The sequence below is a fragment of the Vicia villosa genome, linkage group LG6 (assembly GCF_029867415.1).
Source record: "Vicia villosa cultivar HV-30 ecotype Madison, WI linkage group LG6, Vvil1.0, whole genome shotgun sequence".
Lineage (NCBI taxonomy): Eukaryota > Viridiplantae > Streptophyta > Magnoliopsida > Fabales > Fabaceae > Vicia > Vicia villosa.
This window is the reverse complement of record NC_081185.1, coordinates 96,651,190-96,795,368: the sequence shown is the minus strand read 5'-3', so window position 1 is coordinate 96,795,368 and position 144,179 is coordinate 96,651,190. Positions and strand designations below refer to the sequence as shown.

Below are 144,179 nucleotides of genomic sequence, written 5' to 3'. Positions count from 1 at the left end.
TTCAATTATTGCTTTGATGCATCATTGTTTGCATTATAGGTCATATAGTACATAACTTTGGCAAAAATGACTTGAAATTTCAAGTGAAATGGTCACTAATGGAGAAATTCAAAGCCATAGCTACACTCCATATTTTTTCATGCTCTTGGACATTTTGGAAAGCTCATGTTATGCACTTCAAATCCCTAGTTGAAAGTTTCTTCAAGACCTTTAAGGAAATGGGTGAAAAAGATCCATGAACTTTGAGAAAAATGAGATTTCAAGTGAAATTTTCAAAAGATACCAACTTTGAAGCTCCATATCTCTTAAATGGTTGATCTTTTGGAAAATCATTTTATGTGACAAAGTTGTTCATTGGATCAAAATCTACAACTTTCATGTTGGAAGTTTTTTTCAATTTGTAGGTGAAATTTTGAGTTATTCCCTTCCAAAGTTTGGAAAAAACCATTGAAAAACACTTAGAATTTTTCTAAGTATGGAAAGTCAAACTTTTGACTTTTTGATTCTTGATTGATTTTCTTGATTTTTCTTGATCAAATGACTTCATATATCATATATTGATGATTAAAAACTTAAAAACTCATGGTTGACCAAAATTCCCCAAAAGTCAATGGTGATCTTGTACAGTTGACTTTTTCAAACGAATCGCGTTTCTGGAGATTTCAAATGAACCAGGCTATCCTCACCAAATGAATGGTATGAATGGATCACATTGAATTATTAGAGGACCCTGAGCCATTTTTTAAGTTGTGGCACCATGTTCTGATTAAAAAGTCAGTGGTTCAGGTAAATTAGGTCAAAAACCCTAATTGTCGACCTGATGAGATTGATGACTGCGGATCTTGAATTGAGATGTAATTTCCATTGGATATTGTCATAGGGATTATTTGAAGATGATTGAAACCTTTGAGTGATCCCCTGGAGCTTTTTAGGGTTTCCCAAATGTGATCCCTGATTTCAGTCCCTGATAGTTCAAAAACCCTAATCTGATGATTTGAAATTTCACTGTTGATCAGTCCCTGTGTTGGAGATGTCTTGAGTCAATAGATTAGGTCAAAATGATGTACTTGGGGTCCTGAGGTCATGTCCCAAGTCATTAGGTCAAATCCTGAGCAAAAGTCAGGAGTATACTGTCTTCAGTCAAAACCCTAATCTGGTTGATTCATAGCTTTTGAGCTTGTTGAAATGAAACTTTGAGGACCAAATGGTGACTGTTGATGAAGATAGTTCTTTTGAAATGAAGGGAGAACAAAACCCTAATTGGTTGTTTCCAATACTGATGAGTGATTTCTTGATTAAACTCTGTTGAGCACAAGTAGCAAACACAAGCTATGCAATTTGTTAGAGATGCAAATGATGCATATGCAGATGATATGAGGTGGTATCTTAGGTCAAAAATTGGGGTATGACAGATGCCCCTATTTAAGTTTCTTCAACCTGAGATATGAAGATTGAAAATCTTCGTTTTGATAGGGTGGAAGAGACTTAAATATCAGAAGACGCAAATTTTGGACCTAAGATACCAAAATTGCGAATGATGCAAGGATATCTCTACCAAGGGGATATCAAGAACTGACTCCATTGGGGAAAAGAGACCGGGAAGGATGTCTCAATCCGTTTTGGAAAGAGAATCCGTTTTTCTCTTCGGGAAAGCAAGTGTATGCTTCACCGGGGAATGATAGCTTTGTGAGAAAAGCTTACCTATCGACATTATCGACTATCAGTACAGGGATAGACTTGTTAATAATGCGAAGGTGAAAGGTATGAAACTGTATTACCGACTATCAGCATGGTGATAGACTTGACATGGTAAAAAGAGTTTCAAAGGTTCGGTTAATATTACCGACTATCAGCATGGTGATAGACATGTTAAATAATATAACCAGAACAAAAAGGTTACCGACTACCAGCCTCGTGATAGTGGTTCTGAAGACATGATCAATTATCAGCCGAGTGATAAAATGATTCTGGAGACCTTGCTAGGGAAATTACTGGTTATTCAGCCTTGTGAACAGTAATAAGGCCCTGATTGTCACATGGTCTTCATGATTGATTTCCTAGAGAGGAAAAGTCTTTTGGAAGAGACATAAACTGCTCAGATGATGAGGCTATTGTTTATGGTTCAAATTTTCTTGACTCTATTTGAGGAATCGGAATTTGAATCTCTGGTAAAGACAGGGTTCTAACCAAGAATGAATTGGAAAGAAACGGTCAAACAAGACTTTGTACCCATGAGGAATGAACTCAACGGGATTTTCTCTTTCGTTTTGAGAGGAGAAGACTGAAGCAACCTTCTTCCACGAGGAATGATCTCAGTGGGGAACTGGAGAAAGAAAATGTTCTTTTTGCTTATGGGTGACAACCTACTGGAGAGATGACATGCCCATACCTGTTTTTTTTCTTTTTTCTTTTTTGGGATAGATATATCCTAAACAAGTGATTTCGAAGCAAACATTGAAAAATGCAAGAATGCATAAATGATGCAAATATGTATGAATGATGAATGTCATGAATGTAGCACGCATGCTGACGATACTGACAGACAAAGGAGTATATACTGGAGAAGGACCAACGTCGCAATACAACCAGATACTTGGTTAATGTTCTTCAACACGGTGCAGCTAACACGGGTGATGAATAGTGTTGCATGCTTTCAACTTTTCTGGGGAAGACAAGCATCTTTCTTACTGAGATGGAAGAACTTCTTCACTGGAGATGAAAGATCTTCTTCACTGGGGATAAAAGAGCTTTCTTCACTGGGGATAGAAGAGCTTTTCCTATCATAATCTTTGATTCATCCTATGGAGATAGCTGTTGATGTTCCTTCTGTTGTTCATAACTCAGAGGAAAGTTTCGCTTTTATTTTGAAAAGAAAGGAAAAGTAAATTCATTTAAAACTTATTTTTTTCTTTTTTCTTTCAAAAGTGAATAACACAATTAAAGCGTCATTTTGCAAGCTAAAAGAAATTAGAGATTGCAAACAAATGGGCACAAGGCTCAAATTTATTTAATAGGATGGTAACCAGCTAAAGGCGTGATTCCATAGAGTATTTACAAAAGTTGGAAATGGTAAATATGCGGAAAAGGCTACATTGAAAGCAATAACCACTATTCTCCCTAACAACTTTGAGTTCCAACTGTGCTTGTCGCTTCAGATTGGCGATGATTTGATCAAAGATCCTTTGATGAAAAAGACTCTTCAGGTGACGAAGTATGGACTGATGCAGTTACTTTGTCATAAATCCTTAATTTTTGCCTAGATTGCCCTTTCAGGTTTTCAATCTACTAGGATGAATTTTTTCTGTTTATTGTCTCTAATTTTTGCCTGGACCGCCCTTTCGGGTTTTCAGTCCACCGAGACGCTCATTTTTGCCTAAGTCGCCCTTTGCGGGTTTTCAACTTACCGAGCTGTTCTTTTGTATTTTTTTAGACAAAGTATTTCTTGACTGCATCAGCATTCACAGGATGCGGGAGTTCATCACCATCCATGGTTGCAAGAGTCATGGCGCCGCCAGAAAATGTTCTTTTGACAACATACGGGCCTTCGTAATTAGGAGACCATTTTCCCCTAGAATCTGGTTGAAAAGACAAGATTTTTTAAGCACGAGGTGGCCTTCTCGAAATTCATGAGGTCGAACCTTTTTGTTGAAAGCTTGTTTCATCCTTGCTTGGTATAACTGTCCATGGCATAGAGCAGTCATACGTTTTTCTTCGATTAAGTTCAACTGATCATATCTGCTTTGGCACCATTTAGCCTCTGATAACTTAGTCTCCATGAGTACTCTCATTGATGGGATTTCAACTTTTACGGGGAGCACAGCTTCCATGCCGTATACTAGAGAAAAGGGAGTTGCCCCTGTTGAAGTACGCACTGAATTACGGTACCCATGTAAAGCAAATGGCAGCATTTCATGCCAGTCTTTGTAACTGACGACCATTTTCTGGACGATCTTCTTAATGTTCTTGTTGGCGGCTTCAACGGCGCCATTCATTTTTGGTCTGTAAGGAGAAGAGTTATGATGCTCAATCTTGAATTCCTCACATAATTCTTTCATCATCTTGTTGTTCAAGTTCGAACCATTGTCAGTAATGATCTTGCTGGGAACACCATATCGACAAATGATGTTATTCTTGATAAACCTCACAACCACTTGTCTTGTAACATTGGCGTAAGATGCTGCTTCAACCCATTTGGTGAAGTAATCAATTGCTACCAAGATGAAATGATGACCGTTTGAAGCTTTCGGTTCGATCATTCCAATCATGTCGATACCCCACATGGAAAAAGTCCATGGAGATGATAGGACGTTGAGTAGAGTCGGTGGCACATGGATCTTATCTGCGTAGATCTGGCACTTGTGATATCTCTTCACGTGTTTATAACAGTCAGATTCCATTGTCAACCAATAGTATCCTGCTCTTAAGATCTTTTTGGACATTGCATGCCCATTTGAATGAGTTCCAAAGGACCCTTCATGCACTTCATGCATTAACATGTCTGCTTCGTGTCTGTCCACGCATCTGAGCAAAACCATGTCGAAGTTTCTTTTGTATAGCACATCTCCGTTCAGGAAGAAACTGCCAGAAAGCCTCCTTAGAGTTTTCTTATCTTTGTTTGATGCCCCAAGTGGGTACTCTTGAGTTTGAAGGAAGCGTTTGATGTCGTGAAACCACGGTTTATCATCGATGACTGACTTTAGGCATATCGTTCCAATGATTGACTTTGAACATGGAAGATAAAGTAGCCAAGGCGTCTGCCATTCGATTCTGATCTCGAGGTATATGATGCAATTCAACTTTGTTGAAGAAAGTCAACAGACGTCTTGCATAATCTCTGTAAGGAATCAAGCCAGGGTGGTAAGTTTCCCATTTGTCTTTGATTTGGTTGATCACAAGGGCTGAATCTCCATATCTGTCTAGGATCTTGATTCTTAAGTCAATGGCTTCTTCGAGGCCCATGATACAAGATTCAAATTCTGCGACATTGTTGGTGCAATCAAATAGAAATCTGGCAGAGAATGGGATATGAGTACCCTTGGGAGTGATGATGATTGCCCCAATTCCATTGCCAAAAGCGTTAACTGCTCCATCGAAAATTAGGCCCCATCTTGATCCAGGATCAGGACCTTCTTCAGGTAACGATTCGTCACAATCTTTCATCTTTAAGTACATGACATCTTCGTCAGGAAAGTCAAACTTGAGAGATTGATATTCATTAATTGGTTGATGCGCCAAGTGATCGGCGAGAATGCTTCCTTTGACCGCTTTTTGAGCACGGTACTCAATGTCATACTCAGATAACAGCATTTGCCATCGGGCAATCCTTCCTGTTAAGGCAGGCTTTTCAAAGACGTACTTGATCGGATCCATTTTGGAGATTAACCAAGTAGTATTGTTGATCATGTATTGGCGGAGACGTTTTGAAGCCCAAGCCAAAGCACAACATGTTTTTTCGAGCATGGAGTAACGAGACTCACAATCTGTGAATTTCTTACTCAGGTAATAGATGGCATGCTCCTTCTTACCGGTTTCATCTTGTTGTCCAAGCATACAACCCATGGATTCTTCCAACACGGTAAGGTACATGATTAGTGGTCTTCCTTCAACCGGAGGAATCAATATCGGTGGTTCTAACAGGTATTCCTTGATACTGTCGAACACTTTCTGGCAATCTTCAGTCCATACAACCCCTTGATCTTTGCGGAGAAGCTTGATAATTGGCCCACAAGTAGCAGTCATTTGAGAGATAAATCTGGAGATATAGTTCAATCGTCCGAGAAATCCTCTTACTTGCTTTTCAGTTTTTGGTGCAGGCATCTCTTGAATAGCTTTGACTTTGTCGGGATCTACTTCAATACCTCTTTGGCTGACAATGAAACCCAAGAGTTTTCCAGACCTAACCCCAAAAGTACATTTGTTAGGATTCAAGCGAAGCTGATATTTCCTTAGTCGTTGAAACAACTTCAAAAGGTATTCAATATGTTCTTCTTCTGTGCTGGACTTGGCTATCATGTCGTCCACATAAACTTCAATTTCTTTATGCATCATGTCATGAAAGAGAGTAGTCATTGCCCTTTGGTAAGTTGCGCATGCATTCTTTAATCCAAACGGCATCACTTTGTAGCAAAAGGTACCCCATGGGGTGATGAAAGATGTCTTCTCCATGTCTTCGGGAGCCATCTTGATCTGATTATATCCGGAGAACCCGTCCATGAAAGAAAAGACGTTGAACTTAGCGGTGTTATCAACCAGCATGTCAATATGAGGTAATGGAAAGTCATCTTTTGGACTGGCCTTGTTCAAGTCACGGTAGTCAACACACATTCAGACTTTACCATCTTTCTTCGGAACTGGCACTATGTTGGCCAACCATTGAGGATATTCTGAGGTGACAAGAAAACCTGCGTCGAGTTGCTTTTGAACTTCTGTTTTGATCTTGTTAGCCATATCAGGGTGAGTCCTTCGCAATTTCTGCTTAACTGGCGGACATTCTGGCTTCAATGGCAAGTAATGCTGAACAATATTGGTATCCAACCCAGGCATGTCTTGGTAGGACCAGGCAAACACGTCAACATATTCTTTGAGAAGGTCTGTCAACTTACTCTTGATATCATCATCAAGCAGCAATCTAATGGTCACTTCTGTTTTGTCTTCTTCAAAACCCAAATTGATTCTTTCTAAAGGCTCTTTGTGAGGCAGAATGGCTCTTTCCTCGTGCTTAAGTAATCGAGAGATCTCGTCCGGAATCTCCTCTTCTTCCTCTTCTTCGGCTTCGAACACAGGAAACTCAAAGTTGGGAGAGGGCATAGGGTTATTGCATTCAATGGTTTTATCAATAGTAAATCTGCACATATGATTTATATTTATTTCAGAAAATTTATGAATGCAAGAGTGTATGCAGATTTTTTTTGAAAAGTTTTTTTTTTGGTTTTTTTTTTGGTTTTTTTTAGGATTACCATTTCCAGAAAAAAGCAAAAATAAAACATATAATGTAGGGAATTCAAAATGACACGTTATTTATGATTCATTTTTGAAACAAAGCCCTAAACACAAACTCATTTGTCTTGGGCAGGACAAAGAGGGAAACTTTTAAAACAAAGCCCTATACACAAAGTTATTTGGGCAAAACATTTAAAAGCAAAGCCCTATAAAACATCTCTCTGCTTTGGGCCGGGCAGGAGGTCAAAATAACAGTGAGGTGATTACTTTGAGCGGCGAACAACATTCGGAACGTCGACAGCTTTCCAGTAGCAACGAACTCCTCTGTGTATTACGTATTAAGGAAAATTCCCCTCAGCATTATCTTCAGTATTGACATTGACCGCTGGTCGAGCAGGATTTGAAGGTCCTGGTTTGTCAACCTTGTTCTTTGTAGAGTTGAAACAGTCTTCTTCTACTTCTTGAAGAGCATAAGATGAGTCACAATCTTCAAAATTTTCAGGATGTATTTCCCAGTCTTCAGGATGAAGAGACTCATTGTCAGAGACACTTTCCGAGTCAACTGCGGGGCCATCTTCCCCTTCATCTTTAAAAATGGCATTTATGTGATAATAACCATCTTCAGGATTATAAATCTTGGTAGATGCGTTGAAGCCGAAATCTTCAGTAATTTCAGGCTACTGAGAAAATTGATAGGGCGGATAAGCCTCTTCTGGTTGACTATTATATTCAAAGGAATCTCCCCATCCAGTTAGTTGGATATCTTCAATCGCAATCTTTGAACTTTCAGGTGCAGTGTATTTCACCTTATAATCAAATTTTCCACTTGGTTGTCCCAAGGTGTCCCAGACCTCTGCAGGAATAGGCGGAGTTTCTTTGCCTTTGGATTTCTCTGAAGGAGGATATGGTTCTTCTTGAGATATGTATCCCGAGTCATTGAGATAACATTTCCATTCTTCTTCAGTATCGGAGAGACCTTCTTCGATGCATTCTTCGATAAGGACATTGACCTCTTGAGGAATCGGGTTAAGGAACCCTCCACTAATGAATGTTTCTTTGATCGGACGAAGGGTTTTATCCTTCTTGGTGCAGTTTGAGAACGTTGGTGAACATCCGAGCCCTGTTCTGGTTTCATTATTGGTAGGGATCACAACTTGCCCCCAGCCAGTGGTAGTTCCATCTTTCACTACTTTTAGTGCCTCTTTGTAAGAAGAGATTGATGCTTTCTTTTTGGAAGATTCTTCTTCTAAGGAGAGACCTTGGAACTGCGTTCCTTCCTCATTATCAGCACTTATGAAAGAGAAATTGGATAAATGGCTCATCATCAAGGCTTGCTCCCCACTTATTGTTACCAATTTTCCATTTGTTACAAATTTTAACTTTTGATGGAGCGTAGAAGTTACTGCCCCTGCTTCATGGATCCATGGTCGTCCTAACAGACAGCTATAAGCAGCTTGAATATCCATGACCTGGAAGGTGATTTGAAATGTATGTGGACCAATTGTCATGGGAAGGTTGACTTCGCCGATAACAGATTTTCGCGATCCATCAAATGCTTTGACAACTACACCACTGAACTTCATAGGCATTCCTTGGTAAGACAAGCGAGCAAGAGTCGTCTTTGGCATCACATTCAAGGAAGATCCGGTGTCTACCAGCACGTTGGACAAAGAGTCTGACTGACAGTTCATAGAAATGTGCAAGGCAAGATTGTGATTTCTACCCTCCTCGGGGAGTTCTTCATCACAGAAGCTTAAATTGTTGCAAGCTGTTATGTTGGCTATTATCCCATCAAAATGGTCAACAGTCACATCATGATCCACAAAAGCTTGATCTAATACTCTCATCAGGGCTTCCCTATGGGCTTCTGAATTCAACAGCAATGAAAGTATTGAGATCTTTGAAGGAGTCTGCATAAGCTGATCCACAATCTTGTATTCACTTCTTTAGATAAGCTTCAAAATTTCACCCAAGTCAGGATTGACATTGGTTCCGCTGGATTGGCCATCATCAGTGCTTGTATTACTGATAGGAGTTTCCACAGGATTCCCCACTGGTGTATTAACAGGATTTTGCCTGGTTGCGGGAGCAATAGGCTGCTTTGGAGGTAGTGGAGTGTACACACGTCCACTTTTTGTTACTCGACTCACGTCAGCGATGTTCACGACAAATGAAAGAGTAGGTAAAGGAACTTCTTGTCCATCCTTTATCATTGTTGCATTGTAGTTGTATGGAACTGCCTTGTCAGAGTCATAAGGAACAGGTCCAGGTAAACAAATGATCAAAGGAGCAACAGGAACCTTTGGCTTGTTGTAGGTGACTTCTATGCGTTCGGGCATGTTGAAATGAGGAACGATGATGTTAACTTTAGGCATTTCCGAGTTGATATCTGAGACTAAAAGCTCATGCCGATAACATCCTATCATGTTAACTTCATCTTCATTCCTATTTCTATAGATCTGAATAGTACCATTATCTAGCAAAACTTGAAGATCTCTTCTCACAATCGGACATCCATGAGGATCTACACAACATGTGCTACAGGAACCGTAGTGATGCTGGCGAAAATTCTGCCCCTGACAGAGAGTAGCGTGCATTTGTACCAAATCTGCTCTTGAGAAGTTGATATTATAGACTCGATATGGACCAGGACATCCATACACCATGTTTACAACATGCCCTCCATGATTGGGCAGCGGATTTGCTTGCACATTTGGATTCAAATTTCTGAAAGAGAGGAGATTAGATCTAACCAACCTCTGAACTTCATATTTCAAAGCTATGCAATGCTCAAGATCATCGCCAGGTGCTCCTTGATGATAAGGGCATGAGACCTCAGCTTTGTACCACCATGGAAGTTTCTCAAGTACTGGTGGTGGTGCTTTAGTTTGAACAAGACCTCTTTCAATCAAAGCAGGGTACAACTCTGTGTAGGTCATTGGAATCGGATCAAACTGTGGAGCTCTTTGTACACGATTCTGATTATTGTTAAACTGTTGAGCCTGTTGTCGAGGCTGTTGTTGTTGAAACTGCGGGGTTAATCCCGGATTTGGTGCTGTATTAACGGCTGGTGCGATAGCAGCAATCTGTCGTTGACGATTGACATTTGCTCTTGGCTTTCCTTGGGATACCATGTCAACACTTTGTTCTTTCTTCTTTGGGAAACCACTTCCGAACTTTTTGGTTCCGCTTGAAGATCCACCTTCTTTAGTTAGACGTCCGGTTCAGACTCCTTCTTCTAGACGCATTCCCATGTTTACCATTTCGGTGAAATCACTTGGAGCACTAGCGATCATGCGTTCATAATAAAACGGGCCAAGAGTATTCAAGAAGATCTTTGTCATCTCTTTCTCTTTTAACGGTGGATTAATCTGAGCAGCAGTTTCTCTCCATCGTTGGGCATACTCTTTGAAAGCTTCATGGTCTTTCTGAGCCATGGATCGAAGCTGATCTCTGTCTGGAGCCATATCCGAGTTGTATTTGTATTGTCGGACAAAGGCCTCGCCTAGGTCGTTGAAAGTTCGAATGTTAGTGCTATCCAATCCTGTGTACCACTTCAGTGCGGCACCAGTCAAACTGTCTTGAAAGTAATGGATGAGCAACTGATGATTATCTGCATAAGTAGACATCTTCCTAGCATACATCACAAGATGGCTTTGTGGACAAGAACTACCTTTGTATTTTTCAAAGTCAGGGACCTTGAATTTAGCTGGTATTTGTACACTGGGAACTAAACATAGCTCCTGGGCATTCTTTCCAACCAAATCTTTCTCACGAATAGCTTTGACTTCTAGTTGAATCTTGTTGAACTGCTCTTGGAGATCTTCCACAAGGTTACGCTGATTTGTGCTATCACCTTGATCATGATAAATCTCATTGCCTTCATAAGGAACATTGTGAACCATAGGAGTAGCAACCGTCATAGTGGGTTGAGAGAGTGCCATAGTGATTTGGGAAAAAGTTACCCCTGAATGCGGAATAAATACTGAACCTTGTGTGGCAGGCGCTTCAGTTGTAGCTGTTTGAAACCCAGAGAAATTATGGCGGAAACCTGCACCGAAGCTGAAAGGCGTGCCCCAACCTTGTGGCATGGAGAAAGATGGAATGCTGAATGCAACTGTAGAAACTGGAGTAGTGACTTCAGATGTTACCGTTGCTTGACTGTTGGGTGGCGGCTGCTGATTCTGTGCGGCCATTAGGGAGTCAACCAGAGTAGTAAGACTTTCCAACTTTTCTTGAAGGGTGGTCACTGTACCACGGAGCTCAATATTCTCTTGTTCAGAGTATTCCATTATTCTTCTTCTGCTTGAACGAGTATTGTATCTGTGATCTGATTGCGAACGCGGTCGAGAAACTTTGAGACACGACAGCTTGACGATCTAATGGAGAAAGATCCAAAAGATGAGACTCTATACAACAGACTCGATATGCAGAATGATGTATGCAAAAAGAAATTTATGATTTTTCCAAACATTTTAAAGATTATTTTCTTGCAAACATTTGAACACAAACTGTGATTTTATTGAAATAATGGGAAATGTTACAACATTGGAGCATAGCTCCTTACAGAAGCAAATGATAAATAAAAGCTAAATAATCCTAAGCATCTTCATCAGACGAAGAACCAAATGCGTTGTGCAGCTTGAGCTTCAGGATTTCTTTCCCATAGTGAGCTTTCAATTCGGCCTTTTCGGTCTTCAGCTTGTCAACAACATTCTTCCAGTCGTCAAGAGTTGGAGTGTTGCTTGTTGAGCCTTCAAGCTTTTTCTTGCTTTCTTTGATGTACCTCTTGATTGCAGCGTCTTTCTGACGGATCTTCTCATCTTTACTCATGAGCCATCCACCTTGATAATAGAGAGTTTCTTCGTGATCTTTCACTCTTTTCTTCAACTTTCTATTTTCCACATTAGTTTTACGAAACTTTTCTTCCCAAGCATCTTTTTCTAACCTCATCTTGGCTAAAGTGTCTTGGTATTCCTCCATAGTGGGAATGTTGGGTCGTTGAGATACCACTGGGAACATGGGTTTTTCATAAGCATAAGGCATTTGGAACTCCTTTGCTCTTTTCTTTACCCAGCAGGTGTAGGCGTCCATGGCAATACAATTTCTTGCCTCACCTTTTTCTTTCCATCGGACGTCGTACCAAGCTCTCACCATTCTTGTTTTCAACCTTTGAGGATTATCCCCTTCTCGGTAGAAGTAGCCTTCCACTGTGGGACCAATGGGTTTAGTTGAATTTGCATACCCGAGTTGTCGTCGGGCTAAAACTGGATTGTAGTTAATTCCTCCTTGTGTACCAATGAGGGGTACGTTGGCGAACTCTCCACAACTATCAATGGTTTCTGTACCACAGCGAGCCAAGGTATACCAATGAATATCATTATTAGTAAGAGACATAAGTCTTCGAGGCCAACGTAAGCCTTCTCGGTTTTCCGTGAAAATAGGAGACTCAGGTAAGTGTGAAACAATCCATTTGAACAACAATGGTGCACAACATACAATGATTCCACCGCCTTGGCGATTCCTATGATGAACAGAGAAATACATGTCACCAAGCAAAGTCGGAACAGGATTTCCAATCAGAAAGATCTTTATGGCGTTGATATCGACAAAGTCGTTGACGTTGGGAAACAGAACCAACCCATAGATGAGCAAGGCTAGTATAGCTTCAAAAGCTATCATGCTACCAGTTTCGATGAAATCAAAGGCTTTCTTTATTAGGAACTGTGAAGTCAAACCCGGAAGGTTTCCTTTGGTAGTCCAATTACTCTCTACTTCAGATTTCTTCAAGTGGATACCTACTGCAATGACGTGTGATTTAGGAATGGCTTCCAAACCATTGAAGGGTATTTTGTCAGACACGGGAATACCCAAAAGATTGGCATATTCTTCCAAGGTCGGTACCAACTGGTAGTCTGGAAAGGTAAAACACCGGTAGACGGGATCATAAAACTGAACCAGAGTTTTGAGAAGTCCTTCATCAACATGAGTGTTCAAGATAGGCAAAAGCTTTCCATGGCTTTTCCTAAAATCGGAAGGATCTTGTACAAAAGATGCTAACTCTCTTAGTTTTTCCACATCAGGCGCTTTGAAACCGTACTTTTTGGTACTCCTTTTTACCCCTTCCATAACTTAATCCTATAATGTTTGCAAAGAAAATTCTCTAAATCTTTGGAAAAATCATGTTTTTATGGAAAAAGATGGGTTTTTTAATGAATGTATGAATGCATGGATGCATGGATGCCACATATTCAAACATGGTAAAGCAAACATGGTAATGCAAACATGGTAACACAAACATGGTACTGCAAACATGGTAATACAAACATGGTACACAAACATGGTACACATAGGTTCAAAGGTCCAGCGTCACGAGCATGGGGTCAGAGAACCAAACATGGGATAGTACTAGGGGTTAATCACCTGCATAACATGTTCTACTGATACGTCAGAGTCTACATTTTTCTTTCGGATATTACCGGCTTGCACGACTGAACTTGTGAGCCAGCAATATTCTCAAGAAAAACTCGTCTGAGTGTGGCTCTCCGCATGACAACTAATCCAAGTCTACACCTGAATAGTTTCTGCGCCACAACCTAATAAGGCCAGGATGAGTTGGGGTTCTACGGCCAACTCAGCTTCTACAGTTCAATGAAAGCAATAATGTCTTCGCTATGAAACATGCTAAACATATATTACAACAAAGAACCTCCACTGAGCGGAAGGATTCTCACGTACGCCTGTACATGACTATACCCTCCACCTAATTCTTATGTGTACTTAATCCGGGTTAGGATTTGTCCATAATGTATCACTTGTAACAGAACCACACATGTAACAGAACCAGAACCACACATGTAACACAAATAAAAACATAACAATTAGAATTAACCCTTCCTTTGGAAACAATAAAAAGATGGTCCTCAGTGAAGTCGCCATTTTTCTGTCGCGGGGAAAAATCGTATCTTTTTTCGGGATGAGACACCTGATGCCTTCTTTGGGCTCGAGTGCTCATAAAATGATTTTTCTTTTGTTTCGACCAAACTTTTTATTGTTTCCAAAGTAGGAAAAGGAAAAAAGCTGCAATAACCTTAAAAGTGGGGGAGAGATCTTTGGGTAAGAAGGTTGGTTATACGAAGGGAAGGTATTAGCACCCAACGTATCTATAGTACTCTATAGGTTTCTTTGTTATGTTTTTCATTCTACGTTATTGAGAGGTTCTGTTGTGAGATAGGTGGGAGACTAAGGTGTTTGTTTGATTATGCTCGCAAAGATTGTCGCAATCTTCTGCATACATATCCCTTAGAGGGAATCAGAGCATCTGTAGCTCGGGTCTACGGGTGCTAAGGTTTGAGTGGTTTGAGGGAGAAGTTTTGCTCGCCAAGGATACGACCTTGTGCCTACGTATTCTCAAAGGGATGTTGAGAAAGTCAGAGCAATCGTAGTTCCCACTTATGCTAGTGGAAGCAAAGGAAAAGAGACAAATGTCATCTCAATGTTTGATGTATCTAATCTATATCATCACATACATCTGTTTGATTTTGTTTGAAAATCTTTTCATTATAAGCCCTGGGCCATGCCACTTATGGTGCTTAGAATGATAAAGATGTTTTTTAGCCAGCCTTGTGGCAAAAATTTTCAATGAAGTCAGCCTTGTGACAAAAAGTTTTGATTAATCAGCCAGCCTTGTGGCAAAAGTTTCAATGAAGTCAGCCTTGTGACAAAAACTTTGATTAATCAGCCAGTATGGTGGCAAAAAAAAAGTTTGATTGATTAGGCAGCCTTGTGGCAAAAAAGTTAAGTTGATTGATTGATTGTTTGTGATGATATAGAAGAGATACTCCTATCATAGAGATGATAAATTTCTAATCTCCTAGGGTATTTGATTTGGATATTGGGGATGCTTATAAGAAGCCCGTGGGTCCTTGTACGAAGCCCAAGAGGAGGCTATCCGAGGGTCCTTGCATTGTAAGCCCAAGAGGAGGCTATGGGAGGGACAATCGAGGGTCCTTGCATTGTAAGCCCAAGAGGAGGCTATGGGAGGGACAGGTCATTTGTACGAAGCCCAAGAGGAGGCATGGTATAGTTGGTTTGAGCTCTTAGAGCGATTTCACCGGGAAACCATACTCTATGTCCTAACCTAAACTAGGGAGATTCTTTGCACGAAGCCCAATAGGAGGCTATGGGGAACCTAGTGTTGTACTAAGTTGAACAAGCATATATAACATGAACAAACACATGAACAAGTATGAACAAACATGGACAAACATGAACAAGTATGAACAATTACATATATATATGTCAAGGTGTGTGTATATAATGGAGTTTATGATGGAAATATACCTGTAAGCATGATCCATTTGTATACACGGGGGCTCGGGACTTATACTCGGGGAGAGGCCCATTGAGTTTATTCAGAAGCTATGTAAACAAATATTTACAAAGGGGCTTGGGACTTATACCTACATGGAGGCCCATGGTATTTTTGGGGAGATTTAAAGAAACCTTCATTTTTTGATTTGTTGTTCGAAGTTAAAAAAAAACAAATTGAACGAGATATATACAAAAAGGTGTGTGTACAATGAAATACCTAATTTCATGTACAGGAATGGGACTTATACCTATATGGAGGCCCATGTTTTATTTTATAAAACATGGTTGATTGTTTTTGTTAAAAAGATGTGAGGTTTTGAAAACAGTTTGAAAGTTTTTGTTTTGAAAGAAGTTTTTTGTTTAAAGAAAAACTGTACAAAGAAAAGGTTTATTGTTTTGAAAAACGGCGATCGCTTGTTTTAAAACAGTTTTGAATTTGAAAGAAATTAACTTAATTAAGGTAAAAAACAAATTTTATGCTTAATTGAGACCTAAGTGATTAGGGTTTGATCACAAAAATAATTACAAGTGATTAAGTTTGAAAATCAAGTGAAAAAAACTATTTTTAAAGTATTAAAACATCTAAAAAACAAGTCATTTTAAACTTAATAAAAATATACCAAATAATAAATATTTTTGTGATTTTTTTATATATTCATAAAATATATATATTAAATAATAATGTTCAAAAAATGAAGTAAAAATGAATTGATTTGATTGGTTAAAGTTTTAAAGAAAAAATGAAGAAAATATGTGTTAAAAAAAGGTTTTGTCTCCACAAGGGTTTGAACCCACGCCCTCACTCTCACCAGCCAAAACAATGACCAACTGAGCTGCGCGCGCAGCTTGTAATATGCTTGCTTCCATTTAATTATATTTAAAAATGAATGTTTGAATTTTCTGAAGAAAAATGGCGCCAAGAACACACCCCAATTTGATTTTTTGAAAATCTTTGAAACTGAACCAAATTGATCAAGTAGATAGTCTATCTCACTCGGTTTTTCATAAGGAACATGATGGTACCATTTAATTTCATTTATTTTCACTCTAAGATCATCAATTTTCTGGAAATCGTGAAGAACCCTAATTCTATGATTCAATCTGAAATCGTGTATGATTGATGAATTATGAAATTGATTGAGGGTTATTGATCAGTGATAGTGCAGAAACAAGATGGCAACTCAATTTTTCATTTATGATGCATGTATGTATGAGTTTGAAGTTCATGAGGCTTACCTTAAAAATGCCAAAACTGAGAATCGAATTCTGCAAATGAGAGGTTCCAGATGTTGTTTCTTGATCTGGACAGCTTCAATGGACCTTATGGAACATATTTGGATGATTGGAATGAACTGAAAACCTCTGAATCAATTGGTGATACCCGATCTGCAGTAGGGCTCAAGTGAGGATCAAGCTTGGTGATTTTGGAGTTACAGGTCAGGGATGATGATTGGGATAGTTCATATATGGTATATGGGATGTGTTTGGATGATTAACTTGGACAGAAATGAGCTAGAATGAAAATTGGCATGATAAGGCTAATGATATGCATATTTGGGAAGTGAAGTAGTGATTCTGAGATTTAGGTGTTTTTGGGGTATGTGAGTGGATCAAACAACTTCCATATGATGTTTAGGAAGTGTTAGAAGCAACACTTTGCTTAGAAATTGCAAGAGATGGAAATTGCAATTCTTCCTCTTTGAAACTTATGAAACTTGCAACTTAAGAAAGAAGAGAGAAAACCTATGATTATGAGGTTTTGGTGTGTTTTGAAGAGTGATTTGAACCTCTATTTATAGGCCAAGAGTTCTGAACTCAGACCTTTGCAAGTTGATCAAGGAGTGATGATTTGGCTTAAGAGATAAAATGGAATCTTTTACATTTAATGCAAAATGGTTAAAGTAACTTAACCATGGTTATTCTTCCAAGATTCCTATCCTCTTCCATTCTGATCTTCAAATCAGAAAATATCTTTCAATTATTGCTTTGATGCATCATTGTTTGCATTATAGGTCATATAGTACATAACTTTGGCAAAAATGACTTGAAATTTCAAGTGAAATGGTCACTAATGGAGAAATTCAAAGCCATAGCTACACTCCATATTTTTTCATGCTCTTGGACATTTTGGAAAGCTCATGTTATGCACTTCAAATCCCTAGTTGAAAGTTTCTTCAAGACCTTTAAGGAAATGGGTGAAAAAGATCCATGAACTTTGAGAAAAATGAGATTTCAAGTGAAATTTTCAAAAGATACCAACTTTGAAGCTCCATATCTCTTAAATGGTTGATCTTTTGGAAAATCATTTTATCTAACAAAGTTGTTCATTGGATCAAAATCTACAACTTTCACGTTGGAAGTTTTTTTCAGTTTGTAGGTGAAATTTTGAGTTATTCCCTTCCAAAGTTTGGAAAAAACCATTGAAAAACACTTAGAATTTTTCTAAGTATGGAAAGTCAAACTTTTGACTTTCTGATTCTTGATTGATTTTCTTGATTTTTCTTGATCAAATGACTTCATATATCATATATTGATGATTCAAAACTTCAAAAGTCATGGTTGACCAAAATTCCCCAAAAGTCAATGGTGATCTTGTACAGTTGACTTTTTCAGACGAATCGCGTTTCTGGAGATTTCAAATGTACCAGGCTATCCTCACCAATTGAATGGTATGAATGGATCATATTGAATTATTAGAGGACCTTGAGCCATTTTTAAGTTGTGGCACCATGTTCTGATTAAAAAGTCAGTGGTTCAGGTGAATTAGGTCAAAAACCCTAATTGTCGACCTGATGAGATTGATGACTGTGGATCTTGAATTGAGATGTAATTTCCATTGGATATTGTCATAGGGATTATTTGAAGATGATTGAAACCTTTGAGTGATCCCCTGGAGCTTTTTAGGGTTTCCCAAATGTGATCCCTGATTTCAGTCCCTGATAGTTCAAAAACCCTAATCTGATGATTTGAAATTTCACTGTTGATCAGTCCCTGTGTTGGAGATGTCTTGAGTCAATAGATTAGGTCAAAATGATGTACTTGGGGTCCTGAGGTCATGTCCCAAGTCATTAGGTCAAATCCTGAGCAAAAGTCAGGAGTATACTGTCTTCAGTCAAAACCCTAATCTGGTTGATTCATAGCTTTTGAGCTTGTTGAAATGAAACTTTGAGGACCAAATGGTGACTGTTGATGAAGATAGTTCTTTTGAAATGAAGGGAGAACAAAACCCTAATTGGTTGTTTCCAGTACTGATGAGTGATTTCTTGATTAAACCCTGCTGAGCACAAGTAGCAAACACAAGCTATGCAATTTGTTAGAGATGCAAATGATGCATATGCAGATGATATGAGGTGGTATCTTAGGTCAAAAATTGGGGTATGACAACGATGACCGCAGCCAAAGTCTTCTTGAAAATCCTGACTACACCTAGTCTCTTAAGGAACCTATCAACAACCGTTGATTACAAAGATGTGTATACAGAGATTCCTCTAACAAGTAGATTACATAATGTTTAAGTACAACAACAAAAAAGTGTTGATAGCAAGATATGAACAAAAACTCCTTCCTAAAAATAAAAAACTATACAAAGAATATCTCAAAAGAGTTTGTGCAGCGCTTTAGCGTAGTTTTGTAGAACTGGTTCGTTGATTTCAAATTATTCCAAGTCCTCCTTTTATAGCTGAAAAAATCTGTTGGAGGGAAGAATAGGAAACATAAAACTAAATATTTTATCCCCAACGGTCATGGTGGGAATGATAGACAACAAGTACAAAAAGAATTGTGTTAGAGTAGAGGTCACAGTGTACTTTGTAATTTTATACTCACCATCTCACGCAAGCCAGTCTTGATCTTTATCTTCTAATTCTTCAAAGGCTTATGAAGTATGTTGATTGAAGAATGTTGTAGAAGTATAAGAACTTGAGTCTTCTTTAATCTAAGTGTTAGTTCTCTATGTTTTAATATTGGCACTAATTTTAGTAAAAAAAGTACTACAACACTGTGTTACATAGGGTATAATACCTTGATAAAAAGAACAGATTAATCAAGATGTCATATGTTACAAAAGAACATGTTAAGATGAATGTTTCATCATCTGGAGCAACATGTCAGACAAGATGTCCTATGCAAAATCCGTTAGACATCATGGCTGCTATGGAATGGACTGTTAGATTAGGTCAAGATCCAAACAGTTCCATAATATTCTAAGGATCTTGTGCAGATATTTCCAGTGCGGATTAGTAGGACTGACAGATTCAAGCCAGAATAAATGTAGGAGTGATATGTTCAAGACTGAATAAAGGGAAATACTCACTTTCTAATTATGGAGTTAATTTAGGAAGATTTATTGAATACCTATTTTTGTGCAGAATCTTCTACAGATTTGTAACAGCTAATATGTTGTGATTGAAGCTTAAATCCATTTGGGAAAAGGTTATAAATAGAAGCATTATAACCTAGTTCTAAACACGGGTCCAAGATGTAGAAATACTAGGGCTTGTCGTTTGTACCACTTTCTATGACGGTTGGTTGTTTTGTAATCCACTCGACATGTGAGTTGGAATATGTCCCTTGAGCTGTAAGGTTCTGTTATCTCTCTTAAGATGTGAAGCAAAGATTTGATTATTGTTCTTGGAGGAAGCTTTTAAGCAACTCTAAGTATTGTTCTTATTCAAGAGTCTTGGCTAAGTATTTGTCGGTTAAGTGAGTCTTAACCGTGTTATATTTGTAATTGACAACTGTGGTAAAGAGCTGTCAATATCGGTAATGTGTGTCGTTATTTGTGAGACATCACTGCAGTGATTCGAAGTGAGCGGGGTTTCTCTTATCTAGGAAGTTCTTAGGTAGAAGTTGCACTGGGTAGGGATTAAGTGAGAAGTCAGTAAACTTGAGTTGTTTTACGTATGAACCAGAGGTTGTTTGCAGAACACTTTGAATTGATACTACTAATAGCGGATTTCCTTTCTGGCTTGGTAGCCCCCAGATTAGGTGTTGTTGTACACTGAATTGGGTTAACAATTTTGTATGTTCAATTACTTTCCAGCTTTTTTCAAACATTATGTTTATGTTGTTCATGTGTTCCATTCAGAAAAGATGTCTCAATACAGGATTCGACATCTTAAATCTGAAGCACCAGAATTTCACTAAGTCTTTGGAGTCTTTAAAACCTGTTTAGCAAAACCTTGTCTTCAAAATCTTCAACACTTGGTATTCAGAAGTAATGTCTTCATATCCTCAAAACTCGTTCAGCAAAACCTTGTCTTCAGCATCTTCAGAACTTGGGACAACAGAAGCAAAGCTTTAAAAGGCCTCCAAAGCTTCCTTGAAAAGTCAGGATAAAAGCTCTTGTACTAATGTTCCTCGGAACCGTTGAATAAGAAGCATTTTAGAATCTTGACTTAACTTTGTAACATACCAAAGATATTCTTCCAGAGTGTTGAGTTCAGAACCTGATAACGTCACATACCTTCTTACCAGAGCCAAAACCTGTTTAGCAAAAGCTACACACTAGATAGAAACCATTATAGTACATAATTATTCTCTGAGATACCATGTAAAGTTATCATCAATATCCACGGCTAGATGCAGAACCAATTTTGTTACAAAAATAACTCCAATGATTTTTCAATTGATCATATCCAGCTAACGAGGAGTCTCAATCACACCTCTCTTATTATTAAAATCATCTATTTTCTTCTCTTTCTCCTTTGAATCATACTTCTCTATTTCTATTTCTAGTTTCTAATTTCCAATTAAAAATTTGTTGGAGAATCATAATAACCTTAAATGAGTTGGTGTAAGTCATAGAAGCAAATATTTTTTTTAGAACTTGGTGCTTCTATTTAATCATCTATCAATAATAATAAGTCATTTATTTATTCTATTTATTTTTCAAAGTAATAAAGTCCCTAAAATAGCTGGTCCATTTTTATGAAACATTAAGTGTGTCTTAATCAGAGATCCCATAAAACAGAAGGACACTACTATTAAAAAAAATGCATAGTCTAAATATAATGTTAAGTGGGATAACATTAAAGTATTGAGATTATTATGTGGATTATAGATATATTTATCAAGTCTTCACATATTCATATATATTAGTAATTTATTCTTATGATAATAATAGTGTATATCACCTTTCGATCTGATATCACTATGGACCCTAGATGTGAAGATGAGTGCTTTATTTTCATTCAATCATAGTTTAGGACTGAATAGCCATAAAGAACTGTTGACCGCTACTCTATATATCATGATGAGGAATATGAGTCACCTAGATGGAATTTGTTAATCCAGGATAACAATATAAAAAGATAAGGAACAAATATTTAATTGGACATTGGTGATACGGTCTATACATTATTGTGAGATATTGGATCGAACTCTAGTATGGCCGAAGGGTAGCTTCTTGGTTCGACAGGATTAAGCATGAAGTCGAAGGTTGTCCACATGCTTGTGTCGAAGATACTAGGGTCGTTAGCATGTTAAATTAGGTTTTAGTGTTTAAACCCTAATTTGTTAAGTTAGCTTGTTTATTTAGTTGGCTTGTATAATGGGCCTTGTGAAAAATGCCCATTAGTTAGTATGTTAGATTTTATTATAAATAGCATACTAGTCTATCATCATTACTAAGCTGCAAATCCTAATTTAGGGTGAGAGAGGTTATTTGTTATTCTTGTAAACTTGTAATCTTGTTTTAAGAGAAAGTAAAAGAATAACAGTTATAACCAATTCTCGTGTTCTTCTTACCTTCCCTAATTCATATTATATTTTGTTCTTGACATCGTTTTTTATAACAATTATGTTTAATATATACATGAGAGAAAAAAGGTAATTGTACATATGAATATTAACACGAAAATGATTCATCAGATCACATGATATTTTCAAGATTTGGATATATATAATATGTTGCAAGATACTGTTCAGTGTTTATTATATTAAATTTTTTATTTAATATAATATCCAAAGTTACAAGGTAACATACATAAGGGGAGTGTCATACCCCAATTTTTGACCCTAAGATCATACATCAATTGCATTCAATCATTAATCAAAAGCACCATTGTGAAGCTTTATCTTTGATACTGTGATCATCTCTGAGGGGAATCATCAAGCACTTTTAGCTTTTTATTTGTTTAATACTAACCAAAATCCAAAAATATGTGTTTTGTCTCTTTTGTTTACATTTTACAGGTAAAAGATCGGGCAAAAATCAAAACAGTGCAAGGAAGCAAATTTTTGAAAATTTGAAGAAGGAAATCGATTTACCTAAGAAGGAAATCGATTTCCCTGGGGCGAAAATTAAAAAAAAAAAATAGGAGGGAAGCTTGACATCATTTTGACACCTTTTTCTTTGATCATTTTTGTTATTTTACCAATTTTCCACCTTATTAAAATTAATTCCCTTCATTTTACCATTTAAATACCATTTTACCATTTAAATACCATTTTACCATTTAAATACCATTTTTACCATTTAAATACCATTTAAACACCAATTAAACATAAGCTAATTACCAAATGCAAAAAGACCAAACTACCACTACTCTTGCTCTCATCCTATAAATAGAGGTCTCTACTCTCTCATTTCTCAAGCTTTGAGAGCCAACAAACCCCTTGCAATTTCTCTCCCCATCCTTACCAAATTCACCAAAGCTCTTTTTCTTTCATAAAGTTTGTGAGTCACATCTTGAACCTCACAAACTTTGAGCTAAACCACCATCCATTTCACTCTTTTTTCTTCAATTGTTGAGAGATCAAGATTTGTGTTGGTGATTCTTGAAGTAGATCTAAGTTTTGTTCAAGATTTGGTAATTTTCTTCATCCTTATTCATCCATCATAATGTGATTCTTTTGTGCTTGTATGTGATGCATCTTTGATGCTATATTGGTCCTATTTGATGGTGATTTGATGGAAAATTCGTGCTCCAATTGATATGTGATCATAAGGTGTTTGTATGTTTGCTTAAGTCAAGTTTTATGCTTCCTAATGCTGATTTTTTGAAAACTGCACAGAGGAAATCGATTTCCTCCTTAGGGAAATCGATTTCCATTCCGTTTCTGCGCCAGATTTGAAAACCTGCACTAAGGAAATCGATTTCCTCCTTAGGCAAATCGATTTCCCCTGGGACAGAATGTGTTTTTTGCCTTTTTTATGCTTGTTTTGGCTTCCTTCTTCCTCCACTTCATTAATATCATTGGATCTAGGATGTTGATAGGTTTGAAATGACCTAATCCATAATATTAGATGAATGATATTAATGATAGTGTGAGTTGATTATCTTTTATGCATTTTGTTTTTCTTCTCCTTCTTTTTCTTTTGATCGATGAAAGTCTTAACACCTTGAGAATTCTTATGGATTCTTGGTAAAGACTAGATCGTTACCTATTTTCTTTTCGTGCGGTATTGCTTTCGGAGAGTGATTTACATATCACTTATCTCGCATGCATTAGCACATATAGTTTTGACCGGCCTCGTTGTAGGGTGATTTCTACATAAATCACTTGGCGATCTGCTTAACATAGCGCAATATTTCGTGTCCCGAATCAAAAGATCAAATATGGAAGAGAATTGTATGCGGTTGATTTAAGACTTATGGAGGTTTATCATGTAGTCGCTATGATTTTATCAAGCTTCTGATAAATATCCATCGAATTTAAATCCGAGAACATCCTTCACTCACCATTGATCTTCATTACTAACTTTGATAACATACTTGACAAGTTTCAAGATGGTTATCTTTAACATCTAACAACTAACTTTAATTTCCGCAATTTATTATATTGCTCTTTATATTTCTCGCTTTATCGCTTTATTTTATCATTTCATTATACTTACATTCCGCTATTTTTCCTTTGTCCATTTGGACGTTTATATTTCCGCTATTTTCTCTTTGTCCACTTGGACATATGTTTATGTTTCCGCTATTTTCTCTTTGTCCACTTGGACCATACTTTATTTTTACGCTAAAACACTAATAAATAACGAAAAATTTAAAAAACACTTAAGGCTCTCTTTTGGACTATTGGTTACTATCCCTAGCATTTTGGAGATTCGGACTTATGTACTTAGTACCTCTGGACCCTTATGATATTGTTCTCTGTTGTTATTCTGTCTGTCTGGCATTGGATTGTTATCTGTTTGTATGTGCAGGTATTTCCTTGAAAGCCCTTGATGGTTAATTCTAAGGCATTGAGATAAGGATTTTACCCGAAAACAGCCGTTACTCTGCCCGATTTTCGTCAGAATTTTAATGTGCTTAATGCAAAATGGTGCTAAGATAATAAGTTCATCTGGATCCCCAAGTGGTAATGTGATGGTTTGGTATTGATAAGTCCAAAGGATGGGAAATCTACCTCGACTTATAATGTCAAGTGTTGGCTTCTTTCTTCGGTTAGACCGTTTCTTTCCTTAGCTTTTATTTTACGCAATAGGATAGCCTCTTCATCTCCTCCCCTTCTTTAATTTTCAAAATCTTCTCTCTTTTTACAAAACCTTCTGATGTTTGCAACCTTTTCAAAACCTTTTCTCTAAAAATATCTTTTGCCCTTAGTGGCCTTTTCTTCAAAAGTTTAGACACTATTAATCGTCGAAACGAGTGGTTATACCCCACGAATTTGAAATAGATTGATATAATGAGAACTTTTCCGCGTGAGAGAGCTAGTGGCATACTCGTTGATTTTATCCGAGTTGGAGCCCTTCTTTCATTTGCGAAGCAAAGAACCCATTTGTTCTCATGCTCAAGATCAATGGCTGAGTATTTCTCTCCGACGACGATAAAGTGTTTATTCGTTTTTAAAACGTTTTCCCTTTAAGCGGAACTACATTAGCTTTGACTTCTCCATTGCACCGAGGAGGTATGTAGGCACAAGGCTTTATGTCTTGCCGAGCTTATTTTAAAAATAAAACAAACTCTTTTTTAGCACACACGACACAGATTTTCAAAAAGGTTCCTGTGGAGTACCACAGATATGAGGGGTGATTAAAACCTTCCCCTTGTATAGACAACACCCGTATCCAAGATCTCTTCTTTTTGTTTTAAAAAACAAACTTTGGGTTTTATTCGTTCTTTTCCCTTTTCCTTTGGAAATAATAAAGCGTGGTGGCGACTTTCACTAAAATATTGATTCGAGTCAATCCTATGGCTTCGATATCAGATTTTCTCCGCTACAGAAAAATGGTGTCTTCACTGGGGATCCAGTTTTAAGTGTGTTAAGCCTATTTTTGTCTATCTGTGTTTTTTATCTGTATATATTATTGTGTGCTTTGTTTGTTTATTTTCTTTTTCTTTTTGGTGCTCGATGGTTCCTCTGTGATGAGATAAAGTTCTAACCCGGACTTTTGTGAGTAACTTGAGATAGGAGGTGGTAAGGCCAATAGTTGCATGTCAGGAGCAATCCTTAACATGAGCATCATATGGTGGAACCCCAATCAGTGGAGGCCTCGTGGAAGGTGGTAGATGTTGTTACGAACTATCGTAAGAACGCTATTACTTTCAATAGTGAGTGTCCGTAGAAGCTGAATGGCCTAGAATTTTTTTAACCCATCTAAGCCTTTTTAGGATGTAGTGCAGAAACAAGATCAAGTACCAATTTGAGCTTGTTGTCATGCGATACTACGCTCAAACAAGGTCTTTTTAGGCATATTATTGGCGCCCATGAGCAATTGTGCGTGCCGGTAATATCCGATAGAAGATTGAAAACTCTGGGAACCTTTGTAGAACCCGATCGGCAGGTACAAAATTCCCTAGATCATACCTTGTGGGATGGTTTGACCCATGGCTCCATGCTCGTGATGTCGAACCTTTGAACTGTGATCTTATGTGACCTTGCGTGCTCTTGGTTGTGATTGATGCATAAACCATGCATTCATGCATCCATGAAAACTCTTTTTCTTTTGATTTTCAAGGAACTTAGAGGTCTTTCCTTGTAAACATCATAAGTTTCATCAAACTCAATGGATCTTGGGTGTTGATGGGGTGAAAATTCTAATCCACCAAAATGGATGATTGATTTTGATGATAACTTAATCAAAACTTTAGTCCAATGTTTGAGTGTTTACAAGTTAATATCTTAATTTCCTTGAAACTCAAAAATTAAAATTAAAAAAAATCATTTGCATTGCATGTATCATTCTGCATTTGGTCCTGCTTTCTAAAGAAGTTCTTCTAAAGCCTTATTTCCTTTCTACTGGAATCATCAGTACAACACTCGTGTTAAGAAGAAATGGAAAGCATCAAACAGGAGATTCTTGAACTCCGCGAAGAGGTGATTACTCTGAAGGCTGGTATGGAGCATCTGACTGCTCTGGTTGAGACTCTAGTTGCTTCCCAAGTCAATCCTCCTATGATGGAAGAAATATGGCAAAGGTCTTTCTTGAAACTCTAAACTCATCCTTTCCTGAGGGGATAGTAGTCCGTACACCTACGGACTCCCATGGAGAGGTGGATATGAAAGTGCTTCTAGAAAAAGATGTCCGAAAGGAATGTTTTCTTGAAGAAGGTAACTCAGCTGGTAGTGTGAAGAAGTTTGGTAATGACTTTTCAAAGAAGAGAATCAGGGGAGGAAACAATCATCACCAACATCAGCATGTTTCCTATGTCATTCTTGTATCCAATTCAGTTTATGCAATTCCAGATTATCAGCAGAGTACTCGTCAACAAGCTTTTCCACCGAACGAGCAAAATCAACCTTAAAAGGGGAACTTTGATCCTATCCCCATGACTTACACAGAATTGTACCCTGTTTTGATTTGTAAGAATTTGGTTCAGATAAGGTCACCGCCTCCTATGCCTGAGAAACTCCCTTGGTGGTACAATGCTAATGTCACTTGTGCTTTTCATCAGAATGCTCCTGGACATGACTTAGAGAATTGTTGGCCTCTAAAAAATGAAGTTCAAAGATTAATCCATGCTGGTATTTTGACTTTCCAAGATGTTGGTTCTGATGTTCAAGCCAATTCTTTGCCAAAGCTTGATTGAATCACTATTGATGGTAGCCTGAAGTTCGAAAGATGTTTCGTTCAGCATATGCCCAGATGGAGAGGGTTTTCTCAGTTTTTAGAATTCTTACTAATTTTCATTTGTAATATTTCTTGTTTTTCAATGCATTGTTTGCATGTAGAATGTTTTTAGAATTCTACTAATTTTGAATGTTAATGCTAATACAATGATAATGTTTGTCTTGAAGTAATTCATTCGTTTCACTCATGTTTATTTTTTTTTTATGCATTATGATACCAATTGCTTTTGCCAAACTTTCTCTTAGGCGGAGATTGGAGGGAGGATGATGATCTGAAAAACGCAAAATTTCTGGTTGTATGCTTTTGAATAAAACCCTGCTGATGATGTACAGGCATTGTTTCAAATTCCCAAACACTGGAGATATAAGGACGATAATCCCTTGTTAACCCCTTTGATCCTTGAAGTAGGAGTTTCTTTTCTAAACGAAAAAACCCTAATTTTTAACCTAGGGCAGGGTAGTGTTCAGTTGATTTGACCAAGTGTTCAGATTTCAAAAAGGATTGTGCATCCAAGGGTCGAATATGTCATATCCACATCAAAGGATAGATCATGTGAAACCACAATGGTTATTCCCCGCGCATCAAAAGGCTGGAAAATGTGAAACCACAATGGTTATCCTCCATCCACCAAGGAATGAGGCAGTCACAATACTCTCAACAAGTCAAGACAAAGTCAAATGTCACACGATTTGTTCAAATCAAAAGAATGAATAAAAAAGAAAAGAAAAAGAAAAAAGCTCGCTAAGTCAGAAACTTGAAAACAAGTGACTTAGGCAAAAGTTAGAGCATCCCGCTGGACGACCAATTCAAAAGAATCAGTCCAGGCAAAAGTTAGGGAAATAAAAAAAGCGAAAAGTGAAAAGAAAGCACTACAAAGAAAAAGTCCTCAACAAAGAACAAATTTGTGTGAATAAAAAACGAAGACAAAAAGGGTGACTGCTATCTCCATGAAAGCTTCATTGGATCATTAATGGCACAAAATCCTTTTGAGAGATGAATACTCATGTTGAGTTGACTGAACATAGGACTGGAGAACATCACGAAGATGGGGTGGGCTAAATAAACTTTGAGCCTAAAAATCTTTTTTTCTGAAAACCGTGAACCATACCATGTTACAACCCTCAAAAGTCCTAATTGAAGCAGGGTTTATTTCGAGAGCATACTTAAACAAGAAAGCGTTCCTGACTCCTATCGGTTATGCTGAAAACTTGTGTTGGTATCATATGCATACAAAAATCAATGTCATCTCTTAACTAGTGATTCATTCACAAGGTTTTGCGACATCTTTTTTAAAAAAAACTTCAAGGCTTACATGATTGTTGCATTTTAATTATCATTCTTAGAATAAATATTTTTCTACTTGTAAACATTTGTTTGACATCCAGGAAGTTTACATCTGATCATCAGTAGAAAACTAAAACATTGCCAGGGGCATGTGTCGCGGGGAAAAATCGTTGTCTTTTTCGGGATGAGACACCTGATGCCTTCTTTGGGCTCGAGTGCTCAAAAAATGATTTTTCTTTTGTACGGACCAAACTTTTTATTATTTCCAAAGGAGGAAAAGGAAAAAAGTTGCAATAACCTTAAAAGTGGGGGGAGACATCTTGGGTAAGAGGGTTGGTTATACGAAGGGAAGGTATTAGCACCCAACGTATCTATAGTACTCTATAGGTTTCTTTGTTTTATTTATTCCATTCTTGTTATGGTGGAGGTTCTTGTGAAATAGGTGGGACCTAAGGTGTTTGTTTGATTATGCTCGCAAAGATCATCGCGATCCTCTGCATACATATCCCCTAGAGGGAATCAGAGCATCTGTAGCTCGGGGTCTACGGGTGCTAAGGTTTGAGTGGTTTTTTTGTTTTATTTTTGCTCGCCAAGGATCGACCTTGTGCCTACGTATTCTCAAAGGGATGTTGAGAAAGTCAGAGCAATCGTAGTTCCCACTTATGCTAGTGGAAGCAAAGGATAAGAGACAAATGTCATCTAAATGTTCGATGTATCTAATCTATATCATCACATACATCTGTTTGATTTTGTTTGAAAATCTTTTCATTATAAGCCCGGGGCCATGCCACTTAGGGTGCTTAGAATGATAAAGATGTTTTTGTTGTTTAACCAACCTTGTGGCAAAAACTTTCAATGAAGTCAGCTTTGTGACAAAAAGTTTTGATTAATCAGCCAGCCTCGTGGCAAAAGTTTCAATGAAGTCAGCCTTGTGACAAAAACTTTGATTAATCAGCCAGTATGGTGGCAAAACTGTTTGATTGATTAGCCAGCCTTGTGGCAAAAAAGTTTGATTGATTAGCCAGCCTTGTGGCAAAAAAGTTTGATTTATTGATTGTTTGTGATGATATAGCAGAGATACTCCTATCATAGAGATGATAAATGTCTAATCTCCTAGGGTATTTGTTTTGGATATTGGGGATGCTTATAAGAAGCCCGTGGGTCCTTGTACGAAGCCCAAGAGGAGGCTATCCGAGGGTCCTTGCATTGTAAGCCCAAGAGGAGGCTATGGGAGGGACAATCCAGGGTCCTTGCATTGTAAGCCCAAGAGGAGGCTATGGGAGGGTCACTCGTTTGTACAAAGCCCAAGGGGAGGCATGGTATAGTTGGTCTGAGCTCTTAGAGCGATTTCACCGAGAAACCATACTCTATGTCCTAACCTAAACTAGTGGAGATTCTATGCACGAAGCCCAATAGGAGGCTATGGGGAACCTAGTGTTGTACTAAGTTGAACAAGCACACATATCACACATATGAACAAACATGAACAAGTATGAACAAACATGAACAAACATGAACAAGTTATGAATAATTATATATATGACACAGTGTGTGTATATAATGGAGTTTATGAAGGAAATATACCTGTAAGCATGATCCATTTGTATACACGGGGGCTCGGGACTCATACTCGGGGAGAGACCCACTTGAGTTTATTCAAAGCTATGTAAACAGGTATCTACAAAGGGCTTGGGACTTATACCTACATGGAGGCCCATGGTATTTTTGGGAAGATTTAAAGAAACCTTCATTTTTGGTTTGTTATTCAAAGTTAAAAAATCAAACTGATTGAGATATGTACAAAACGGTGTGTGTACAATGAAATACCTAATTTCATGTACATGAATGAGTATGTACAAAAGGGGCTTGGGACTTATACCTACGTGGAGGCCCGTGGTATTTACAAAACATGGTTGATTGTTTATTTAACAGAACGCGAGGTTTCGCTTTTGAAAAACTGTTTGAAGATTTGTTTGAAAAGTTTATTGTTTTGAAAACTGTACAAAAAGAAAAGAAATGGGACTTACACTCTCTAATATTCGAGAGGCCCCACTTCGTTTTGAAAATCATTTGATCAATTAAAAAAAATTTAATCAAAAGTTTCAAAAAGAAATGGTTTATCGTTTTGAAAAGAATCGCGATCGCTCGTTTTAAAATGATTTGAATTTTGGAAGAAGTCAATTTAATCAAGATAAACAAAAGATTATCCTCAATTAACACTTAGATGATTAGGGTTTGCTTCAAAAAATATTTACAAGTGATTAACTTTGAAAATCAAATGAAAAATAATATTTAAAAGTATTAAAATTACTTAAAAACAAGTCATTTTAAAACTATTAAAAAATGTATCAAATAAATATTTTTTGATGATTTTTTTTGGTATTCATAAAATATGTATATCAAACAAAGAGTATGCAAAAAATGAAGTGAAAACAATGAGTTTTGATTGGTTAAATTAATTGGTGAAGTTGTGAAGAAAATGAAGAAAAATAGTGATAAAAAATTGGTTTTGTCTTCCAAAGGGCTTGAACCCATGCACTCTTGCTCACTAACCAAAACAACAACCAACTGAGCTGCGCGTGCAGCTTGTTTATGATACGCGTTCAACACATTATATTTTAAAACAATTATTTGAATTCTTTGAACGAAAATCTGGCGCCAAGAACACACCCTAACTGAAATTCAAAAATCTTCAAAACTGTGTTATTTTGATCAATCAAAGGGTCTATCTCACTCGGTTTTGGACGAGGAACATGAAGATGATCTCATAATTCATTTATTTTTGCTCTAAGGTGATCAATTTTGTGATGAACACTAAGAACCCTAAAACTGAATTTGATCGTGAAATGATGTATGATTGATGAATTATGAAATTGATTGAGGGCTAATGATCAGTGATAGTGCAGAAACAAGATAGCAACTCAATTTTTCATTTATGATGCATGTATGTATGAGTTTGAAGTTCATAGCACTTACCTTCAAAAACGGCCAAGCTGGGATTCGAATTCTGCAATAGAGGTGTTACAGATGCTTTGTGATGATCTGGATAGCTTCAATGGACCTTATGGAAGGTGTCTGGATGCTTGGAACCATCTGAATTCATCTGGGCATGGCTATGGTACCCGACCTGCATAAGCTTGGAGTGAGAATCGAATCTGATGATGGAGGTGTTTCAGGTCATGTATGATGATTGGTATAGCTCATATATGGTATATGGAATGTGTTTGGATGATTAACTTGGACAGAAATGAGCTTGTGTGGATTTTGGCATGATAAGGCTCATTTCATGCATTTTTGGAGGTTGAAGAGTGATTCTGAGTTTTGGGGCAATTTGAGGTGTATGAATGGATCAAACAACTTCCATATGATGTTTAGGAAGTGTTAGAAGCAACACTTTGCTCAGAACTTGCAAGGTTTGGAGGTTGAGTTTTCTACCTCACTTTGAAACACATGACTTGTAATTCAAGAAAGAAGAGAGAAAACCTATAATTGTGAGGTTTTGGTGTGAATTGAAGAGTGATTTGAACCTCTATTTATAGGCCAAAATTTCTGAATGAAGAGCTCTTGCAAGTTGATCAAGAATGATGACTTGGCTTAAGAGATAAAATGGCATCTTTTGCATTTAATGCATATGGTTAAAAGTAACTAAACCATGGTTATTTTCCAAGCTTCTTATCTCTTTCCATTCTGATCTCAAACCAGAAAATATCTATCAATTATTGCATTGGTGTGTCATCACTTGAATCATTGGCCATATAGTATAGAAACTTAGTGAAAATGGCTTGAAATTTCAAGTGAAAAGTTCACTAATGTCAAAATTCAAAACCATAGCTATGCTCCATATTTTTTCATGCTCTTGGACATTTTGGAAAGCTCATGTTACACACTTCAAAACCCTAGTTGAAAGTTTCTTCAAGACCTTTAAGGAAATGGGTGAAAAAGATCCATGAACTTTGAAGAAAATGAAGTTTTAAGTGAAATTTTCAAAAAGTACCAACTTTGAAGCACCATATCTCTTAAATGGTTGATCTTATGGAAAAATTTTATATGTGTCAAAGTTGTTTATTGGATCAAAATCTACAACTTTCATGTTGGAAGTTTCTTTCAGTTTGTAGGTGAAATTTTGAGAAATTCCCTTCCAAAGTTTGGAAAAAACCATTGAAAAACACTTAGAAATTTTTCTAAGTATGAAAAGTCAAACTTTTGACTTTTGATTCTTGATTGATTTTCTTGATTTTCCTTGATCAAATGACTTCTCATATCATATATTGATGATTCAAAACTTCAAAAGTCATGGTTGACAAAAATTCCCCAAAAGTCAATGGTGATCTTGTACAGTTGACTTTTTCAGACGAATCGCGTTTCTGGAGATTTCAAATGAAACAGGCTATCCTCATCAAATGAATGGTATGAATGGATCATATTGAGGCATTAGAGGATATTGAATCATAGTTTGAGTTGTGGCACCATGTCCTGATTAAAAAGTCAGTTGTTCAGTGAATTAGGTCAAAAACCCTAATTGTCGACCTGATGAAATTGATGCCTGTGGATCTTGAATTGAGATACAATTTCCATTGTATATTGTCATAGGGATTATTTGAAGATGATTGAAGCCTTTGATTGACTTCCTGGGGATTTTTAGGGTTTCCCAAATGTGATCCCTGATTTCAGTCCCTGATAGTTCAAAACCCTAATTCTGAGGATTTGTCTGATCAATCTTTGTATAGGAGATGTTCTGAGCCAATGGATTAGGTCAAAATGATTCACTTGGGGCCTTGAGGTCATGTCCCAAGTCATTAGGTCAAACCCTGAGCAAAAGTCAAGAGTATGCTGTCTTCAGTCAAAACCCTAATTTGGTTGATTCAAAGTCCCTGAGCTTGTTGAAGTGAATCTCTGAGGACCAAATGTTGATTGTTGATGAAGATGGTTCTTTTGAGATGAAGGGAGAACAAAACCCTAGTTGATTGTTGCTTGTACTGATGAGTGATTTCCTGATTAAATCCTGCTGAGTCACAAGTAACAAACACAAGCTATGCAATTTGTTAGAGATGCAAATGATGCATGTGCAAATGATATGAGGTGGTATCTTAGGTCAAAAATTGGGGTATGACAGCATGTTGTTTTCCCAGTATAATGCTTTTGCAAGTTTGATTACCATCATGGGGCAAAGCTCGAAGACTTTGTCGAGTAAAAGAATGTGTCAAGTTTAGTCAATCTGGGGCAGCTACGTCGAGATTTGACAAATCTCTCCAAAAATCTGTTGATCTGGGGCAGATTATTCCAAGTCTTCATGATGCCAAGGATCTCTATGAACCTTTTTGAGGTAGTTTCCTTTCATAGACCATGTAGTCTAGGGCAAGTTGTGAATTAGAAGTTACCTTGATCACCTCATTAGCTTGAAGTACAAAGGTTGTTGCCATGATTAGTCCAGAGTATGTCACTCTCTACCAAGAAGTTTTGAGACAACGGTTGAATGTTGGGTTTTCTTTCTCACCTTGTGTTGAGTTTTGAACTAAAATCCCCCGCATGTTAACTTGTTTGCTTTGATGTTAACTTCTTAGTTCCTCTGCAAGTTCGGAATGGAGATTTTCTCCAAAGAAATTTTCTCTGATTTCCGCATAATAGAGCTTGATGTGTTGTCCAATCTTTTTGATAAGAAGAAGATGATCTGTAAATTCCTTGCAGAGATTGATAATCCCCACTGAGTTTGGTCCTCGTGGAAGAATTTTGCTTCGATGTTCCTCCTCAGCTCACTTGTCAGGATGGAGTTAAACCCCATTTGAGTTCATTCCTCATTGGATAGAGTCTTTTTTGACCGTTTCTATCCAGTTTGTTCCTGGAGTTGAACTTTGGTCTCTTGCAATACTATTTTGAACCTCTCTAGGCTGGGAAACCTAGATTGAGGAGGCATTTATTTTGCACCTCTTGAGGATTCTGCTTTCCTCAACAATGGAAAATTCATTTGTGATTGATGTTCTTATCAGATATTGAAAGGCTTATTTCCTGGCAGTGTTGTCATTGCACTCTGTTGGAATTTGTACTTGAAAGCAAGGGGCAGGTTCTGTCCTCAGCATGTTTTGTTGACAACAAATGCAAGCCTCTTTATTTGAGCAAGTTTGTATGTCTCCACATATTAATCTTATCTTCAAATCAAGTGATAATCTCTCATACTCTATGAACTTCTTGATTCCAAATGAAAGAAGCTCAGCAAATGGTAAGTCTCTTCAATGTAAGTGACAGTTTGCATCCAAATGGAAGAAGCTCAGCAAATGGTAAGTCGCATCAGTGTAAGTGACAGTTTGCATCCAGTTCCTTTTCTCAAGCCATGTCCTTGATTAAAGAAGAAGTTGATCCCTATTCTAAGCGGCAACTTATTGTTCTCGGCAGCTTATCGTCAACCATTGAGGCGGTAATTCAATTTTCTTCTACCTTCAACTATTGAGTTGGAAGTTTATCGTCAACCATTGAGGCGGTAATTCAATTTTCTTCTACCTTCAACTATTGAGTTGGTAGTTTATCGTCAACCATTGAGGCGGTAATTCAATTTTCTTCTACCTTCAACTATTGAGTTGGTAGTTTATCGTCAACTATTGAGGCGGTAATTCAATTTTCTTCTACCTTCAACTATTGAGTTGGTAGTTTATCGTCAACTATCGAGGCGGTAATTCAATTTGCTTCTACCTTCGACTATTGAGTTGGTAGCTTATCGTCAACTATTGAGGCGGTAATTCAATTTCCTTCTACCTTCAACTATTGAGTTGGTAGTTTATCGTCAACTATTGAGGCGGTAATTCAATCTTTCTCTACCTTCAACTATTGAGTTGGTAGCTTATCGTCAACTATTGAGGCGGTAATTCAATTTTCTCCTACCTTCAACTATTGAGTTGGTAGTTTATCGTCAACTATTGAGGCGGTAATTCAATTTCCTTCTACCTTCAATCATTGAGTTGGTAGCTTATCGTCAACTATTGAGGCGGTAATTCAATTTTCTTCTACCTTCAACTATTGAGTTGGTAGTTTATCGTCAACTATTGAGGCGGTAATTCAATTTTCTTCTACCTTCAACTATTGAGTTGGTAGTTTATCATCAACCATTGAGGAGGTAATTCAATTTGCTTCTACCTTCAACTATTGAGTTGGTAGCTTATCGTCAACTATTGGGGCGGTGATTGGATTTTCTTCTACCTTCAGCTATTGAGTTGGTAGCTCACCTTCAGTGGAACGTTGGTGTATATTATTATACTCTCATCGTCAGTGGTACGTCGATTCATATCCTTTCACATCATCAGTGGAACGATGGTTTGTTTTCTGTTAATGGAAGATTGACATTTTGATTCCCAAGTGAAAAAGGATGCATATTTTCTCATCCCCAGTGAAAGAGGATGCCCCCTTTTTCACCTTCAGCAAAAGGTGATGCTCTAACCTCTCTGGTGCGAAATGTTTTCCCCAAAGAAGTTTCTTTTCCCACCAAAGTTTCGTCTCTCCAACAAAGTCTTGCCTTCCCCAGTGGAGTTCTGCCCGCAAGACATTTGTTTCCCCAGTGGAGTTTCCTTTTTCCTCCCCGGTGTTGCCGTATTTTATCCTCATCATATGCATTCATTAAACATTGCATAGCATCTTAGGTTCAAAAATTGTGTTTTATATATTTAAGTCTCTTCGATTGCATTCAATCAATTGCATTCAATTGCATTCAATCATTAATCAAGAGCACCATTGTGAAGCTTTATCTTTGATACTGTGATCATCTCTGAGTGGAATCATCAAGCACTTTTAGCTTTTTATTTGTTTAATACTAACCAAAATCCAAAAATATGTGTTTTGTCTCTTTTGTTTACATTTTACAGGTAAAAGATCGGGCAAAAATCAAAACAGTGCAAGGAAGCAAATTTTTGAAAATTTGAAGGAAATCGATTTACCTAAGAAGGAAATCGATTTCCCTGGGGCGAAAATTCCAAAAACATAGGAGGGAAGCTTGACATCATTTTGACACCTTTTTCTTTGATCATTTTTGTTATTTTACCAATTTTCCACCTTATTAAAATTAATTCCCTTCATTTTACCATTTAAATACCATTTTACCATTTAAATACCATTTTTACCATTTAAATACCATTTAAACACCAATTAAACATAAGCTAATTACCAAATGCAAAAAGACCAAACTACCACTACTCTCGCTCTCATCCTATAAATAGAGGTCTCTACTCTCTCATTTCTCAAGCTTTGAGAGCCAACAAACCCCTTGCAATTTCTCTCCCCATCCTTACCAAATTCACCAAAGCTCTTTTTCTTTCATAAAGTTTGTGAGTCACATCTTGAACCTCACAAACTTTGAGCTAAACCACCATCCATTTCACTCTTTTTTCTTCAATTGTTGAGAGATCAAGATTTGTGTTGGTGATTCTTGAAGTAGATCTAAGTTTTGTTCAAGATTTGGAAATTTTCTTCATCCTTATTCATCCATCATAATGTGATTCTTTTGTGTTTGTATGTGATGCATCTTTGATGCTATATTGGTCCTATTTGATGGTGATTTGATGGAAAATTCGTGCTCCAATTGATATGTGATCATAAGGTGTTTGTATGTTTGCTTAAGTCAGGTTTTATGCTTCCTAATGCTGATTTTTTGAAAACTGCACAGAGGAAATCGATTTCCTCCTTAGGGAAATCGATTTCCATTCCGTTTCTGCGCCAGATTTGAAAACCTGCACTAAGGAAATCGATTTCCTCCTTAGGCAAATCGATTTCCCCTGGGACAGAATGTGTTTTTTGCCTTTTTTATGCTTGTTTTGGCTTCCTTCTTCCTCCACTTCATTAATATCATTGGATCTAGGATGTTGATAGGTTTGAAATGACCTAATCCATAATATTAGATGAATGATATTAATGATAGTGTGAGTTGATTATCTTTTATGCATTTTGTTTTTCTTCTCCTTCTTTTTCTTTTGATCGATGAAAGTCTTAACACCTTGAGAATTCTTATGGATTCTTGGTAAAGACATATAGTTTTGACCGGCCTCGTTGTAGGGTGATTTCTACATAAATCACTTGGCGATCTGCTTAACATAGCGCAATATTTCGTGTCCCGAATCAAAAGATCAAATATGGAAGAGAATTGTATGCGGTTGATTTAAGACTTATGGAGGTTTATCGTGTAGTCGCTATGATTTTATCAAGCTTCGGATAAATTTCCATTGAATTTAAATCCGAGAACATCCTTCACTCACCATCGATCTTCATTACTAACTTTGATAACATACTTGACAAGTTTCAAGATGGTTATCTTTAACATCTAACAACTAACTTTAATTTCCACAATTTATTATATTGCTCTTTTTATTTCTCGCTTTATCGCTTTATTTTATCATTTCATCATACTTACATTCCGCTATTTTTCCTTTGTCCATTTGGACGTTTATATTTCCGCTATTTTCTCTTTGTCCACTTGGACATATGTTTATGTTTCCGCTATTTTCTATTTGTCCACTTGGACCATACTTTATTTTTACGCTAAAACACTAATAAATAACGAAAAATCTAAAAAACACTTAAGGCTCTCTTTTGGACTATTGGTTACTATCCCTAGCATTTTGGAGATTCGGACTTATGTACTTAGTACCTCTGGACCCTTATGATATTGTTCTCTGTTGTTATTCTGTCTGTCTGGCATTGAATTGTTTTCTGTTTGTATGTGCAGGTATTTCCTTGAAAGCCTTTGATGGTTAATTCCAAGGCATTGAGATAAGGATTTTACCCGAAAACAGCCGTTACTCTACCCGATTTTCGTCAGAATTTTAATGTGCTTAATGCAAAATGGTGCTAAGATAATAAGTTCATCTGGATCCCCAAGTGGTAATGTGATGGTTTGGTATTGATAAGTCCAAAGGATGGGAAATCTACCTCGACTTATAATGTCAAGTGTTGGCTTCTTTCTTCGGTTAGACCGTTTCTTTCCTTAGCTTTTATTTTACGCAATAGGATAGCCTCTTCATCTCCTCCCCTTCTTTAATTTTCAAAATCTTCTCTCTTTTTACAAAACCTTCTTATGTTTGCAACCTTTTCAAAACCTTTTCTCTAAAAATATCTTTTGCCCTTAGTGGCCTTTTCTTCAAAAGTTTAGACACTATTAATCGTCGAAACGAGTGGTTATACCCCACGATTTTGAAATTGATTGATATAATGAGACCTTTTCCGCGTGAGAGAGCTAGTGGCATACTCGTTGATTTTATCCGAGTTGGAGCCCTTCTTTCATTTGCGAAGCAAAGAACCCATTTGTTCTCATGCTCAAGATCAATGGCTGAGTATTTCTCTCCGACGATGATAAAGTGTTTATTCGTTTTTAAAACGTTTTCCCTTTAAGCGGAACTACATTAGCTCTGACTTCTCCATTGCACCGAGGAGGTATGTAGGAACAAGGCTTTATGTCTTGCCGAGCTTATTTTAAAAATAAAACAAACTCTTTTTTAGCACACACGACACAGATTTTCAAAAAGGTTCCTGTGGAGTACCACAGATATGAGGGGTGCTTAAAACCTTCCCATTGTATAAACAACACCCGTACCTAAGATCTCTTCTTTTTGTTTTAAAAAACAAACTTTGGGTTTTATTCGTTCTTTTCCCTTTTCCTTTGGAAATAATAAAGCGCGGTGGCGACTTTCACTGAAATATTGATTCGAGTCAATCATATGGCTTCGATATCAGATTTTCCCCTCTACAGGGAGATTGATGAGAGATAAAATAAATAAGTGAGCTTATTCGAGAGTGGGGACTCGGAGTCATGGTTCTATATACTATGCAGGTGCATGTAGACAATATAATCAAATGGTTTTGATGATGACAACTCCTAAATGAGTGATGATGTCATTAAGAATAAATATCACCAATCTCATCAGTCAAATGATTCAAGTTTCAATTGAAAATGTCAAGTATTGTTGAAATCAAGCAAACGAACTTGATGTCTTGAAATAATGATCTTGAAGATGTGCATTGTGAAACCTTATCTGGTCTTGAGCTAAGAACCATAGTTTTGAATAGTTTATTATAAAGTAGCAAGATTTGGTAATATGGTACTAATAAAATCCACACACGCATCAACCGAGGGGAAAACAAAAATGGAACCTCTCTTTTTATTATATTGTTTATTTGTAAATTAAATTATCTAACCCGTCGGTTTTGATAATAATCAAGGGATATATAATCATATTTAACAATAAACGCACTCCTTAAATAGATTTTACCCCAATCCTAACTCATACGCATCATTATTTGGGATAGATGCTTATCATTTTCTTTAAGAAACTTGAAAAAGAACTCTATGATAGATTGCAAGTGCAAAAAAATATTATCCAATGGATGGAACACATATCTCCTTTAGAAGTTGGAAGCATTCTATCCATACAACATTTTCCAATGTTTGGAATAGATAACTCCTCACAGCTAAGAAGTTGGATTTGTTGCAATATTGTATTTTAATATTATGTGTAAACAATGAAACTTCAAAGAAAAATGATGATTTTGAACCTCGATTTTCCTAAAAATCAAGGGGATAATTGTCGCGGGGAAAAATCGTTGTCTTTTTTCGGGATGAGACACCAGATGCCTTCTTTGGGCTCGAGTGCTCAAAAAATGATTTTTCTTTTGTACGGACCAAACTTTTTATTGTTTCCAAAAGAGGAAAAGGAAAAAAGTTGCAATAACCTTAAAAGTGGGGGAGAGATCTTGGGTAAGAGGGTTGGTTATACGAAGGGAAGGTATTAGCACCCAACGTATCTATAGTACTCTATAGGTTTCTTTGTTTTGTTTTTTTCCATTCTTGTTATGGTGGAGGTTCTTGTGAAATAGGTGGGACCTAAGGTGTTTGTTTGATTATGCTCGCAAAGATCATCGCGATCCTCTGCATACATATCCCTTAGAGGGAATCAGAGCATCTGTAGCTCGGGGTCTACGGGTGCTAAGGTTTGAATGGTTTTTTTTGTTTTATTTTGCTCGCCAAGGATCGACCTTGTGCCTACGTATACTCAAAGGGATGTTGAGAAAGTCAGAGCAATCGTAGTTCCCACTTATGCTAGTGGAAGCAAAGGATAAGAGACAAATGTCATCTAAATGTTCGATGTATCTAATCTATATCATCACATACATCTGTTTGATTTTGTTTGAAAATCTTTTCATTATAAGCCCGGGGCCATGCCACTTATGGTGCTTAGAGTGATAAAGATGTTTTTTTAGCCAGCCTTGTGGCAAAAACTTTCAATAAAGTCAGCCTTGTGACAAAAAGTTTTGATTAATCAGCCAGCCTTGTGGTAAAAGTTTCAATGAAGTCAGCCTTGTGACAAAAACTTTGATTAATCAGCCAGTATGGTGGTAAAAAAGGTTTGATTGATTAGCCAGCCTTGTGGCAAAAAAGTTTGATTGATTGATTGTTTGTGATGATATAGAAGAGATACTCCTATCATAGAGATGATAAATGTCTAATCTCCTAGGGTATTTGATTTGGATATTGGGGATGCTTATAAGAAGCCCGTGGGTCCTTGTACGAAGCCCAAGAGGAGGCTATCCGAGGGTCCTTGCATTGTAAGCCCAAGAGGAGGCTATGGGAGGGACAATCCAGGGTCCTTGCATTGTAAGCCCAAGAGGAGGCTATGGGAGGGTCACTCGTTTGTACAAAGCCCAAGGGGAGGCATGGTATAGTTGGTCTGAGCTCTTAGAGCGATTTCACCGGGAAACCATACTCTATGTCCTAACCTAAACTAGTGGAGATTCTTTGCACGAAGCCCAATAGGAGGCTATGGGGAACCTAGTGTTGTACTAAGTTAAACAAGCACACATATCACATATATGAACAAACATGAACAAGTATTAACAAACATGAACAGGTATGAACAATTATATATATGACAAAGAGTGTGTATATAATGGAGTTTATGAAGGAAATATACCTGTAAGCATGATCCATTTGTATACACGGGGCTCGGGACTCACACTCAGGGAGAGGTCCACTTGAGTTTATTCAAAGCTATGTAAACAGATTTTTACAAGGGCTTGGGACTTATACCTACATGGAGGCCCATGGTATTTTTGGGAAGATTTAAAGAAAACCTTCATTTTTTTTGGTTTGTTATTCAAAGTTAAAAATCAAATTGATCGAGATATGTACAAAAAGGTGTATGTACAATGAAATACCTAATTTCATGTACAGGAATGGGTATGTACAGAAAGGGGCTTGGGACTTATACCTACGTGGAGGCCCGTGTTTTATTTACAAAACATGGTTGATTGTTTATTTACAGACGCGTCGTTTGAGAAAACTGTTTGAAAGTTTGTTATTTTGAAGAAGTTTCTGTTTAAAACTTTACAAAAAGAAAAGAAATGGGACTTACACTCTCTAATATTCGAGAGGCCCCACTTCATTTTGAAAATCATTTGATCAATTAAAAAAGTTTAATCAATAGTTTCAAAAAGAAATGGTTTATCGTCTTTGAAAAGAAATGCGATCGCTTGTTTTAAAACGATTTTGAATTTGACAAAAGTCAACTTAATTAAGTTAAAACAAGTTTCAATACTTAATTAAGACCTAAGTGATTTAGGGTTTGATCAAAAAATATTTACAAGTGATTAGGTTTGAAAATTAAATGAAAAACAAATATTTAAAGTATTTAAAAATACTTAAAAATGTATCATTTTAAACCTAATTAAAAACACATTAAATAAATCTTTTTTTGTGATTTTTTTTTATATTGTCAAAATATGCATATTAAATAAGAGGTGTGTAAAAAATGAAGAGAAAATAAATTAATTTGATTGGTTAAATCAATTGGTGAAGTTTGTTAAAAAATGAAAGAAAATAGTGTCAAAAAAATGGTTTTGGTCCTACCAGGGTTTGAACCCATGCACCTACGCTTGCAGACCAAAACATGGACCAACTGAGCCACGCTTGTGGCTTGTTAAACATACGCGTTCAATAAAATATATTTTAAATCAAGAATTTGAATTTCCCAAACCAAATCTGGCGCCAAGAACACAACCCTAACTGATTTTTGAATTTCCTCAAATCTGTATTGTTTTGATCGATCAAAGGGTCTATCTCACTCGGTTTTGGACGACGAACATGATGATGATCTCATAATTCATTTATTTTTGCTCTAAGGTGATCAATTTTGTGATGAACACTAAGAACCCTAGAACTGAAATTCAATGTGAAATCGTGTATGATTGATGAATTATGAAATTGATTGAGGGCTAATGATCAGTGATAGTGCAGAAACAAGATGGCAAAGCAATATTTCATTTATGATGCATGATTCATAGAGTTTGAAGTTCAAGTGTTCTTACCTCAAAAACGACAAAACTGGAGATTTGATCCTTCAATATAAGTGTTACAGATGCTTTGTATCGATCTGGATAGCTTCAATGATGATTATGGAAGGTGTCTGGATGTCTGGAACAAGCTGAATTCATCTGAGCATGGCCATGGCACCCGAACTGCAGTTGCTTCAAGTTTGAATCGAATTTGAAGATGGAGGTGTTTCAGATCATGGATGATGGCTGGGATAGTTCATATATGGTATATGAATGGTGTTAGAAGTGATAGTTTGGACAGAAATGATCTGGAATGAAAATTGGCATGATAAGGTTCATTTCATGTTCATATGGAGGTTGAAGAGTGATTCTGAGTTTTATGTGTTTTTGGGGTGTGTGAATGATTCAAACACATCCCAAATGATGTTTGTGGCTTGTGGGAAGCATCACTTGGCTCAGAACTTGCAAGGTTTAGAGGTTGAGTTTTCTACCTCTTTGAAAACCATGAAACTTGCATTCTAAGAAAGGAAGAGAAAACCTATGTTTATGAGGTTTTGGTGTGAGTTTGAAGATGATTTGAACCTCTATTTATAGGCCAAGGATTCTGAACTCAAAGCCCTTGCAAGTTGATTTAAGAATGATGATTTGGCTTAAGAGATAAAATGGAATCTTTCACATTAAATGCAAATGGTTAAAAGTGACTTAACCATGTGTCGCGGGGAAAAATCGTTTGTCTTTTTTCGGGATGAGACACCTGATGCCTTCTTTGGGCTCGAGTGCTCAAAAAATGATTTTTCTTTTGAACGGACCAAACTTTTTATTATTTCCAAAGGAGGAAAAGGAAAAAAAGTTGCAATAACCTTAAAAGTGGGGGGAGAGATCTTGGGTAAGAGGGTTGGTTATACGAAGGGAAGGTATTAGCACCCAACGTATCTATAGTACTCTATAGGTTTCTTTGTTTTATTTTTCATTCCATGTTATTGAGAGGTTCTTGTGAAATAGGTGGGACCTAAGGTGTTTGTTTGATTATGCTCGCAAAGATCATCGCGATCCTCTGCATACATATCCCCTAGAGGGAATCAGAGCATCTGTAGCTCGGGTCTACGGGTGCTAAGGTTTGAATGGTTTTTTTTTGTTTTATTTTTGCTCGCCAAGGATCGACCTTGTGCCTACGTATTCTCAAAGGGATGTTGAGAAAGTCAGAGCAATCGTAGTTCCCACTTATGCTAGTGGAAGCAAAGGATAAGAGACAAATGTCATCTAAATGTTCGATGTATCTAATCTATATCATCACATACATCTGTTTGATTTTGTTTGAAAATCTTTTCATTATAAGCCCGGGGCCATGCCACTTAGGGTGCTTAGAATGATAAAGATGTTTTTGTTGTTTAACCAGCCTTGTGGCAAAAACTTTCAATAAAGTCAGCTTTGTGACAAAAAGTTTTGATTAATCAGCCAGCCTCGTGGCAAAAGTTTCAATGAGGTCAGCCTTGTGACAAAAACTTTGATTAATCAGCCAGTATGGTGGCAAAACAGTTTGGTTGATTAGCCAGCCTTGTGGCAAAAAAGTTTGATTGATTAGCCAGCCTTGTGGCAAAAAAGTTTGATTGATTAGCCAGCCTTGTGGCAAAAAAGTTTGATAAATTGATTGATTGTTTGTGATGATATAGTAGAGATACTCCTATCATAGAGATGATAAATGTCTAATCTCCTAGGGTATTTGATTTGGATATTGGGGATGCTTATAAGAAGCCCGTGGGTCCTTGTACGAAGCCCAAGAGGAGGCTATCCGAGGGTCCTTGCATTGTAAGCCCAAGAGGAGGCTATGGGAGGGACAATCCAGGGTCCTTGCATTGTAAGCCCAAGAGGAGGCTATGGGAGGGTCACTCGTTTGTACAAAGCCCAAGGGGAGGCATGGTATAGTTGGTCTGAGCTCTTAGAGCGATTTCACCGGGAAACCATACTCTATGTCCTAACCTAAACTAGTGGAGATTCTTTGCACGAAGCCCAATAGGAGGCTATGGGGAACCTAGTGTTGTACTAAGTTGAACAAGTACACATATCACACATATGAACAAACATGTACAAGTATGAACAAACATGAACAAACATGAACAGGTTATGAATAATTATATATATATGACAAAGTGTGTGTATATAATGGAGTTTATGAAGGAAATATACCTGTAAGCATGATCCATTTGTATACACGGGGGCTCGGGACTCACACTCGGGGAGAGGTCCACTTGAATTTATTCAAAGCTATGTAAACAGGTATCTACAAGGGCTTGGGACTTATACCTACATGGAGGCCCATGGTATATTTTTGGGAAGATTTAAAGAAAACCTTCATTTTTGGTTTGTTATTCAAAGTTAAAAAACAAATTGATCGAGATATGTACAAAAGTGTGTGTACAATGAAATACCTAATTTCACGTACAGGAATGGGTATGTACAAAAGGGCTTGGGACTTATACCTACGTGGAGGCCCGTGTTTTATTTACAAAACATGGTTGATTGTTTTTTTTTGAAGTTTGTTTTGAAATTTGAAAAGATTTATTTTGAAAGAAGTTTTTGTTTTGAAAACTGTACAAAAAGAAAAGAAATGGGACTTACACTCTCTAATATTCGAGAGGCCCCTGTTTTATTTTCATAAAACAGGGTGGATGGTTTTGAAAAAAAGATGTGAGATTTATTGCTTTGAAAAACAAGTTTGAAAAGTATTGTTTTGAAAAAGTTTTCTGTACAAAGAAAAACTGTAAAAGGAAAAAAAGAGTGGGTCTTATACTCTCTAATATTCGAGAGGCCCCACTTCGTTTTGAAAATCATTTGATCAATTAAAAAAAAATTTAATCAAAAGTTTCAAAAAGAAATGGTTTATCGTTTTGAAAAGAATCGCGATCGCTCGCTTTAAAACGATTTGAATTTGACAAAAGTCAACTTAAACAAGTTTTAATGTTTAATTAAGACCTAAGTGATTAGGGTTTGATCAAAAAAGTATTTACAAGTGATTAGGTTTGAAAATTAAATGAAAAAACAAATATTTAAAGTATTAAAAAACACTTAAAATGTATCATTTTAAACCTAATTAAAAACACATTAAATAAATCTTTTTTTGTGATTTTTTTTGATATTGTCAAAATATGTATATTAAATAAGAGGTGTGTAAAAAATGAAGAGAAAATAAATTAATTTGATTGGTTAAATTAAATGTTGAAGTTGTGAAGAAAATGAAAGAAAATAGGTGCTAAAAAAATTGGTTTTGTCTCCACAAGGGTTTGAACCCACGCACCCACGCTTGCAGACCAAAACATGGACCAGCTGAGCCACGCTTGTGGCTTGTTAAACATACGCGTTCATTTAATTATATTTTGAAATTGCTATTTGAAATTTCTGAACCAAAAAAACGCGCCAAGAACACAATCCCAACTGAAATTTGAAAATCTCTAAAACTGTGTTGTTTTGATCAAGTGAATAGCCTATCTTGCTCGATTTTTCACCAGGAACATGATGGTACCATTTAATTTCATTTATTTTCACTCTAAGATCATTAATTTTCTGATGAACACGAAGAACCCTAATTCTATGATTCAATCTGAAATCGTGTATGTGCAAGTTATGATGCAATTGATTGAGGGTTAATGATCCATATGTATGCAGAAACATGATGGCAAAGCAATATTTCATTTATGATGCGTGCAAATATGGGTTTGAAGTTCAAGTGACTTACCTTCAAAAACGGCCAAACTGGGAATCGAATTCTGCAGTAGAGGTGTTACAGAAGTTGTTTCTTGATCTGGACAGCATCAATGGACCTTATGGAACATGTTTGAATGCTTGGAACAGTTTGAATTCATCTGAGCTAAGCTATGGAACCTGAACTGCAGTTGCTTCAAGTGTGAATCGAATTTGAAGATGGAGATGTTACAGGTCATATGTGAGTGTTTGGATCATTCATATGAAGTATATGGAAGGTGTTAGAAGTGATAGTTTGGACAGAAATGGCCTGGATTTGATTTTGGCATGATAAGGCTAGTGTTATGCATATTTGAGAAGTGAGATGATGATTCTGAGTTTTAGGTGTTTTTGGGGTGTATGGATGGATCAAACACATCCCATATGATGTTTGTGGCTTGTGGGAAGCATTACTTGGCTCAGAACTTGCAAGGTTTAGAGGTTGAGTTTTCTACCTCTTTGAAAACCATGAAACTTGCATTCTAAGAAAGGAAGAGAAAACCTATGTTTATGAGGTTTTGGTGTGATTTTGAAGATGATTTGAACCTCTATTTATAGGCCAAGGATTCTGAATGAAGAGCTTTGCAACTTGCTTCAAGAAGTGATGATTTGGCTTAAGAGATAAAATGGAATCTTTCACATTAAATGCAAATGGTTAAAGTAACTAAACCATGGTTATTTTGGCCAAGCTTCTTATCTCTTTCCCATCTGTCTCAAATCAGAAAAAATATCTCCAATTATTGCCTCTATGCATCATTACTTGGTCCATTTGGCAATTTGGTTCATAACTTTGGCAAAATGACTTGAAATTTCAAGTGAAAAGTTCACTAATGGCAAAATTCAAAACCATAGCTACACTCCATATTTTTTCATGCTCTTGGACATTTTGGAAAGCTCATGTTACATACTTCAAAACCCTAGTTGAAAGTTTCTTCAAGACCTTTAAGGAAATGGGTGAAAAAGGTCCATGAACTTTGAAGAAAATGAGATTTCAAGTGAAATTTTCAAAAAGTACCAACTTTGAAGCACCATATCTCTTAAATGGTTGATCTTATGGAAAAAATTTATATGTGTCAAAGTTGTTTATTGGATCAAAATCTACAACTTTCATGTTGGAAGTTTTTTTCAGTTTGTAGGTGAAATTTTGAGAAATTCCCTTCCAAAGTTTGGAAAAAACCATTGAAAAACACTTAGAAATTTTTCCAAGTATGAAAAGTCAAACTTTTGACTTTTGATTCTTGATTGATTTTCTTGATTTTCCTTGATCAAATGACTTCTCATATCATATATTGATGATTCAAAACTTCAAAAGTCATGGTTGACCAAAATTCCCCAAAAGTCAATGGTGATCTTGTACAGTTGACTTTTTCAGACGAATCGCGTTTCTGGAGATTTCAAATGAAACAGGCTATCCTCATCAAATGAATGGTATGAATGGATCATATTGAGGTATTGGAGGATATTGAATCATAGTTTGAGTTGTGACACCATGTCCTGATTAAAAAGTCAGTTGTTCAGTGAATTAGGTCAAAAACCCTAATTGTCGACCTGATGAAATTGATGCCTGTGGATCTTGAATTGAGATACAATTTCCATTGTATATTGTCATAGGGATTATTTGAAGATGATTGAAGCCTTTGATTGACTTCCTGGGGATTTTTAGGGTTTCCCAAATGTGATCCCTGATTTCAGTCCCTGATAGTTCAAAATCCCTAATTCTGAGGATTTGTCTGGTCAATCTTTGTGTAAGAGATGTTCTGAGCCAATGGATTTGGTCAAAATAATGCACTTGGGGTCTTGAGGTCATGTCCCAAGTCATTAGGTCAAATTCTGAGCAAAAGTCAGGAGTATGTTGTCTTCAGTCAAAACCCTAATACAGTCGATTCAAAGCTGTTGAGTTTGTTGAAGTGAATCTCTGAGGACCAAATGTTGGTTGTTGATGAAGATAGTTCTTTTGAGATGAAGGGAGAACAAAACCCTAATTGATTGTTACTTGTACTGATGAGTGATTTCCTGATTAAATCCTGCTGAGTCACAAGTAACAAACACAAGCTATGCAATTTGTTAGAGATGCAAATGATGCATATGCTATGATATGAGGTGGTATCTTAGGTCAAAAATTGGGGTATGACAGATGCCCCTATTTAAGTTTCTTCAACCTGAGATATGAAGATTGAAAATCTTTATTTTGATAAGGTGGAAGAGACTTAAATATCAGAAGACGCAAATTTTGGACCTAAGATACCAAAATTGCGAATGATGCAAGGATATCTTTACCGAGGGATATCAAGGACTGACTCCGCTGGGGAAAAGAGATTGGGAAGGATGTCTCAATCCATTTTAGGAAGAGAATCCGTTTTTGTTTTTCGGGAAAGCAAGTGTATGCTTCACCGGGGAATGATAGCTTTGTAAAAACTTACCAATCGACATTATCGACTATCAACACAGGGATAAACTTGTTTAATAATGTGAAGGTGAAAGGTATGAAACTGTGTTACCGACTATCAGCATGGTGATAGACTTGACAAGGTAAAAAGAGTTTCAAAGGTTCGGTTAATATTACCGACTATCAGCATTGTGATAGACATGTTGAATAATATAACCAGAACAAAAGGTTACCGACTACCAGCTTTGTGATAGTGGTTCTGAAGACATGATCGATTATCAGCCGAGTGATAAAATGATCTTGGAGACTTTGCTAGGGAAATTACTGGTTATTCAGCCTTGTGAATGGTAATAAGACCCTGATTGTCAAATGGTCTTCATGATTGATTTCCTTGAGAGGAAAAGGCTTTTGAAAGAGACATAAGCTGCTCAGATGATGAGGCTATTGCTTATTGTCTGTTTTTCACGACTCTGTTTGAGGAATCGGAACTTGAATCTTTGGTAAAGACAGGGTTCTAACCAAGAATGAATTGGAAAGAAATAGTCAAACAAGACTTTATACCCAATGAGGAATGAACTCGAATGGGTGCTTTCTCCTTTGTTTTAAGAGGAGAAACTAAAGCAACCTTCTTCCACGAGGAATGATCTCAGTGGGGAACTGGAGAAAGAAGATGTTCTTTCTGCTTATGGGTGACGACCTACTTGGAGAGATGACACGCCCATATTTGTTTCTTTTCTTTTTTCTCTTCTTCTTTTTTTTTTTTTTTGAGGATAGATATATCCTAAACGAGGGAACATTGGGAAATGCAAGAATGCATAAATGATGCAAATATATATGAATGATGAATGTCATGAATGTAGCATGCATGCTGATGATACTGACAGACAAAGAAGTATATTGGAGAGGGACCGACGTCGCAATACAACCAGATATTTGGCAAATGTTCTTCAACATGGTGTAGAAAACACGGGTGATGAATGGTGTTGTGTGCTTTAAACTTCTCTAGAGAAGATTGGCATCTTTATTGGGATGGAAGAGCTTCTTCACTGGAGATTGGAATCTTCGTCATTAGGGATAAAAGACCTTCTTCACTGGGGATGAGAGAACTTCTTTACCTCGAGGGATAATTGCTTCAAGAATTCTTTTCTGGGACAAGAATACCGTTGTCTCAACAAATTTTCAGGGAGAACCTTTTTGCTCATCCTATGGAGACGACTGCTGATGTTCCTTCCGTTGTTCACAACTCAAAGGAAAGTTTCGCTTTTATTTTGAAAAAGAAAAGTGAAGTAAATTCATTTAAAACTTATTTTTCTTTTTTTTTTCAAAAGTGAATAACACAATTAAAGCGTCATTTTGCAAGCTGAAAGAAATTAAAGATTGCAAACAAATGGGCACAAGGCTCAAATTTATTTAATAAGATGGAAATCAGCTAAAGGCGTGATTCCATAGAGTATTTACAAAAGTTGGAAATGGTAATTATGCGGAAAAGGCTACATTGAAAGCAATAACCACTATTCCCCCTAACAACTTTGAGTTCCAACTGTGCTTGTCGCTTCAGATTGGCGATGATTTGATCGAAGATCCTTTGATGGGGTACAGACTCTTCAGGTGACGAAGTACGGACTAATGCAGTTACTTTGTCATAAATCCCTAATTTTTGCCTAGATTGCCCTTTCAGGTTTTCAATCTACCAGGATGAATTTTTTTCTGTTTATTGTCTCTAATTTTTGCCTGGACCGCCCTTTCGGGTTTTCAGTCCACCGAGACGCTCATTTTTGCCTAAGTCGCCCTTTGCGGGTTTTCAACTTACCGAGCTGTTCTTTTGTTCTTTTTAGACAAAGTATTTCTTGACTGCATCAGCATTCACAGGATGTGGGAGTTCATCACCATCCATAGTTGCAAGAGTCATGGCGCCGCCAGAAAATGTTCTTTTGACAACATATGGGCCTTCGTAATTAGGAGACCACTTGCCCCTAGAATCTGGTTGAAAAGACAAGATCTTTTTAAGCACGAGGTCGCCTTCTCGAAATTCACGAGGTCGAACCTTTTTGTTGAAGGGTTGTTTCATCCTTGCTTGGTATAACTGTCCATGGCATAGAGCAGTCATACGTTTTTCTTCGATTAAGTTCAACTGATCGTATCTGCTTTGACACCATTCAGCTTCTGATAACTTAGTCTCCATGAGGACTCTCATTGATGGGATTTCAACTTCTACGGGGAGCACAGCTTCCATGCCGTATACTAGAGAAAAGGGAGTTGCCCCTGTTGAAGTACGCACTGAAGTACGGTACCCATGTAAAGCAAATGGCAGCATTTCATGCCAGTCTTTGTAAGTGACGACCATTTTCTGGACGATCTTCTTAATGTTCTTGTTGGCGGCTTCAACGGCGCCGTTCATTTTTGGTCTGTAAGGAGAAGAGTTATGATGCTCAATCTTGAATTCCTCACACAATTCTTTCATCATTTTGTTGTTCAAGTTTGAACCATTGTCAGTAATGATCTTGCTGGGAATACCATATCGGCAAATGATGTTATTCTTAATAAACCTCACAACCACTTGTCTTGTAACATTGGCATAAGATGCTGCTTCGACCCATTTGGTGAAGTAATCAATTGCTACCAAGATGAAACGATGACCGTTTGAAGCTTTTGGTTCGATCATCCCAATCATGTCAATACCCCACATGGAAAAAGGCCATGGAGATGAGAGAACGTTGAGTAGAGTCGGTGGCACATGGATCTTATCTGCGTAGATCTGACACTTGTGACATCTCTTCACGTGTTTGTAACAGTCTGATTCCATTGTCAACCAATAGTATCCTGCTCTTAACATTTTCTTGGACATTGCATGCCCGTTTGAATGAGTTCCAAAGGACCCTTCATGCACTTCATGCATTAACATGTCTGCTTCGTGTCTGTCCACGCATCTGAGCAAAACCATGTCGAAGTTTCTTTTGTATAGCACATCTCCGTTCAGGAAGAAACTGCCAGAAAGCCTCCTTAGAGTTTTCTTATCTTTGTTTGATGCCCCAAGTGGGTATTCTTGAGTTTGAAGGAAGCGTTTGATGTCGTGGAACCACGGTTTATCATCGATGACTGCTTCAGTTACAAATACATAGGCGGGTCTTTCAAGGCGCGTAATTCTGACTGTAGGCATATCGTTCCAATGATTGACTTTGAACATGGAAGATAGAGTAGCCAAGGCGTCTGCCATTCGATTCTGATCTCGAGGTATATGATGCAATTCAACCTTGTTGAAGAAAGTCAACAGACGTCTTGCATAATCTCTGTAAGGAATCAAGCCAGGGTGGTAAGTTTCCCACTTGTCTTTGATTTGGTTGATCACGAGGGCTGAATCTCCATATATGTCGAGGATCTTGATCCTTAAGTCAATGGCTTCTTCGAGACCCATGATACAAGCTTCATATTCTGCGATGTTGTTGGTGCACTCAAATAACAATCTGGCGGAGAACGGGATATGAGTACCCTTGGGAGTGATGATGATTGCCCCAATTCCACTGCCAAAAGCGTTTACTGCTCCATCAAAAATTAGGCCCCATCTTGATCCGGGTTCAAGACCTTCTTCGGGTAATGGTTCGTCACAATCTTTCATCTTCAAGTACAAGACATCTTCATCAGGAAAGTCCAACTTGAGAGATTGATATTCATTAATTGGTTGATGCGCCAAATGATCGGCGAGAATGCTTCCTTTGACCGCTTTTTGAGCACGGTACTCAATGTCATACTCAGATAACAGCATTTGCCATCGGGCAATCCTTCCTGTTAAGGCAGGCTTTTCAAAGACATACTTGATCGGATCCATTTTGGAAATTAACCAAGTAGTATTGTTGATCATGTATTGGCGGAGACGTTTTGAAGCCCAAGCCAAAGCACAACATGTTTTTTCGAGCATGGAGTAACGAGACTCACAGTCTGTGAATTTCTTACTCAAGTAATAGATGGCATGCTCCTTCTTACCAGTTTCATCTTGTTGCCCAAGCATACAACCCATGGATTCTTCCAACACGGTAAGGTACATGATTAGTGGTCTTCCTTCAACCGGAGGAATCAATATTGGTGGTTCTAACAGGTACTCTTTGATACTGTCAAACGCTTTCTGGCAATCTTCAGTCCATACAACCCCTTGATCTTTGCGGAGAAGCTTGAAAATTGGCCCACAAGTAGCAGTCATTTGAGAGATAAATCTGGAGATATAGTTCAATCGTCCGAGAAATCCTCTAACTTGCTTTTCAGTTTTTGGTACAGGCATCTCTTGAATAGCTCTGACTTTGTCGGGATCTACTTCAATACCTCTTTGGCTGACAATGAAACCCAAGAGTTTTCCAGATCTAACCCCAAAAGTACATTTGTTAGGATTCAAACGAAGCTGATATTTCCTTAATCGTTGAAACAACTTCAAAAGGTATTCAATATGTTCTTCTTCTGTGCTGGACTTGGCTATCATGTCGTCCACATAAACTTCTATTTCCTTATGCATCATGTCATGAAAGAGAGTAGTCATTGCTCTTTGGTAAGTTGCGCCTGCATTCTTTAATCCAAACGGCATCACTTTGTAGCAAAAGGTACCCCATGGGGTGATGAAAGATGTCTTCTCCATGTCTTCAGGAGCCATCTTGATCTGATTATAACCGGAGAACCCGTCCATGAAGGAAAAGACATTGAACTTAGCGATGTTATCGACCAGCATGTCAATATGTGGTAAAGGAAAGTCATCTTTTGGACTGGCCTTGTTCAAGTCACGGTAATCAACACACATTCTGACTTTGCCATCTTTCTTTGGAACTGGCACAATGTTGGCCAACCATTGAGGATACTCGGAGGTGACTATAAAACCTGCGTCGAGTTGCTTTTGAACTTCCACTTTGATCTTGTTAGCCATATCAGGGTGAGTCCTTCGCAATTTCTGCTTAACTGGCGGACATTCTGGCTTCAATGGCAAGTAATGCTGAACAATATTGGTATCCAACCCAGGCATGTCTTGGTAGGACCAGGCAAACACGTCAACATATTCTTTGAGAAGGTCTGTCAACTTACTCTTGACATCAGTATCAAGCAGCGATCCAATGGTCACTTCTTTTTTGTCTTCTTCAGAACCCAAGTTGATCTTTTCTAAAGGCTCTTTGTGAGGCAGAATGGCTCTTTCCTCGTGCTTAAGTAATCGAGAGATCTCGTCCGGGATCTCCTCTTCTTCCTCTTCTTCGGCTTCGAACACAGGAAACTCAAAGTTGGGAGAGGGCATAGGGTTATTGCATTCAATGGGTTTATCAATAGTAAATCTGCACATGTGATTTATATTTATTTCAGAAAATTTATGAATGCAAGAGTGTATGCAGATTTTTTTTTGAAAAGCTTTTTCTTTTTTTTGGTTTTTTAGGATTACCATTTCCAGAAAAAAGCAAAAATAAAACATATAATGTAGGGAATTCAAAATGACACTTTATTTATGATTCATTTTTGAAACAAAGCCCTAAACACAAACTCATTTGTCTTGGGCAGGACAAAGAGGGAAACTTTTAAAACAAAGCCCTATACACAAAGTTATTTGGGCGGAACATTTAAAAGCAAAGCCCTATAAAACATCTCTCTGCTTTGGGCAAGGCAGGAGGTCAAAATAACAGCGAGGTGATTACTTTGAGCGGCGAACAACATTCGGAACGTCGACAGCTTTCCAGTAGCAACGAACTCCTCTGTGTATTATGTATTCAGGAAAATTCTCCCCAGAATTATCTTCAGTATTGACATTGACCGCTGGTCGAGCAGGATTTGAAGGTCCTGGTTTGTCAACCTTGTTCTTTGTAGAGTCGAAACAGTCTTCTTCTATTTCTTGAAGAGCATAAGACGAGTCACAATCTTCAGAATTTTCAGGATGTATTTCCCAGTCTTCAGGATGAAGAGACTCATTGTCAGCGACACTTTCTGAGTCAACTGCGGGATCATCTTCCCCTTCATCTTCAAAAATGGCATTTATGTGATAATAACCATCATCAGGATTATTAATCTTGGCAGATGCATTGAATCCGAAATCTTCAGTAATTTCAGGCTGCTGAGAAAATTGACAGGGCTGATAAACCTCTTCTGGTTCACCATTATATTCAAAGGAATCTCCCCATCCAGTTGGTTGAATATCCTCAATCGCAATCTTGTAACTTTCAGGTGCAGTATATTTTACCATATAATCATATTTTCCACTTGGTTGTCCCAAGGTATCCCAGATCTCTGCAGGAACAGGCTCAATTTCTTTGCCTTTGGATTTCTCTGAAGGAGGATGTGGTTCTTCCTGAGATATGTATCCTGAGTCATTGAGATAACATTTCCATTCTTCTTCAGGATCAGGTAGACCTTCTTCGATACATTCTTCGATAAGGACATTAACCTCTTGAGGAATTGGGTTAAGGAATCCTCCACTAATGAATGTTTCTTTGATCGGACGAAGGATTTCAACCTTCTTAGTGCAATTTGAGAATGTTGGTGAACATCCGAGACCTGCTCTAGTTTCATTCTTGGTCGGGATCACAACTTGCCCCCAGCCAATGGTAGTTCCATCTTTCACTACTTTTACCGCCTCTTTGTAAGAAGAGATTGATGCTTTCTTTTTGGAAGATTCGTCTTCTAAAGAGAGACCTTGGAACTGCGTTCCTTCCACATCATCAGCACTGATAAAAGAGAAATTGGATAAATGGCTCACCATCAAGGCTTGTTCTCCACTTATCGTTACCAATTTTCCATTTGTTACAAACTTTAACTTTTGATGGAGCGTAGAAGTTACTGCCCCTGCTTCATGGATCCATGGTCGTCCTAACAGACAGCTATAAGCAGCTTGAATGTCCATGACCTGGAAAGTGATTTGGAATGTATGTGGACCAATTGTCATGGGAAGGTTGACTTCTCCGATAACAGATTTTCGCGATCCATCAAATGCTTTGACTACCACACCACTGAACTTCATAGGCATTCCTTGGTAAGACAAGCGAGCAAAAGTCGTCTTTGGCATCACATTCAAGGAAGATCCGGTGTCTACCAACACATTGGACAAAGAGTCTGACTGACAGTTCATAGAAATGTGCAAGGCAAGATTGTGATTTCTACCCTCCTCGGGGAGTTCTTCATCACAGAAGCTTAAATTGTTGCAAGCTGTTATATTGGCTATTATCCCATCAAAGTGGTCAACAGTCACATCATGGTCTACAAAAGCTTGATCCAAGACTCGCATCAGGGCTTCCCTGTGTGCTTCAGAGTTTAACAGCAATGAAAGTATTGAGATTTTTGAAGGAGTCTGCATAAGCTGATCCACAATCTTGTATTCACTTCTTTTGATAAGCTTCAAAATTTCATCAAAATCAGGATTCACATTGGTTCCACTGGATTGACCAACATCAGTGTTTGTATTACTGACAGGATTTTCCACAGGATTTCCCACTGGTGTGTTAACAGGATTTTGTCCGGTTGCAGGAGCAACAGGCTGCTTTGAAGGTAGTGGAGTATACACACGTCCACTTCTTGTTACTCGACTCACATCAGCGATGTTCACGGCAGATGAAAGAGTAGGTAAAGGAACTTCTTGTCCATTCTTTATCATGGTAGCATTGTAGTTGTATGGAACTGCCTTGTCAGAGTCATAAGGAACAGGTCCAGGTAGACAAATGATCAAAGGAGCAATAGGAACCTTCGGCTTGTTGTAAGTAACTTCCATGCGCTCGGGCATATTGAAATGAGGAACGATGACATTAACTGTAGGCATTTCCGAGTTGATATCTGAGACTAAAAGCTCATGCGGATAGCATCCTATCATGTTAACTTCATTTTCATTCCTATTTCTGTAGATCTGAATAGTACCATTATCCAACAGTATTTGGAGATCTCTTCTCACAATCGAACATCCGTGAGGATCTACACAACATATGCTACAGGAACCATAGTGATGCTGGCGAAAATTCTGCCCTCGACAGAGAGTAGCGTGCATTTGTACCAAATTGGCTCTTGAGTGATTGATATTATAGACTCTGTATGGACCAGGACATCCATACACCATGTTTACAACATGCCCTCCATGATTGGGTAGCGGATTTGCTTGCACATTAGGATTCAAATTTCTGAAAGAGAGGAGATTAGATCTTACCAACCTCTGAACTTCATGTTTCAAAGCTATGCAATGCTCAAGATCATGGCCAGGCGCTCCTTGATGATAAGGGCATGAGACCTCAGCTTTGTACCACCATGGTAGTTTCTCAGGTACTGGTGGTGGTGCTTTAGTTTGAACAAGACCTCTTTCAATCAAAGCAGGATACAATTCTGTGTAGGTCATTGGAATCGGATCAAACTGTGGAGCTCTTTGTACACGGTTCTGATTATTATTAAACTGTTGAACCTGTGGTCGAGGCTGTTGCTGAAACTGCGGAGTAAATCCCGGATTCGGTGTTGTGTTAACGGCTGGTGCGATAGCAGCTACCTGTCGTTGACGATTGACATTTCCTCTTGGCTTTCCTTGGGATACCATGTCAACACTTTGTTCTTTCTTATTTGGGAAACCACTTCCAAACTTTTTGGTTCCACTCGAAGATCCACCTTCTTTAGTTAGACGTCTGGTTCGGACTCCTTCTTCTAGACGCATCCCCATGTTTACCATCTCAGTGAAATCACTTGGAGCACTAGCAATCATGCGTTCATAATAAAACGGGCTGAGAGTATTCAGGAAGATCTTTGTCATCTCTTTCTCTTTTAACGGTGGATTAATCTGAGCAGCAGTTTCTCTCCATCGTTGGGCATACTCTTTGAAAGTTTCATGGTCTTTCTGAGCCATGGATCGAAGCTGATCTCTGTCTGGAGCCATATCCGAGTTATACTTGTATTGTCGGACAAAGGCCTCGCCTAGATCATTGAATGTTCGAATATTGGTGCTATCCAAACCTGTGTACCACTTCAGTGCGGCACCAGTCAAACTGTCTTGAAAGTAATGGATAAGCAACTGATGATTATCTGCATAAGTAGACATCTTCCGGGCATACATCACAAGATGGCTTTGTGGACAAGAACTACCTTTGTACTTCTCAAAGTCTGGGACTTTGAACTTAGCAGGTATTTGTACACTGGGAACCAAACATAGCTCCTGGGCATTCTTTCCAAACAAATCTTTTCCCCGAATAGCTTTAACTTCCAGCTGAATCTTGTTGAACTGTTCTTGGAGATCTCCTACAAGATTACGCTGATTTGTGCTATCACCCTGATCATGATAAATCTCATTGCCATCATAAGGAACAGTGTGAACCGTAGGAGTCGGAACTGTCATAGTGGGCTGAGAAAGTGCCATAGTGACTTGGGAAAAAGTTACCCCCTGATTTGGAGTAAACTGTGAACTTTGTGCAGCAGGCGCTTCAGTTGTAGCTGTTTGAACCCCAGAGAAATTATGGCGAAATCCTGTACCAAAGCTGAAAGGCGTGCCCCAACCTTCTGGCATGGAGAAAGATGGAATACCGAACGCAACTGTAGAAACTGGAGTAGTGACTTCAGATGTTACCGTTGCTTGACTGTTGGGTGGCGGCGGCTGATTTTGTGCGGCCATCAAGGAGTCAACCAGAGTAGTAAGACTTTCCAACTTTTCCTGAAGAGTGGTCACTGTACCACGGAGCTCAATATTCTCTTGTTCAGAGTGTTCCATTACTCTTCTTCTGTTTGAACGAGTATTGTATCTGTGTTCTGATTGCGAGCACGGTCGAGAAACTTTGAGACGCGACAGCTTGACGATCTATTGGAGAAAGATCCAAAAGATGAGACTCTATACAACAGACTCGATATGCAGAATGATGTATGCAAAAAGAAGTTTTATGATTTTTCCAAACATTTTAAAGATTATTTCCTTGCAAACATTTGAACACAAACAAATCTTTTATTCATTCATTTTTTTTTATTACAATAATGGGAAATGTTACAACATTGGAGCGTAGCTCCTTACAAAAGCAAATGGTAAATAAAAAAAAAAGCTAAACAAATCCTAAGCATCTTTATCAGACGAAGAACCAAATGCATTGTGCAGCTTGAGCTTCATGATTTCTTTCCTATAGCGAGCTTTCAATTCGGCCTTTTCAGTCCTTAGCTTGTCAACAATATTCTTCCAATCATCAGGAGTCGGAGCGTTGCTTGTTGAACCTTCAAGATTCTTCTTGCTTTCTTTGATGTACCTCTTGATTGCAGCGTCTTTCTGACGAATCTTCTCATCTTTACTCATGAGCCATCCATCTTGATAATAGAGAGTTTCTTCGTGATCTTTCACTCTTTTCTTCAACTTTCTATTTTCCACCTCAGTGCTACGAAACTTTTCTTCCCAAGCATCTTTTTCTATCCTCATCTTAGCCAAAGTGTCTTGGTATTCCTCCATAGCAGGAATGTTGGGTAGTTGAGACACTGTAGGAAACATGGGTTTTTCATAAGCATAAGGCATTTGGAACTCTTTTGCTCTTTTCTTTACCCAGCAAGTGTAGGTGTCCATGGCAATGCAATTTCTTTCCTCACCTTTTTCTTTCCATCGGACGTCGTACCAAGCTCTCACCATTCTCGCTTTCAAACTTTTAGGATTATCCCCTTCTCGGTAGAAGTAACCTTCCACTGTGGGACCAATGGGTTTAACTGAATTTGCATACCCGAGTTGTCGTCGGGCTAGGACCGGATTGTAGTTAATTCCTCCTTGCGTGCCAATGAGGGGTACGTTGGCAAACTCTCCACAACTATCAATGGTTTCTGTACCACAGCGAGCCAAGGTATACCAACGGATATCATTATTAGTAAGAGACATAAGTCTTCGAGGCCAACGCAAACCTTCTCGGTTTTCTGTGAAAATAGGAGACTGAGGTAAGTGTGAAACAATCCATTTGAACAACAATGGTGCACAACATACAATGATTCCACCGCCTTGGCGATTCCTATGATGGATAAAGAAATACATGTCTCCAAGTAAAGTCGGAACAGGATTTCCAATCAGAAAGATCTTTATGGCATTGATATCAACAAAGTTGTCGACATTGGGAAACAGAACCAACCCATAGATGAGCAAGGCTAGTGTAGCTTCAAAAGCTATCATGCTACCAGTCTCGATGAAATCAAAGGCTTTCTTTACTAGGAAGTGTGAAGTTAAACCCGGGAGGTTTCCTTTGGCAGTCCAATTACTCTCTACTTCAGACTTCTTCATGTGGATACTTGCTGCAATGACGTGTGACTTAGGAATGGCTTCCAAACCATTGAAGGGTATCTTGTCAGACACAGGAATACCTAAAAGATTGGCATATTCTTCCAAGGTTGGTACCAACTGGTAGTCTGGAAAGGTAAAACACCGGTAGACGGGATCATAGAACTGAACCAGAGTCTTGAGAAGTCCTTCATCAACATGAGTGTTCAAGATAGGCAAAAGCTTTCCATAACTTTTCCTAAAATTACAAGGATCTTGTACAGAAGATGCTAACTCTATCAGTCTTTCTACATCAGGCGCTTTGAAACCGTACTTTTTGGTATACCTTTTTTCCATACCTTAATCCTATAATGTTTGCAAAGAAAATTCTCTAAATTCTTTTGGAAAAATCATGTTTTTTTTTTTTTTATGGAAAAAAGATAGGTTTTCTAATGAGTGTATGAATGCATGGATGCATGGATGCATGGATGCCACATATTCAAACATGGTAAAGCAAACATGGTAGCACAAACATGGTAATCACAAACATGATAACACAAGCATGGTAACGCAAACATGGTAACGCATAGGTTCAAAGGTCCAAAGTCACGAGCATGAGGTCAGAGAACCAAAAATGGGATAGTTCTAGTTAATCACCTGCACAACATGTTCTACTGATACGTCAGAGTCTACATTTTTCTTTCGGATATTACCGGCCTTCCACAATTAAACTCATGAGCCAGTAATATTCTCAAGAAAAACTCGTCTGAGTGTGGTTCTCCGCATGACAACTAATCCAAGTCTTCACCTGAATAGTTTCTGCACCACAACCTAATAAGGCCAGGATGGGTTGGGGTTCTACGGTCTCTCAGCTTCTACAGTTCAATGAAAGTAATAATGTCTTCGCTACGAAACATGCTAAACATATATTACCAACAAGGAACCTCCACTGAGCGGAAGGATTCTCAAGTGCGCCTGCACATGACTATACCCTCCACCTAATTTCTTATGTGTACTTAATCCGGGTTAGGATTTGTCCATAATGTATCACTTGTAACAGAACCACACAAGTAACAGAACCAGAACCACACATATAACAAAAAATGAAATGAAAAAAATAAAATAGAATAGAATTAACCCTTCCTTTGGAAACAATAAAAAGATGGTCCCCAGTGAAGTCGCCATTTTTCTGTCGCGGGGAAAAATCGTTTGTCTTTTTTCGGGATGAGACACCTGATGCCTTCTTTGGGCTCGAGTGCTCAAAAAATGATTTTTCTTTTGAACGGACCAAACTTTTTATTATTTCCAAAGGAGGAAAAGGAAAAAAAGTTGCAATAACCTTAAAAGTGGGGGGAGAGATCTTGGGTAAGAGGGTTGGTTATACGAAGGGAAGGTATTAGCACCCAACGTATCTATAGTACTCTATAGGTTTCTTTGTTTTATTTTTCATTCCATGTTATTGAGAGGTTCTTGTGAAATAGGTGGGACCTAAGGTGTTTGTTTGATTATGCTCGCAAAGATCATCGCGATCCTCTGCATACATATCCCCTAGAGGGAATCAGAGCATCTGTAGCTCGGGTCTACGGGTGCTAAGGTTTGAATGGTTTTTTTTTGTTTTATTTTTGCTCGCCAAGGATCGACCTTGTGCCTACGTATTCTCAAAGGGATGTTGAGAAAGTCAGAGCAATCGTAGTTCCCACTTATGCTAGTGGAAGCAAAGGATAAGAGACAAATGTCATCTAAATGTTCGATGTATCTAATCTATATCATCACATACATCTGTTTGATTTTGTTTGAAAATCTTTTCATTATAAGCCCGGGGCCATGCCACTTAGGGTGCTTAGAATGATAAAGATGTTTTTGTTGTTTAACCAGCCTTGTGGCAAAAACTTTCAATAAAGTCGGCTTTGTGACAAAAAGTTTTGATTAATCAGCCAGCCTCGTGGCAAAAGTTTCAATGAGGTCAGCCTTGTGACAAAAACTTTGATTAATCAGCCAGTATGGTGGCAAAACAGTTTGATTGATTAGCCAGCCTTGTGGCAAAAAAGTTTGATTGATTAGCCAGCCTTGTGGCAAAAAAGTTTGATTGATTAGCCAGCCTTGTGGCAAAAAAGTTTGATAAATTGATTGATTGTTTGTGATGATATAGTAGAGATACTCCTATCATAGAGATGATAAATGTCTAATCTCCTAGGGTATTTGATTTGGATATTGGGGATGCTTATAAGAAGCCCGTGGGTCCTTGTACGAAGCCCAAGAGGAGGCTATCCGAGGGTCCTTGCATTGTAAGCCCAAGAGGAGGCTATGGGAGGGACAATCCAGGGTCCTTGCATTGTAAGCCCAAGAGGAGGCTATGGGAGGGTCACTCGTTTGTACAAAGCCCAAGGGGAGGCATGGTATAGTTGGTCTGAGCTCTTAGAGCGATTTCACCGGGAAACCATACTCTATGTCCTAACCTAAACTAGTGGAGATTCTTTGCACGAATCCCAATAGGAGGCTATGGGGAACCTAGTGTTGTACTAAGTTGAACAAGCACACATATCACACATATGAACAAACATGAACAAGTATGAACAAACATGAACAAACATGAACAGGTTATGAATAATTATATATATATGACAAAGTGTGTGTATATAATGGAGTTTATGAAGGAAATATACCTGTAAGCATGATCCATTTGTATACACGGGGGCTCGGGACTCACACTCGGGGAGAGGTCCACTTGAATTTATTCAAAGCTATGTAAACAGGTATCTACAAGGGCTTGGGACTTATACCTACATGGAAGCCCATGGTATATTTTTGGGAAGATTTAAAGAAAACCTTCATTTTTGGTTTGTTATTCAAAGTTAAAAAACAAATTGATCGAGATATGTACAAAAGTGTGTGTACAATGAAATACCTAATTTCACGTACAGGAATGGGTATGTACAAAAGGGCTTGGGACTTATACCTACGTGGAGGCCCGTGTTTTATTTACAAAACATGGTTGATTGTTTTTTTTTGAAGTTTGTTTTGAAATTTGAAAAGATTTATTTTGAAAGAAGTTTTTGTTTTGAAAACTGTACAAAAAGAAAAGAAATGGGACTTACACTCTCTAATATTCGAGAGGCCCCTGTTTTATTTTCATAAAACAGGGTGGATGGTTTTGAAAAAAAGATGTGAGATTTATTGCTTTGAAAAACAAGTTTGAAAAGTATTATTTTGAAAAAGTTTTCTGTACAAAGAAAAACTGTAAAAGGAAAAAAAGAGTGGGTCTTATACTCTCTAATATTCGAGAGGCCCCACTTCGTTTTGAAAATCATTTGATCAATTAAAAAAAAATTTAATCAAAAGTTTCAAAAAGAAATGGTTTATCGTTTTGAAAAGAATCGCGATCGCTCGCTTTAAAACGATTTGAATTTGACAAAAGTCAACTTAAACAAGTTATAATGTTTAATTAAGACCTAAGTGATTAGGGTTTGATCAAAAAAGTATTTACAAGTGATTAGGTTTGAAAATTAAATGAAAAAACAAATATTTAAAGTATTAAAAAACACTTAAAATGTATCATTTTAAACCTAATTAAAAACACATTAAATAAATCTTTTTTTGTGATTTTTTTTGATATTGTCAAAATATGTATATTAAATAAGAGGTGTGTAAAAAATGAAGAGAAAATAAATTAATTTGATTGGTTAAATTAAATGTTGAAGTTGTGAAGAAAATGAAAGAAAATAGGTGCTAAAAAAATTGGTTTTGTCTCCACAAGGGTTTGAACCCACGCACCCACGCTTGCAGACCAAAACATGGACCAGCTGAGCCACGCTTGTGGCTTGTTAAACATACGCGTTCATTTAATTATATTTTGAAATTGCTATTTGAAATTTCTGAACCAAAAAAACGCGCCAAGAACACAATCCCAACTGAAATTTGAAAATCTCTAAAACTGTGTTGTTTTGATCAAGTGAATAGCCTATCTTGCTCGATTTTTCACCAGGAACATGATGGTACCATTTAATTTCATTTATTTTCACTCTAAGATCATTAATTTTCGGATGAACACGAAGAACCCTAATTCTATGATTCAATCTGAAATCGTGTATGTGCAAGTTATGATGCAATTGATTGAGGGTTAATGATCCATATGTATGCAGAAACATGATGGCAAAGCAATATTTCATTTATGATGCGTGCAAATATGGGTTTGAAGTTCAAGTGACTTACCTTCAAAAACGGCCAAACTGGGAATCGAATTCTGCAGTAGAGGTGTTACAGAAGTTGTTTCTTGATCTGGACAGCATCAATGGACCTTATGGAACATGTTTGAATGCTTGGAACAGTTTGAATTCATCTGAGCTAAGCTATGGAACCTGAACTGCAGTTGCTTCAAGTGTGAATCGAATTTGAAGATGGAGATGTTACAGGTCATATGTGAGTGTTTGGATCATTCATATGAAGTATATGGAAGGTGTTAGAAGTGATAGTTTGGACAGAAATGGCCTGGATTTGATTTTGGCATGATAAGGCTAGTGTTATGCATATTTGAGAAGTGAGATGATGATTCTGAGTTTTAGGTGTTTTTGGGGTGTATGGATGGATCAAACACATCCCATATGATGTTTGTGGCTTGTGGGAAGCATTACTTGGCTCAGAACTTGCAAGGTTTAGAGGTTGAGTTTTCTACCTCTTTGAAAACCATGAAACTTGCATTCTAAGAAAGGAAGAGAAAACCTATGTTTATGAGGTTTTGGTGTGATTTTGAAGATGATTTGAACCTCTATTTATAGGCCAAGGATTCTGAATGAAGAGCTTTGCAACTTGCTTCAAGAAGTGATGATTTGGCTTAAGAGATAAAATGGAATCTTTCACATTAAATGCAAATGGTTAAAGTAACTAAACCATGGTTATTTTGGCCAAGCTTCTTATCTCTTTCCCATCTGTCTCAAATCAGAAAAAATATCTCCAATTATTGCCTCTATGCATCATTACTTGGTCCATTTGGCAATTTGGTTCATAACTTTGGCAAAATGACTTGAAATTTCAAGTGAAAAGTTCACTAATGGCAAAATTCAAAACCATAGCTACACTCCATATTTTTTCATGCTCTTGGACATTTTGGAAAGCTCATGTTACATACTTCAAAACCCTAGTTGAAAGTTTCTTCAAGACCTTTAAGGAAATGGGTGAAAAAGGTCCATGAACTTTGAAGAAAATGAGATTTCAAGTGAAATTTTCAAAAAGTACCAACTTTGAAGCACCATATCTCTTAAATGGTTGATCTTATGGAAAAAATTTATATGTGTCAAAGTTGTTTATTGGATCAAAATCTACAACTTTCATGTTGGAAGTTTTTTTCAGTTTGTAGGTGAAATTTTGAGAAATTCCCTTCCAAAGTTTGGAAAAAACCATTGAAAAACACTTAGAAATTTTTCCAAGTATGAAAAGTCAAACTTTTGACTTTTGATTCTTGATTGATTTTCTTGATTTTCCTTGATCAAATGACTTCTCATATCATATATTGATGATTCAAAACTTCAAAAGTCATGGTTGACCAAAATTCCCCAAAAGTCAATGGTGATCTTGTACAGTTGACTTTTTCAGACGAATCGCGTTTCTGGAGATTTCAAATGAAACAGGCTATCCTCATCAAATGAATGGTATGAATGGATCATATTGAGGTATTGGAGGATATTGAATCATAGTTTGAGTTGTGACACCATGTCCTGATTAAAAAGTCAGTTGTTCAGTGAATTAGGTCAAAAACCCTAATTGTCGACCTGATGAAATTGATGCCTGTGGATCTTGAATTGAGATACAATTTCCATTGTATATTGTCATAGGGATTATTTGAAGATGATTGAAGCCTTTGATTGACTTCCTGGGGATTTTTAGGGTTTCCCAAATGTGATCCCTGATTTCAGTCCCTGATAGTTCAAAATCCCTAATTATGAGGATTTGTCTGGTCAATCTTTGTGTAAGAGATGTTCTGAGCCAATGGATTTGGTCAAAATAATGCACTTGGGGTCTTGAGGTCATGTCCCAAGTCATTAGGTCAAATTCTGAGCAAAAGTCAGGAGTATGCTGTCTTCAGTCAAAACCCTAATACAGTCGATTCAAAGCTGTTGAGTTTGTTGAAGTGAATCTCTGAGGACCAAATGTTGGTTGTTGATGAAGATAGTTCTTTTGAGATGAAGGGAGAACAAAACCCTAATTGATTGTTACTTGTACTGATGAGTGATTTCCTGATTAAATCCTGCTGAGTCACAAGTAACAAACACAAGCTATGCAATTTGTTAGAGATGCAAATGATGCATATGCTATGATATGAGGTGGTATCTTAGGTCAAAAATTGGGGTATGACACCATGGTTATTTCTCTAAGCTTCTTATCTCTTCCATTCTGATCTTCAAATCAGAAAATATCATTCAATTATTGCATTGGTGTGTCATCACTTGGATTATAGGTCATGTAGTCTTGAAACTTAGTGAAAAATGGTGAAAATTCAAGTGAAAATGATCACTAATGTCAAAATTCAAAACCATGGCTACACTCCATATTTTTTCATGCTCTTGGTCATTTTGGAAAGCTCATATTACACACTTCAAAACCCTAGTTGAAAGTTTCTTCAAGATCTTTAAGGAAGTGGGTGAAAAAGATCCATGAACTTTGAAGAAAATGAGATTTCAAGTGAAGTTTTCAAAAAGTACCAACTTTGAAGCACCATATCTCTTAAATGGTTGATCTTATGGAAAACATTTATATGTGTCAAAGTTGTTTATTGGATCAAAATCTACAACTTTCATGTTGGAAGTTTTTTTCAGTTTGTAGGTGAAATTTTGAGAAATTCCCTTCCAAAGTTTGGAAAAAACCATTGAAAAACACTTAGAAATTTTTCTAAGTATGAAAAGTCAAACTTTTGACTTTTTGATTCTTGATTGATTTTCTTGATTTTCCTTGATCAAATGACTTCTCATATCATATATTGATGATTCAAAACTTCAAAAGTCATGGTTGACCAAAATTCCCCAAAAGTCAATGGTGATCTTGTACAGTGGACTTTTTCAGACGAATCGCGTTTCTGGAGATTTCAAATGAAACAGGCTATCCTCATCAAATGAATGGTATGAATGGATCATATTGAAGCATTAGAGGATATTGAGCCATGATTTGAGTTGTGGCACCATGTCCTGATTAAAAAGTCAGTTGTTCAGTGAATTAGGTCAAAAACCTTAATTGTCGACCAGATGAAATTGATGACTGTAGGTCTTGAATTGAGATACAATTTCCATTGTATATTGTCATAGGGATTATTTGAGGATGATTGAAACCTTTGATTGACTTCCTGGGGATTTTTAGGGTTTCCCAAATGTGATCCCTGATTTCAGTCCCTGATAGTTCAAAAACCCTGATCTGAGGATTTGTCTGATCAATCTTTGTATAGGAGATGTTCTGAGCCAATGGATTAGGTCAAAATGATGCACTTGGGGTCTTGAGGTCAAGTCCCAAGTCTTTAGGTCAAATTCTGAGCAAAAGTCAGGAGTATGCTGTCTTCAGTCAAAACCCTAATTCAGTCGATTCAAAGCTGTTGAGCTTGTTGAAATGAATCTCTGAGGACCAAATGTTGGTTGTTGATGAAGATAATTCATTTGAGATGAAGGGAGAACAAAACCCTAATTGATTGTTACTTGTACTGATGAGTGATTTCCTGATTAAATCCTGCTGAGTCACAAGTAGCAAACACAGGCTATGCAATTTGTTAGAGATGCAAATGATGCACATGCAAATGATATGAGGTGGTATCTTAGGTCAAAAATTGGGGTATGACAATAATTAATCGTCAAAATTGAGGATATTTATCAGCATGCTTACTCAAATCATCGTCGTCCATTTCATGACTATCAACGCTCATGACACTATCATTAGTGATCTGCGTGAAACATAAATAACTTTCATTATAAAAGTATTCTAAATATAAAAAATTGATAAGGAAACATCATGAAGTGCTTGAAGGTTTGCAAGAGTGTTTTCTAGGAAGAGTTCTCTAATATGAATTGCAAGAGCTGAAAAATATTGTGAGTTTAAGGTTTGTGTTCTTAAATATTTATTTGAGTAGAAAATCAATTATTTATCTAACTCTTTTTTTTTTGTAACCCTTTTTTTGTTCATACCAGAAACAAATGCAAGCAAAATCCATAGAGAATACTATGCACCCATCATTTGATCTTCCCCGGAATTATATGATTTTATTATCTTGAATCTATATCTTAGGGAAATTAATATTTTCTGTGCAAACAATGTAATATCCTGGGTAAACAATGTTGTTTGTAAACAAATTATTTTGTTAATTTTTGTGTAAACAAAGTAACGAGTTTTATTTTATATAATAACAATAATTTACCCCTCTATTTTATTGATAAATCGAGATAAATGAGGCGCTAGTATTGTAAAAAATAAAAGTGCTGATGATGTGGTTTGAACTCATGCGCAAATAATTTTACCCTCGGTGTTTTAAAAATTGAGGTGTTAACTCGTTACTTTTTATGACGCCCTTTGTTACATCGATTCTATAATCGAGGTAAAATGCATTTCGCGTCCAAGGTTGAAAGCACTTTTTGAAGTAGTGATCTCTTTCTTCTTATTCATTATTGTAAAGCTACTATGAGTAAGAGTATCAAAATTCACTTTTGTTGCAGTGAGATATTGTTGTCCAAATACTCATGTAACACCCCATATTTCCTATTTATTAAGTATTTGGAATTTAAAATTAATTATTGGAGTTAATTAATTAATCGAATTAATTGGGAAAATTATGGAAGATGTAAGTGGGCTTGATGTTGCGTTTAGTAAAGAGGGGGTGCTACGTGTGAGGCCCTATTGAAGTTATTTTTCTATTTTTCTTTCATAATAATAATAAAGGAAATTAGGAAATAGAGAAACAGAAGAGTCAGAAGAGGAGGTTTGCAAAACACGTGAAAGAACAGAGAAAGGAGAAGAAAAGGAAGAGGGCTTTCAAGAACTTTGAATCAAGGTAAGGGGGAATCTTCCTATTAATATCTATTATGTGATTATAGGTGATAGAATTGATTAAGATATGGGTTGATTCAATTGGATATAATGGGTTTGGGATTATTAGGTTTGGGAATGTCATAGTTTAGGGTAATTGATGAAATTGCATGAACTATTGATTGAAAATACGTTTTTATTGATGTTTGATGATGTGTGATGGTGTATATGATGATTTTATGCCTTTAATCAATGTTCATAAAGGATTTTGGGTGAAGGTTGTGTGGAATCGCAGGTCTCTCACAAAGGTGGAAATTCTGCATAATCGGACGTCCGCTAAGCGGCCTCAGGCTCGCTAAGCGGATATTGTTCGTTTTTCAAATTTTAATTGAGCTTGCTAAGTGGACCTAGCCCGCTAAGCGGAGGTCCCGATGTAGTTAGCTACTATCTTTGACCGCTTGAAGAGGGGTTATTGGAAAATTGATTCCATAAGCGCGCTGGGGGGTCGCTAAGCGGACCCTGCTGTGTATAAAAATTTCTTAACTTTAAACCTATGTAACTTTTGATCTGTGTATCCTTTTTGTGTGTCGTTTTAGGCGATGCGAAGTTAATTAAATGTTTTATAATATAAAATAGAGAAATAGGCAATGACCGATTTTATTTGAAAACTCGATTTAATTGCTTTGGTGAAATGATCATTGTGTATATGTGGTTTTGTGAATATGACAATGTATTGGTATGGTAACGGAAGAAATGTGATTATTTCTATGATTATCTTGATAAACATGTGAATGATGTGAAAATATGTGCATTTTTGTCATAACATGATTGAATGGATTTTAGTGTTATGTTGGGTGATGTATTTGTTGTGGTTGATGAATGACAATTGAAAATCTGAATATATTGCGAATTGGGTGAATGATATATTATGATGTTTTGTTGCTTATGAATGCATAATATTTATAAATTGTGAATGAGACTTTCCCTTACGTGTTGACATTTTCAGATTGACGAGTAGCGGCTTATTTACTTCGGTGAGGATAGCTCGTATAGTTAATCCAGTCGTTGGGTCGTGTCGGTCAGACTCTAGTCTAGTAACATTGGGAACGATAGATTTAGAGTTTAATTTTGTTACACTCTCTTTTGTTTGGTTTGGATTATCTTTCGTTGGAAGTATTTGGAAGATGTTTTGTTATTCCGCTGTGATAAACATGATAATGTTGTTTGGTGAACGTTCCTATTAAAGCATGACATAAGACTACAATTGGTTTATTTGTTTTATTTAATTGTGGCACCCTTGTTTTTTTATGTTTTACTATGATTATTTTATTAATTGCCGCGGGGTTTAGAAGGGTGTTACAACTCATGTATTCATTTTGATCACGGCGATATATATATATGTTCTAATTATTCCTTATTATTGATGATTATCTTCGTTATTAATTCTTGTTATAACCAAGATAATTTTAACTTAATATAATAGTTTTGAATAGACATTGACATGTCTTTTTTTAACTAGTTTTCCTTTTGTAAATGTTGATCACAATCTAGTATGCAATATATGCCATTTATGCTACACATAGAAAGTTGGAATTTTCTCTTAGTATTAATAAATCACATAAATTCTATAAAATGTTTCATTTTGACATTTGGGGTCCCATTTCTATTCCTTCTATTCATGGACATAAATATTTTCTTAACGCCTTAGATGATCATAGTAGATTCACTTGGATAATTTTGTGTAAATATAATTTTGAAGCCTGTAACTTTATCCAAAAACCCTAACAATGGCCAAATCTCAATACTATAGTCGTGTCAAAACTGTGAGAAGTGATAATGGACTTGAATTCTTAATGCCACATTTGTATTTTGTATGCATCCAAAGGGATAGAACATCAAACTAGTTCTGTTAAGACTCCCGGGAAAAATGGTCATGTTGGAAGAAAGCACCAACATATCTTAAATGTTGGGAGAACATTACTTTTTAAATCAAAATTACCAAAACGAGTATTGGTCTAATGCAGTCTTTCAAGCCACATACATCATAAACATAATTTCTAGTCCAATCTTGAAAAATAATATCACATTATTTTCATAGATTTGATGATCACCCCGACCTTATTGAAGTAAAAATATATAGATATCTATGTTATGCATTTACCATTCATAATCTTATAACCAAATTGGAAATTGGATATAAGAGACAGGAAGTCGATTTACTTAGGACACAAGCAATGTGCGGAATAAGAAGTTTTACTGGATCTTAACACCAAAAGCATTTTCAAATTTAGACAGGTAACTTATCATGATCATGTCTTACCCTACCATAACCTGAATTCACCTTTCCATTAGAATTAACACTCAATAAATCCTTCCCCGACAAGCCCTGATATTGTCACTAACATTGTACCTGGCTATGAACATATTTCACCAAACATTGACATCATAACTCATTCACATCTTACAGTTGATGAACCTAATGAGCTTTCCATAGACAATTATAATAAAGTGAATGATAATCCAAATAATACTAAACTCTTAATTGACATTAACAAAAACAACAAAAAATCAACTAGAACTAAAGACAAGCCTAATCACTTGTCTGATTATATACACAATATCTCATTAGATTCGGTCACACCAAACTCTTCAGATATTCTCTACCATATCTCTCATTATCATTCATATGCTAACACTTCAAGTGCATATAACACCTTTTTCGCGTCTCTCATTGATGATAATGAGCATGTCAATTATAACCAAGCTAGCACTCAAGAATTTTAGGTTCAAGGTATGAATTTTGAGTTGCAAGTCTTGGATTTTTATGGACACTCCAACCCATATTAAACCTATAGAAAACGAGTGGGTTTACAAAATAAAACACAAGGCATATGGTATAGTTGAAAGATACAAGAAAATATTGGTTGCAAAAGGATATAATCAAGTGGAAGGAATTGATTTTTTAAAATATTCTCACATGTCGCCAAGATCACAACTATAAGAGTTCTTCTTGTAGTAGCAGCCATCAAGGTTTGATATTTAAAAAGGTGATGTAGAGTCATAAAGTACCTCAAAGGCTTACTAGGTTGAGGCTTATTGTTCATAAAAATGCATAACTTTAATTACTTGGTTTCTCTAGTGCATATTTGGTATGCTGCATTGATACTAGAAGATCTACTAGTGGTTATTGTTTCTTCATTGGTTCTTCATTAATTTCATGGAGAGCTAAGAAGCAGCACACAATTTCAATAAGTTCTTCTTGTTAGATAATTGGTATGATAATCCTGGATATCTTCAAGAATCGTGTTCGTTCACTTTTCGAACAAAGTATTTCGACCCTATTCTTGTCTGGGTTCACGAAATCTTTGCGGGGATAATTCTCGAAGAACAATTGTTTCTGACAATAGAGAACATATCAGGAATATAGAGGAAGTATGTTTTTCTTATCCGAAACTGAGGCCAAATGACTCCTTATATAGGAGATCAACAATAGAAACCGAAATGACACACCTGTTCGATAAAACAGTTATGTTGGTTGGGAAACGACACCCCGCCAGGGGCTCCGCCCCTTGGACCCCGACGGGGCGCTGCCCCGCCCCTTGGAACCTCGTTTCTATTATTCGTATTCAATTGCACGTTTGGCTCTACGAGCGTGCACTCCGCACTACCCTAACTCGTTTCAAGCTTAACGCATAATTGCATCGGCCTACAGTAAATCACATTACTACCAAAATACATTGATGATACTAAAATCACCAACACTTCTAAGGAAGAGCATATGGTGTTATCCTTTGCACCATGCAAGCTTCAAGGTTTAATCACCTTGCTTAAAGAGTTATATATCAACTGCACCAAACCCTTAGCTCTATTTTGTGATAACCAAAGTGCAATACTCATTGTTGCAAATTCCGTCTTCCATAAGAGAACCAAATACCTTAAAATCGAGTGTCATTTTGTTTTAGAAAGAATTCAAAATGGAATGTTCAAATTGCTTCTAATCCACACAAAGGCTCAACTAGCAGACTTCTTTACTAAACCCTTGCCACCCAAAACTTACCATTATTTCATTTTCAAACTCAATATGCTCGACATAAGAACTTCATGACTATCACCACCATACGATTTTTTTTTTTTTGGGGTTTTAATCCTTTAAACTATTTTTCTTTAATTAGAACTCATTAACAACTTAAACCCAATCCTTAAAATTTTAATAAATGATACTGCGGTTTAGATCATATTAAATAATCTCCCAACCTATTGCATCTCAGTTACACTTCAGAATTAAGATCATGTGACATAATAAATACAATAACATGGATTCACTCATTCTACCATGCTGGCTTACCAAATTCAGATATAAAAACATGGTATACTATCTTAGCTTAACTACCACATGCTCTTAAAGTATACAAAATTGCACTAAATAGTTCATAAATTGACCCAACAATAAAAACTATAATTTGTATAATATATATCATAGTAGCAAAATACACATAAAATGTTACCTTTCATGCGCATCATCACAATAAGTTTTTATTACTATCATAAAAATCTAAACATTCAAAAACACATTAATTTGGTAGCTATATAAAAATAAATCAAAAGGGAAACTTTTTTCTCCCTTTTTCTTCAAGCTTTCTCCTTCTTAGATGGAACTCTTCCATCAGTTCCAGCAAGCATAGCATACTTATCCTTCCTTGTTAAATTAGTACACTCAAATCCAAGTGTTCCGGCAATAACCCTTTGAATATAATTCGCAACTTCAATACCCGATTTTCCGCCACTGCATGTTAACTCCTTAGGAAGTTGATTCAAGAAAGTGATCTCGTAAGTCGGGACAGGATTCATGAACACAAAATAAGGATCCAACACTTTATGTCCCCGGACCGTCGTACCATAAAACACACTTTGCTTAGTGTTGATCGCGACCGGGACAATCCTATCCGTTAATTCAGCGAACAGCGCGCTGAAACGTAGAAGAAACGGCTCCCTACAAGTCGTTCCTTCAGGACAAATCACTAAGTCGCCTTCTTCTAGTAATTTTCTTATATTTTCCGCGTCTTTCTCTCGTTCTCTTGAGAGTGCCACGGCTTTAATCGGCGAAATTATTTCGCTGAATTTGCTAATACTATATGTGACACAACTGATTTTTCTCCCTAGTGCAACTGCTGTAACCACTGGGTCTAAAATTGTGCGATGGTTACAAACTAATAGGACACCTTTTTGGCCTTTTCTTGGTGCTGGTGGAGGGGTGCCTTTAACAATTACTTTGATTCCTAAGAGTTTGTAATTGTACCAAGCAATTTTTTCAGGTAATGGGATGTTGAGGTATACCCTAAAGATGGAAAGTATTATGCCAATTGGGAACCATAGGAATGTCAATAGGGCAATAATTGGGGTAGGTCTTTGAACAAATCTACCCTCATGGAAAATAATTGGACTTAGAAGCTTTGTTCTTGGTAGTGGATCACATTTAATTCTTGGAACCATATATGCTTCCTGCAAAATAATGTAGTTAATGATTTGGTTAGAAGTTTAATGAGTCGATCTGAGTCAAAATTGATTCAGCTGGATTTGACTTAAAAGAATTATTTTGATTCGAGTTTATCACGAATAATTTTTTTAATCAAAGTCGTCTTAATTGAAGTTTATGAATAGTTTGTTTCAACTTGATAATTTGAACTCGGTCTGACTCGAGTCTTCAACATTTTTTCGAGTTGGTTAGATTGATTACCAGTTTTGTAAGCATATGATTTACATGAGAATAAAAAACATGGTTTGGATTTTATGTTCAAAGTGGTTAGACATGAGAAATTTGTGTAGGTGATAGCCTTAAATTTTGGAGAATTTGGTTCATGCATGACTTATAATTCACAATAGTTAGTGCATGAAAGTAGTTAAGAGTTATGGTTTATAAGAAAGAGAAGAAGTTGAACTACTCAACTGAAAAACAGAGTGGCATATCAAAGACTAGAAATTTAAAATGTATGCATAAGTAATGAATAGAACATAGAGGGACCACATGTTGATAGGGGTAAATTTATGAAAAAAAATATGAATCAAAATCAGTTTATGGAGGGACCACATGTTTGATATGGGTAAATATAACCGAACTACACCGCAATTGTAGTGTGATTTAAAATTATACATGCGATTAAATATATGATTTAAAATCATATATACGACTGTATAAACAATTAGATCAGACATTTTTAACTATGCATGTTCAAATTTTTTAGTCAAAATTTAAAAATTAAGGACTTTAAATCTAAATCTTTTTTAACAAGATAAAATTATTAATTTTAACTTATTTCAATCACTATTAATATTACAAAAACTGCAATACGTATCGCAACATCTGTAATTGTATTCTCGACCTCAATTTAAGACCATCTCTAATACATCTATGTTGTGAGAGACTAGAAACAAAATCTGGAAGAGGAAGTGAGGCTCATTATGGCAAATAAAAACATGTCATAACCATTAATTCTTTCACCAAACAAAATTTAAATTTAGAAAAAACTATAGTACTAAGGTTTTCATTAATATTTTTGAGAAATTATAAATACTATAGCTGGATTTAGCTAAGAAACAGTCCACTAAAACCTCATAACTGTCACCTTCTTCCAAATATAGAATTTAAGTTGAAAAATACTATAAAAACAACATTGAGTGAATTACTAATATAATGAGAGAATTATTATGTCCATTTATTTTACTGTTTCAATAGCTAAATTTCCACCATAGTTATAATTGCATACTATAAAATAAAATCATAACAATGTAATAAAAATGTTTAATGAAAGAAACTTGAATTATACTAACCTTGCAAATTGACATGAATTCATGATCACTTTCACTATCTCCCAATCCCAAATCAGGCAAATTAGAGTCATGAAATTCTTTGACAACAGCATCTTTCTTATGCTCCCCAACAAGAATACCAGGCTCCTTAACAAACCCGGTCACCCTACCGGATTTCGTCACCGAAAGTTCAGTACCAATAACCTTATCACCTCCCAACAAATTCTTAACAAATGGCTCAACCATCACCCTCGGACTAGCCGTCACAACGTAACGCTTACCGAATGAGCTGAACACATTCCACGCCTCGGGACGGACATCCTCCGCGTAGAATTTCGTCAACACGGACCTTGAAACCATCTCAACGTCACTGATCTTCAACCCTGCGAAGGTTATGAAGATCAGTGTCTTGATGGCGATGGTTTCAGAGACGAAAAGGTACGTGAAGTAGACGAATGGGACGGAGATTAAGAGGATGAGACCTCTTAGGAAACTACCGGCCTCGGTAGCCATAAGCATGTAGTAAGGAAAAGCGCTTCGAGATATAAGAAGCGTACCGTCTAAGTCGGACGCAATGGTTTGGTTTGATCTATCTTGTGCCTTGTTGCATTTCGAGATTGGTTCGAAATGGCATAAAGCTCCCATGATTATGTATTGAGAAGAAAATGGGAATTGAGGTTGAGGAGATGAGTGAGTAAAGTGAATGAGTTATATAGAAGAAAAGTTAGAAATGTTATGAGGTGAAAGGAAGAAGGAGGTGTTTTTAAGAGGAGTGGGGGGAGAAAAATGTGATGTTGTTGACCTATTGTTGTGCATGAGTTATAATATACAGGGAGGGATAGAGTGTGGGAGACCACACCATATGGCTCACACCATTACTATGCTTAAACAATGTTATAATTAATTTTTAGTCCCTAAACCTTTTGAAAATTATTTTTTTTAAAAAATCTGTAAATTCATATATATTCTTAGACATTTTGTATTGAAATTTCCTTTTTTTTTTTTAAATGTCGTATCTCATATCTGTAAAATATCTGCATTAGAAAATGGAATACGGTTGAAGAAATTAATGAATAGGTGCAGCAATAATATTTTCTGGAATATAATGATAGCTGGTACGTACTGCATTAAATATTGTATGGTATTGTATAAAATTAAATTATTGTATGGTACTATTCATGGCCTACGATATTTTAAAATGTATGTTTACTAAAAAATTCTTCTGTCTATTGTGTGCATACCCTTTAATTGATCATTGTATTTTCTTGACAGCCATTAATTTTGTTTAAATATAGTATATATTTACTTTCATTAATAAAAACTTGTGTTTATTCTAGTGTTTTTTGAATATATGTAGGATTTTTTTTAAGAGTAAGTATTAGATTCATTTTCATATATATAACGTATGGTAAAATATGGTAGATGACTTATTATTTATAGGAATTTCTTATAAATTTATAATTTACTTAAAAATGAAATAAATATAAATATAAATATTTTAAACATGAAATAATAAAAAAATCACAAATCTAAACCTAAATATTAATTTTTAGACTATATTTTACACACACTTTAGTCATAACTCAAAACACAAAAATTATATGTATGGAACTTAATAGTACTTTATTAAAGAAATAATTTATCATCGTCTTTCTCCTTTGCATTATACTTGTTTGACTTTCTAGTCTTCTGTATTTATTTCTAAAACTTCCGGTGAAGCGTTATCTCACCCTAAATTGAGGCTAGCAATGATTGATGAACTGGTTCCTTTTTTTTTGGAAAATATTTGGTAAATTGTCGTTGGTTTTATACAATGAAGATCGGTCTAGATAGTAAGATTGATTGATTTAAAGCTTGTTATTAGTCAAAAGATTCACTCATAATTTTTGGTAGGATTATAGTGATACTTTCTCACCTGTAACAAAGATGTCATCAGTTATACTTCTTCTCGCCATTGCAGCCATTCAACATTGGCCTCATCATCAACTTGACGTAAAAAATGCACTTTTACTTGGTGGTCTTGAAGAGGAAGTATATAAGGAGAAACCAAATGGTTTTGTTGCTTAAGGGGAGTCATCGGCTATGGTTTGTAAGATACGCATGTCTTTTTATGGTCCTAAGCAATTTTCAAGAGTTTGGTTTTGCAAACTCAACATGCTGAGAAGCTGACCATTCTGTGTTTTACCATCATTCAGCCAAATGGTGTATTTATCTAATTGTGTTTGCATAGGGTGATCAGTATAGAATACTCTCGTTGAAACAAAATCTCTCAAATCAATTTCACACAAAAGGCCTTTGTAGTCTCCACTATTTTTTAGGTATTGAGATAGCTGAATCTAAATATGGTTTGGTGATTTCTCAACGAAAATATGCTATGAATATTTTGGGAGAAACAGGTTTTTGAACGCTAAACCAGCTAATACTCATATGGATCCAAGTATCAAACTCCTATCCAATCAGGGGGAGCCTCTATCTAACTCCGAAGGATATAGGAGATTGGTTTAAAAGTTGAATTATATCACTGTTACTCGTCCAGATATTTTTTTTGTAGTTAGTGTGGTAAGTCAGTTCTTAAATTCTCCTTTCCAGGAACACATGGATGTTGTTGTCCGGATTCTAAGATACATCAAATGTGCTCTAGGAAAAAGTCTCGTGTATAAAGATAAAGGACATAATCAGATAGTTGGGTACTCCTCTGGGTATTGTGTACTTGTTGAAGGAAACTTTATATCATGGAAAAGTAAGAAACAAAATGTAGTTGCAATATCAAGTGTTGAGACTGAGTATAGGGTCATGACAATGGTACCATGTGAACTCAGTTGGTTAAAATAGTTGCTCAAGGAACTTCGAATTGAAGAAGCAAGACCAATGACACTTGTTTGTGATAATCATGTTGCATTGCACATTGCTTCAAATCCAGTCTTCCTTGAGAGGACCAAACATATTGAGATAGTCTGTCACTTTGCTAGCAAGAAGATTGAATCAGGTGACAACGTCACAAGATTTGTCAAATCTAATGATCAATTGGCATACATATTTACAAAATCTACGTGAAGTTCTAGAGCAAATTATATATATGGCAAACTTGGTGCATTTGACTTATATGCTCAAGGTTGAGGGGAGAGTTAATATTTAATATAATGAAAACTTTCTCATCGTCTATATCATGTAATTAGTTGTAAATCTCTCTCTCTCTATATACAATACAGTCTTCGTAGTGCTTTTAAAAACACTATTGTTGAAGTATGTCTTAAAATCTTAAGTGATGTAGATAAAGAAAACTTGTTTCAAGATTTCGAGAAATTAGGAAACCGAAAAAGCCGTAAGAATATCTGGTTTGAGTAATTCACATATATCAAATTTGGTCGGTTCAATTTACAGATTCATAATGTTAGAATATATATATATATATATATATATATATATATATATATCTATATCTATATATATATATATATATATATATTATAAATTAATATAAAAAGATACTATAAAATATTTATAATATTTTATTATGTTATTTGCAGTGTGACAATTTTAGAGTAGGCAAGGGTTTTTGAAAAACCTTTTGAGTTATTTAAGAGGAATGGAAAATACTTATAAACACATTGGATTTATGTGATTCTTATTTTGAGAATTGGAGAGAGTGAAAAACACTTTCGTATATTGAGAGTCGGAGAGGTTGGGAAATACTTGGTAGAAAATAAGATTTATTTTTGGGAATTTGAAAAGTTATTTTCTTGTAACTCATTTGCAATCTCTTGTAATAATTTTTGGAGTATATTGAAATGGAGAACTGCTCTCTCCCACAGACGTAGATCATTTGATCGAACTAAATGAACAAATATTTTGCGTTTCTCGCCTTAGTTTATCTTCTTCTGCTAATTTCACTATTTATTGGTTATTATTGTTAAATGACATTTATTTTGGTTGATATTGTTCTTTGTCCCCCGAGATTCAGTTTCTGTATATGAATTGAACCTTAAATTTTCAAAAAAAAATATTATGAAATTTTTTTATAGATATTAAAAATAAAATTTCATTTTTTTTTATAAATTTAAAACATGTTTAATCTAATATATAAAAATGCATGTGGTTCATATTTATTTATTTCTTTATATGTTGTTACAACTTACAAGTTACAACCTACATAATCTATCTAACATGAATAAAAATTCCATAGAAATTCAACTAAAAAAGCATATATGTTGAATGAATAAGACAGTTGGGTGTGATGCATAAAGTAAAGATTAAGAGATAGTTGTATTTTGTGGTTGGAAGGAGGCGTCGGAGTAGTTAGTAGTCAATACCAACGCCTCCGTTACATTCAATTAGCCTACTTTTTAGTTTATTGACGCCACTTTCGTCTCTAATCAAACAACACCTAGCCTTGCCTTCATTACTCCTTTATTAGGCTATATACCTTTCTTTCTTTGATCTTTAATAAAGGTATGCACTTATTAAATGTGAAATTATTCACTTGATTTATACTTTCTCTTAGGATGAGTTGTAACTCACAATTTTGGTAGTTATGTTAGTTACCTTGGTAGGGATATGTAAGAGACAACTATGGTTGGATGTGGTAGTTGTTTATGCTTAGAAATGTTATAGATGGTTAACTGAAAAAAGCAACCACATAGATTTGATTTAGTTGTTAAAGAGGTGGTTGAATAGAGGATAATCAAATAAATACAATCGAAGTAGAGTTAGATGAGTCTTTTTAAAGTTTACTAAGGTTCAAAAAGGTGGTTGAAGTATTAGAACATGTCAAGAAAACATGTTGAATTTGATAATTCCATAATATAAATAGTGTTCCATGTTTGTAACTCTATTAATTTAATTGAAACAGTCATATTTCCACAATGTGTATATTCACATTTTAATATTGAGTTAGATTTTTAACACCAGTTTTTTAAATCTAAGAAGACGAACAATTTTTTAGAGAGGTAACAAGAGTTCTTTTTTTTTTTTTAAGTAATCAAGAATTCACTAACGGAATCAACAGTTTTTCTTTACTATAAATTTAATGCGTTCATCCAATCCCTTTTGATATCAGCAGAATCTTCATAAATCGTTTTAGATATGTTTGAGATTTTCTTAGTAGTGCTACAGTTAAATACATTGTTGTCCTAATGCTTAAGTTAACACACTATGTAAAATCCAAAATGCTTGTTTTTTTTATGGGAAAAAGAGTTCCATTAAACAAAAGGAACACAAAGGTACATAGATGGCTCCAATAGAGGGATAGCCATTAATCCAAATTTTTGAGCCAAAGTTTTTTCCAAGCCTAACAACATTATGAGCATCTACATTATCAGCCCTTCTAATAAACATAACATAAGCACTAGAAAAGCTACTGAGTAGAAGACGGCAATCCGCTGCTATAGGCTTCAAGATTGTGTCTTTTACGATACCATTGATGCATTCAACAACAGTGAGGGCGTCTGACTAGATAACAATGCAATTTAGCTTCAAATCCTTAGCTAGCTGAAGGCTCCATCGAATGGCAAGGATTTCCGCTACCGCCGGTTCGACAAGGATACTTTCCTTTTTACTTGCAGCAAGGTCAATGGCTAAACTTTGCTTCTTTAAAACACATCCAAAAGCCATGACGCCGTTGCTGAAAACACATGCGTCAACCTGCAAAAACAAGCATTCATTTGGAAGAGAGTCTGGAATAAGTTTCACAGGCTTTCTCCTCTTTGTTTCCAGCTCCGGGTTATAGGTGTTGAAATCCCACACACTTTCAAAAGCTGAAGCTGCCACGAAACGAGGGTCTACGGATTTCTGTTTGAACAGGAGCTCATTTCGAGCTCTCCAAATCTTATAGACTAAGCAACATATCATTTCGATAAAGAAATTATTTCCACAAGACAAGACTTCAGCCAGCCAATTGCATATATCTGTTTCATTAGGGACTCTGTAGCATAGAGTGGAAGAGAAGAAAACAAGCCGTGAAAACTCATAATTGAGGAAAAGGTGGTGAGCTGACTCGAGAAGAAAGGGCAGCTTGCATCAAGTTTAATCCCCTTCTTTTGCAAGTTCACTATTGTGGGGAGAATGTCTTTGGCTAACCTCTAGAGAAAGTTCTAAATTTTGTTGTGGAGCGGGGCCTTCCAAATGTCTTTCCATAACTGTTGGTTGCAAATGCCCGAGGGTCCAGGAGATTTAGCTTGCTTATAATGAGTGCAAAGGTGATAAGCACTTCGGACGGAGTAATCACCATGTCTTTCAAAATGCCAAATGAACCTGTCTTCATTGTTCCTAAGAGATAGAGGATTACTTACAATTTGGAAAGCTTTGTCCAAAGCGAAAATTGAGCTCATCAAATCTCTCTTCCAGGACCCCAGATCCTGATCGATTAACTCCTTGACGGTAGCATCCTTGTCCAAAATTCTCACTCTACTCGGCAGCTTAAAACCAGCAAGTTCCGGGAGCCATCTTGTAACACGGTGAACTGACTTTTTGAAGAAATGTCGCGGTAAGCAAGAGTCGCCACCGAATTTTATTTTATCCAATTTAAAGAAAGGTTAAAAGAACAGGAAAAACCTTTTAAAAGAAATTTTGAGTTCGGGGGGTAATTTATACAAAGGGAAGGTGTAAAGAACCCTTTGCATCCATGGTTTTCCATGGGCTCTTAATTGCTTAGCTCTTTAGTTTTCAAAAGTTTAGAAATGAAATAAGGACTTTAGCTTGTAAATAAGCGTATCCTTTTTGAAGGTTTTTTATAAAAATGGGTAAAAAGAATTTAAACCAGAGCAAGCAATTAGGAGGTAATTACCTTGAAATTATAAAAATTCTTTTAGCCTTTCAGGGTTATCCATACCATAGGAGGGTAGGAAATCCTTTTATTGGAGGTTAAAGGGTCATCGAAGTTATCGTTCGCCACAAGACTGTCCCTGCCATGAAAGGGCAAGATAAAAATAGTCATTATTAGGCAACCAAAGAGGACACCTCAGCAATCGAAAGGGACTATCACATCATATTGTAGGCAACCTCGAGGGACGAGATCATATAACCGAAGGCAGCATCGAAGGGACTTATGATCTTTTTGTGATGAGAATGAACTGAGGGCAACATTTGCTGAGGCATCCTCAGAATCTGAGGGACTTGACTATTCTGTAACAAACAAGGCAACAAGCAATAGGCAACAAGAGAGGTTACCATAAAAGGTGTGTGGGGTGCACAATCACGTGATTCAATTCATATAATTATCTTGTAATTAATTATTCTAAATTCAGTTCGAGCTTTTCACACCCTAAATTACTAACCACGCAATCATAATGTAAAGCAATACAGTTTAAGTGCCTTCAAGGCCACACAATACAAACCAGAAGCAGTTACAAAATATATAGCCATGGGGAAGGGGAAAAAGCAATAAGACAACCCAATAAAATAATAGGTTAAACACAAGTAATAATATCGGAGAAATTAAAGGAGAATGAGTTTTAGGGTTACCGAAGGTTTGAGCTTTAATCGGTTGATAACCCTGAAAATTAATGAAGGAAAAAAAACAAGGGTGAGTGCATTACAAATTCATTAGCGGTTGAAGCAAACCCTAATTTAATCCACAAGGCAAAAATAAAAGTAAAATGATATTAAATAAAATAAAAAATTTAAAGACTTAGCTTTTCGATCTGGCATGGTGCATAGTCGGAGGATCTTGGTTAACCCTGAAAATTAGGCACGGAGGAAAAGAATATTAGTGTAGGAGTGATCTAATGACAGACCTCGCAACCGTGATTAGGCACAACTTAACCATGATTAATAAAATAACAAAAACTAAATTAATTAATTATTGGTTTTCAACCTAGTTAATTAAATCGGCCAAAATACATTTTCGATTAAATTACTTAACCCTAATAAGTAATTTAATCAATTAATAAAAATATTAACCTAATTAAATACTTAAACAATTAATTTAATCATTTAATCAAAATAAAAAATATTATTAATAACTAAATCAAATTAATTATTTAATTATAAAATAAATCAAAATAAATGATTTTTATGAAAAAAAGAAAATTTAAAAGAAGTTTTATTTAAAAGAAGATTTAAAAGAAAGGTTATTAAATAAAACAAATAAACAATATATAAAAAATAATTAAACAAAAGAAAATAAATAAATAAAAATAAGTTATACAATTAAAAATAAAAAAATGGAACTTAGCGAAATTAATCCAGTGCGGGCAAGCCTGTGAAGTCCATGGTAGACTGGCGCGTTCAGAGGCATTGGATAGACTGGGATGATGATCCAACGGCTTGGAGCAAGGGATGTGCACCGGATGTACGCGCGTGAAAAGCAACGGATCCAGCTGGATTTAAAAATCCAAAGCGCGCGCTAGCTGGCCAATCGGAAGGGGACGCGTCATCGTCTTCTTCCTTGGAAAATTTCAGAACGCGCTTTTACAGCGCTTTTTCCATGTTAGTTGTAAAAGCCTTCACTTTTTACACCTGTGAAATTATAGAACACACAAAACGCAAAAACAATTTGTCACGACCATACAAATGCGATCGTCCAGAGGCCGTGAATTCAATAGTACCTGAGATCTAGCCTAATTTTACATGGTTCAAAAAGCCCTAATTTCGAAGGCTTAAACCCTAACATGGCAATTCTTGATATGTTCACGTAAACAGCAAATTAATGAACCAGAAACCATCTATACATCACAAGGATCAACAATATGCAAGCGAAATTCATTTATGCATCATGAATCATGCTAATCGAATCAAAATAATTTCAAGAAAAAAACGTGACATAGTTACCGATTCCGATCGAGCAAGAACTTGAGGAGGATCTGAATAGCTTCAAGGAGGCTTGGGGAACGTGTTTGGATCCTTGAAAATCTTTGAATCAACCTCAATCACTAAAAATGAACTTGGAATTTTTCGGAAAACTCTTGGCTTGGGTTAGGGTTCCTTCTGCAGAAAAAATCGTCCCTAGGAGTCTGGAATGATCATGTATATATAGGTGAATGTTTTAGGTCAACAATTGTGGAGAAAATCTTGATGAATCAATCTTTGCAAATTTAATTGGAACTTGATTTTGAAAGCTTCTAATTATGGCCAAATCTCAATCTTTTTCTTCCAATCCTCTTGAGTACGATTTTGAATCAAATATGTGACTTAAATGATGATTTAATTTGATTAGAACCAAAATAAACCCAATCTTTTTCTATTTTCTTTCAAAATATTTGATTAAATTGACTTTTTAATGAATAAAAATTCATATAAAATCAATGAATCATCAATAATTCGTGACATAGAGATTGGAGCTTCTAGATGACTTGTATATCAAGATTGGATCATAAAATATTGGGCCTCTTTGCAAAGAAATCCACTTTGAAGCCTTTTCCTTCACATTTTTCCCTTTGAAATTGCCCAACTTTGACAAGGCTTATCTCACTCAATTTTTAAGATATGGAGGAGTTCTAGGACTTTTTGGAAACCTCAAAATGTCCTCTACAAGCCACTTTAGAAGCTTTTTTCCATTTGAGGATTTTATCTTGATGATATTGGCTTTGATAAAAAACTGCTTTTGATTGACTTTCAAAAAGGACCTATAATCTTTTGATCCATATCTCTCAAATAAAGCATTTTTAGACTTGGCTTGTGAGAGACAAAGTTGTAGAGAATTTAATTCCCTTTAAAATGAGCTTTAGATGGGAAATTTATGATGTTCCATGTGAAAGTTATGGCTGGTCAAAGTTCTGTTGACTTTCTCCTATGAAACCCTAATTTAGAAACTTTTAGGTTTTGTTGATTTCTGCTCTTTTCTTGATGAATCATGATCAATGCTTGATCAAATGATGAATGATACTTTAAAATGAGGTTGTTGACAAAAAATCATGAGTTTTGACTGTACTTTGACCACAGTTGACTTTTAGGTCAAACTAGTCGACTGTTGACTTTCTGAGCAATTGAGTGGTCAATCCTTGGAATTGAAACCTGAGTTTTGTCATGGAGATAGTTTGAAACATCATAAGCCATATGAAATTCATTGGAGCCTTTGATTCATTGGTTTTCTTCAGAGAAATCAAAACCCTAATTCCTTGAGCCATTGTTTAGGAGGATGTGTCTTTGAGCCTTGAATTTTGGTATGAGCTTGGAAGGAGAAATGAGATGGGCAAATTTTGGGGTATGACACATCTATCTTTCCATATACGAACTTTTTCGCCATTTCCAATCCTCCATCGGGAGCCCTTTTGAATCAAATCCCTAGCACTCAGAATGCTTCTCCACGCGTAGCTAGGTGCAAAACCGATAGAACTTTCTTCAATAGAGCTTCTAGGGTAGTATCTACCTTTGAAAACTCTACTGACCAAAGATTTCTCATCACATATCAACCTCCAGTAATGCTTATCGAGGCTAGTGTTAAAGTCATTGACTCCTCGAAAGCCTAAGCTTCCTACTCCTTTAGCCCGAGCCATCTTCTCCCAGCTCAACCAATGGACCTTTCTTTCGCCATTTCGCGAGCCCCACCAGAATTTCGCTAACACCGCTTCTATCTCATGGCACATCGCTTCCGTCAGCTTATAGCAACTCATAATATAAGTAGGGATAGTTTGAGCTACAACTTTAATTAATACTTCCTTCCCTGCTCTAGACAGAAAACGTTCCTTCCACCCTTTTATCTTTTTCCAAACTCTGTCAATAACCATGGCAAAAATATCTCTTTTCAATCTTCCGAACACAACCGGCAAGCCCAGATATTTGGAGTGGTTCTCCTCTCCGGACACTCGAGCAAGGACAAGAAGGTTTCTGTCGAAGCTCCATGGGCCATTACGCAGCACATTCTCCAAATCTCTCCTCGTTGCAAATATGAAGAGGAAAATATTCTTGCTCAACTCCTGCGTTTCCACCGAGTTCTTAAGCTTCCAAGCGCTAACCATGGTGCTTGTGAAAGCCCTGGAATGGAAGATCTTCTCTCCCCCGACCTCATCCACATTTGTCGTCACCCCTTCTTCTTCCTCCTTTGATAGAGAGAACTCTTTCCATCTATCAATGCCTTGACAAGATCTAAAAACCAGAAAACCAAGAATGAAGAAAACAAACCCTACTACGAAAGTAGAGAGGGAAGCCAAAACACAGTTTGGGGCGCAGCCAGAGAACTGGAAAGAAAGCACCTTCAAACTCTAGAAATTGGGCAAAAGGGGAAAAGCACGTTAAGTTTCTAAAGAGAAGTAGGAGCTTCTCTCTCTAAACACGTGAGAAAATTTCTAAGAAATCCAAAATACTTGTTAATATCTATATATATATATAATGTGATTTTTTAACAATAAAAGTAAAAATAAATTAAAAATAAATTTATTAATATTCTACATATTTATTTTGTAAATAATAACTAAAAATTTAAATGTGTTTTATTTTTTAAAAGAAGTTTATTATTATTATTAGGAAGATTAGTTTTAAATGTTATTATTATTATTATTTCGGATTGATCCAATAGTTAGACATGGCCCAATCCACTTCGGTACCCAGAATGGCCGAATAGTATTGGCCCAACTTGCTGAGGACAAAGGGAAGTGCTTTTCCTCCCGCCCCTCCGTTGGAGGCATTTCCTCACCTATCCAGAGGGTCACCCGACCATCGGTGTCCTCAGCTAGGCCTCCACCTAGGCCAACATCAAGACGCCCATTATGTCCTACAGTTGGGGACAGGTGGTCACCTGCCCGATGAACACCTTCGTTGATCAAGAGTACGTCTCTGCCCTCCTAACGGCTAGTTACGGGTAGGCTTCCAGGACTCCTGGCTTTACGCCTATATTCGTGCAGTCACATATTTTGGGCCTAGATCCCCGATTCATCCCAAAATATGGACCAATGACCAAGCGCTGGGGGAATTATAAAAACCTCTCATTTGAGAGGGTCAGATAATTCAATTCAAACCCTAGGAAACACTTAAATGTATCTGTGCTCCTACTTATTTTAGCATCAGAGTGCCTTGCAGGTACACCCCCTTCCTCATTATCACCAACATTGTGCTCAAAGTTGCTGGCCTACCTTCTGGTTCTGATCAACCAGAAATGATCAATTATTTTTGTTATTATTATTAAAAAGTAGTCAATAGTACACGACGCTCTTATCTAAACTATCCCTATTTTAGAACACTTTTCTAATATTACTAGTGAATTTCAACTTAAATTCCCCCAAAATTTGAGTTTTTCTAACTTCCACTCAAATACTCTCTCAAGTGTTTGTAAGTCTTCAACAATAAGAATGGGATAAGCTTCATGAAAGAAAATCAGAAATTTGTCTCGTAAAGAGTGGTAGAAGATAACATAGGACATATTTGAACACAGTCGAAATACACTTTCTTTTTTAATCAGCAAAACATCAACTACAAGTTCCACTGATAAACGTATATTTCCTCTCTTTATATAGAGACAATTCTGGTGGTTGCTCCATGATCCGCTGTCGCGCACGGATCAAAAACGAGTATTTTGAAAACGTAGTTTAGCGGTAACGACAACTCGAATATCGTTCTCACAAGGATTCTTGATTTTATTAACTAACACTAAAAACGATAATGGGGGTTTGTTTTAGAATCAATTTATAAAACAGAGTAAATTAAGTGATTATCAAAATAAGCTAAACGACTAATCCTACTGATTCGGGTTTCGACTTATCATCGGTTATAATAACACCAATCCCTAAACGGCTTCAATCCTATTCGATAATGAGATTAATCAGACAAGCGCTTATCAAAATCATACGAGTTATGTTCCTGTTTACCGAATTAAGCAAACGGTTAAGAATATGACGAGTTAACGAATTAAGCAAACGATAACACGCAATTAAATTTAGGAACATGCATACAATCGAATTTAATCAATTCTATCCTATGAACAACAATCGAATTAAGCAAACAATTGTAATCAAATTAAGCAAATGATTTCATAGAAAAGAATTGAACAGAAATTGAATTTAAATTAGTATTAGAATAACCTCAAAGCAATGGAACCCATAAGCAGTAGGATTTGCCTTCGGGAATTAGTTCTTCATTCTAATCATGAGACCAAAAGTAAAATTTGTGGCAAAAAAAAAGGTCTCCAGTAAAATTTGAGGAGGATCTGAATAGCTTCAGGGAGGCTTGGGGAACGTGTTTGGATCCTTGACAATCTTTGAATCAACCTCAATCACCAAAAACGAACTTGGAATTTTTCGAAAAACTCTTGGCATGGGTTAGGGTTCCTTCTGCAGAAAAAATCGTCCCTATGAGTCTGGAATGATCATGTATATATAGGTGAATGTTTTAGGTCAACAATTGTGGAGAAAATCTTGATGAATCAATCTTTGCAAATTTAATTGGAACTTGATTTTGAAAGCTTCTAATTATGGCCAAATCTCAATCTTTTTCTTCCAATCCTCTTGAGTACGATTTTGAATCAAATATGTGACTTAAATGATGATTTAATTTGATTAGAACCAAAACAAACCCAATCTTTTTCTATTTTCTTTCAAAATATTTGATTAAATTGACTTTTTAATGAATAAAAATTCATATAAAATCAATGAATCATCAATAATTCGTGACATAGAGATTGGAGCTTCTAGATGACTTGTATATCAAGATTGGATCATAAAATATTGGGCCTCTTTGAAAAGAAATCCACTTTGAAGCCTTTTCCTTCACATTTTCCCCTTTGAAATTGCCCAACTTTGACAAGGCTTATCTCACTCAATTTTTAAGATATGGAGGAGTTCTAGGACTTTTTGGAAACCTCAAAATGTCCTTTACAAGCCACTTTGGAAGCTTTTTTCCATTTGAGGATTTTATCTTGATGATATTGGCTTTGACAAAAAACTGCTTTTGATTGACTTTCAAAAAGGACCTATAATCTTTTGATCCATATCTCTCAAATAAAGCATTTTTAGACTTGGCTTGTGAGAGACAAAGTTGTAGAGAATTCAATTCCCTTCAAAACGAGCTTTGGATGGGAAATTTATGATGTTCCATGTGAAAGTTATGGCTAGTCAAAGTTCTGTTGACTTTCTCCTTTGAAACCCTAATTTAGAAACTTTTAGGTTTTGTTGATTTCTGCTCTTTTCTTGATGAATCATGATCAATCCTTGATCAAATGATGAATGATACATTAAAATGAGGTTGTTGACAAAAAATCATGAGTTTTGACTGTACTTTGACCACAGTTGACTTTTAGGTCAAACTAGTCGACTGTTGACTTTCTGAGCAATTGAGTGGTCAATCCTTGGAATTGTAACCTGAGTTTTGTCATGGTGTCATACCCGAAAATTTGCATTCCACATCTCATTCATAATAGTACAAGGCTCATGAGTTCCATCAGGGCATGCTCCTAAGCAAGAGCCTCCTAAAGTTAGGGTTTGATGCTCTCTTGAGGAGATTAGCAAGATAAGACTCCAAATTAAGCTCTCCATGGTCCATTATGCTCCAAGATACCTCCATTCCAAAAGTCAAGGCCTAATTCCAAAGTTTACTAGTTCAAATAACTCAGATGATCCACAGTCAACTAGTTTGACCTAAAAGTCAACCATGGTCAAAGCACAGTCAAAACCTCTGATTTTTTATCAACATCAAGTATGGAGGAATATATCCATCATTGTCTAAAAGGTTGATCATGATTCATCAATAGAAACTCAGAAATGAACAAATGCAAAAAGGTTCAAATTAGGGTTTCTTTAGGAGAAAGTCAACTCAACTTTAACTGGCCATAACTTTCACATGGAACATCATAAATTCCTCACTCAAAGCCTATTTGGAAGGAAATTGGATTCTCTACAACTTTGTCTCTCACAAGCCAAGGCTAGAAATGCTTCATTTGGAAGATATAGCATGAAGGATTATAGGTCCTTTTCAAAAGTCAACCAAAGACAGTTTTTTGTCAAAGGACATATCATCAAGATAAGATCTCCAAATGAAAAATATGTTCCAAAGTGGCTTATAGAGGACATCTTGAGGTTTCCAAAAAGTCCTAGAACTCCTTCATAGCTTAAAAATCGAGGGAGATATGCCTTGTCAAAGTTGGGTAATTTTGGAGGCAAAATGTGAAATAAAAGAGGTTCAAATTGGAATTTTTTGCAAATGGGCCTGTCTTTTTGTGACTTAATCTTGGTCCACAAGTTATGTATGCTATCCAAACCATTTGCCACGAATTTTAGCTTTGTATTTGATTTTATATGATTTTTATTTCTTTTAAGAATGATTTAAAATGATATAATTAAAAGGAAGATCAAATATTATGTTTAAGAATGCATATTGATCAATCCCAATCAATATTTATGACAAAATTGCAATATTATTTCGTGGTACACTGATTGAGAAAGGATTAATGAAAGATTTGGCCAAATTAGAAAGTTTCAAATCAAATTTTAAATCAAATTTCCAAAAGATGCAAGATTGGATTCAAGAGAGTTTTGGTTGGTTTTTATTGACCTAATTCATTCCCTATAAGTAGTTGATGCAAGGCAAGGGACTAGGGGACGAAAATTCTGAGCAGAAGCACACTTGCAAGAACTCAAAAAATTCACCAAGAACGTGAATTCGGTTTGGGAGAATTCATGACTCTCAAGAGGTTTTAAAGTTTGCAAAAGGTTCCTGAGATCATTCTAAAGTTGTGTGGATTGTTACTCTGCATCAACACCCCCAGAACGACCTCCAATAAGCCAAAGTAAGTCACTCTGAAACTTGAATCGATTAGCATGATGTGTGCATATTTATGATGTTTTGATTGTGTTATGCTTTGTATGATTGCTATGAATGTTTCCTGAACGTTAATTGGATTTCTGGGCGTGTTTAGGGTTATTCACCATTGTTGGCCGTTAGGATTCTAAGAAGCTTTCAATTAGGGCTTTTTATTAAGGCGAAAATTAGATCAAATCAAACGCATGGTTGAGTTCGTATGATCTAGACAAAACGTTTTGAATGGGTGCGAAATATTTGTTGTTAGGTATATGCTATTCGCTATTGTCCAGGTACGGTTGCTACGAACGAATCCCTAGCAGATTCGTAGCTAATTTTGCAGAGAATTTCAGGTATGTTGGGGACGATGATGAGTTGGCTCCATCTGATTAGTCCATTTAAAATTCGCGTGCGTTTTTCTTGTTCTTGTTTATGTCTTTTATTTATTCTATTAGGCGCGTGATTTGAACAACACAAGCGTTTGGTTGGGTTGGTAAGGAAGCGCGTATGGGAGTGGAGGGTCACAGGTTCGAGCCCTCCCTCCAACATTATTTTTTCTGAAATATTTGCTTCTTGATTCAGTGAGCGCCTTGTCCTGTAGAACCCCATACACCCCTCTGATCTGACCATTAAATCACCACTAACCTAGATCTAACGTCCCAGGACCTTATGTCTATACCATGAGCCTTAATAATAACCACACTGAATAAAAACCACTAATTAACTTATTTATTTTAATTAATTTAAATATTTAGTTAATTCTTTTTAATATTTATTTATATAATAATAAAATATTTTCTTAAATAAATTAATATATAATATGAATATTAAATTTTTAATTTATTGATTCGTTCCGATTAAATCCATTAATCGTGATGGACAATAATTGATTTTCTTAAAATACTTATTTAATTAAAATAAAAAATTTTATTTGGCTAAAGGGTTTCAACCATTTTTATTGGTTGCGATGATTAGCCTATTTTTTCATTTAAATTCATTATTATTTATAATCGAATCAATCGATTACGAGGGATAATGGTGCAAATTAAATTATTAAAATTTCTAAAAAATACTGATAATTGAATTCATCAATTAAAATTGGTAATAATACACTACTAATCTTTTAACTATGGTGATCAAATCTATTGATCATTGCGGTTAATAGTACATATTAAAATCAGGGTTGTACGCCCAAATCCTAAAACACTTCCCAAAACCTTTTCAAAACTACGAATCACAACTACGATAGGCCACTCAAAAAGCCTCCAAAACCATATCAAATCAAATTCTAATTCTAAGGGCGTACAACCCTTTCCCGAACTACGTAGACTCTGATCCTCCATAAGGAGGTACGTAGGCACTTGGCAACAAGGCGAGTCCCCCCTCCTCCAAACTCTAATTAGGTTTAAATAATTAGCCTTTAACACTATTAAACTTCCTGTCACCTTTCTTTATGTTAGCCATAAACCTAATCTTATAGTGCAAACCTTAGGAAAGGGTTGAGGGTGCCTAACACCTTCCCTCGACCTGAATATAGTATCTTATCCTGAATCTTTGTAATTGTATAAAGGTTTCCTATTTGCCTTGGCAGAATAGGTGGCGACTCTAAAAGTCATAATTTTTAGGGCAGGTTGCTACACATGGAGATAGTTTGAAACATCGTAATCCATATGAAATGCATTGGAGTCTTTGATTCATTGGTTTTCTTCAGAGAAATCAAAACCCTAATTCCTTGAGCCATTGTTTAGGAGGATGTGTCTTTGAGCCTTGAATTTTGGTATGAGCTTGGAAGGAGAAATGAGATGGGCAAATTTTGGGGTATGACAGCTGCCCCTGTTCAATCTTCTTAAACCTGAAGATGTAGAGTGGTTTGTGTGCCTATCGGAATCTGAAGGTGGAAGAGGATTGAACACTAGAATACCAAGAAATTTGCCCTTGCTGATGGTGAAGGGACTTCCCGGAGATGGGCTTAAAGATGCCATCCGGTCGTTGACAAAAAGTTTATCGGAGATGGGCTTACAGATGCCATCTGGATGTTGGGAGTGTGAAGTGAATTAATTGTAGTGACTCTATTGTCATGACTCCATTGTCATAACTCCATTGTCGTGACTCCATTGTCGTGACTCCATTGTCATGTTCGTTTGGATACCAGGATTAGATTTGTGACTTAACTATCGTGACTCCATTGTCGTGGCTCAATTGTCGTGATTCGAATGTCGTGATTCCATTAAGGTGACTCAGTTGTCGTGATTCCATTATCGTGACTCAGTTGTCGTGATTCCATTATCGTGACTCAGTTGTCGTGATTCTATTATCGTGACTCAGTTGTCGTGATTCCATTATCTATCGTGATTCCATTATCGTGACTCAGTTGTCGTGATTATATTATCGTGACTCAGTTGTCGTGATTCCATTATCGTGACTCAGTTGTCGCAATTCCATTATCGTCACTCAGTTGTCGTGATTCCATTATCGTGACTCAGTTGTCGTGATTCCATTATCTGTCGTGATTCCATTATCGTGACTCAGTTGTCGTGATTCCATTATCGTGACTCAGTTGTCGTGATTCCATTATCGTGACTCAGTTGTCGTGATTCCATTATCGTGACTCAGTTGTCGTGATTCCATTATCGTGACTCAGTTGTCGTGGTCTTTGCTGAATTCAGTGTCATGATTAAGTCTGTCTCTTTCTTTGATTGTGTCAGCACTGTTTATGGTGGCCGAATTAGATCTTAGAGAGATGATCGTGTCTACACCGTTTGTGATGATAGAATTAGATCTTTGAAAGTTTGACCGTGTCAGCACCGTTCGTAGTAACTGATTTAGATCTTGGAGAGATGATCGTGTCTACACTGTTCGTAATGATAGAATTAGATCTTTGAAAGTTTGACCGTGTCAGCACCGTTCATAGTAACTGAATTAGATCTTGGAGAGATGATCGTGTCTACACTGTTCGTGATGATAGAATTAGATCTTTGAAAGTTTGACCGTGTCAGCACCGTTCGTAGTAACTGAATTTGATCTTGGAGAGATGGTCGTGTCTACACCGTTCGTGATGATAGAATTATATCTTTGAAGATTGAAGATTTTGTTTATCTGTTTGTACCTGTATTCTGAAATAGGTATAATTAGTCTTTATGCAATGTCATGATGCATGTATTATGTGACTAGTCTCTCAAAATAAATGAGAGACCTGTACGTTTATCATGAAGTAATGTATGCAATGTATGGATATGTATGTGATATATGATATATGAATATGATATATGAATATGATTTCTGTTGCCTTGATTGAGAAAATAAATCTCTTTATCATCGTGATTTTGATATTTGATCTTGTCTTGAAGATGCTCAGCTGAGGATTTATGATTTCTGCTTGGGGATGAAAGCGATTTGAATGATTGATCTTTGATGTACCCTGACTGGGGATAAAAGATATGAATAAACCCTGTTGGAGTAGGGACTGAAGATAACCGCTTGAAGATTACTTTGTGGGGATATGATCCTGTGAAACCGGTTTTGTGGGAAGAAAATGGATGCCTTGAACAATGCCCCCAGTGGTTATAGTAACTGCCATTCCTGGACTCGTATTGATTAGGACACCCCAATGAGTATTGATTCGAGGTGTCAAAACAGGCCTTGCATAGCTTTGCCCCAACTAGTAGGGACTTTGAAGAGATTTACCTTGTGAGGATCTTCTGAGATATATACTATGGGTGACTTGCCCCTGGTAATCATAAATGAGGATGATGCCCCTGGTTGATCGGGAAATAGCTTTGGACCCACTTGCGTGCATGCCCCTGACTGCTTGGCATTCTCGAGAGATTATTGGAATCCTGACTCGATTGCCCCAAATTGATTGGACAAAGCACGTCATGCCCCTTGTATTCATTGACTTCTAATCAACAGAGTTAGTTATAGGAGGTGTTGTTGCTGAAATAGTTTCGCCTGTCGGGATGACTTTTAGTCATTAGTCGTACCCTGTGCAAATTCTTTCTGATGCTAACATTTGAAATTATGTAGCAGAACATGTTTAATAACGAGTTCATGAGATGCAATGCATACGTCTGTCTTGAGTTTTTGAAAAACATTAAAACTAGAGATGTAAAAGCGTGATGTTTATAAAAACGTGATGTTTGTAAAAATGAAATACCAACTTAGCATTTGTGGTAAACCTTAAGGAGTCAGGATACCTTTTTAGTGACAGTATGCTTTCGAACTAACCATGCTTCAGTTAGGACTTTCAAGGGTTGTAACGTGGCTTGGTTCACGGTTTAAGAAACAAAGAATAATGGCTCAAATTTTATTTGTACCCATCCCAATCTTCGTGATGTTCTTCGATCCTATGCTCAGTTAACTTTGCGTTTAAGTCCTTGCAGAGCTTGAAGTCGTAATATTGACATTTGATGATGGTTAAAGCACCGGCAGTTTATTTGGACAGGCAGTCGTCATTTTTTTGTAATTCTTTTCCTTTTGTCGAGGATTTGTAGTGACCTCTTTTTTGACTTTGTTGTCCCTAAATTTGGCCTGAACTGTTTATTTTGATATTACAGTCAGCGGGATGTTTCAATTTTTTGATAAGTCTCCTTCATAGGTTTTGACTTAATAGCTTTTTTCTTTAGATAGATGTTGACTGCCTGACTTAATGGTTACGAGAACACATCATTATTTGTGTAAACAGCAGCTTAGTATAATTGAGTTGACTGAGTAGCTACCTTTCCCTAGGTTATGATTAAGGGTTTTAATCTATATGAGAAAGAAGACTTCTACACCTTAGGCTCAAAGGGGTTGACGAGGTATTAACATCCTTATATCTCCACTGTTTAGGAATTGAAATAATGCCTGTACATCGTTAGCATAGTCTGTTCAAAAGCATTACTGTATGAGGTTGCGGTATTGTTTTCGTCATCCTCCATAAAAAGGCTTACAGCTTAGCAGGAGTTGAATATCACAAAACATATGTAAAGCAAAGACATAATTTAAAATGAGTGATAGCGAAATAATTTATTCAAGACAAACATATGCAATGCACTGATGATGATTATTAAAACAGATAATGTCTATCATAATTCGAATGTTTAAACAAACAGAAAAAGAGATTACAAATGAAAGTAGAGATAATGAACCGATAGTCCATCCTTCTAGACATTAATCAGTCTTGTCATGATTAGGTATGAGAGCAGTGATCACCATATGAGCCTTGGGAGGATTGAACTCAATTTCACCAGCAACAATCATGTCTTGGATCTTAATCTTTAGTGCCCAGCAGCTATTGGAATGGTAGGCGCATTTGTTGAAAGAGTATTGTGGTATACTTTCCGTTTAAATCGTATCCACAGGGATTATTGCGATATCACTGCCGTTCTATAGCCTCTTTTGTCTTGAGTTAATGTTACTTTAGTTTTGGGTTTGCAAAAGATCATTCAACACTTTAGTAGCAAAGAGTAAATTAATGAAAGTTCTAAGTTAAAGAAAATGTATCAAGATTTGATTTCATCGACCTAAATTTGTATGTCTTCCTATAAATATATGTATATGAACTTGTTAACGATCAATATAATTACGTATCGACGTCTATATCGTCCGTGTCCGCAACGATATAGCAAGATTTACCGTATTGTTTAACCGACGATTTCTCCACCGTTTAAACAATACAAATAACATTTTAAAATCGATACTAAGTAAACATCAAACGCTAAATCCATGTCTGCAACTTATAGTTTGATAGATGATAAAGTTAGGTCTAGATACAAACATTGATGTCTCAAACACTTATACCATAGAAAAGCTTTAATAAACAAACTAAACCATCTATATTGATCATCACTTGTTCATACACAATATATTCACAAGAAATACATACAAAAGGCTAGGAAGATTACATCTTATCTTGATACAAAAGAGATTTAGCTATCCATGAAAATGGTAGCTTGCTCAAGAAGGAAAGGATGAAGATCAACTAGAATCTACGGAGATTAATCGACGATCAAAGCTTCGGATCTCTAATTCTCAGTTTTCTACAAAAGTTAGGGTTCCTTGAGCTCTTAAGAATGTCAAGAAGAGAGTAAAATATCACATTTACTCCTTTCATAGTAAAACTGTTTCTGTCCAGGGCGCGTCGTGCCCTCCAGCGCGCTACGCGCCATTACACTTAAAAAAATATAAACCGCCCAGACGCGCGACGCGCGCAACTCTCTGCTTTGAAGCTTCAAAATAACTTGTCCAGGGCGCGACGCGCGCTAACTTCTGCCCATCACTCTTCAACCAAGGCCAAACACAAGCTCCAAACTTCCCCAAAATTGGCTAAAACCTACAAAATCATAACTAAAACACATATTAACATAAAATGAAAGCTTAATATTATAAACTATAAATAATTATCTAAAACTTCAGGGAATTGTACGAATATCTGATAAAAACGGTCGAAAGGTGTCATTAATTAAACTAAATATAAACACAATTTGGCACCTAACAACTCTCCCCAACTTAAACTCTTGTTTGTCCTCAAACAAAACAATGATAAATTACCGGGAACACAAAATATCACAAATGAAACAACAAGGTAGAAACAAGAACAATTGAATTGTTCAAATTCCAAAAGTACACAAAGATCAATCCTTACCAGTTTCCATCAAAGTACCATGATAACAATGCTAATCCTATATACAAATTCTATGTCAGAAATTCCACAAGCAAAAGAAGTTCAAGAATGAATCACACCTACGCACTTCTCTACTGAGAGAACAAAAATGGAGGATCCTAACACTCACCAGACAATGACGCAAACATACCGAATTAATTATGAACTCATCTAAGCACAAGACATATAAAAAGTGTATAAGCATGAATCACTAAGGACTTTCGGGTTGTAGCTTGGCTTGGTTAACAAGGAAGTGTCATATCTCACGGCCATTGAATCGAAAGTGTCAAAACCTAAGAGAGCATTCAAATTCAATTATCACAACCTAAACAACCAAGTTCACCACATTATTCATTACTTGCTCAAGGGTCACAAAATTTTTTTCTTTCTTTCTTTTTCTTTTTTCTTTTCTATTTCATATATATTTTTTTTCTACTCTTTTTCTTTTCTTTATTATATACATAAATATATATACCCCTTGAGCACTATCTTTTGATTTATCCTCACCAATGTACACCTTTATTTCATTCTCCCCAACTTGTATATTACCAAGACATCATTAAGAATGCTCCCTATTCTAAGGCAAAAAGGAATCAATCCTTACCATATCAAATGGCAACAGTTCAAGGTAGAAAGAAAAGAAAGTCATCAAGATTCTATCAAAAATCGGTATAGAGATCTATATACAACATAAGCTTAACCGATAAGAATCTTGGCAAACGGCTCAAAGTGGTTAGCAAATACTCACACACTCACCAGGTAGGTTACATTTGGATTGGAAGTTTTTCTCATAGTGCAGAACAAAACGCCTTGATCACTTTCATGCTTAACAAAATTTAATAATAATGCAAGATTAATCATAATAAAAACAAGTTAAAACGCACATTACTGGTATCCAGCCCAATTTATATATATACACAGTGGAAAGTCTCCTCACAACTACAGCTAGGCTAAAGTGATTCACAATTGAACTAATTTTATCCACAGAAATTAATGACAACTAATTTGTACAATTAAAAGCATCAGAATCAAAGGTACTTGATAAATAAAACGATAAAGGATGTACCTTGCGCGTCCGGTTTTCAACTTATATCATCACCACTCAAATTGAGTTGCATCACCCAAATTCATCGTGACAACAAAAATTCGTGTTCCAGCTAATTAATCATCAGGACAACTTATCAAAACCATTATTTCTAAAATATAAACACTAAACTAAAATAAAACTACTTAAAAATAAATAAATGCAAAAATAAAATAAAATAAACTGAACTTATATAAAATAAAAACCACACCAAACGGTGTTAACTATCCAAAGGCGTAAACTTAGCCTTTCAAAGTACCTCATCCAAAAGGATGGAACAAAATTATAAACATTAAAAACAAAGTAACTAAAAATTGTTCTAACATAAAACTAAAAACAATAAAACATAAAGCAATAAAGCATAAGATCTACTCCTCATCGGAAGTCTCCTCATCATCCTGCTCCATCCCCTCCTCAGGATCTGGCCTGCCCTCAGGCCATGAAGCATAAGCAGACAAATCATCCCTGGAACCAATAGGCTGCTGCAGAGATAGCTGCCGGATAGAATCCTGTAAAAACATAAATGCTCTCTGATGCGCCATATGCATATGATAGTTCCAGTCACTTGCATCACCATACTGAGAACCAGCAGGCGGTGCAACAACAATAGGAACAGCTTGAGCAGCATCGGGAAGGTCAGGTGCATGAGCAGCAGCACCAAAAGGACGGCTTCCAGGCAAACAATACCTGTTAGCAAAAACATCATCGATAACACCATCCATGGGAATCATACCCCCAGATGGAAACCGGACACCAGCCTTCCTGCATAAACCCATTATCAAACCAGGAAAAATTAGTCTACACATTACCCCATCTCCATGAAGAGTCCCATTCAGGGCGACTCTTTTCAGCTCATTTGCCACAATCCGAGACACATCAATGTTATCACCATTCAAGATACCCTGAACCAGACCTGCAGTATCAATGGTGATGGAGGAAGTGTGACTTTGTGGCCTTATGTTGTAAAGGACCACTGAGGTCACCAATTGAGCCTCCTCCGTCAACTGACTATGAGTAAAAGTCTTTGGTAGCCCAGCCTTAGTCAGAGTATAAGTGAAACCAGCCCTACAAATCTTCTCCCTAATACTCTCCACATCCCAATTTCCTCTATTCAACCTGGGATGGTACTCACATTCTTCCACCAAAGCAAGAGGGTTATCAAGAAAATCAAAAATTGCGTCTTTGCTAAAATCAATGGCCTTACCTCTCACCCATGTTTTAAACGGGTAAGCTTCAGTGCCCACCCAACTGCTCGGAGGCAAGGCGTTCGCATAGAACTCTCTGACAATCTCTACCTGATAGAATTGTCCTGGAGTGAACAACTTGTTCCAATAAGTTTCAGCCAAAGCAGTCCACGCCTTTTGGAAGAGGTCGTGGTCAATAGGAACTACCGTGCGTTCGCTCCACACAACACGGCTTTCGAGCTCATGGTACCTAGCCTCTTGCTCCGGTCCTTGAAATTTTGTCCGATCAAACCTAGCAGCTTGTGAGGAAGAACCCTCACCAGAACCAGCTTTCTTTCTTTTCAAAAAAGGTGCCATTCATGCACAATTTAAAATCAAACGAAACACACACAAATTGAAACAAAGTTAGCATATCCTCTCAATTAACATCACATATCAATCCACATTCATCATCAATCACAAAATAGACCCTATACAACTACTCAGAATGCATAAAAAAAATTTCAAAGTTGAACCCAGGGCGCGACGCGCGCTGAACAGGGCGCGGCGCGCGCTCTGCAAAACCCAGAAAAATTCCTTCAAAAACTACAAAACAGAAGAGGAAACAAGCTTCTCCTCCTTTCTAAAGGTTCCAGCAAGCAAAAGATACAGCGAACGATTGTTTTCTAACCTAGTTTTTCAAATTTATCAAGAAAAATCCTAAATCTAAAAACCTAAACATCTAAAACTATATTAATGGAAATAGAAGAGAAGAAAGAGCATACCTTTGATGATGATGACAATGGAGCAACGAAAATAATGAGGAAATGCAACAATCTATTAAGAGCAAGTGTGTGTGTTGTTTTTCTTCTCTTGAAACAAAAAGGAAAAAGGGTGGAATGGAGGCAAAGACCTCCAAAACCCTAAAGCTTGGTTCTGTAAACGAAACCGGGTCGGGCCCAGCATGGGTGGGCCCAAAACAAAAATATTTTTTTTCAAAAATACGTACAGCGTGCGACGCGCTCAGAATCGGCGCGACGCGCCCTCATCTCTGCCTGGAAGGGGTGTTTGAAGTCACCTAGCGCGCGACGCGCGCATATGGGTGCGGCGCGCGCTACACCAGAAACAGTAGAAAAACTGCATAAGCTCAGCACATCCAAAAATACCGGTAGATCGTTTCTGTCTCGACGACAACTCAAAAATCCCACCTGCAAAAATAACACAAATACAAGTGAATATATACAACTTGGGGTGCCTCCCAAGAGCGCTTTGTTTAACGTCGGTCAGCTCGACGGTCAAAGGCAATCAAGGATCACCAAACGATAAAACACTAGTTTCACGATTAAAATCGCTTCCTCGATAAATCTTCAACCTCTGACCGTTAACAACCCACTCTTGCTTAGATTTTTGGTCCTCTATCACAATAGTCCCATGGCTTCTAACCTCTTTGACCAAAAACGGTCCAGACCATTTCGACTTCAACTTTCCCGGAAAAGTCTTAACCGGGAATTGAAGAGTAACATCAATTGCCCTACCTTAAAGTCTTTCATTCTAATCTTACTATCATGATAGAATTTGGTCTTTTCTTTGTAGATAGAATTAGACTTGTAGGCATGCAATCTCATTTCTTCCAACTCATGAAGTTGGATTTTTCTTTGGTCACCACACAACTTGTGGTCAAAATTCAAAAGTTTCAAGGCCCAATATGCCTTATGTTCTAGTTCTACGGGAAGGTGACAACTTTTACCATACACCATTTGGAATGGTGTAAGACCGATCGGTGCTTTGAAAGCGGTCCGATACGCCCACAAGGTTTCATCTAATTTCATCGACCAATCCTTCCTAGAGCTAGACACAGTTTTTTCAAGAATTCTCTTAATCTCTCTATTGGTCCTCTCAACTTGCCCATTAGTTTGTGGATGATATGGAGTAGCTACCTTGTGCTTTACTCCATATTGCTCCAACACTTTCTCAAGCGGGGCATTACAGAAATGAGATCCGCCATCACTAATTAACACTCTTGGCGTGCCAAACCGCGAAAATATATTTCTCTTCAAAAATTTCATCACGGTCTTACCATCTGCTTTGGGTGAAGCAATCGCTTCAACCCACTTAGACACGTAATCCACAGCCACCAAGATGTATTCATTTGACATTGAGGAAGGGAATGGTCCAACAAAGTCAATGCCCCAACAATCAAATACTTCTACTTCTAAAATACTTTGGAGGGGCATTTCCTCTCTTTTCCCTATTCCACCAGTTCTTTGACAACTGTCGCATGAGGCAACATGGTGGTAAGCATCTTTGAACAAAGTAGGCCACCAAAATCCCGATTGAAGGACTTTCGTGGCCGTACGCAACCCATTAAAATGACCACCATACGGCGAATTGTGGCAATGCCACAAAATGCTTTTTGTTTCCTCATCCGCGACACATCTTCTCAAAAGATTGTCACTACTCAACTTAAACAAGTGAGGCTCATCCCAAACATAAAAATTAGCATCGTTCAAAAAAAAATTCTTTGATTCCAAGTTAGATCCTCCGGTATCCAGCCGGATGCTTTGTGGTTAGCCATATCCGCGAACCAGGGTCTAACTTCTTGTACCATGTACAGTTTCTCATCCGGGAATTCTTCCCTCACTTCTTTTTCATGTTTAGTAACCTCGGTATTCACTAACCGAGACAAATGATCCGCAATCGAATTTTCAGTACCTTTCTTATCTCTCACTTCAAGATCAAATTCTTGAAGCAAAAGAATCCACCGAATAAGCCTCTGTTTTGAATCAGGCTTGGCGAGAAGATATTTGATTGCGGCATGATCAGTATAACACATCACTTTAGAACCAATAAGGTAAGAACGAAACTTTTCCAATGCAAATACAATTGCAAGCAACTCTTTTTCAGTAGTGGCATAGTTAACCTGTGCCTCATTTAAAACTTTGCTCGCATACTGTATAGCATGGAAATTTTTGTTCTTCCTTTGGCCTAAAACCGCACCAACCGCATAGTCACTAGCATCGCACATGAGTTCAAACTCAAGCGACCAATTAGGAGCGACAATTATGGGTGTGGTGGTCAAATTTTCTTTCAGTTCTAGGAAAGCTTTTAAACATGATTCATCAAAATTAAATTCCATACCTTTGTTGAGCAAATTACTCAAAGGCTTTGCGACCTTGGAGAAATCCTTGATGAATCTTCTATAGAACCCAGTATGTCCTAGAAAGCTCCTTATGCCTTTCACATTCACCGGAGGGGAAGCTTTTCAATAACTTCGATTTTTGCCGGATCAACCTCAAGCCCTTTTTAAGATACCTTGTGGCCAAGAACTATCCCATTCGTTACCATGAAAGTGCACTTCTCCCAGTTGAGAACCAAATTTGTTTCAATACATCTTTCCATCACCACATCAAGGTTTTTCAAGCACAAGTCAAATGACGACCAGTACACAGAAAAATCATCCATGAACACCTCGATGCTTTTCTCGATCAAATCTGAGAAGATAGCTTGCATGCACCTTTGAAATGTTGCAGGAGCATTACATAGTCCAAATGGCATTCTTCGGTAAGCAAAAACGCCAAAGGGACATGTAAAAGCAGTTTTCTCGTGGTCCGCCGGATTCACTGATATTTGATTGTATCCTGAATAACCATCCAAGAAACAATAGAAGTTTCTTCCGGCTAACCTCTCTAACATTTGATCCATAAAAGGTAATGGAAAGTGGTCTTTTCTTGTAGCTTGGTTCAACCTCCGGTAATCAATACACATACGCCAACCGGTCACCATTCTCGAAGGAATCAACTCGTTCTTCTCATTTCTCACAACCGTCAATCCACCCTTCTTAGGAACTACATGTACCGGACTCACCCATTCTCTATCGGAGATGGGATAAATCATCCCCGCCTCTAATAACTTCACAACCTCTTTTCTAACGATTTCTTTCATGGATGGATTCAATCGCCTTTGAGGTTGTGCCATGGGCCTAAAATCATCTTCTAACATAATCTTATGCATACAATAGGCCGGACTAATACCCTTCAAATCGGATAAAACCCATCCTATTGCTTCTTGATTCTTTATCAAAATTTCCTTCAATCGATGCTCTTCCTTGCTAGACAAACCACTATTAATGATAACCGGCTTAGTAGAATTGTCACCGAGAAACACGTATTTCAAGTGAGACGGTAACACATTCAACTCCACCTTTTGCTCTTCAACTTTAGGCTCATCTTTCAACTCTTCAATTTGAGTTTCAAATGGATTCATCTCATCACAAGCCTCTAAATTTCTCAAGCAATCTTCAATTTCTTTCTCTTGATCTTTGGTGAGAACTTCGAGAGCTTCCATTAAAGTTTTCTCAAGAGGATTCGACAAGTGCATTTGATTCTCCACTTTCATAATAGCCCTTTCGGTAGCATCGATTCTAAAACAATCATCTTCATCATTCGGATGCTTGATGGCTTCAAAGAGATCAAGACATAATTCTTCATCTTGGTATCTTAATTTCATTAAGCCATCATCAATATCTATCATCATTCGGGCCGTCTTCATAAAAGGCCTTCCTAAGATCAATGGTATATCAGGATCTTCTTCCATGTCTATGACGACAAAATCAACGGGGAACCAAATTTTTTCAACCTTAACAAGCAAGTCTTCTGCAACTCCATGAGGATGAGCTGTGGATTTATCTGCTAATGATAACGTCATTCTAGTCGGCTTCAAGTCATTAATTCCTAACCTTCTCACCATAGACAATGGGATCAAATTAATGCTAGAACCGGTATCCACCAAACCTTTTCCTATGTGAACATTTCCAATAGACACCGGCAAGGTTACCCGTCCAGGATCATTTGATTTAATAGGTGTAGTGCGTTGAATTAACGCATTACAACAAGAGCTCACCGTTACTACCTCCGGATCCAAGAACTTCTCTTCTAAGTGATGATGTCTTTGATAAATTTAGAGTACATCGGCATTTGCTCCAATGCTTCGGAAAAAGGAACATTGATATGCAACTTGCTAAAGATTTCCAAGAACCGAGCATAGTGCTTTGCATCTCCTTTCTTTGACGGACCGGGAGGGTAAGGTAGTTTCTTCACTTGAATTGAGTTTTCTTTCATCTTCCCCTTTTCACTCACACTCAATTTTTCTCTCTCTTTTTCTACTACTTTCTCAAGAGTTTCTTTTTCCACTAATTCTTTTTCCTTCTCATTTTCAACTAAATCACCCTCAACATTTTTTTCTACTTCAATCACCCTATCTTTTTCACTTTCAACAATTTCTTCCTCAACTATCTCTCCTACCCCCATATCAATATTTCTACCGCTACGAGTTAGAATTGACTTACAATGCTCACGAGGATTTTCTTGTGTAGTAGCCGGAAAAGGACCTTTGTTTTGATCGGCAAGTTGCTTTGTCAATTGCCCGACTTGACTTTCAAGGTTCTTTATGGCGGCATCCGTACTCTTTTGGCTCGCAATTTGCAATTGCATGAATTGGCTAAGAGTGTCCTCTATTGAAAGCTTTGTTTGTTGAGGTTGTTGATTGTAACCACCTTGATAAGGATTTTGACGATTCGATGGACCCGCATCCGGCCTCCATCCTTGTTGATAACCTTGATTACCTCTTTGTTGGTAACCTTGGTTATTATTGTAAGGTTGTTGTTGTTGTCTCCCACCATAACCTTGATTAGGATTAGACACATAATTCACCTCTTCACCCGGTGGAGGACAAAATCCAGTTTGATGGTCACCCCTACACAATTCACAACACATCACCTGTTGATTTTTAGAAGGGATCCCATTTATCTCTTTGATTTGTTGAGGGAGTTTTGACATTTGTTGAGTGAGTAATTCTACTTGTTGTGTCAATAACTTGTTTTGAGCAAGTATTGCATCACTAGTATTCAATTCAAGAACTCCCAGCTTTCTTTGCAATTCACTACGGTTGTGTTGCCCTTGATGATCATTCAAAGCCATTCTATCAATGATAGCAATCGCTTCTGCAGCAGTTTTTGACATCAACGAACCACCCGCGGTAGCATCTAAAAGAGTTTTTGGTTGAGGTTGGAGTCCATTTCTAAAGATATGGATTTGAGACAATTCATCAAACCCATGACCTTTGCATTTTATAACCATGGACTTGAACCTCTCCCATGCTTCATTGAGAGATTCATTCGGAAGTTGAGAGAACACTGCAATAGAAGTTTTCGCTTCCATGAACCTATTGTGAGGAAAGAACCGATCCAGAAATTTCTCTTCTAACTCGTTCCAATTTGTCATGACATTATTTGGTTGATCAAGGTACCATTCCTTAGATTTTCCAATTAAGGAATGAGGAAAGAGTCTTCTGAACACCTGGCCTTCTTCGGCTTCCGGAGCACCAACTGTTACGGCGATCTCATAGAACTTTGTTAGATGAGTAAATGGATCCTCGTGATCTGCCCCTGTCAACGGATTTTGGTATAATAATTGAAGTAACCCCGTTTTCATTTCGGAGTTTCTTCCATTGGCCTGATCACGAGCAAATTGTGCATTGAGACGAGGGCTGTTAGCACAAGGCCCTCGCGCTGGAACATTAGGATCCGCAGTCATTTCTTCCTCAACCAAGTTTTCAACCGGAGTTGAAGAAGAAGATGCTTCTTGTTGTTGTCTTCTTTCCCTAGCTAGTAGTCTCCTCCTACGAGTTTTGATATTCTCTCTATGCGCAGTCCTTTCAATCTCAGGATCAAAAAGGAGTTGATCTGCAGGTACACGTCCTCGCATAAACTGTAATCTGTAAAACTAACCAAGCAAATTAACAAACACAAGGAATATAAATTTAGAAACAAGAGATTAATTATAAGACTCAATACAAAACAAACTATTGCAATGCTTGCAATATCTGAAAAACAATCCCCGGCAACGGCGCCATTTTGTTGAAAGAGTATTGTGGTGTACTTTCCGTTTATATCGTATCCACGGGGATTATTGCGATATCACCGCCGTTCTATAGCCTATTTTGTCTTGAGTTAATGTTACTTTAGTTTTGGGTTTGCAAAAGATCATTCAACACTTTAGTAGCAAAGAGTAAATTAATGAAAGTTCTAAGTTAAAGAAAATGTATCAAGATTCGATTTCATCGACCTAAATTTGTATGTCTTCCTATAAATATATGTATATGAACTTGTTAACGATAAATATAATTACGTATCGACGTCTATATCGTCCGTGTCCGCAACGATATAGCTAGATTTACCGTATTGTTTAACCGACGATTTCTCCACTGTTTAAACAATACAAATAACGTTTTAAAACCGATACTAAGTAAACATCAAACGTTAAATCCATGTCTGCAACTTATAGTTTGATAGATGATAAAGTTAGGTCTAGATACAAACATTGATGTCTCAAACACTTATACCATAGAAAAGCTTTAATAAACAAACTAAACCATCTATATTGATCATCACTTGTTCATACACAATATATTCACAAGAAATACATACAAAAGGCTAGGAAGATTACATCTTATCTTGATACAAAAGAGATTTAGCTATCCATGAAAATGGTAGCTTGCTCAAGAAGGAAAGGATGAAGATCAACAAGCATCTACGGCGATTAATCAACGATCAAAGCTTCGAATCTCCAATTCTCAGTTTGCTACAGTAGTTAGGGTTCCTTGAGCTCTTAAGAATGTCAAGAAGAGAGTAAAATATCACATTTACTCCTTTTATAGTAAAACTGTTTTCTGTCCAGGGCGCGTCGCGCCCTCCAGCGCGCTACGCGCCATTACACTTAAAAAAATATAAACCGCCCAGACGCGCGACGCACGCAACTCTCTTCTTTGAAGCTTCAAAATAACTTGTCCAGGGCGCGACGCGCCCATATCTCCGCGCGACGCGTGCTAACTTCTGCCCATCACTCTTCAATCAAGGCCAAAACAAGCTCCAAACTTCCCCAAAATTGGCTAAAACCTACAAAATCATAACTAAAACACATATTAACATAAAATGAAAGCTTAATATTATAAACTATAAATAATTATCTAAAACTTCGGGGAATTGTACGAATATCCGATAAAAACGGTCAAAAGGTGCCATTAATTAAACTAAATATAAAGACAATTTGGCACCTAACAGCATTGCACGTTTGGACTATGTTTAGTAGAGGAAGTGTTGATGTGTTGAGGAGGATCCCTCACAGTAAACATTCCTGCCTTCAACAGATGTTTCAACGCATGATCTAGTGACATGTTAGTTTTGGTGAATTGACGCTTAGGTGCATCTAGCTTGCGCCGTTGTTGTAGAGATTCAGAGTGTCCAGGGTTCGAGCTTCCGGAATGTATATCTAATAAGCATGTTTCAGAATGTCCGGGGTTCGAGCTTCCGGAATGTATATCTGATTGGAATGTTTCAGAAGTCTGGGGGTCAAGCTTCCAGAATGTTCATCTGATTGGAGAATGTCTGGGGTTCGAGCTTTCGGAATGTATATCTGATAAGGTGTGTTCAAAATGTCTGGAGGGATATGCTTTCCAAAGTATATATCTGATAGAGATTGATTTGTTGATGGTATTTGTCTGACCAGTTGGTCGATCTGAGAGGCAACGTTAGTTCTATGTGATGTTATGAATGCAAATGCAATCTTTTCAAGGATCTTTATAAATTTAGTTAGCAACGTTAAAAAATGATTTGGTCGCGTCTTTGTCTGGAGAATTCTGACTTTTTTCTTTGAACGTCTTTCTTTGAGAATCAAGCTCACCATATTGAGTGGGTCATCGCCTCTGATTCAGGATACCTCTGAATTTGAAGGTATATGGCTAGAGGAAAATAAATCCTCTTGCCCCTTGATAGGTACTGTGTCTCTGAACTAGAAGGCATATGGCGAGAGGAAAATAAATACTCTTGCCCCTAGATAAGAGTTCAGTCCTTGATAATTAGCACCTGCAATCGTGCGCCCTAAATCCCTAAGATCCTTGAAAGGGTTAGTAAACATGCAATGTTATGATGTCATTATGTTATGTGAATGCAATGTAATAGGCAAAGCGTAAGATTGTTAGGATAAGCGAGTCCCATGACAACACCTGCATGGACATCAAAAGGTTAGTAGCACACACAAGCAAGTCACACAAGTGTCCTTAAGTTTAGAGGCTTGCATGGAGTCCATAGGTGCGTACCCTCCTTCCTTGCGTTTAGTTGGTTCAACCTATCCTAAAAGAGTAACCGGGTTCTATGGTGCTCATATCCCTGATCTTTCTTGCGGGCATTGTCTCAACATGGCATTGATCAGCCAGCCAAAAGCATCCCTAGAGTCCAATCTCAATGAGTGTAGCATCGAGTATCAACCGGCTTCAGTCAGGAATCCAAAGCCAGCTATCTCGCTACTTCCTATAAGCCAAAGTCAAGTTCACCTAAGGTTCTAAGGGCGAATTAGTGCTTATGACACCACGCGGTAGCCAAACGTCTCCTCGATCAGATTTAAGGGCCATCAGGACAAACCAAAGCGTCGCACTAACGGTGGCCACCAGTTCAACCATAACGATACATGTCGTACAACCTCCCTGGTCTATTGCCACATACCTAAGGTACACTAGATCCGGGTGTAGGATCTTTCATACAGCAGAATACCCAAAACAGCCTTTAAGATAAAGCAAACAAATCAAACAAGTGAAAACATTTAAGTGAATCCTAAACTTTAAGGTAACCCCTCTTTTATTCGAAATCATAAATCCCCAGCAGAGTCGCCAGTTCTGTAACACGGTGAACTGACTTTTTAAAGAAATGTTGCGGTAAGCAAGAGTCGCCATCGACTTTTATTTTATCCAATTTAAAGAAAGGCTAAAAGAACATGAAAAACCTTTTAAAAGAAATTTTGAGTTTGGGGGGTAATTTATACAAAGGGAAGGTGTAAGGCACCATTTGCATCCATGGTTTTCCATGGGCTCTTAATTGCTTAGCTCTTTAGTTTTCAAAAGTTTAGAAATGAAATAAGGACTTTAGCTTATAAATAAGCGTAGCCTTTTTGAAGGTTTTTGATAAAAAGGGGTAAAAAGAATTTAAACCAGAGAAAGCAATTAGGAGATAATTACCTTGAAATTATAAAAATTCTTTTAGCCTTTCAGGGCTATCCATACCATAAGAGGGTAGGAAGTCCTTTTATTGGAGGTTAAAGGGTCATCGAAGTTATGGTTCGCCACAAGACTGTCCCTGCCATGAAAGGGAAGGTAGTCTAAGGGAAGGATAAAAATAGTCATTATTAGGCAACCAAAGAGGACACCTCAGCAATCGAAAGGGACTATCACATCATATTGTAGGCAACCTCGAGGGACGAAATCATATAACCGAAGGCAGCATCGAAAGGACTTATGATCTTTTTGTGATGAGAATGAACTGAGGGCAACACTTGCTGAGGCATCCTCGGAATCCGAGGGACTTGACTATTCTGTAACAAACAAGGCAACAGGCAACAGGCAACAAGAGAGGTTACCATAAAAGGTGTGTGGGTGCACAATCACGTGATTCAATTCATATAATTAACTTGTAATTAATTATTCTAAATTCAGTTCGAGGCTTTCACACCCTAAATTACTAACCATGCAATCATAATGTAAAGCACTACAGTTTAAGTGTCTTTAAGGCCACACAATACAAACCAGGAGGGGGGAAAAGCAATAAGACAACCCAATAAAATAATAGGTTAAACACAAGTAATAATATCGGAGAAATTAAAGGAGAATGAGTTTTAGGGTTACCGAAGGTTTGAGCTTTAATCAGTTGATAACCCGGAAAATTAATGAAGGAAAAAAAACAAGAGTGAGTGTGTAATACGGTGAACTGACTTTTATATCGAAATGTCGCGGTTAAGCATGAGTCGCCACCGACTTTTATTTTATCCAAACAAGTTAGAAAGGCTAAAAGAAACAGAAAAAACCTTTTTAAAGAAAACTGAGTTCGGGGGGTAATTTATGCAAAGGGAAGGTGTAAGGCATCCTTTGCATCCATGGTTTTCCATGGGCTCTTAATTGCTTTGCTCTTTAGTTTTGAAGCCAAAAGTTTCAGAAATGTAGAAGAAGAGAAATAAGGACTTTAGCTCGTAAATGAGCGTAGCCTTATTGAAGGTTTATGAAACAAAAGTAAGAAAAAAGATTTTAGAGCAAGGCAAAGCAATTAGGGGCAATTACCTTAAACTTAGATGATAGGTTTCTTTTTAGCCTTTCAGGGTGAAAGGGTCTATCCATGCCATAAGAGGGCAGGAAGCCTTTCATTTGGAGATTGAAGGGTCGTCGAGTTATCGTTCACCTTAAAACTGTCCCATGCCATAGAGAGGCAGGTAGTCCAAAGGGAAGGATCAGAATAGCCTTTTCGTAGGCAACTAGAGGATACCTCGGCCTTCTTTGTAGGCAACTTCCGAGGGTCGAGGTCATATTAGTGTATCGAAGGCATCATCATTAGGGTCGTATGACCTTTATTTATCGAGGCAACATGGCTGAGGTATCCTCGTATTCGAGGGACATGGCTATTCTGCAAAAAACACAAGGCAACAGGCAACAAGGCAACAGAGAGGTTACCCCAAAAGTGTGCGTGGGTGCAACAATCACGTGATTATATTCAGAAAATTATCTTGTAATTAGGTGATTCTAATTAATTACAGACTTGCACTCCCTAGGATTACTAACCACGCAATAGTATAAACAATTATAGGGAAGGGAAATTGTAACCAGCGGAGGAGAGGGGAATTGAAACCAGCGGGATATAATTAAAACAAAAGGTTTAACACAAGTAATAATTGAGGACAGGGTTTAGGGTTACCAATGTTTGTAGCTTTGGCAATTTGACAAACCCTGAAAAGGTAAACAATAGAAAGCCAAAATAGGGTGAGTGCATTATCGGTTCGGAGGCAAACAAAATTAACCCTAAAGACAAAAAGGTAAAGAATTTAATAATAAATAAAAGGCACTTAGCTTCGCATTTGATCTGATATGGTTGGCGGTCGGAGGAAACCTTGGGGTTAACCCTGAAAATGGCAAAGGCAAAGTAATAGGTGAATGTATGCACAGTTTAAGAAAGGTTAAGGGCAAACCCTAAAATCAAAAGGAAACAAAATAGACTTTTTTAAAAAAAATAAACAGGGTACTTAGCTTTGGGTCTTGATCGGGCGCGTAATTGGGATATACTTGAAGAGTAACCCTGAAAAGGCACAAAGAAACAAATATTCAGTGTATGGTTAATTCTTGCAAACCCTAATTAGGGTACAAAATAAATAAGAAACACGAACGATTTAATTAATTATTGGTCTTGCGACCTAATTAATTAAATCGGGGTAAGAAAATTAAATCGAGTGTAAAAAATAATTTTTAAGAATTTAAATAAAATAAATATGAATTCTTAGAGGTTCTTAATAATTAAATCAATTTAAATCTATTTTACAAATAGTATATATAATAAATATTATATAATATTAAAATATTTTTTATAAAGTTTTTATGTAATTTATATATAAAATAAATTTATTTGGAAGAAGAAATAATATATATATGTATATTAAAACAAAATAAAGAGACTGTGTAATTAAAATTAAAAAAAAAATTCTAAAAAACTTAGCTGGTGATCTGGTGTTGCTCACGTATGCAGTCCACCATGCGTCCGCAGCTTCCTGTGCGTTGGATCGATCTGAGATGGCAATCAATGGCTGAGATGATGAGGGAGTATGGTAGCGCGTACGTCTTAACGCGTTGGATCTGGCATCATCCCCTCTCCTTTGCGCGCCAAAGATTTTTGAATTGAGCCAATAGGACTGCGCCACGCAGTCATCTCCTTCCTTGGGGAATTATCAGATGCGTTTTTACAGCGCTTTTTATTGAAGCGCTATAAAAACCTATGCTTTCCACACCTGCGAAAAAACGAATAGCCCCAAACCAACAAGAAAATTCTTCGCGAATACGCGAAACGAATCGTCTGGTCCTTGCGAATCTGATCATGGCCTTGATCGATCCTAATTTTGCCTATGCTAGAAAACCCCAATTTGGAGCTTCTAACCCTAGCATGGCAAGTCGCTCATAACAGCATAATAATGTCCAAAACTTTCCAGAATTGATAAACACAATATAATAAACACAAATATGCAATTGGCTTTGAGTATAGAAGCATGAATTTATGGAATCGAAGCAATTTAGGAACACGCAGACCTTGAGCAATCGGTGCTGATTCTGGACTCTACGAATGATGGTGATGATCTGGATAGATTTAGAAATCTTTGCTGAACGTGTAGGGACCTTTGAATCTCTCTGAAACCTCTTCAAACTCCAAAATCGTGTTTGAAATTTTCTCCAATCTTGCACTCGGGTTTGTGACTCCTCAGGGTAGAATTTTCCAACCCTTATCATATGCATTGCTTGGGTATTTATATGGGAAGGTACTAGGGCAACAAAACTGAATTGAATCTTCATCAATCTTTGATTGAAATTGTGAAAAATTTGATTGATAAAAGTTTCTAATTTGGTCCAATATTGGTTCAATCTCTTTCCAATCACATGTGCACGAAATTGTGATGATTATGGGACATAATTGGAGATTAGATTTGATTCTTTTGAACTCTTGAATCACATATTTGATTTTATTTTAATTTATTTGATTTTAATCCTTTTTTAATTGAATAAAAAATCATAATAAATTAAATAAATCAAGTAAATTCGTGGGGATTGATTCTTAGGCTTTGGATGCCTTGTGGATCAAGATTGAATCAAAAGATCTTGGGCTCATTTGCAAAAATCCAAATTCTTTCACATTTTTCCCTCCAAAATAGTCCATCTTTGACAAGGCCTGTCTCTCTCAATTTTTGAGGTATGGAAGTGTTTTAGGACTTTTTAGAAACCTTAAAGAGTTCTGTAACCAGTGTCTTTGGTCTCATGTTAAAATTATTTTCCATGCTCATTTTATGCCCTTTTGAAAAAAGTGTCTTTTTGTTGACTTTTGAAAAGGACCTATAATGTTTTGGTCCATATCTCTCAAACGAAGCATTTTTGGACTTGGCATGTGACACAAATTTGTATAGAATCAAATTTCCTTAAGAATGAGCTTTGGATGGAAAATTTTGGATGTTCCATGTGAGAGTTATGGCTGGTCAAAGTTCTGTTGACTTTTCCTATACAAAACCCTAATTTAGAAACTTTTTAATTTGTTGATTTTTTTATCTTTCCTTGATGAACCATGATCAATTCTTGATAAAATGGTGAATGATACTTCAATATGAGGATCTTGACAAAAAATCAGGAGTTTTGACTTTACTTTGACCACAGTTGACTTCTAGGTTAACTTAGTCGATTGTTGACTTTTTGAACAATAGAGTGACCAATTCTTTGAAATGAGCCTTGATACTTGTCATAGAGATAATGTGAGATGTATTGAGCCATATGAGATGTCTTGGAGCCATTGATTCACTGATTTTCCTTTGAGTGAGCCAAACCCTAATTTTAGAGCCTTGTATAGGAGAGTGTGTCTTGGAGCTTTGTACCTTGATTTGAATTTGAAAAGGAGAAAAAGTATGGGCAAATTTTGGGGTATGACATAGTGCATTACAAATTCATTAGCGGTTGAAGCAAACCCTAATTTAATCCACAAGGCAAAAAAAAGTAAAATGATATTAAATAAAATAAAAATTTAAAGACTTAGCTTTTCGATCTGCCATGGCGCGTAGTCGGAAGATCTTGGTTAACCCTAAAAATTAGGCACGGAGGAAAAGAATATTAGTGTAGGAGTGATCTAATGACAGACCTCGCAACCCTGATTAGGCACAAGTTAACCATGATTAATAAAATAACAAAAACTAAATTAATTAATTATTGGTTTTCAACCTAATTAATTAAATCGGCCAAAATACGTTTTCGATTAAATTATCTAACCCTAATAAGTAATTTCATCAATTAATAAAAATATTAACCTAATGAAATACTTAAACAATTAATTTAATAATTTATTCAAAATAAAAAATATTATTGATAAATAAATCAAATTAATTATTTAATTATAAAATAAATCAAAATAAATGATTTTTATGAAAAAAAGAAAATTTAAAAGAAGTTTTATTTAAAAGAAGATTTAAAAGAAAGTTTATTAAATAAAACAAATAAACAATATATAAAAAATAATTAAACAAAAGAAAATAAATAAATAAAAACAAGTTATACAATTAAAAAAATGGAACTTAGCGAAATTAATCCAGTGCGGGCAAGCCTGTGAAGTCCATGGTAGACTGGCGCATTCAGAGGCATTGGATAGACTGGGATGATGATCCAACGGCTGGGAGCAAGGGATTGCACCGGATGTACGCGCGTGAGAAGCAACGGATCCAGCTGGATTTAAAAATCCAAAGCGCGCACTAGCTGGCCAATCGGAAGGGGACGCGTCATCGTCTTCTTCCTTGGAAAATTTCAGAACGCGCTTTTACAGCGCTTTTTCCATGTTAGTTGTAATAGCCTTCACTTTTTACACCTGTGAAATCATAGAACACACAAAACGCAAAAAAAATTTGTCGCGACCATACGAATGCGATCGTCCAGTGGCCGTGAATTCAATAGTACCTGAGATCTAGCCTAATTTTACATGGTTCAAAAAGCCCTAATTTCGAAGGCTTAAACCCTAACATGGCAATTCTTGATATGTTCACGTAAACAACAAATTAATGAACCAGAAACCATCTATACATCACAAGGATCAACAATATGCAAACGAAATTCATTTATGCATCATGAATCATGCTAATCGAATCAAAATAATATCAAGAAAAAAACGTGACATAGTTACCGATTCCGATCGAGCAAGAACTTGAGGAGGATCTAAATAGCTTCAGGGAGGCTTGGGGAACGTGTTTGGATCCTTGAAAATCTTTGAATCAACCTCAATCACCAAAAACGAACTTGGAATTTTTCGGAAAACTCTTGGCTTGGGTTAGGGTTCCTTCTGCAGAAAAAATCGTCCCTAGGAGTCTGGAATGATCATGTATATATAGGTGAATGTTTTAGGTCAACAATTGTGGAGAAAATCTTGATGAATCAATCTTTGCAAATTTAATTGGAACTTGATTTTGAAAGCTTCTAATTATGGCCAAATCTCAATCTTTTTCTTCCAATCCTCTTGAGTACGATTTTGAATCAAATATGTGACTTAAATGATGATTTAATTAGAATCAAAACAAACCCAATCTTTTTCTATTTTCTTTCAAAATATTTGATTAAATTGACTTTTTAATGAATAAAAATTCATATAAAATCAATGAATCATCAATAATTTGTGACATAGAGATATTGGGCCTCTTTGCAAAGAAATCCACTTTGAAGCCTTTTCCTTCACATTTTTCCCTTTGAAATTGCCCAACTTTCACAAGGCTTATCTCACTCAATTTTTAAGATATGGAGGAGTTCTAGGACTTTTTGGAAACCTCAAAATGTCCTCTACAAGCCACTTTGGAAGCTTTTTTCCATTTGAGGATTTTATCTTGATGATATTGGCTTTGACAAAAAACTGCTTTTGATTGACTTTCAAAAAGGACCTATAATCTTTTGATCCATATCTCTCAAATAAAGCATTTTTAGACTTGGCTTTTGAGAGGCAAAGTTTTAGAGAATTCAATTCCCTTCCAAATGAGCTTTGGATGGGAAATTTATGATGTTCCATGTGAAAGTTATGGCTGGTCAAAATTTTGTTGACTTTCTCCTATGAAACCCTAATTTAGAAACTTTTAGGTTTTGTTGATTTCTGCTCTTTTCTTGATGAATCATGATCAATCCTTGATCAAATGATGAATGATACTTTAAAATGAGGTTGTTGACAAAAGATCGTGAGTTTTGACTGTACTTTGACCACAGTTGACTTTTAGGTCAAACTAGTCGACTGTTGACTTTCTGAGCAATTGAGTGGTCAGTCCTTGGAATTGTAACCTGAGTTTTGTCATGGAGATAGTTTGAAACATCATAAGCCATATGAAATGCATTGGAGCCTTTGATTCATTGGTTTTCTTCATAGAAATCAAAACCCTAATTCCTTGAGCCATTGTTTAGGAGGATTTGTCTTTGAGCCTTGAATTTTGGTATGAGCTTGGAAGGAGAAATGAGATGGGAAAATTTTGGGGTATGACACATATATCTTGCCATATACGAACTTTTTCGCCATTTCCAATCCTCCATCGGGAGCCCTTTTGAATCAAATCCCTAGCACTCAGAATGCTCCTCCACGCGTAGCTAGGTGCAAAACCGATAGAACTTTCTTCAATAGAGCTTCTAGGGTAGTATCTACCTTTGAAAACTCTACTGACCAAATATTTCTCATCACATATCAACCTCCAGTAATGCTTATCGAGGCTAGTGTTAAAGTCATTGACTCCTCGAAAGCCTAAGCCTCCTACTCCTTTAGCCCGAGCCATCTTCTCCCAGCTCAACCAATGGACCTTTCTTTCGCCATTTCGCGAGCCCCACCAGAATTTCGCTAACACCGCTTCTATCTCATGGCACATCGCTTCCGTCAGCTTATAGCAACTCATAATATAAGTAGGGATAGCTTGAGCTACAACTTTAATTAATACTTCCTTCCCTGCTCTAGACAGAAAACGTTCCTTCCACCCTTTTATCTTTCCAAACTCTGTCAATAACCATGGCAAAAATATCTCTTTTCAATCTTCCGAACACAACCGGCAAGCCCAAATATTTGGAGTGGTTCTCCTCTCCGGACACTCGAGCAAGGACAAGAAGGTTTCTGTCGAAGCTCCATGGGCCATTACGCAGCACATTCTCCAAATCTCTCCTCGTTGAAAATATGAAGAGGAAAATATTCTTGCTCAACTCCTGCGTTTCCACCGAGTTCTTAAGCTTCCAAGCGCTAACCATGGCGCTTGTGAAAGCCCTGGAATGGAAGATCTTCTCTCCCCTGACCTCATCCACATTTGTCGTCACCCCTTCTTCTTCTTCCTCCTTTGATAAAGAGAACTCTTTCCATCTATCAATGCCTTGACAAGATCTAAAAACCAGAAAACCAGGGATGAAGAAAACAAACCCTACTACGAAAGTAGAGAGGGAAGCCAAAACACAGTTTGGGGCGCAGCCAGAGAACTGGAAAGAAAGCACCTTCAAACTCTAGAAATTGGGCAAAAGGGGAAAAGCACGTTAAGTTTCTAAAGAGAAGTAGGAGCTTCTCTCTCTAAACACGTGAGAAAATTTCTAAGAAATCCAAATTACTTGTTATTATAAAAGTAAAAATAATGTGATATATAATGTGATTTTTTAACAATAAAAGTAAAAATAAATTAAAAATAAATTTATTAATATTCTACATATTTATTTTGTAAATAATAACTAAAAATTTAAATGTATTTTATTTTTTAAAAGAAGTTTATTATTATTATTATTAGGAAGATTAGTTTTAAATGTTATTATTATTATTATTTCGGATTGATCCAATAGTTAGACATGGCCCAATCCACTTCGGCACCCAGAACGGCCGAATAGTATTGGCCCAACTAGCTGAGGACAAAGGGAAGTGCTTTTCCTCCCGCCCCTCCGTTGGAGGCATTTCCTCACCTATCCAGAGGGTCACCCGGCCATCGGTGTCCTCAGCTAGGCCTCCACCTAGGCCAACATCAAGACGCCCATTATGTCCTACAGTCGGGGACAGGTGGTCACCTGCCCGACGAACACCTTCGTTGATCAAGAGTACGTCTCTGCCCTCCTAACGGCTAGTTACGGGTAGGCTTCCAGGACTCCTGGCTTTACGCCTATATTCGTGCAGTCACATATTTTGGGCCTAGATCCCCGATTCATCCCAAAATATGGACCAATGACCAAGCGCTGGGGGAATTATAAAAACCTCTCATTTGAGAGGGTCAGATAATTCAATTCAAACCCTAAGAAACACTTAAATGTATCTGTGCTCCTACTTATTTTAGGATCGGAGTGCCTTGCAGGTACACCCCCTTCCTCATTATCACCAACATTGTGCTCAAAGTTGCTGGCCTACCTTCTGGTTCTGATCAACCAGAAATGATCAATTATTTTTGTTATTATTATTAAAAAGTAGTCAATAGTACACGACGCTCTTATCTAAACTATCCCTATTTTAGAACACTTTTCTAATATTACTAGTGAATTTCAACTTAAATTCCCCCCAAATTTGAGTTTTTCTAACTTCCACTCAAATACTCTCTCAAGTGTTTGTAAGTCTTCAACAATAAGAATGGGATAAGCTTCATGAAAGAAAATCAGAAATTTGTCTCTTAAAGAGTGGTAGAAGATAACATAGGACATATTTGAACACAGCCGAAATACACTTTCTTTCTTAATCAGCAAAACATCAACTACAAGTTCCACTGATAAACGTATATTTCCTCTCTTTATATAGAGACAATTCTGGTGGTTGCTCCATGATCCGCTGTCGCGCACGGATCAAAAACGAGTATTTTGAAAACGTAGTTTAGCGGTAACGACAACTCGAATATCGTTCTCACAAGGATTCTTGATTTTATTAACTAACACTAAAAACGATAATGGAGGTTTGTTTTAGAATCAATTTATAAAACAGAGTAAATTAAGTGATTATCAAAATAAGCTAAACGACTAATCCTACTGATTCGGGTTCCGACTTATCATCGGTTATAATAACACCAATCCCTAAACGGCTTCAATCCTATTCGATTATGAGATTAATCAGACAAGCGCTTATCAAATTCATACGAGTTATGTTCCTGTTTACCGAATTAAGCAAACGGTTAAGAATATGACGAGTTAACGAATTAAGCAAACGATAACACGCAATTAAATTTAGGAACATGCATACAATCGAATTTAGTCAATTCTATCCTATGAACAACAATCGAATTAAGCAAACAATTGTAATCAAATTAAGCAAATGATTTCATAGAAAAGAATTGAACAGAAATTGAATTTAAATTAGTATTAGAATAACCTCAAAGCAATGGAACCCATAAGCAGTAGGATTTGCCTTCGGGAATTAGTTCTTCATTCTAATCATGAGACCAAAAGTAAAATTTGTGGCAAAAAAAAGGTCTCCAGTATTCTAGCAGCTGCCAACCCTTATAAAACAAAATAAGATTTTCTTCTCTACTAACTCAAAGTGGGTCAAAAACATAACCCAAGCCCATAAAGTAATGACCCAAAAACAAATTATTCTAATGACTGAAACTTCAACGAAATTCTGGGAACTATGCATTTCGAATTTGCCTTTGACTCCAACATGAAAGATGTATCTCTTTCTCTTAGCTTTCCGGCGATTATTAGAATGCGTCGATCCGATTCCTGAAGCTCCAATTATGATCATTTTAATACAGACTGCTAATGCTGAAAATAGAGTGCGAAAATCAAATAACAATAAAAATAAATTAAAATATAAAAGCATAATAAAATAGAAAAATAAACAAACCAAACCATAGAAAAGCCTAAGTACAAACATAAAGGAACGTGCATCAAAATGCACTGATCAAGAAACACACAACATCTATTATTCATTCCAGACTATACTCTTCTGCGGTTAAGGTTGCATCAATAGGTACTAATATTGCACACTAAGGATATCGTAGGAACACAATTCCACAATTGTGCAGTCATAAGCCTCCTGAACACACAAACCACTTCGAATCATGTTATTATGCTAAAGCCTAACTTACTCATCCTCCTTTTTACTCTTTTTCATTCTGGCTCAATCACATTAAGCTCGTTATCTCCACACACTCATAGCAAGGCTACCGGTTAGTGACTTTGATCCTTTTTGCATGGGGTTCTGGTACCTAAGTAGTATACCCCTTTTATTACCCAATTGTAGTTGCGGGGGATCGGACCGTAATCCGTCTTACCAAGTTCAGCACCAGAAACCTTTGAACCAACTAAATTGGGTCTTGAAATCATTTTTTGTAGGTTCTACAACCATTGAGTTAAGTGACCGGGTGAGGGTCACCAAACTTAGAAGGTGCATTCCTTTTCTTTTTCTTTTTTTCTTTTCAAATAAAACTTGGATCACTCACTTATTTTCATCGGCTTCCTTACGTAGAGCATGTGTGAGATGGTGCCGACTGCAAAGATAAACTACTCAAGAGCTATTAGAGAATGAGAATTCAAGGCTATGTCATAACAAGTATTCAAAACAATTTCCATACTCAGGAGACTTACGGTGTTAAAACGATACTGATCTTGTGAACTTTTCCTAAGTCTCCACAACTAACCTCAAATTAATCTATAGCCCAAAACTTTCAAAAAGATGTTTTTTTTAAGAACAAAAAAAAAACAAAAACAAAGAAAATAAATTATTCCCTCCCCCACACTTAAAATATGCATTGTCCTCAATGAAAGAACATAAATATAAAATAAGAGTGAGAGAAAGGAAAGAACACAACCGAGGGGTTAAGGTGGAACGTAGCTTTCATGTCTGGTGGTTTTGGTGGAGGCCTTTCTGCACTACGAACACATGGAATAGGAAAAAGTAAATAGCATGTGAACTTGGATATTAGTAAAAAATCTGGTGGCTTAGGAGGAATAGTCTACACATATGGTAAACCTGAAATAACAAAAGTATGAAAAATAGAAAATCCACATTTAGCTTGTGAGTCAGATAAAATAGGTGGAAGAGATGCACAGATGGTGAAAGATAACTCCATGTTGTTTTGCTTAATTAGAGTTTTCACCCAAAAAAATTCTGCTATGGGCAATGGTTGCTTATGGCAAAAATCCATATTTTTTGTGTCAAATTCAAGAGTTGTTGAATTTGCTAGAATTTCTGCGCAAGTGGTTGTTGGCATCAAACTATCTTCACCTAAAATAGCTGCACTGATCTCAAGACAAACATTACAAACACCACATTCACAAGCAAAAATTTCAATAGAGTTATCTACTTCAAGAGAAGTATATAATTCATCCAAATCAGATTTCAAGAAATTTTGTGGCATAATCTCTTTCATGCATTCACTTGAATTTTTGTTTCTTACTATGAGTTCATCATATGAAACAAAAATTGTTCTAATGGGCTCACCTGGAAATTCATCAAGATTGGTATCACACCGTGTTAACTCTAATAATCCAACAGGTTGTACATCATCAAGAAACATCACGTTATCTTGAATTTGATGGACACTTGAGATTATTTGTTCACCTTGGACTTTTTTAACTGGAAACATAGATTGCATATGTTGTTGAAATTGCAAATTATTTTCAGTCATTCGCTTATTATTTTCAGCCATTTGCTTGATAATTTCTTCCAAATATGATCGTGTGTCAGCTTTCAATGATGCATTTTGTTGAAATTGTTGATATGGCCAAATAGGCTGCTCTTTAATATATGAGTATTGCCCTTGAATATCACCTACCATTTGGGCCTCACCATAAAATTTAGTATCTAACAACATAGGACATGCATCATTACCATGAAAATTTGAAGAACAAATATTGCAAATTGCAAGTGAAATATAATTTTGATAGCACGGTTGATGTTCTCTTGCTTCCATCAAATTAATAAGATAAGCCAACTGATCCAGTGAGTCTCCCATTTTTTTTGACACGAAAGAACAAATATGATTAAAATAAATTCAAAAAAAATACAAAAGCACAAAATTTAATCTAATGAAGACAAATAAAAATTTTGAGAATTTTTTTGGAATTTTCAGACACTATGAAAATAGTAAAAAATTAATTAAAAATAGAAAAAAGAGAAATTTGCGATTTTTAGGGTCGAAATCTTTTAGAATTCTATTCTAAATGCGTACTGTTCCTCGATTTTTTTCTGATTTTCTGGAAAAAAATCGGAGCAAATCAAAACAGTAGGTTTCAAAACTTACCTGATAGACTGGAAAACCTATCACTGTATTGCAACCCTAAAAATCAACAAACACACCACAAAAAAAAACAAGAAAAATCCTAGAAAGAACACTATACCTATGACTCTAATATCGGTTAATAACAACAAGAATCCCCGGCAACGGCGCCAATTTGATCCGCTGTCGCGCACGGATCAAAAACGAGTATTTTGAAAACGTAGTTTAGCGGTAACGACAACTCGAATATCGTTCTCACAAGGATTCTTGATTTTATTAACTAACACTAAAAACGATAATGGGGGTTTGTCTTAGAATCAATTTATAAAACAGAGTAAATTAAGTGATTATCAAAATAAGCAAAACGACTAATCCTACTGATTCGGGTTCCGACTTATCATCGGTTATAATAACACCAATCCCTAAACGGCTTCAATCCTATTCGATTATGAGATTAATCAGACAAGCGCTTATCAAAATCATACGAGTTATGTTCCTGTTTACCGAATTAAGCAAACGGTTAAGAATATGACGAGTTAACGAATTAAGCAAACGATAACACGCAATTAAATTTAGGAACATGCATACAATCGAATTTAATCAATTCTATCCTATGAAAAACAATCGAATTAAGCAAACAATTGTAATCAAATTAAGCAAATGATTTCATTGAAAAGAATTGAACAGAAATTGAATTTAAATTAGTATTAGAATAACCTCAAAGCAATGGAACCCATAAGCAGTAGGATTTGCCTTCGGGAATTAGTTCTTCATTCTAATCATGAGACCAAAAGTAAAATTTGTGGCAAAAAAAAGGTCTCCAGTATTCTAGCAGCTGCCAACCCTTATAAAACAAAATAAGGTTTTCTTCTCTACTAACTCAAACTGGGTCAAAAACATAACCCAAGCCCATAAGTAATGACCCAAAAACAAATTATTCTAATGACTGAAACTTCAACGAAATTCTGGGAACTATGCATTTCGAATTTGCCTTTGACTCCAACATGAAAGATGTAGCTCTTTCTCTTAGCTTTCCGGCGATTATTAGAATGCGTCGATCCAATTCCTGAAGCTCCAGTTATGATCATTTTAGTGCAGACTGCTAATGCTGAAAATAGAGTGCGAAAATCAAATAACAATAAAAATAAATTAAAATATAAAAACATAATAAAATAGAAAAATAAACAAACCAAACTATAGAAATGCCTAAGTACAAACATAAAGGAACGTGCATCAAAATGCACTGATCACTCCATTAGGTTTTCAAAGACAAATCCATAACATATTCAATCTTAAACAAAATTAATCTTTTCAAAATAAATCATGCAAATTCTGAAATAGAATAAGTCTTTCCAAAATAAATGATGTAAATAAGTCTTTCTATATATGTTTTGTTCCTAAATATCGCGTAGAATTCTAAATTAAACGAAAAAATTTCTAAAAATAACGCACTAGTGGATAACGAAACAAGTATGTCTCAATAACTTACGTTACAACTCGCTTAACATTTTGCCGATAAAATAAGTCAATCCATATATAATAGCCAATTTTATGTTAAAATTGTTTAGAATTGCTATTAGTTGGAAGGAAAATCAACTAATATATTATAATAGACAAAATGGCATTTATTTTGAAAATCATGAAGTGTATCATGAAAGGAGAAATCACGTTGATATTTGCTTGCACTTTCTGCGAGCCATGATTGAATCAAAGGATATTATTGTTGAGAAAGTTGCTTCAGAAGACAATTTCATTTATGTTTTCACAAAGTCATTATCTAGTTCAAGTTTCAAGCAGTGCTTGGAGATGAAATTTTGGTTGAAGAGTAATACAAGATCGAAGAGAGCAACGTCGATTTAAAAGTAATTTAAAATTAAGGTGTAAATTTGTTGTGTGTGCCTTAAATCATCCTCCATTTACAATAATGAAAGATGATTATGCTTTCACATCACTACCAAAATTGCAAGAAACACATTGCAAACAACTTGGGTAGTGAGATTCATCAGAGAAAGGATCTAAGCTTCTTCTTTTGATTTCTTTTTGCAATTTTTATTGACTGCATGAAAAGAGTAAAATGTTGAAATTAGTGATTGTTCTAGAAGAATATGACTTCTTTATAACTCTTGTGGTTAATCTTTTAGATATATAGTCTATCATAGAATTTCTCTATCCTCTGGATTAATTTGGATTGAAATGAGTAAATAAATTTTAATGTGTTCATTCCTTTCTTTGATCTTTGCTTTGATATTGAAAAAGTATATAAATTAAGGAATTGTTATTATCATATAGTCAATATTTTAGGTTGGTTGCTAAATCTAGAGCTGTCAAAATGGGCTAGCTCATATGGACGGCCCGCCTGGTCCGAAAAATCATAGGGCTTGGACCTTAAAATTAGAGACCATATTTTTCAGAGCCTTTTTAGCCCAGCCCTGAAAAGCCCGCTACCCATTAGGGATAGCCCATATGGGTCGTGGGTAGCCCATTAGGCCCGCATAATTATAAATTTTAAAATATACTAATATTTCTATTATCTTACTCCAAAATAGCATATTGATTTTTCTCACCTTGGAGGTTTAGAGCCCGTTGGGCTACGTACACGGATCCGTCTAACATTTCTAACCTTGTCGTCACTCACATTTACAAAGAGAGTAATAATTGTGCAGACTTTTTTGTAAATATCGGTATGTCTTCTTATCCCATCAGTTTTTTTGATTCTATCCCAAATGTGATTAGGAATGATTTTGTAAAGATCATGTTATGAATTCAATGCCAATAACGAAGTATAAAACAAGGAAAGAATAAAGAACAAGGAAGAAGAAAAACACAAGAATTGGTTATAACTGCTATTCTTTTATTTTCTCTTAGAAAACAAGATTACAAGTTTACAAGAATAACAAATAACCTCTCTCACCCTAAATTAGGATTTGCAGTATGCAATAATGAGAGACTAGTATGCTATTTATAATAAAACCTAACATACTAACTAATAGGCTTTTTCCACAAGGCCCATTACACAAGCTAACTTAATAAACAAGTTAACTTAACAATTAGGTTTTAAACACTAAAACTTAATTTAACATGCTAACAACCCTAGCATCTTCGACACCTGCATGATAGATCCATCTTCGACTATAACATGCACATTTCGAAACCAGCATGTGAACAAACTTCGATTTCATGCTTAACCTTGTCGAACTGTCGAACCAAGAAGCTACCCTTCGACCATACTAGAGTTTGATCCAATATCTCACAAATCTTCACCTTGGACCTAACTGTACAACATCAAGGAAACAAACTAGCTTTCTTTATGCAGCTTTATCAACTGTATACAGTGTAAAAACTTGCAACTCGGCAATGTCGATGATCATCTCACCAGCATTGTCCTTAGTCGAAACCATCAGAACTTGGACTTTTCCACGCTCGATTACTTCTCTGACGAAATGCAGCGTCACATCAATGTGCTTAGTTTGCTCATGATATGCTGAGTTCTTCGACAGGTGTATTGCACTTTGACTATCAATTTAACAGTGATACCTCGCTTCAGTGCGTCACAACAATGCTTCTTTCACAGCTTCAGTTAGGGCAATATACTCCGCTTCAGTGGTTGATAGAGCAACAACCTTCTTAAGTGTTGCTTTCCAACTAATTGTAGTGCCAAACATAGTGAAAACATATCCATAAATAGATTTTCTAGAATCTATACAACCTGCATAATCAGAGTCGACATATCCTTCGAATACTGCTTTACTATCTTCACCTACGGATCCACCATAAATTAGGACCCTATTCAGAGACCCATATATGTATCTTGAAATCCACTTCAATGCTTGCTAGTGAGCCTTTCCAGGATTCTCCATGTACCTATTACAAGACTTACTGCATATGTTATGTTGGGTCTAGTACAGACCATAACATACATCAAAGAACCAACTATATTAGCATATTGGATGCTATTCATATAGGCTCTTTCAACATCAGTACTGGGACACTGATCAAGACTCATCTTAAATTGAGGGTTTGTTGGAGTCACAACAGGCTTTGAGCTCTACATACCAAACTTGTCGAGAATCTTCCGTAGGTATGCCTCTTGAGATAAGCATAATTTTGACTGCTTTCTATCTCTTCGAATGTCAATCCCAAGAATTCTGGAAGAAGATCCCAGATCTTTCATATCGAAATACTTTTAGAGTTCAGCCTTCACCCTCATCACATCTTTGACATTATTGCTTGCTATGAGGATATCAGCCACATAGAGCAACAAAATAACAAATGAATTACCAGGTTGAAATCTGAAGTAAACGCAGTGGTCAAATTGACTTCTAATGAAACTTATGCATGCCATGAACTTATCGAATCTCCTATTCCACTGTCGAGGAGATTGTTTCAGCCCATATAAATATCTTTTTAGCTTTCACACATAATCTTCCTTCCCCTTTTCGAAATACCCTTCAGGTTGCCTCATCAGGATCGTTTCATCTAGATCACCATACAAGAACGCAGCCTTCACATCCATTTGTTCCAGTTCAAGGTCGAACTGTGCCATGATGGCAAGAAACATTCAAATGGACCTATGCTTCACAACAGGAGAAAACACATCATTGAAGTCGACACCTCCTTTCAGAGTGAAACCCCTTGTGACCAACCTTGCCTTGTATTTTTTCAACGCTACTCCTTCGATTCCTTCTTTAACTTTGAAAATCCATTTACAACTGACTAACCTTGCTCCAGCAGGTTTCTTGATTAGTTCCCAAGTATGATTATCATGAAGATATTTCATCTCATCATCCATGTCCTTTAGGCATTCAGTCTTATTTCAACTCCTCATAACTTCCTTATAATCTCTAGGTTCATCATCAAGGACCTCACTGCTAGAGATTAATGAATAAGCTATAAGATCTGCATACCCAAGTCTCTCAGGTGGCTTGATGAGTCTTCTCGACTTATCTCTTGCCAATAGGTAGTCATCAACAGTTTCCTCAACTTCCTAGGCATCTTCTGCTTCTTCTTCGACTTCATCAGGGATATGCAATTCAGCATCAACTTGCTCCACCTCAACAGGAATCTCTACCTATTCCAGCTCTTCTGCACTTAGACCATCATCATCATCAGTTTTCTGGAAAGCCATCTCAACTTCATTAAAAACTACATCTCGATTGGTGATACACCTCCTGTGACCTGGCTCTAGGCACCATAGCCTATAAGCTTTAACTCCTTCAGGGTATCCCATGAACATGCATTTCAGAGCTCTAGATTCGACCTTGTCTTGCCTAATGTGATCATAGGCTACGTAGCCAAATACTCTCAGTTTGTCGAGATTTGGTGGATGTCCTGACCAAAATTCTTTAGGTGTCTTCATATCTAACATTGTCGAAGGACATCTGTTTATCAGATATGTTATTGTCGAAACAACCTCAGCCCAAAATACCTTCTTTAATCCATCACTAGTCAACATGCATCTGACTCTCTCCAAAATAGTTTGATTAAACCTTTCAGTCAAACCCTTTTGTTGTTGAGTACCTGCAGTAGTTATGTGCCTTGCAATACCAGAGGCAGCACAAAATCTGTCGAACACCTCATTGCAAAACTCAAGGCCATTATCGGTTCTCAACCTCTTGACCTTCCCGCCAGTCTGATTTTCGACAAGAGTCTTCCAACTTTTGAAATTCTCAAAATTTTCATCCTTAGTCTTCTGGATGAAAACCTATAATTTCCTGGAATAATCATCTACTATAGATAGAAAATACCTTGCTCCTGAATGTGATGGACACCTTGCAGGCCCCCAAAGATCAGCATGGATGTAATCAAGGGATCCATGTGTTCTTTGTTAGCCTTTGTTGAACTTCACTCTGTAAGATTTTCCAAGTACACAGGATTCACAAAACTTCAGCTTTTAGACTTTGTCTCCACCAAGCAGATTTTGTTTCCCTAATTCGACCAGACCCCTTTCTCTGACATGGCCCAATCTCATGTGCCAGATTTCTGTCTTCGACAAAGGTTTCATGGATGCAACATTTGTCGAACCACTTATAACTTCAACCTCAAGGGTATACAAGCTTTGTTTCTTCACGCCTCTCAAGACTTCCTTCGACCCCTTCATGACTCTTAGGATACTTTTCTCTCCTTGGAAAACATATCCTTTCTTGTCGAATTCACCAAGAGAAAGCAAATTTTTCTTCAAATCAGGAACATACTTGACTTCAGTCAACAACCTTATTGACTCATCTCGGAGCTTGAATCTCACAGATCCACCACCTACAATCTTGCAAGCTTTGTTGTTTCCCAGCAGTACTGATCCACCATCTTGATCACATAATTCCTCGAACAAGTCTTTGTTTGGAGTCATATGCCAAGTGCAACTTGAATGCATAATCCACTCCTTCCTAGAGTCACTAGTCGCAACCACAAGGACATCAGATGATTCGAAATCATCTTAAACAATGGCTGCATTATGAATACAAGACCACATCTCACAAAGATGTTTTTGATTCATGGCAAACTCAACAAGCATACAAGCAACAAGGTACAAGCAGAAGAACTCAAAGAAAAGCAAGCATTGGTCACTCATAACAGAGCAGGTCGACCTACTATGCATACAGGTCGACTCAACACAAGCAAAATAAGAGGAACTCAGAAAAACAGTAGTCAGGTCGACCTACTCCCAACACAGGTCGACCTAAAATGAAGAAATTTACATATCATTCTGCTAGGTCGACCTACACAACAACTAGGTCGACCTAATCTGAGGAAAGGTCCCCAAAACGCATCTGAAGTGGATTCTGGTTGACCTACTTCTTTAACAGGTCGACCTAACTGGGAACAAATGACATCCAAAGGATATGCAGCTCTGTTAGGTCGACCTAAGCACCACAAGAGGTCGACCTATCTGATCAAAAATGCCAAAATTTCTGTTTTCTCTGCTCCAACTGATAAGCTCTCATATATATTGTCCAAGGTTCAATTATTGCAAAGAACACCAACGACTGAAAGATACACAAAGTCTTCTCATCTTCGTTCTTCATCATCTCCAACACAATTACACATAATCATTCTTGCGTTGAGGGTTAGTGATCGAGTTCGATAACGTCCATGGAACAGAATTGAAGATTCCTAGTGGGTGAAGATTTGTGGGGTTTTTGGTGAATAAAATCCGAGGGTTTTGTCCTCCAAGATAGGTGTTTCTTGGGGGTTTTTATCAAGAGGTTTCATCGAGGATCCATCTGAGAATGAAGATTGAAGAACAAGGGTTCAAGGCAATTCAAGACACTGCAGAAAAGGGATCAAGTGAAGCTCTTAGATCACCTTGATCTGGCTCAAGATTAAGGGGGAAGAAGATTCAAAGGATCGACAAATTCGGTTTATTGTTTATCGCTTTGTTTTCTTCTTTGTATAAACTGCTTTCAACATTAATGGAAGATTTCCCAATTTCAATTTGGAATTGGGGGCAGACGTAGTCGTAGCGAGGACGATCGACGAACTGCCTGAACAAATATCGTGTTCTTGTCGCTTTTATCTTTTCATTTACGTTCTGTTCATATTTGGTCATAATTGCAAAATTGATTAACGATTCAAGTGTTAAAATTGTGAATTAAGGTTCTGCATAAACATCACAATTCACCACATCTTGAATCATCATCAATTTGAACATTATCACCAAGTGTTTGTCTTTTTGCTTATTCCATTATTACTGCATTGCAAACAAAGTTTGTCAATTTAGAAGTTAATTGATTTTCAGCTGTGAAACGTATTGATTCGATAACATATCACTTCATCGTTAATCTCAATTATCTTGTGGTTTTGTCACATATACGACCCTTCCAATAACGGTCCGGAATAGACGCAAGTCGATTCAGAACCGCTTTCACTTTAGTTCGAAATAATTTCGAAAAACTCTGTGAGATCTATTCACCCCCCTCTAGATCCTCAGGCCAGCGTCTAACAAGTGGTATCAGAGTGTCATACCCCGAAATTTACCCGATATAATCCGTATCTTCTAATTTATTAAGGGTGTTAAAAATTAAGAGCCATAGGGTTTAATATATCAATTATTAAACTCGACCTCTTATAAAATTCCTTTATAAATTGGTTGAAATAAAAAAAAAGGGTTGGAATAGCAAGTATTTTGGGATCTAAACAGTGGGCCCAGTTGTTACGAGAATTTTATGATTTTTTGGAAAAAAATCATTTGGGTTTTTACTAACATTTGTTTTTTATTTTTATTAAACTTTCATTAACATTATGATTATTATTAGGTAGAATTAGGATTAATTAGGTTTTTATTCGTAATTAGGTTTTATTAATTATATAATAATTAGGATTATTAGTTTTATTTGGGTCATTAGAATTAATCACTAGGATTATTATTAGTTATTATTGTTATTATTATTAGGTTTTTAAAATAAAAAAATAAAAAAATAAAAACAAAAGACCAAAGAGGTGAACACGTTCTATCAGCATTCTATCAAAAATTTCCAAAACCAACCTGTTCCAAATCTTCCAAAATTTGCATAAAATTATTCTTCAATTTAATTTCAACCCTAAAAGACCCCAACTATAAAGCTGAAGAGATTAGCAGTAAAGAGGGGGACGGAATTCGGCCTCCAAAAACCGTGAACACTCAAAAAAAAAAATCGAATTCAATATTAAAGGCTAATTCAAGGAGTCCTAGTGATCTAAAGACGTTTCTGGCACATGATAGAAGGTTTCTCGGTGATCCTCCAAGGCCGCAGCATCAAGAGTCACGTCGAGACTGGTCACGGTTTGCTCACATGAAACTTACGTTCGTTTTCGTAAATTTAGCATGCCTAAACTATGTTTGATTTGATATTATTGATTGGTACAAGGTTTACATCGTTTTTGGGTTGGTAATTGTTTCTTTGCGTGCGTATATAACAATCCACCATTATTGAGTTTTAGGGTTTTCTTTTGGGGTTTTCTGATACAGGATAAATTGGACCGAAATAAGGGCATGGTTGGAATTGTGATAATGATACGAGTTTAGCCATAGTCTCCTTTTTTATTTTCATGCTTGTTTGAGGATTTTGTGTAAATTACAGGTGTAGTATTTATTAGCTTTTACAGCTAATTTTCGGAAAGAGGCTGCAAAAATACATCTGCAGGTTGCAACGATGAAGAAGGCTGGGCAGCGCATGTTTTGGTTTTTTTGTTAGTTTCTTTGTCCGTTTTTTTTTGTATATATTGTTTGTAAATAGCGCTATTAACAGCAAACACCAAGTGCTTGGGTGGAGAAATCGTCCGTCCTTAGGATTCGAGCGCGGGGGGAGGGGTTCGAATCCCATCTCCTTCAAATATTTTCTTCATTTTCTTTGAGTCTTCTTGTTTGCAGGTTCAGTGTGTTTCAGCCCCCAGGGTTCACCATGCGCCTCATCATCTGGCCAATGGATCAGCATCATCTTAGATCTGATGCATATAAGGTGGAAGTGTATCATGGAGCCTCAAAGGTCACACACACCAGATCAATGCCCAGGTTTTATAAATTATTTTCTATTTTATGGTTTGTTTAATTGAGATTAGGAATTAACTAATTATGATTAATTAAATTAATTTTTAAATTAGGATTAGGGAAATATAATTAAATTAGGATTATGATTATAATAATTATTTCTTTCGATGGTATTCTCGATTATTCGAGTAATTTGATTAATTAATTTTTAATTATAAATCGCAACAACCCTAGGAAAGCTTATTAATGCATTAGGGTTTATCTAATCCCATTGAGCACGTAGCCAAAGATATTAGGATTTAATTTATTATTCGTTCCGACTAAAGCTATTGGTCGCAATGGTTAATAATCGATTAATTATTTAATCAAATCCAATAATTAAAATAATAATTATTTTGCTAAATGGTTTTAACCATCTTATTGGTTATGATGATTAGCATATTTCCCCTTATCAATTCGTTATTATTTGTAATCGAATCTATCGATTATGAGGGGTAACGATAAATTAATAATTAAAATACTTTAATTTGCTAAAAGTGATAATCGAATCAATCGATTAGAATTGCCAGCAATCCTTTACTAATCTGTTAACTATGGTGATCGAATCTATTGATCATTGCGGTTAATAGTGCCATATCAAATCAGGGTTGTACGCCTGAATCTTAAAACACTAAACCACGATACTACAGATTTTCATCTCTTCAATTCTGCGATGTTCAAACTACGATAAGGTAATTCAAAATACCTTCGAACATTCGCATTTCAAAACAACTTCAAAACAAATTCAAATACATTCAATTCTAATTCTAAGGCGTACAATCCTGTGCCCCGAACTACGTTGACTCTGATTCTCCATAAGGAGATACGTAGGCACTTGGCAACAAGGCGAGTCCCCCTCCCTAAAATCTCAATTTTCCCCTTATTCAATTCCTTAGTTATAAAACCTCAATATTTTAGCCATAACCTTGACCTTAGATTCAAAGCCAATAGGAAAGGGTTGAGGGTGCCTAACACCTTCCCTCGACCTGAATATAGTATCTTACCCTGATCTCTATACTTCGTAGGGTTTCCTATTCGCCCTTCAGAATAGGTGGCGACTCTAAAAGCTAAATTTTTAGGGTTTCCTATTCAAATTTTATTTATTTATTTTCCTCTGCAATTTCATTACTGCAATGTAATTAAATATTTATTTAAGTGGATATTTCTATTTCTATTGCATCTGTTGGGTATACTATATTGTTGTTAAAACCTAAGTGTGGGAGTTAACTTTGAGACCAAAAGGGGACATGAATCGCCTTACGAGTCTCACTGATAACTCCACTCGGAGTGGGTTAGGTATTTGGAAAGGTCCGAAATGAAGCTTGACTTTGTGGAGGGCTGGACTGGATACTTAGCTGATCTCTCCGGGAACCTACCCCAAAAATTCGAACCTCATGGATAAAATGAGTTGTTCCAAAATCCGAAGAGACAAAAAGTCTCGGAGGCTACGAACGACCCCATGAGACCTTCTAGAACCCTCCCAAAAAAGGGTAGGCTCCCTAGAGCCGCTACGTCGAACCTATGAACCTAGGACTTTTGTGCTGCTGTGCTCTTTATATGTTTGCAATTTATATACTTCGAATATCTATGCGCTTCGATTTTGCAGGTATCCCTACGTGGTCCCTAGCCTGTAGGGATTCAAATTTCTAAAGACCGTGTCCTTCCCGCGAAGGACATATTTGCCTACGCACGTCGATTGGCTTCTCGATGGCCACGAGACTAAGTGACTGTCATGAACGGCCACTCCGCACCCGCATCTACGCACTCCCTAACCGGTGGGGAGTTTCCTTTTATATCTTTGTATTTTGCAACTGTGTGTCCTTCCCCGAAGGACATCTTTGTTAGCATACGTCAATTGGCCTCTCGATGGCCATGCGATTCGGTGATTGTCGTGAACGGCCACCCCGTGCTTGCTACTACGTATTCCCTAGCATATAGGGATTTTCTGTTACATCCACGTGTTTCCACAATGACGCGTCCTTCCCCGAAGGACAATTTCACTAGCATGCGTTCGATTGGCCTCTCGATGGCTATGAAATCTAGTGACTGTCCTGAACGGTCACTCCATGCTTATTCCCGCGCACCCTCTAACTTGTAGAGTTTGGGATCTCCATTTACACATCACATCCCTAGCCTGTAGGGATTTCTCTTCGTCCATATCGTCCTTAGATAGGTTGTGTTCCGCATAGAGAACCTTCCCACGAGGGACAAATTCATTGGTACACGTTGATTGGCCTCTCGATGGCCATGAGATTTAGTGACTATCTTGAACGGTCACTAGCCGCTATCTTCTGCATACTCTCGAATCCAAGGGATTTCCTTTAGCGTGTCATAACATTTATCCTACAAAGATTCCAAGAGGGTCTAATGTCGCCTCTAAGGCCATCCCTAGGATCATATGTTACACGTCTGCATACACGGAGTTACAATACAAGGAGTCTCTCGCTTACGCGTGCATTGGCATTTTCATGCATTCATACATTCTCATTTGCATTTCTATCTTCGCCCGTATCCATACCAACCGTGCTAGCCGGTTTCCCGAAACTCAAAAAAAAAAATCAAAGGATCGTAGACTACGGAGCAAGGAGAATAAAAGATCTTAGTCTTGCTAAAGAAAAAAGATGCCTTTCGCCATGCCAGCCGCATGTCCATGCCTTGTCATAACAGGATTACGAATACAATGAAGGTTGTCATCGAGCAAGGATTAGTTCAACAAAGAGTTCCCTCATAGATACACTCAAGATGTATCTAGTTATAAAGGGGTTCATCTTAGAACATATCAAACTTTCGAGGACGCTCTACGATAACCTGGGGGCAAGGATTAGTCCAACTGGGGCAATATCCTGAACAAAGAGGCATAACTACGATGGAGGGAATTCGACATATGTCAGCCCCACACCAAGAAAAAAAGGGGTCATAGGTGATACTATCCTTAGGAAAAGCAAAAGAGGTTCAGTCAAAGGAAACTCATGAAGTTCCGATACGACGAAAACCCACCGCTAACGATTTATTCCCGCCAGGTGTGACATGTCCAAAGAAAATTCGAGGTTGCCCTCACTTCTACAAGTTTAAGAATCTAAGGAGTGAAACAAGGTCAATGGACCTACAAAGGAGATTATCCCTAGGATCAATAGGTGTTTACCGTGCTCACAATTTCAACCCTTACGACCGCTAAGTGTTACTCAAGATAAAAGTCGTACCTTCGGATTAGTAATTCTAACGGGACAACCATGCAGGTTTTGGAGTCAATTCATTCACTCACTACCATGACTTTCCAGTCACACATTTCTATTTTTAGAGTATTAACAAACTTGAGGGAGAATGACGAATACAAATAACTAAGTCTAGCTAAACATATGCTTTCAAGGTAAGACTGAGCCGAGGATGTACAGGCATTGTTTCAATTCCTAAATAGTGGAGATATAAGGATGTTAATCCCTCGTCACCCCCTCGAGCCAGGAGTTGGAGTTTGTTTCTACTTTTCAAATAAACCTTGATTTTAACCAGGGGCAGGGTAGATTTCAATTAATCCAATGGTGTATTTTGGTTGTCAAGAGAATCAGTCAATTCAAGCAAGGATTCAAGCAAAGGTTCAAGCATAAGGATCAAGCAAAGGTTCAAGCATATCTTCTTCCTCGCGTTCATCTAAGATTGAGGAAACAATGGAGATGATATTCACAACATCTTCTTCCTCAACACATCATTCAAAGATCGAGGAAGTATCAAAGTCGAAGCTTACAAATCAAAATTAACATAGTAGTCACAACATTCCATATCCAAAGATCAAATCTCAAAAGGAGTATTCAAAAGAAAAAAGAGAAAAGTGCCCGCTAAGTCAAAATAGAAAATTTCATAAAAGAAAACAAAAATGACTTAGGCAAAATTTTGGGCATCCCGGTGGATCAAACTCAAAAGAGTTGGTTCATGCAAAAATAAGGGATAAAAACAAAGGCAAAATACAAAGGATAATCTTGTGACTGCTAAACCATCAAAGCTTCACATCAATGCTTGGATCTCTAAAATATTTTCATCAACGCTTGGGTCTTTACTAAAGGCTTCTGCTCAACATCAGAACTGATTTTCTTACAAACAAAAAACATTCATTGGATTAGGCGAGTTTTTAGGTATTGGGAGAACATCAAGGAGAAAGGGGTGGGATAAATAAAATTTTGAGCCTTATATCCATTGTTTCTTAAAACATGAACCAAACCAAGTTACAACATTTAAAAGTCCTAATTGAGGCAAGGTTAACTACGAAAGCATATTAAGCAGGAATTTGTTATACTGACTCCTATGTTTGTTAAAACTACTTCTAATCACTATGCTTCTTCAAGCATTCTTTTCAAAACCATCCAGTCCTAATTCATAACGGACTTCGATTTCAAAACTTGCATACGCATTCCATTGGAGCTACTTCTCAAAAAGTACAACACCATCTACGAGTATACACTTAGCATCGAGGAAATCTCGAAATGGGTTAATCAAAGGTGATCATTTCTAATAAAGACCCTGGAGTCGGGGGAACCACATCTAGGGGGTTCTCCTAAACAGGGGCAAAAATTTCAAGGAGCACAGGGGCATACAATCGAACATCCTATTAACTAGGGGCATTCTTCCTAAGGTTCAATCGACTCGGGGCACACCTCGAAGCCATGACAAACAGGGGCATGTCAAACATGGGAAGAATTCAAATTCAAAGGATAGAACACCATGGATAACCCTCCATATTCTGGGGATCAAGAGCATACCCTTTAATCTAAACGTCGAGGCATATGATAAGGTTATTTCTCGAAATATTTCCTTCATGACTTGGCAACCAGGGGCATCTTTTTTCACTAAACATTGGGCAATCGGATATCAAATCCGTAAGGTGAACAATTCAAAGGTTAAAGGTGGAGAACCTCTAAAGGTTAAAGGCGTGGAGAACCTCAAAAGGTAAAAGGCGTGGAGTAATTCAAAAGAGCCAAACTGGGGCAAGGCGAACAACAAAAGGGAAAGGCATTCTCGTACTTTACAACCTCGATCAAATATTTCTCCTAACTACGATCCTAAAAAACAGGTATCGGGGAATCGCGCTAGCATCACACCCCACCTTATCAAACAAACCTGCAACTCCAGCGAGTTATATACGCTTAGGTTATCAACAACCTATCATCGGAGTATCATGCAAATACATACAAATACATACAAATCATGCATTACATACATTGGTTGATACATTACACCGTAACTCTTTATGTGGTCTTCTTTAAGACGAATCTCACGATCCTTTCTAGGAGTTTCCTCAAGCTGTCTTATACAAGACAAATTATCACCATTTCCAAGAACCTCTTTAGGTAGTCTTTTTCAAGACGTTCCCTTTTCTAAGCACCTTTTGAGGTAGTCTTCTTCAAGACATTTTCGTCTAAGCACCTTTTTAGGTAGTCTTCTTCGAGACATTCTTGTCCTAAGTACCTTTTCAGGTAGTCCTCTTCAGGAAATTTTAAGTACCTTTTTAGGTAGTCTTCTTCAAGACAATTTGTCTTCCTTTTAGGAACCTCTTCAAGTCGTCTTCTTTAAGACATTCTACGAGCCTCTTCAGGTGGTCTACTTTAAGACATTCTACGAACCTTTTTAGGTAGTCTCTTTAGACATCTTTCAACCTCTTCAGGTGGTCTTCTTTAAGATACTCTACGAACTTTTCAAGGCGGTCTTCTTTAAGACAAACTTCAGCCCTTGCTAAGAACCTTTTCAGGTAGTCGTCTTTAAAGACATTCTCCATTCCTTGCTAAGAACTTCTTCAGGTGGTCTTCTTTAAGACAAATCTCTATCTACTCTAAGAATCTTTTCAGGTAGTCTTCTTTAAGACAAATGTTCACTTCCATTCAAAAGACCTTTTCAGGTAGTCTTATAGAAGACATTACTCCGTTTCCATTCATCACATCAATCAATGTATGCATGAGCATAAGAATTATCATGTACATCCAAACATCCAATTCAAAACTCTGGTACTAAGCTACATTGTCCACCTGCTTCCCGATAACCTTACCGATGCCAGTAACCTTACTGAGATTTATTTCCCAATCACCTGATTGATGTTACCCGGTAACCTTACCGATGCCAGTAACCTTACTGAGATTTATTTTCCAATCACCTGATTGATGTTTTTCCGGTAACCTCACCGATGATAGCAACCTTGCTGTTCATTTCACGCATCAGCATACGTACATACGCACTAGCATATGCATATCATCTAACGCATTCACATATCACAAAAAACCCAATTTTTATTGGCCATCCAAATCATTTTCAAAGTCAGTTCCCGTCTGACTGTTACATCAAAATCCAGTTCCCGTCTGGTAGTCAGTTCCCGTCTGACTGTTATATCAAAATCCAGTTCCCGTCTGGTAGTCAGTTCCCGTCTGACTGTTACATGAAAATCCAGTTCCCGTCTGGTAGTCAGTTCCCGTCTGGCTGTGACAACAGCCCAGTCTCCGACCCTCGAGTCGTGAGTCTAAAAACAGGTGAATTTTTTTCATGCAGGTGAACTTGCTAGAACTATAGCAAGCAATCCTATTGGGGTCCAAACGGCGATGTAACTTGCCAGAACTATGGTAAGTGAGAAGTTCACAAACTGCGATGTAACTTGCCAGAACTATGGTAAGTGAGAGGTACAAACTGCGACGTAGCTTGCCAGAACTACGGTAAGTGAGAGGTTCACAAACTGCGAATAGCTTACCAGCACTATGGTAAGTGAGAAGTTCACAAACTGCGAGTAGCTTGCCAGAGCTATGGTAAGTGAGAAGTTCACAAACTGCGAGTAGCTTACCAGCACTATGGTAAGTGAGGGGTTCACAAACTGCGAGTAGCTTACCAGAACTATGGTAAGTAGGGGTTCAAACTGCGATAACTTACCAGAACTATAGTAAGTGAGGGGTTCATAAACTACGAAAACTTACTAGCACTATAGTAAGTGAGGGGTTCATAAACTACGAAAACTTACTAGCACTATGGTAAGTAGGGGTTCAAACTGCGAAAAACTCACTAGCACTATGGTAAGTAGGGGTTCAAACCGCGATAGCTTACTAGAACTATAGTAAGTGAGGGGTTCACAAACTGCGATAGCTTACTGGAACTACAGTAAGTAGAGGTTCATAAACTGCGGAGGCTTGCTGACCATAGCAAGCCAATTACACAACCAACAGAAGGTCCTCGCTATTCCTTTTCAGGAGCCTTTTTCAGGCAGTCTTCTTTAAAGCATATTTCATCCTTTCTAGGAGCTTTTCCAGGCATACAAGGTTTTTAAACCGTTCTTCAATTGGGTTTATCACGTTAGTCCCTCGGCAGTGATATCTTCCAAAACATCAACAAACAATCAAAGGTGCTATCTTTCTTTTCAGAGTTACTAACATAGCTAATATTCATGCATCATTCAACTAACATACCTCGTTTATACATAGTGCATATACATACATGGCTCTCATATATTTTGAGAAGCTCATTGCATCATACATCGCATGCATCATAACATTGCATAAATTTCAGGTTGCCTTTTTAGGCCGTGCTACAACAAGAAAGCCAGTGGTCCCTTTCAAAAGCGTTTGCTCCACACTCTGAAAATTGGTATTCACCTCGGGTGGCATCTGTAAGCCCATCTCCTCCAAAACTTCTTCCCAACAAGTGCAAATTTCGGGGCATTCAATATTCAATCCTCTTCTACCTTTAGATCATGATAGGCAGACGTGCCTATCTGACTCTTCAGGTTTAAGAAGATTGAATAGGGGCAGCTGTCATACCCCGAAATTTACCTGATATAATCCGTATCTTCTAATTTATTAAGGGTGTTAAAAATTAAGAGCCATAGGGTTTAATATATCAATTATTAAACTCGACCTCTTATAAAATTCCTTTATAAATTGGTTGAAATAAAAAAAAAGGGGTTGGAATAGCAAGTATTTTGGGATCTAAACAGTGGGCCCAGTTGTTACGAGAATTTTATGATTTTTTGGAAAAAAATCATTTGGGTTTTTACTAACATTTGTTTTTTATTTTTATTAAACTTTCATTAACATTATGATTATTATTAGGTAGAATTAGGATTAATTAGGTTTTTATTCGTAATTAGGTTTTATTAATTATATAATAATTAGGATTATTAGTTTTATTTGGGTCATTAGAATTAATCACTAGGATTATTATTATTAGTTATTATTGTTATTATTATTAGGTTTTTAAAATAAAAAAATAAAAAAATAAAAACAAAAGACCAAAGAGGTGAACACGTTCTATCAGCATTCTATCAAAAATTTCCAAAACCAACCTGTTCCAAATCTTCCAAAATTTGCATAAAATTATTCTTCAATTTAATTTCAACCCTAAAAGACCCCAACTATAAAGCTGAAGAGATTAGCAGTAAAGAGGGGGACGGAATTCGGCCTCCAAAAACCGTGAACACTCAAAAAAAAAAAATCGAATTCAATATTAAAGGCTAATTCAAGGAGTCCTAGTGATCCAAAGACGTTTCTGGCACATGATAGAAGGTTTCTCGGTGATCCTCCAAGGCCGCAGCATCAAGAGTCACGTCGAGACTGGTCACGGTTTGCTCACATGAAACTTACGTTCATTTTCGTAAATTTAGCATGCCTAAACTATGTTTGATTTGATATTATTGATTGGTACAAGGTTTACATCGTTTCTGGGTTGGTAATTGTTTCTTTGCGTGCTTATATAACAATCCACCATTATTGAGTTTTAGGGTTTTCTTTTGGGGTTTTCTGATACAGGATAAATTGGACCGAAATAAGGGCATGGTTGGAATTGTGATAATGATACGAGTTTAGCCATAGTCTCCTTTTTTATTTTCATGCTTGTTTGAGGATTTTGTGTAAATTACAGGTGTAGTATTTATTAGCATTTACAGCTAATTTTCGGAAAGAGGCTGCAAAAATACATCTGCAGGTTGCAACGATGAAGAAGGCTGGGCAGCGCATGTTTTGGTTTTTTTGTTAGTTTCTTTGTCCGTTTTTTTTTGTATATATTGTTTGTAAATAGCGCTATTAACAGCAAACACCAAGTGCTTGGGTGGAGAAATCGTCCGTCCTTAGGATTCGAGCGCGGGGGGAGGGGTTCGAATCCCATCTCCTTCAAATATTTTCTTCATTTTCTTTGAGTCTTCTTGTTTGCAGGTTCAGTGTGTTTCAGCCCCCAGGGTTCACCATGCGCCTCATCATCTGGCCAATGGATCAGCATCATCTTAGATCTGATGCATATAAGGTGGAAGTGTATCATGGAGCCTCAAAGGTCACACACACCAGATCAATGCCCAGGTTTTATAAATTATTTTCTATTTTATGGTTTGTTTAATTGAGATTAGGAATTAACTAATTATGATTAATTAAATTAATTTTTAAATTAGGATTAGGGAAATATAATTAAATTAGGATTATGATTATAATAATTATTTCTTTCGATGGTATTCTCGATTATTCGAGTAATTTGATTAATTATAAATCGCAACAACCCTAGGAAAGCTTATTAATGCATTAGGGTTTATCTACTCCCATTGAGCACGTAGCCAAAGATATTAGGATTTAATTTATTATTCGTTCCGACTAAAGCTATTGGTCGCAATGGTTAATAATCGATTAATTATTTAATCAAATCCAATAATTAAAATAATAATTATTTTGCTAAATGGTTTTAACCATCTTATTGGTTATGATGATTAGCATATTTCCCCTTATCAATTCGTTATTATTTGTAATCGAATCTATCGATTATGAGGGGTAACGATAAATTAATAATTAAAATACTTTAATTTGCTAAAAGTGATAATCGAATCAATCGATTAGAATTGCCAGCAATCCTTTACTAATCTGTTAACTATGGTGATCGAATTTATTGATCATTGCGGTTAATAGTGCCATATCAAATCAGGGTTGTACGCCTGAATCTTAAAACACTAAACCACGATACTACAGATTTTCATCTCTTCAATTCTGCGATGTTCAAACTACGATAAGGTAATTCAAAATACCTTCGAACATTCGCATTTCAAAACAACTTCAAAACAAATTCAAATACATTCAATTCTAATTCTAAGGCGTACAATCCTGTGCCCCGAACTACGTTGACTCTGATTCTCCATAAGGAGATACGTAGGCACTTGGCAACAAGGCGAGTCCCCCTCCCTAAAATCTCAATTTTCCCCTTATTCAATTCCTTAGTTATAAAACCTCAATATTTTAGCCATAACCTTGACCTTAGATTCAAAGCCAATAGGAAAGGGTTGAGGGTGCCTAACACCTTCCCTCGACCTGAATATAGTATCTTACCCTGATCTCTATACTGCGTAGGGTTTCCTATTCGCCCTTCAGAATAGGTGGCGACTCTAAAAGCTAAATTTTTAGGGCAGGTTGCCACACAGAGCTCTGGTTTATTCCGTGCTACGTGAAACACTTATTGGAAAGATGGCTTCCGGACCTAAAGGGGCTCACAATAGAGCTCCAGTTTTCAACGGTGAAAACTATGGCTATTGGAAGGATTGTATGTGTTTCCACATCAATGCAATTGATAGGAACATCTGGACAACTATTGTTAATGGTCCCTTTCAGATCACCATGACAAATGCAGCTGGTGCAGTTGTTCCAAAACCAGAAAATACTTGGGATGCTGAAGATGAAAAGAGATATGCATACGATTGGAAAGCGAGAAACATTCTAATCTCAGCTCTAGGAGTTGATGAATACTATCGCGTTTCCCATTGTAGATCCGCTAAAGCTATGTGGGACACATTGCAAGTTGCCCACGAGGGAACGGATGATGTCAAACTATCTAGGATCAATACGTTAACTCAAGAGTTCGAACTGTTCCACATGGAAGATGGTGAATCCATCGAAAACATGCAGAAGAGATTTGTTCACCTGAAAAATCGGTTAAATTCTCTTGATAGACCTGTTTCCAATGCAGTTGCTACTAACAAAATCTTAAGATGCTTGAACAGGGAATGGAAACCCAAGGTTACAGCAATAAAGGAAGCAAAAGATCTAAACACCTTAGACATTACCACTCTCTTTGGTAAACTAGAGGAACATGAACAACACCTTAAATGCCTTGACATGCATGAGAAAAGGGCAAAGAAAGAAAAGAACATGGAGAAAGAGGTAGAGAAGAAGTCAATAGCTCTAAAGGCTTCAAGCTCCAAGACCTCAAGACAAGAGCTAGAGGATAGTGATACAAGTGATGACGAAGACTCCGATGATGAGGAAATGGGACTGTTTGTGCGAAGATACAACAAATATCTAAAGAAAAATGGAGCAAAACATTCTGACAAAGGCTTGATCAACTATAGAAAGCAATCAAACAAGTTCAAACAAGATGACAACAACAA

At 36.9% G+C, this 144,179-nt stretch overlaps 1 protein-coding gene across 1 annotated transcript; it reads right to left on the bottom strand.

Moving 5' to 3' along the window:
• Positions 1-73,638: 73,638 nt before the first annotated feature.
• Positions 73,639-76,781, bottom strand: LOC131611921 (glycerol-3-phosphate 2-O-acyltransferase 6-like). The gene is made up of 2 exons (XM_058883751.1): positions 76,021-76,781; positions 73,639-74,694 (listed from the first exon to the last, which is right to left on the bottom strand). Exons 1-2 carry the CDS (start codon positions 76,642-76,644, stop codon positions 73,825-73,827), a joined length of 1,494 nt encoding a protein of 497 aa, XP_058739734.1. The 5' UTR covers positions 76,645-76,781; the 3' UTR covers positions 73,639-73,824.
• Between the last annotated feature and the right edge of the window lie 67,398 nt (positions 76,782-144,179).

Excerpts from the sequence above, each read along its gene's own strand:
- LOC131611921 (XM_058883751.1), bottom strand. The coding sequence starts at position 76,644 with ATGGGAGCTTTATGCCATTTCGAACCAATCTCGAAATGCAACAAGGCA. Across the intron at positions 74,695-76,020 it reads AATTCATGTCAATTTGCAAG|GAAGCATATATGGTTCCAAG; the intron begins GTTAGTATAATT and ends ATTATTTTGCAG.